Source organism: Chrysemys picta, chromosome 1 (genome assembly GCF_011386835.1).
Source record: "Chrysemys picta bellii isolate R12L10 chromosome 1, ASM1138683v2, whole genome shotgun sequence".
Lineage (NCBI taxonomy): Eukaryota > Metazoa > Chordata > Testudines > Emydidae > Chrysemys > Chrysemys picta.
In genome coordinates, this window is record NC_088791.1 from 150428036 (window position 1) to 150537562 (window position 109527).

A 109527-nucleotide genomic window follows, 5' to 3' on the forward strand; every position below is an offset into this window, starting at 1 on the left:
GATCAGGATCTGAATCCTTTGACTTGGGCCCAGCTCTGACACCAACAGAGCCTGGCTGGGAAAGCCCTGGCAGAGCTGGGGAAACTGACACTGAGGTGGCAGGGACTGGCTCTGACAGAACATACTGGAGAGATGAGGTCATCAGCATTGACACCCCCTTAATGGGCTCACCTGCTCTGAAGTGCTCCTGACCAATGAGATTACTGCATTTCAATTGATCTCACTGGGCGGAGGTCCAGTGCCTGGTGCAAAGCTGTGTAGCTCAGATTCCAGTAGGGGGCTCCAAGGCTGGAGGAGCACTTCAAGGATGGCCCACACATATCTATGAACAGCTTGGCAGACACAGCAGAGCATTGAGGAGCACTTTCCAAAGGGCCCTTCATTACTGAGCACACGTTCATCTAAGGGGAACTTACAGGGATACTCCTAAAATGTAGATACAGAGTGGCCATTCCACCCTGCTCACTAGTGGCCAACAACCCACAATAGAAAATTGAGACTCCTCAGCCTTAGAAACAGGATTCAATATAATTTGTCTAAGGGCACGTCTACATTTGCAAAGTTACAGCACCGGCATTTACAGCGCCACTCAGAAGTGCCGAAGGAAAACTGCTGTTGTGTGTTCTCACTGACAGCCACCTGTGCAATAGCATGTTCACACTTGCAGCACTATTCAGAGCGGTGCACTCTGGGCAGCTATCCCACAGAGCACCTCTTTCTCTTTTGCCGCTAAGACTTGTGGGAAGGCGGAAGGGGTTGTGGGGCATCCTGGGTCCTGTCCCAATGCCCCGTGATGCATTGCTTCGCATCTCAGCAATCCCTGTGCTTCCGTCCGCATTTGGCACCATCTTTCAACAGTTTGTGTACTGCGCACCCTGCCCTGCCTCTTTCTGGCTGCAGGAATGGATCATGAGCTGTTGACAAGAATGCTGTTTGCACTGACCAACACGTCACAAGTGGCAGTGGAGTTATTCCTTAAAGTACAAAAGCAAGGGGAGTGTGACATTGATCTTGCCACACGTAGTAGCTATGACACGAGAATACTTGTGGCATTCACGGAGGTGCTGACCACTATGGAACGCCACTTTTGGGCTCAGGAAACAAGCACTGAGTGGTGGGATCACATCGTGATGCACGTCAGGGATGACAAGCAGTGGCTGCAGAAGTTTCGCATGAGGAAAGCCACATTCATGGGACTGTGTGATGAGCTTGCCTCAGCTCTGTGACGCAAGGACATGAGAATGAGAGCTGCCCTGCCGTTGGAGAAGCGCGTGGCGATTGCACTGTGGAAGCTGGCTACTCCAGATTGCTACCGATCGGTTGCTAACCAATTCGGAGTGGGAAAGTCGACCGTTGGACTCGTGTTGATGGAAGTCTGCAGGGGCATTAATCGCATCCTGCTCTGAAAGACCGTGACTCTGGGCAACGTGCGTGAGATTGTGGATGGCTTTGCACAAATGGGCTTCCCTAACTGCGGAGGGGCAATAGATGGCACACATATTCCAATTCTGGCACCAGACCATCTAGCCACTGAGTAGATTAATCGCAAGGGGTATTTCTCAATGGTTCTCCAGGCACTTGTCGATCACCATGGGCGTTTCCCAGACATTATTTCCCAATGCAGGCTGATCCGGAAAGGTGCATGATGCACGAATCTTTCAGAACACTGGCCTGTTCAGGAAGCTGGAAGGAGGGACTTTCTTCCTGGACCAGAAGACCACCGTAGGGGTAGTCGAAATGCCCATTTTGATCCTGGGAGACCCCGCATACCCCTAAATGTTGTGGCTCATGAAGCCATACACAGGGCAACTTGACAGCAGCAAGGAGCGGTACAAAAACAGGCTGAGCAAGTGCAGAATGACTCTGGAGTGTGCATTTGGCTGTTTAAAAGCCCGCTGGTGCTGCCTCTATGGGAAGCTGGACCTGTCTGATGACAATATTCCTATGCTTATTGCTACATGCTGTACGCTCCATAATATTTGTGAAGGGAAGGGTGAAAGCTTCACTCAGGGCTGGACCACAGAGGCTCAGCATCTGGAGGCTGTTTGAACAGCCAGAGACCAGGGCTATTAGAGGGGCAAAGCATGGGGCCATAAGGATCAGGGATGCTTTGAGGCAGTAATTTGAAGCTGAAAGCCACTAATATTTGTTGCTATGCTCGGGATTGCAGTGCTTGTAATGCTAGGAGGTAATTGGTGCACATGATGCAAGAAGGGGCCTTAACATAACTGTACGTTGCTTTGCAGTGCTTTTTTGCTTTCACTTAATAGAATAAAGATTGCTTTCAAACAAACAGTTATATTATTGAAAAACAACAACCAGAGGAGAGAGTCAAACAAAAAAAATTCATTATCAGGGAGGGGGAGGGGGAAACTGGAAGGAATGGGGGCAATGGAAGGCTCAAGAGGAGGAGTGGTCCCAGGACAGCAATAGATTTGTGTATGTCCAGGGATCAGACCCAACCTTCTCCTTTGGAGTACGACGCAGTGGGTGCTGTACTTCAGCAGGGCCAAATTCAGAGGGATGGGTGTTGAGTGGAGTGGGTATTGGGAGTCCACACTGCTGGACTGTGAGGAGGGAGGAGTGGGATGCTGCAGGTAGAGAGTGGAGCCCGGAGGTTGATAAGAGTATGTTGGCACTGTGTATGTGAGGGGTGCATCGGAAAGAGTTTTGCAACAGCGGCTGCAGGGGAGGGCGGGCACGGAGCTGCTTGGTTTGAAGAGCTAGTATCGCCTGGAGTGTGTCCACTTGGCGCTCCATAACTGTTAAGAGCCGCTCCGTGGCTTCTTACTGGTGTGCCGTCTTGCTGTCCCGCCACTCCTTCAATTCCTTTTTCTTGGTGGTGGAGTGCATCATAACCTCATACATAAAGTCCTTAGTTCTTCTTGGATGCTTTCTAATTCTTCGCAACTGTTCTGCCGCTGATAAGGGAGGCTGTCCTCTCAAAGTCATCTCTGTGAAGTTTAAATGCAACATTTTACAGAAGCAATAATGTTTGCAACATAGACAACACTGTTTCAGTGCTTTAAAAGACTGCCAGTACCCACATACCTGACCCTAACTGGCTGATCCCAGGCAAGCACACATAAGCCACAAGACACCAAAACGGTGAGTAACCACAGGGGCAGGGTAAATCACTCATCCCAGACCCTGCTGTACACTGGGCACATGGCCCCTGGGCACTTGGGGAGAGCCAGCACTGGGGGGGGGGCTGATAATTATTCCTGTCCCCACACTTTCCACAGGAGGTGACCATTTTGGAAGACATCTCACTGCTGAGGGTGAGTAGGGAATCAAAGGAGGGTCTTCTCCAAGCCTGCGGCTTCCGCCCTGGCGCCTATGCAGCTAGTCTGTGTGCAGCGATGGTTCCACCCCCCGACAGCACAGGGGCGTGGGACGGTTACCGTTAATGGGGCAAGAAACAAAGCAGCTCTGCTGAGGAATCTGCAGGAGTGGATTGCCCAGTATCTCCATGAGAGTTTCCTGGAGATCTCTGAGAGAGATTCACGTGATGTGTGGGAGTGTATCAACAGCCTGTTCCGCCACTCAAACTAGGCATGAGGTGGGAGACAAGCCTGCTTTCTGCAACCTGCCTGCCTGCAACAACTCACTTCAGCAATTCCCAAAATCAGATCCACTTACCAGGGGCCTGCTCTCCTGTTTACGCTTCGCCAATATCGGTCTGCTGGAACTGGCTAGGCTCCTCCAGGGTAGAAAAGAGCTCCTGACTGCATGCATCTCTGGCCTCCGCGTCATCCTCTGCCTCTGGGTCCCCCTCCCCCTCTTCGTCCAAGATTGCCTCCTCCTGGTTCAGGCCACTCTCAACTGGCAATGAAGCCAACAAAGTATCCACAGGGGACTTCGCAGTGGAGGTGGGGTCACCACCGAGTATCGCGTCCAGCTCTTTGTAGAATTGGCAGCTCATGGGTGCAGCACCGGAGCATCAGTTTGCCTCCCGCGCCTTGTAGGAGGCGTTTTACAGCTCCTTCAATTTGACCCTGCACTGAAATGTGTCCCGGTCATGGCCCTTTTCTATCATGCATCTAGAAATCCATCCGTAGGTATCATAATTCCTACGGCTGGAGAACAGCTGTGATTGCACTGCCTCCTCTCCCCAAATACAGATGAGGTCCAGCAGCTCGGCATTGCTCCAAGCAGGGGAACACCTGGTGCATGGAGCAGGCATGGTCACCTGGAAAGATGCACTGAGACCACTGCACGCATCACCTAGCAAACAGGAAGGGGACTTTCAAATCTGCAAAGGAATGCATGGGGTGGGGCTGATGGTTGGTCACCTGAGGGCAGGGCAGTAGAGTTCAAACCGATGGCCAGAGAGGTGAGAACAGGTATTGTGGGAAACCTCCCGGAGGCCAATCGCAGCGCTGTAATCACCATGGTGTCTACACTGGCACCACAGCGCTGTAGCCCCGGTGTAGAAAGCTCTACGCCTCTCATCCGGGTGTTTTTTTTTTTTTTTTTTTTTTTTTTTTTTTTTTAAGAGTGCTGCATCTGCGCAGTTTCTGCGCACTAAGTGGCTTGGCAGTGTGTACACCTCAGGAGTTACAGCGCTCAAAGCTGCTTTATAGTGCAAAAACTTGCCAGTGTAGATGGGGCCTAAGTCCATCTCTGCTCTCATTTCCTCCTAATTCCCATTTCACTCCCCTACCTGCTTCCCAGTGCTTTCATCTGATTTTTCCTTCTGCCATGCTTTGTGCCTTTGTTCCATTCTGCCCCTTAAAAGCCTGAAGCAGTTCCCTTGTTCCTTTCTACCGACTACCTCTTGCTTCAAATCTCCTTAAAATCCGTCAGTTCAATCAATCTCTCCTTCGCTTCATCAAATATCCCTTCACCCTCTCACTCCTGAACTGCTATCCCACCACTTATGATTGTTTGCTTCATATCCCTTAGGATGCACGATCTGTCGGCAGCTACTAGGGCCAGGTGCTTATTTTAGGGGATTCTCTAGTTTCTTAAGTTTTTGGCTCAGGTCCCCATCCAGGAATCTGAGAACCTATAACTACTCTGAGCACCTTTGCTAGGCCAATCAGTACACACTTGCAAGCACAGAGGTTTAAACAAACAAACTTTATTGGAGGCAGGGCAGGGTGGGGGGAGAAAAGGGAAAGGGCAGGTTGAACTGGGACAAATATTTATAATTTAACATCTTTTCCACCATCATTTACTTCAGGGTGCATACGTCACAGTCCCAAACAATTGGACCCTGAATGGCTGATGCAGTTTGCTCTGCCTGCCACTCTCTGGGTCTCCAACTTCCTCACTCACAGTTTGTCATTCCAAGAGTCCAGAAATATCAGGGTCCCTGTTTCAAAGGGAGCTCTGAAGACTCTACCAACTGTCTTGCTATGTTGATCAGCTAGGACATGGTGGCCTCAAAGTCACTAGGCTGACGTAGAGTGTTGCTATGAATTCCTCTATCGCAACTGTAGTTCATGCAATACTTACTCTACTGCTATCCAGTTGGAAGCTATAGTTTGTAGTGAATCCATCCAACTGCTGCTTCGCTCTGCCTGCCGCTTAGATAACCAGAACTTCCACTGGCCAGATGACCGAAATCTCTGGTGAGCTCTTTCCAAGCAATTTTTTCCCACTTTCATAACTGATGTGGCAAGTGCTGGGGCTACGAACTGCCAAGCCCATAGGTGCCAGGGCTCAGCTCTGGCACAAATTAAGCACTGGCTTTGCTCACATAAAGCAATTACAGCTCTTAGTTCAGCTCACTTAAATACAAGGGCGATCAATAATCTTAAGAACCCATCAGAATCCCTGCCATCCAGAGAAGTATTCTGCACAACAAAGCAGAAGTTTTCATTCTCTCATTCCTTGTTCTTTGGGGTTGTTCAGGGCCATCAGAATGACCCCATACCCAGTCATTGTCCAGGCTTTGCCCAGTGGGTTCCCAACAGTGTAATCTTAAAAAAATAGGGTCCCAAGTACAAAACTTAGTCAAGTTATACCCCAGGGTCTCCAAACTACCTGCTGTTAATGAATATATGCAGTTAATATGTAAATAGGATGCTGCTCCTCTCAGTCGATTCCCCTTGCTGTCCAGTAGATGACAGCAGAGAACATAGCTGATATTTAAATGAGGTACTGCTTCATTCAATCAATGCCCCTTGCTCTTCAGCGGATGCCATCAGAGAACTCACTCAATTACCTTCCTTCTCTTGTAGGCTTCAGGCCACAGAGCTTACTTTAGGATTTGGCCCATTGATTTAAATTGCAGTTTGCTTGAATAAGAGCAGAGTGAAAAACTGAGGATGTAGCCCAATGATAATGTTATGGTGAAAAGTGTTAATGTTATGTGTGTGCATGAATGTATATGAGCATGTTATGAGTCACTGATGTATAAACACTCAGGATGAAACTCACTGCACCCAGACAATGGTTAAGAGGATTTTGCATGTAAAGCACACTTTGTCTGGTACTCAAACACCAGGCTTAACTTTCCAGACCCTATGGTCCTACGTGAGCAGCAAGGGGCTAAGGGGTTTACCAGGTGAAAAACCCAGGGATTGAGGAACAGGGAACAACGTCGGTGTTTAAACTGCTAGATTCCAGAAGAGTCCAAGACAGAGGCTCAAGAGGAACTTAGCTGAAGTTTGTGCAAGAAAAAAAAAGTTTCTTGTGGGGAATTTGTGAGCAACACTGTTCAAGAAAACTGGACTCACATACATGTTGTACATAAGCAAAAACACAGTCAGGAAATACCTGACTGCATCACTGATTTCTCCTCCAATGTGAAACTAACTTGCAAGGCCCCTAATCCTACTACCTCTTAGCAAAGAGGCAACCCTAATATAAAAGTTTACTAATGCAGTGGCTCTCAACCTCTCCAGACTACTGTACCCTTTCATGAGTCTGGTTTGTCTTGTGTACCCCCAAATTTCACCTCACTTAAAAACTACTTGCTTACAAACTCAAGACAAAATTACAGATGTGTCACAGCACGCCATTACTGAAAAATGGCTTATTTTCTCATTTTTACCATATGTAACGGTGCGGGACTCACCCTGTGGCACCTCCTGCTGGTCATCTCAGGGAATTAGCTCTTTCCCAGCACTGACGCCCTCTGCAGGCCAATGTCCCGCTTGTCGCTGGCCCCATGTCCCTCCTGGACCCCGGTGCCCCTTATCTTTGGGATGCTGCCCCCTGGCTATACCCCCGCAGTCTCAGTGTCTCCCCACCCAGGGGAGACCCCAACCCTCTATCCCCACCTTGCCTCAGTCTGGGCTACTGCCAGTCATCACCAAGGCTCGGCTCCCTGGGGCAGACTGCAGCATAAAAGCCACTCATCATAGGCAAGGGGGTTTGGAACTGCTGCCTTCCTCTGCCTCCCAGTACCTCTATGGGCCTTGGACCAGGCCCTGCAGCCTGGGGCGTTGCCAGCCTGGAGCTCCCCTGGCTCTCCCCAGCCCTGCTTCACTTCCAGTACCCTTTCTGCAGGCAGCCAGGCCCTGCTCTCTCCCAGCCCGGAGAGAAACTTCTTGGGCCGCTGGCACACAGCCTTTTATACAGGCCAGTTGTGGTCTGATTGGGGCGTGGCCCAGCTGCAGCCGTTTCCCCAAATCAGCCCAGCTTAGCAGCTCTCAGCCACAACCTTCTCCTAGGGCTGACTTTAACCCCTTTTCCGCTGGAGTGGGGGAGCCACCCCACTACACCATATAATTATAAAATTATTTTGAATATAAATATTGTACTTACATTTCAGTGTACAATATATTGAGCAGTATAAACAAGTCATGGTCTGTATGAAATTTTAGTTTGCACTGACTTTGCTAGTGCTTTTTATGTAGTCTGTTGTAAAACTAGGCAAATATCTAGATGAGTTGATGTACTCCCTGGATGACTTCTGTGTAGGGGTACACATACCCCTGGTTGAGAACCTTTGTACTAATATGACACACTCTGATTTAAAAATGTTATTAAAACTAATGTTAAAAAATTATATAGTACACAGGTTAAGAAAAGAGTGTGTGTACATCTGGGTATAGTGTATAGATTACCCACAAATACAAGGTTTGTTTTTAAAGTCATAAGACACATATAGTACATAATCAGCAATAACCCAAATTTAGGTGAATAAATTTAAGAATACAATTTAGGTATTAGCACACAAGTATTCAGGTACATCACTCATGAAAAGTTATACAGAGAGTTGGTTGTGGAAAGCAAATATAGCAGTGAGTGAGGATTGTCCCTCAGTAATTGAGAAGATAGGGTAGGCTGTCCATTTAGAAAATACAATCCACAAGGAAAGTATTTCAGTTACTTTCCCCCACTGCGCTTCTCATCTGCACTCCAGCTCATCCCTCCTGATATTGCCGATGTCGGGTAATGTATTCTATGTAGATGTCCCTCAACCACCTGATGGCATCCGACACCATAAGTTGCTGCATCAGCCGAGCGAAGCGCTGACCGATTCCGCATTCTCTCAACACTCATTCGTTACTGGGGTCCCATGTGCCCAGAGCTCTGACAATCAGCGCGTATGTCTGAACCAGGTAACCCTTAGTGATCACTGCAATGTCGCACAGATCACCCATACGAGGGACGTTGACGCCGCCCTGCCTGTGCAAGATGTACACCAGTTCATTGCTGGCTCTCTGGGAAAGAAACATCCACTTCTTCACTAGCTGTCTGATGGTGTTGTCTGCCTCATTCAGAGGTACCTTCACCACGGCAGATCCCCTCAAGACGAATGAGATACGGGGGATCAGGAAGGTGCTCAAGGTGTTGATCTTCTCCCATGGTGCCAGTAGGGAGGAGTCAATCCTGGCCACATCTCATAGGATCTCTGTGATGGTATCCTCAGGTGTCTGCTGGATGTGGAAACCTGTGGACGTGCCGAGATGTTGGTATGCTTGCCCATCCTCGAGGAAGATCCTGGGTTCACCCTGGATCTGAAAAGGCATTGCCTGGACTGAGTCCCTTCTACTACCATCAATATGCAGGGATGCGCACTTCCTAGCGTTGAAGTCGAGTCCCATCCAGTTGGCATCCTGGATGGTGATGTCGAGCATTTGTTGAAGACTCCCAGGGCTGTCTGCGATCAGGACCAGATCGTCTGTGTAGGCCAGGATATTCATGCTGTTGCCATACAGGTTGAAACCGCTGATCAAAAATTCCAATGTTTCTGTAAGGTCAGAAAGTGGTATATAAGAACCAAAGTTGCTTCATCAGTGTCTTTTCCTTGCATAAGTAATGTGCCATTGTGAATTTATGCCTCTGAGGGAAGATTTTTATGATGCACAAAGGGAGTTGAAGGTGATCATATTTTTTTTGTCCAATCTAATTGCTTCCTACTATGGAAAATAACTGAGTTCACCAACCCAATGCAATGACATAACTCCATGTGCTATGTACTATATGTCCCTCTGCAGAATGGAAGGTTTTTTTAAAGTTGCATTCCCTTGAAACGGTTATTACTAAGTTTATAGACAATGGTGTGATGGCTGAAATTAGTGGTTCTTATTGTTGGAGCTTGTGTTCCTTGATCTTGTCCAAACACTAGCTACTGTTAATTATGATTTTACTGTTTACTGTCAAAAACTTGACTCACTAGAATGGTTGGAAAAAGACATAGGTGCTAGCTTGCATTCACATGTAACAATTCACCCATGGATATGGGCCTAGACTGCAATATGCAGGTTGAGACCAGGATCTAAATTTCCTCAAAGTTTGGAATCCAAGGTTCTTGTTCAGATCCAAGCTTCTAATTCTTGTCATACACTATCACAGGGGGGCTTAGTATGGATGGAGAAAGTCTAATCCTGGATAGACTGATTTTTAAGGTGAGAAAAGATGCAATTGGATTTTGTCTGGTATGGATTTAGTATGGATCAGCTGATCTAGGTCCCATGTTCAGAAGGAGACTAGGTTATTTACTTGTTCCCATAATATAAGAACTAGGGGCCACCAAATTAAATTAATGGGCAGCAGGTTTAAAACAAATAAAAGGAAGTTCTTCTTCACACAGTGCACAGTCAACCTGTGGAACTCCTTGCCTGAGGAGGTTGTGAAGGCTAGGACTATAACAGGGTTTAAAAGAAAACCAGATAAATTCATGTAGGTTAAGTCCATGAATGGCTCTTCGCTAGGATGGGTAAGGAATGGTGTCCCTAGCCTCTGTTTGTAAAGATGGATGGCAGGAGAGAGATCACTTGATCATTACCTGTTAGGTGCACTCCCTCTGGGACACCTGGCATTGGTCACTGTCGGTAGATAGGATACTGGGCTGGATGGACCTTTGGTCTGACCCAGTATGGCCATTCTTATGTAGGTCATACTGTACTATGTTTTCATCTTGCCTGAACCAATCCTTGTGGGTCTTTGTGTGTTTACTCAGTTCCTACAGAATTCAATGAGAATTGTGTCCAAATAAGGAGTTCAGGATTTGGCGCAGAGAAAATGAAACTGTTTAAAGGGATATTGGCAAGTAGCACAGGCTCCCAAACATAGAGTCTTGGGGGGAGGGAGAATGGGTAAGTGGAAGGGTTTACAAAAGTGAAAGCATATGCAAGTGCATTTACAAGTTTAAAAATATAAATGAAACCAGCTTTCTGGAATGTGAATTATTCCTCTGCAGTTTTGGGAACCCAAACATGGCAGTACTGTGCAAGAGAACCAGAAAGAACTAGTTTGACTGTCCATGCTCGGAAAAGTGCAAAAAGTACGTGTCATAATTAACAGTGGTTAAACCTAAATTTGATTTTGAAAATTCTTCAACCTTAAAATGTTAAAAAGTGTTATCCGTACCAGAAGTTGGAAATACTGGTTTGTTTTTAAATCTGTCACTTAATCCATTCATACACACACAGAACTTGTTTGTTTATCCTTTACTACCCTATGGTTCCAGAAACAAAAGATCTTTCCTTGATTTTGATTAAAACTAAAGAAGCAAACAGTCATCTCTCTTTAGCAAACACTGGTGTTTGGGAAGCAAGTGTCTTAGTTCTATGATTTTTTACTTTTTCAAAACATCTGCCAAATAACACTAATTTCATTTCACTTAAAATGTTTAAACATTTTAAAGGCTCTCATTTTGAGGGCAGTGTTCTAAAAGATATTTTATAACTTTTAATTAGTAAACAAAATGTACTGTACACTCAGTGCAAAATCACTGTTGAGGTCAGCAGCACTCAGAACTCTGCCGGAGGCATAGCTAATATGGTAAATATTCTCCACATGTGCTGGAAACATAGAAACATGCATAATATCTGGGACTGCAGTCAAGAAAAACAGAAGCCTTATGCATTCAGATACTGACCACACCTGTATTGCTTCAATTTATACCTGAGTTATTAAATGCTTCTAAAGCAAATAAAATGTAGCTAACCAGCCAAGATAACAATATTGAGACGGGAATCACAGTACAATGAATCAGAATAGTTGTCAAGTATAGCTAATTCAGTAAGGGGCAAAATAATTATATAAATTGCAGAACATAATGGATTCCTCTGAGAAGGTGTGGAAATGTAAGCCCCAGTGCTACCATGGGCCACCCAATGGGACTACTCACATGAGTAAAGTTAAACACATGTATACATCTTCGCAAGATTGGAGCCTTAATTAGCTATGATCAGAAAATGATGATCATTTTAATAAACTATTTTTTGCTTGAATTGGCAGCAGTGATGCAATGGTGGTAACTTGGAGGCAGTTTATTTCATAATGACATGCTTTAGGAGGCACCAAGACGAGGACAAGGAAGACGAGGCCTCCCAGCCAGCTCCATTACCATCTCCCTAATGGTGGCCCCTGGGGAGCGCAGCCCCGCATCGCTGGTACCCCAGCAGCAACCCTGCCACGAGGCCGGTGCGGGGTGGGTGGGACAGGGGCCTTGACAGCTTGTGCCTCTGAGGGGCCGGGCGGGGGAGGGGCCTGAGGGAGAGGCGGGCGCGCGCGGAACGGGGGTTCCAGCCCCACGAGGCAAGGGTGGGGGAAGGGAGCGCAGGGCCGCGGAGCGTCACCCGGGGCGGTTGGGGGGAGGGGTCGCTCTATCCCTCCGCCGGGGTCTCTGTGGTGGGAGGCGGCCGCTCTGCCGTCATCTCTATGGTCGGCGGCAAGGGATGCGGGTTGGTACCGACGCTGCGGCGGAGGCAGGTGAGGAAGGGCCCGGCGCGCGCCCACCCCCGGGGCTCTGAGGCGGGGGCGGTAGCGGGGTCACCGCCCCGTGGCCCGGCTCCTAGGCGCGACCAGCCGCCAGCCCTTCCCGCGAGCGAAACAACGGGGCCAAGGGCAGGAAGGGGGGCGGGACGCCGGTAATACCGGCCCCGCCCCGCGGCAATGCCTCCCCCCAGGCCGCCGTTACACGAGCGAAGCACATACAAGCCCCCGGAGCCGGGACCAAAGCGCCCGCGCTCACTCGCCCGAGCGGCTGCGGTAACTGGCGAGCGCTCCGCAGCAGCGGCCCCAGCCGCACGCGTGGGGCCCCGAGACAGCTGCCCGCGCTGGGCGCTGCGGTTTCCCCGTAAAGCCTGTTTGCGTCGCTCTGAGCGTGGAAACGGAGAGGTACATCTGGGCACCTGGTTTGGAGTCGTGTGGGGCTGGGGGCCCCAGGTGCGTGTTTGTGTACTGGGCTCAGCCCCAGCTGTGAATGGCGGTGGCTTTGCCTGTCTGTCTCATCAGGAGTTTGGGGTGTGTTAAGCAAAGTGGAAGTGGGTGGGCTGTCAGTCTCACTTCAGAAAAGAGAAGGGGTGTGTGTTTATAGGATGCTGTCAACTCAGATTTGGCCCAGAGTTTAGACTCTGTGAAAACTAATTCCCTGCAAAACCCAAGAATAGTATAAATCAGTGATACTCAAACCTCAGTAGTTCAGGAGCCAAATTAGCTATCAACATTACCCAAAAGAGCCACAGTAGTGTGACTTCATTGTTTCATTTACTGTAGTATTATTCATATTTAAATACAAGGGAAATCTTTATATATTAAAATTATTCTCACAGTAGATGAGTTAATAACTTAGTGCAAGTTGATAACATAATTGGTTAATAACATAATAAAAGCATCCTGATTGGTTAATAATTAAATCACATAGTGTTTTAATATCATGTTCTGTAAAGAGCGGCAGCAGGAGACACATTAAAGAGCCATTTGTGGCTCGTGAGCCATAGTCTGAATATCACTGGTATAAGTGTTTCTATGAATTAAAGAAATAATTCCCATGGAGACAAATAAGCAAGCCACTGCAATATATGTATAAGGACAACTCGTATATTGCAGCAATGGGAAAAGGAAATCAACGATAAACAAAAGAGAAACAGCCTTCATTGATATTTCCTTGTCTCAGGAGAAATGCAAAAAGTAAAGCAACAACATAAACAATGACAAGTAACTGTACCCTTTAAAATTATTCTACTATTATCAAAATAGTAGGGAGATTTGCTTAATAATTATTATTTGAATGTTCAGCATATTCAAAGCATTTTACTAGCATTGGCCTGTGGTTGGGTGAGTCTAGGTTGATCCTTGAGTCTTCAGGGAGTCCCACTGAATTCAACCATAGCATTAACTAACACATTAATTGCACCCTGATCCAGCAAACACTTAAGAAAGTACATAACTTTATTCCTGTGTAGTGTCATAGACTCACTAGTTAAATGGTAAAATTACATATGTGCTTAAGTGTTTGCAGGATTGGGGCCTAAGACTGTAACCTCTTTGGAGTAGAGTATCAGAGGGGTAGCTGTGTTAGTCTGAATCTGTAAAAAGCAACAGAGGATCCTGTGGCACCTTTAAGACTAACATAAGTATTGGGAGCATAAGCTTTTGTGGGTAAGAACCTCACTTCTTCAGATGCAAGTAATGGAAATTTCCAGAGGCAGGTATAAATCAGTATGGAGATAACGAGGTTAGTTCAATCAGGGAGGGTGAGGTGCTCTGCTAGCAGTTGAGGTGTAAACACCAAAGAAGGAGAAAGTGCTTCTGTAGTTGGATAGCCATTCCCAGTCTTTATTTAATCCTGATCTGATGGTGTCAAATTTGCAAATGAACTGGAGTTCAGCAGTTTCTCTTTGGAGTCTGGTCCTGAAGTTTTTTTGCTGTAAGATGGCTACCTTTACATCTGCTATTGTGTGGCCTGGGAGGTTGAAGTGTTCTCCTACAGGTTTTTGTATATTGCCATTCCTGATATCTGACTTGTGTCCATTTATCCTCTTGCGTAGTGACTGTCCAGTTTGGCCAATGTACATAGCAGAGGGGCATTGCTGGCACATGATGGCATATATAACATTGGTGGATGTGCAGGTGAATGAGCCGGTGATGATGTAGCTGATCTGGTTAGGTCCTGCGATGGTGTTGCTGGTGTAGATATGTGGGCAGAGTTGGCATCGAGGTTTGTTGCATGGGTTGGTTCCTGAGTTAGAGTTGTTATGGTGCGGTGCGTGGTTGCTGGCGAGAATATGCTTAAGGTTGGCGGGTTGTCTGTGGGCGAGGACTGGCCTGCCTCCCAAGGTCTGTGAAAGTGAGGGATCGTTGTCCAGGATGGGTTGTAGATCACTGATGATGCATTGGAGAGGTTTAAGCTGAGGACTGTAAGTGATGGCCAGTGGAGTTCTGTTGGTTTCTTTTTTGGGCCTGTCTTGTAGCAGGGGGCTTCTGGGTACACGTCTGGCTCTGTTGATTTGTTTCTCTGTTTCCTTGTGTGGGTATCGTAGTTTTGAGAATGCTTGGTGAAGATCTTGTAGGTGTTGGTCTCTGTCTGAGGGGTTGGAGCAGATGCGGTTGTACCTCAGCGCTTGGCTGTAGACAATGGATCGTGTGGTGTGTCCGGGGTGGAAGCTGGAGGTATGAAGATAGGCGTAGCGGTCGGTGGGTTTTCAGTATAGGGTTGTGTTAATGTGGCCATCACTTATTTGTACTGTGGTGTCTAGGAAGTGGACCTCCTGTGTAGATTGGTCCAGGCTGAGGTTGATGGTGGGGTGGAAGCTGTTGAAATCATGGTGCAATTCTTCCAGGGTCTCCTTCCCATGGGTCCAGATGATGAAGTTTCTCCTCCCTTGGTGTTCACACCTCAGCTGCTAGCAGAGCACCTCACCCTCCCTGATTGAACTAACCTCGTTATCCCCATACTGATTTATACCTGCCTCTGGAAATTTCCATTACTTGCATCTGAAGAAGTGAGGTTCTTACCCATGAAAGCTTATGCTCCCACTACTTCTGTTAGTCTTAAAGGTGCCACAGGACCCTCTGTTGCTCTTTGGAGTAGGGGCCCTGATGTCTAAGGCCTCTGAGGACTACTGTAATGCAATACGGGGCGGCGCTTAATATTAGACTTGTTAACTTTTAACACTCATTGCCATGAAAAAATCTTTGTTAATGTAAATTTGCAGTGCCTTGTGCTCCTTGTACCATTCCAGAATGTGAGAGTTTAATTTCCAAAACGCCGACATTGGAAAACCAGGAAATGTAGAGTTAAGGTCCCCTTGTATCTTCCTTAAAAGATTAGCATTAGGGTTTAGGATTAGCACAGGGTTACTGGCCTAGTGAACAGGGGAAAAGTCATAGATGTGAGATATCTTGATTTTTCGTAGGGCTTTTGACACAGTCCCACATGACATTCTCATTAGCTAGCCAGGGAAATGTGGTCTAGATGTAATTACTCTAAGGTGTACAAAAGCTGTATGTAAAAAGTAGTTATCAATGGGTTTATGCTGGGTCTGGTACAAGTCAATATTTTCATTAATGACTTGGATAACAGTGATCACAAATTGAATATGAGCCAACAATATGATGAACTTGCAAAAAAGACAAATATAATTCTGGAGTGTGTTAACCAGAATGGACCTAAGACATAGGAGATGATTGTTCTACTCTACACAACACTGGTGAGGCCTTTGCTGGAATATTGTGTCTAGTTTTGGGTGCCACACTTTAAGAAAGATGTGGACAAATTGGAGGGAGTCCAGAGGAGCAACAACAATGATAAAAGGTTTAGAAAATATGACTGGGGTGGGGTGAAGGGACAAAGCCAGGAGAGGACAGTGAGGGGAGGAGCACGTAAAGGGCCGATAGGTGGGCAGCATAGGCGACATGTAACCGGCCGCTGCCTGGCACCTGCTGGACACACTAGCCACCGCAGCTCACAGCGCGCAGCCAGTGCCGGCCGGAAATGGGACGGGGGTTGGCTAAGAGCTGCCAGGCAGCGGGGACTGCGCTGATGGGCCAGCAGGGGGAGAGGCCGGCCCCACGTGCGGCATCTTCACTCCGCCACCAGCCTTGCACACCCACCCCCATCATTGGCCACTGGACCCCTCCTGCCCCCACCGCTGGTGGGCGGGTGGCTGGCAAGCAGGGATCCGGCCACCAGAAGGACCTGCCAGTACTGAGGGGGCGGAGACAGAAAATAGGGGACAATTTGCTCATTTTTAAGAAAAAGTCAGGACACCTGCAGGAGGGCTTAAATACGGGACTATCCCTTTAAAAACGGGACATCTGGTCACCCTAGGCGGGGCTAACTCAGGGAGAATGAGTTTAAAGAGTCAGCTCCTGAGTGACTAGAGGAGCTTGTGACCCCGCGGAGTTTTGCAAGGGAGTTTTAGAAAGGAGTGTGAGAGCCAGATACACCTAACAACATACTTTAAACTTAGGCCAATAACTCCCCTTAAAAAACAAAGAACGAACAAACAAAACCCTGTCTGAGGAAAAATAATGCAGGCAGAAGTCCTGCAACAGAGAGGGGGCTATCTATCCTATTGCACTGAATGCAGCATGTGCAGTGGTGTAGCCAGGGTTGCAGCCGAGGAGGAGCGGCGGAGAAAAAAGGCGCCCAAATGTCGCCAAAAGACGGAGCAGCGCATGCTCAGGGCAACCCCGCTTCCCCATCCGGAGCGCTGTCTGGGGCACCGAGACCCCCGGCCACGTTCTCAGGGCCAGAGTCCCGGCCGGAGCGCCGGGAGCCCACTGCAGCGGCTGGAGTGCCGGGAGCCCGTGGCCCCGTTCCGCCGGGAGGCAGGAGCCAGCCCGTGGCCCCGTTCCGCCAGCCGCCGGGAGCCCGCCCGCAGCCCCGTTCCGCAGGCGCCACTTTTGGGAAATGTGGTCTGGGGAAGCGGCTGCTTCCCCTGAACCCCGCTAGCTACGCTACTGAGCATATGATATTACCTGCCTTGTGGGCTGTTGGTGTATGTGTGCATTCGGTGCAAGAAACTCATGGCCCTCGGAGACATTGTACAGGCTCTTGAGATCAGAGTTGTTGAACTGAAAGAGCTAAGGGAGACAGAGAGGTACATAGATGAGGCTTTCAGAGAGACAGTAGAGTGGTCCCAACTGCAGTCTGCAGCCTCTGTGCTGTTGAGGAGGATGAATGTCTCAGGGAATATGAACATCCAGATGGAGTGGAAGAAAATGATCCCATAGTTGGGACCCTCCTTCCAGATGATGTCATGGTATCCTTGCGCACTGAGAATACCTCTTTGGGGGAGGGAACTGCAGTTATTAGGCAGAGACAGCTAATAGTAATGGGGGATTTGATTATTAGAAATATAGATAGTTGGGTTTGTGATGACCAAGAGAACTGCATGGTAAATTGTTTACCAGGTTGAGACATCCAGGATAGACTTATGTGAAGTGCTGGGGAGAAGTCAGTGGTCATGGTACATGTAGGTACCAGTGGCACAGGGAAAGGTAGGAGAGAGGTCCTAGAGGCCATATTTAGATTGCTAGGGAAGAGATTAAAGTCCAGGACGTCCGTGGTTACATTCACTGAAATGTTTCCAGTTCCATGCTCAGGGCCAATTAGACAGGCAGAGCTGCTGTCTTAAGGTGTGGATAAGATGATGTTGTTTAGTGGAGGGATTTAGGAATTGGGAACCTTTTGAGAAAGGAGAATCCTATACAGGAAGGATAGGCTCCACTTAAACCAAAATGGAACCAGATTGCTGGCAAGTAAAATTAAAAAGATCATAGAGGAGTTTTTAAACTAAGGGCTGGGGGAAAGCTGACAGGTATGGAGGAGCACAAGGTAAGGACAGAGACATCCCTTAGGGGAGGATTTATAAAGGGGATTCTCTATATCTGACTGAGAAAAGAGGAGAGGATAGAAGTTGATAAAGTACAGAAAGGAACTGAAGAAAAACAATCGAACACAAGAGTCCCATTTAATTACACCACGTGAAGGCAGGAAACTAAATACTAACAAATTTTACAAGTGCTTGTATACAAATGCTAGAAGTCTAAATACTAAGGTGGGTGAAGTTGAGTGCCAGGTGTTAAATGAGAATATTGATATGAAGGCTAACTTCAGTGCCAGGCAAATTGGTTGAAACTATAGTAAAGAACAAAATTACCAGACATGAGATGAACACGGTACGTTGGAAGAGTCAACATGGCTTTTTGTAAAGGGAAATCAGCCGCACCAATCTAGTATAATTCTTTGGGGGTGTCAGTAAGCATGTGGACAAGGGTGATCCAGTGGATATAGTGTACTTAGACTTTCAGAAAGCCTTTTACAAGGTCCCAAACCAAAGGCTCTTAGGCAAAGTAAGCAGTCATGGGATAAGAGGGGAAGGTCCTCTCAGTAACTGGTTAAAAGAAAGGAAACAAGGGATAGGAATAAATGTTCAGTTTTCGCAATGGAGGGAAGTAACTAGCAGGGCCCCCCACTGATCTGTACTGGGACTTGTGCTGTTCAACATGTTCATAAATGATCTGGAAAAGGGAGTGAACAATGATGTGGCAAAATTTGCAATAGTTAAGTCCAAAGCACACTGAAGAGTTACAGAGGGATCTCAATAAACTGGGTGGGCAAAAAAATGGCAGATGAAATTCAGTGTTGATAAATGCAACGTAATGCACATTGGAAAACATAATCCCAACTATACATACAAAATGATGGGGTCTAAATTAGCTGTTATCACTCAAGAAAAGGCTTTTGGAGTCATTGTGGATAGTTCTCTGAAAACATCTGCTCAATGTGCAGTGGCAGTCAAAAAAAGCTAACAATGTTAGGAACCATTAGGAAATATATAATAAGACTGAAAATGTCATATGTCACTTTATACAACTGTGGTATGCCCACCCTTTGGCTACCATTCAGTTCCACCATTCAGTTCCAGTCACCCTATCTTAAAAATGAGATTTTAGAATTGGAAAAAGTACAGAGGAGGGCAATAATAACTATTAGGGGTATGGAACAGCTTCCATAGGAGGAGAGATTAAGAAGACTGGGACTTTTCCAGATGGAAAAGAGATGACTAATGGGATATGATAGAGCTCTATAAAATCGCGACTGGTGTTGAGTAAGTGAATAAGCAAGTGTTATTTACCCCTTCACATAACACAAAAGCAGGGGTCACCGAATTAAATTAATAGGAAGCAAGTTTAAAACAAAGAAAAGGAAGTACTTCAGACAACACACAGTCAGCCTGTGGAATGTGTTGCCAGGGGATGTTGTGAAGGCCAAAAGTGTAGCTGGGTTCAAAAAAGAATTAGATAAGTTCATGGAGGATAGTTCCATTGATTGCTATTAGTCACAATGGTTAGGGGGACAACCCCAAGCTCTGGGTGTCCCTAAGCCTCTGACTGCCAGATACTGGGACTGAATGAAAGGGGACGAATCACTCAATAATTGTCCTGTTCTGTTCATTCCTTCTGACACATCTGGCACTGACCACTGTCAAAAGACAGGATACTTGGCTAGATGGACCCTTGGTGTGACCCATTAGGGCCATTCTTATGGGTTGCTGACTGGGGAAAAGGCTTGAGAGCCTTGGCTGCCGAGGCCCTTCCAGAAAGAAGGATTGGTACTTTTGCCTTCTCTATTTTTCTCTTTGGTTTCCTGAAGGCTTAGGACTGACTTTCATGGGTTACGGAAGTGTACAGACTGTTTGAACTACTTTCGCTCCCCCAGTAAGGGGCCAGTCCTCCTGAACAACACCGCTGGAGGGTTCTGAACAAGAATCTGATGCAGTAGCAGTATCCACCCTCTCCCCAAGGAAGATGCTAGAGAGGTATAGCTTATTACAGTGACCTATGGGGAAAAGTTAAAAAAAAAAAAAACTGGTCTTGTTTAGTCTTGAGAAAAGAAGATTAAGGGGTGACCTGCTAAATCTTTAAATAATAAGGGTTGTTATAAAGAAGATGGTAATCAATTGTTCTCCATGTCTATGGAAGGTAGGACAAGAATGAATGGGCTTAATCTGCAGTAAGGGAGATTTAGGTTAGACATTAGGAAAATCGTTTTAACTCTAGGGATAGTTAAGGTCTTTACTAGGTTTCCAAGGGAGGTTGTGGAATCTACATCACTGGAGATTTTTAAAGATAGGTTGAACAAACTTCTGCCAGGGACAGCCTAGGTTAACTTGGTCCTTCCTCAGCACAAGGGGATGGACTAGATGATCTCTTAAGGTCCCTTCCAACCCTACCTTTCTATGATAAAAAGAAAAAAACACAATAAATATCAGAGATCCAGGAAATGTAGAGTTAAGGTGACATTTCTCACAAAACACAACCATACAACCGTGACTTTGACATCTTTGATGTCTGCCTGAGGTGTCCCTTAGGGAGGTCCTAATACATTACTCCTTCCTAAGTGTTTGTTTAGTGTGCTCTCTTCCAACCAGAAACAAGTATGCTTTAGATCAGTGGTGGTGCCCAGAGCATCTTACTGTGTATGAATAGGATTCCTGATTTGGAGTTAGGATAGGCTCAGATAAAATGGCAGATATTTTTAGGGATGAGTAAGGTACTGGGGTCCCAGTTTCATTTGGCATTCCTACGGAGCAGAGTTAAAGTTGCGTGGAGACACCTGTCTTGATTTGTTTTCTATGCTGCTCCTTATACATCAAATATTTTCTCAGGCCTGGTCTACACTAGGAGGTTATGTCGAATTTAGCAGCGTTAAATCGAATTAACCCTGCACCCGTCCACACAACGAAGCTATTTAGTTCGACATAGAGGTCTCTTAAATTAGATTTCTGTACTCCTCCCCAATGAGGGGAGTAGTGCTAAATTCGACCATGTCCATGTCGAATTAGGGTAGGTGTGGATGGAAATCGACGCTAATAGCTCCGGGAGCTATCCCACAGTGCACCACTCTGTTGACGCTCTGGACAGCAGACCGAGCTCGGATGCTCTGACCAGCCACACAGGAAAAGCCCTGGGAAAATTTGAATTCCTTTTCTTGTCTGGGCAGTTTGAATCTCATTTCCTGTTTGGACATCGTGGCGAGCTCAGCAGCCCTGGCAACGATGCAGAGTTCTCCAGCAGAAGTGACCGTGCAATCTCAGAATAGAAAGATGGCCCCAGCATGGACTGATCGGAAGTCTTGGATCTGATCGCTGTGTGGGGCGCTGAGTCTGTGCTTTCGGAGCTGCGATCGAAAAGACGGAATGCAAAGATCTACGAGAAGATCTCAAAAGCCATGACAGAGAGAGGATACAGCTGGGATGCAACGCAGTGCCGTGTGAAAATCAAGGAGCTGAGACAAGCGTACCAGAAGAGCAAAGAGTCAAACGGACGCTCCGGATCCCAGCCCCAGACATGCCGTTTCTAAGAGGCACTGCATTCCATTCTAGGTGCGGCCGCCACCACTACCCCACCAATGACCGTGGACTCTGAGGATGGGATATTGTCGACGGCCGCTTCCTCGGAGATGTTAGCGGACGGGGAAGATGAGGAAGGTGATGAGGAGGACGAGGCAGTCGACAGTGCTTAAAACGCTGATTTTTCACAGACAGCCAGGATCTCTTCATCACCCTCACAGAGATCTCCTACCAACCGTCCCCAGGCGTTAACCCGGACCCTGAATCAGGGGAAGGATCAGTCGGTAAGTGTTTTAAAACATGTAAACATTTATTTTGAACAGAACAGGAATATTAACAATGGGTTTTTCATGATTAGTTTGCCCTAGGCGCTCTACTTTTTAGTCCTTGCCAGTGCAGCTACTGGAAAATAAGGTCTATATGTCCGGGGATAGAGCTGAAGTCCTCATGGGACATCTCCACGAAGCTCTCCTGGAGGTAATTGGAAAGCCTTTGCATGAGGTTCTTGGGGAGAGCGGCCTTATTGTGTCCTTCATGGTAGGAAACTTTTCCGCACCAGGCTATCATCAAGTACTCTGGGATCATTGCCTTGCAGAGCATGGCGGCATACGGCCCTGGTTTTTGCTGGCTTTCACGCAGCATGCGTTCTTTCTCGGTCTCAGAAATCCTCAGCAGAGTGATGTCGCTCATGGTAACCTGCTTAGAATTAGGGGAATGTTACTATTGGGACAGCTTGCCTGTTCCTTTACAGAACTGTCACCGGTGGCTTACAGCCACGCGGTGGAGGCGGGAGAGGGGCAGCATAGAGGGATCTTTCCCAGGGACAGCCGCGAGGGGGTGGGACAGGAGCAGAGTTCAGCAGGAACTGGCCAACGATAGGAGCATTGCTTTGAACGTGAAAGTCGGGCACTGCTATAATTTAAGTTTTAAGCAGCCAAAAGTCTACGGCTTACCATGTCAGCCTGCTACCCGAATTCCGCTGTCCTGCCCCGCTTGTCTGATCTCCACTGCAATACCCCAGGCACTGAATGCGAAGGCCGAAAATTCGACCTTGTCCTGAGTGCGCATGTGATAGGTGCTGTGCATGGTCTTGTTCACAGAGAAAGACTATGTTCATTGTTCACAAAAAATTATCTTTGTGAGGAATTCACTCCCTTTTTCCCATCCCACAGCTGCGACTGTCTCCCAACCTACCCTGGCATCCCCCTCCCAGAGGCTGGCGCAGATTAGGCGGAGAAAGAAAAGGACACGGGACGACATGTTTTCAGAACTTATGGGCTGCTCCCGAGCCGATGCGGCCCAGCAGACCCAGTGGAGGGAGAACATGTCGCAATACCAGCGAGCACACAGTGAACGGGAGGAGAGGTGGTGGCAGGAAGACCAGCAGGCGACTCAAACACTGCTTGGACTAATGAGGGAGCAAACGGACACGCTCCGGCACCTTGTGGATGTTCTGCAGGACCGGAGGCAGGAGGACAGAGCCCCGCTGCAGTCTATCTCTAACTGCCCTCCCCTGCCACAAACTCCCATACCCTCCTCACCCAAAGTCCCAAGAAGGAGGGGCGGCAGGGGCCGTGAAAACTGTCACTCCACCCCTGCAGACTGCTCAAGTAGCAGAAGGCTGTCATTCCCAAAAATTTGATAAGTCCTTTCCTTCCCGCCTCACCCAAGCCCCCATCCCAGTTTCATCTCCTAACAGTGTAGTTGCTAATAAAAGATACGGTTTCTGTTAATTACTGTTTCCATCATGTTCTTTTAGGGGAGAGTGTGTTTGAAGGTGGGGAAGGGGGTTGGTAATTGGAGAGGACAGTCACCTTTACCAGGGTACAGACACACGGGGGCAGGTTCAGCAGAAGGTCACACACACATTGCAGTCACTAGGCACCCTGGTCAGTCTGGGAGGTGGTTTTCATGTTCTGGGGGGGGGGGGGGGGGGGGGGGAGGGAGGCATGTGACTTTGTGGGGGGGGGGGAGGGAGGCATGTGACTTTGTGGTGGGGGAGGGCGGTTAGAGATCTTGTGCAGCGGTCCTTATCCTGGATCACAGAGCCACGCAGCAGGGGATCTGTAACCGTCCTCCCCGGCCACAAAGTCACATAGCCCCCACACACAGAGTCCCGAAAAGGAGGGGTGGCAGGCTCCGTTGAAACAACCAGTCCACCACTGCGGACCGCTCTAGGAGCAGGAGCCTGTCATTCCTTGAGTTTAGAAGCGTTCTTTCCATCACTATGCCCGCTCTCCACCACAGTCTGCGTCCCAGGTTTCAACACTTTACTGCGAAATCCATAATAAAGAAAATGGTGTTCATTAACAAAGTTCCATTTATTTTATTTTTAAACATGTGTTGGAAGGCGGGGGGACGGGGTGAACGGGGTATGTAGCTGGAGAGGATAGTCAACAGTAAGTGGGTAAAGAAACGGGGGCAGGTTCAGCTTCTCTTTAAACAAACTTAATAGTCACAGGTTACCCTGCTCACTGAGGAACCTAGCTTTCAAAGCCTCCCGGATGCACAGCGCGTCCCGCTGGCCTCTTCTAATTGCACGGCTGTCTGACTGGGCGTAATCAGCAGCCAGGCTATTCGCCTCAACCTCCCACCCCGCCATAAAGGTCTCCCCCTTGCTCTGACAGAGATTGTGGAGCACACAGCAAGCTGCAATAACAATGGGGATATTGGTTTCGCTGAGATCAGAGCGAGTCAGTAAGCTTTTCCATCTCCCCTTGAGACGGCCAAAAGCACACTCCACCACCATTCTGCACTTGCTCAGACGCTAGTTGAAGAGTTCTTTTTCAGTGTCCAGGGCGCCTGTATAGGGCTTCATGAGCCAGGACATTAGCGGGTAGGCTAGGTCCCCGAGGATCACTATAGGCATCTCCACATCCCCAACAGTTATTTTCTGGTCCGGGAAGTAAATACCTTCCTGCAGCCGTCTAAACAGACCAGAGTTCCTGAAAACACGAGCGTCATGAACCTTGCCCGGCCATCTGATGTTGATGTTTGTAAAACGTCCCCTATGGTCCACCAGTGCTTGCAGCACCATTGAAAAGTAGCCCTTTTGGTTAATGTACTGGCTGGCCTGGTGGTCCGGTCCCAGGATAGGGATGTGAGTTCCATCTATAGCCCCACTGCAGTTTGGGAATCCCATCGCGGCGAAGCCATCTATGATGACCTGGACGTTTCCAAGGGTCACTACCTTTGACAGCAGTAGCTCAACGATTGCGTTGGCTACTTGCATCACAGCAACCCCCACGGTAGATTTGCCGATGCCAAAGTTATTCGCGACTGACCGGTAGCTGTCTGGCGTTGCAAACTTCCAGAGGGCTATGACCACTCGTTTCAGGACAGTCAGGGCTGCTCGCATCCGGGTGTCCTTTCGCTTCAGGGCAGGGGACAGCAACTCACAAAGTTCCAGGAAAGTTCCCTTTCACATCCGAAAGTTTCGCAGCCACTGGGATTCATCCCAGACCTGCAGCACTATGTGGTCCCACCAGTCCATGCTTGTTTCCCAGGCCCAGAATCGCCGTTCCACAGCATCAACATGACCCGTTGCCACCATGATGTTCACAGCGCAGGGTCCCGTGCTTTGTGAGAGGTCTGTGCTACTCTCAGACTTCATGTCCTCACCGCGTTGCCGTAGCCTCCTCGCCCGATTTCTCAGCATCTGCCTCTGGAAAAGGTGAATGATAAGGTGCGAGGTGTTGGCAACGGCCATAACTGCAGCGATGGTCGCAGCGGGCTCCATGCTCGCAGTGCTGTGGCGTCCGCGCTGTCACTCACCAGAAAAGTGCGCGAACTGATTGCCCGCCGGCGCTTTCAGGGAGGGAGGGCGGGAGTGACGGTTGGATGACGACAGTTACCCAAAACCACCCTCGACACATTTTTTTCCCCAGCAGGCATTGGGGGCTCGACTCAGAATTTCAATGGGCAGCGGGGATTGCGGGAACTGTGGGATAGCTGCCCACAGTGCACCGCTTCCAATGTCGATGCTTGCCCCACATTCGACTTTGTACTATCGATTCCACATATTCGATTTAAGTACAATCGAACTACTCTCGTAGTGCAGACATACCCTCAGTCTTGGAGCGACAAACCTTTCCTCATTGAAATCCCTCTTAAATCCCTTCTTCCATGATTCTCACAAAAACTGAGATTCTTAAAAATATATGGAACTTCCAAATTGTTTCCCTGTGTGTCTTCTGTCGACCTTCTAGTTTATCAACTCATTGCGGCCGTGATTGCTGTTGTTGCAGTTTCTTGTGTGCTGAACACAAAGAGACTTATCATATAATAAATAATGACAATAAGGAGTGCAACCAGCACAACTGTTTATATTCTGGACACAAATGGGATTTTTCACTACATGTGATGTTCTAACCAGGCCCCATAAATGCACATTGGTCTTTTTCTTTTAATTCATAAATTCCCTCTCTAAGGGATTCTGGTTGTGTTCTACACACTGACTTAAACGAAGCCAATCTGCTGTTGCCTGGAAATGTATTGCCTATTGTCATCTTTCTAAAATACTATCAGTTCAACAGAAACCTCAGCCACCTATTGCCATATCCAGCCCTACCTATCTCCTCCAACATCCTGCTGCAGGAAGGTCACTAGTGCTACTATTAAACTAAAATTTAAGAAGAATAGTCAGAGGAGAGCAGAAGGTCATTGAAGCTAGATCAGACTATGACTGCTTCTTCCAGAAACTGACAGAGATAAGTGTGTTAGCAGCCAGTTCCTAGGCTTGGTACATGGTGGTTGAGCATCTGTGTTACTTACACTCTCCAGACTACTAAATGCACAGTAATTCTAGAACCGTGGCTGGAAGTTCTCTGCCTTACTGAGGGCTGGTCTATGCTTAAGGCAGCTTACGTCAGCCTAATTATGTCACCTTCCTCCCACCTATGTAAGTTCTCTACTACACTGACATATTAACTCCACCTCCAGGAGAGGCATAAGGCTTATGTCGGTATAGTTAAGGTCACACCATGCATCCATTACATCTGTCTTATCGATTTCACGGCAGGACCCATGAAATTGACAAGAAAACCCCTTCTTCCCTGGAGAGCTGGATGGCTTCGGACCCTGCTCCCGGCTGGGTGCTGAAGCCTGGGCGGCCTCCCAGTCTTGTCAATTTCAGGGCTCCCTGATGCATGAAATTGACAAGGCTGCCTGGCTTCCAGTGGGTGGGGGAAGAGTAGCCCTGGGTGGCTTCTGCCTGCTCTCGGCAGGGAACGGGGAGCAGAGGTGATCTGTTGGGAGCCTGTGGGGCAGCCAGGTTCCTGGCAGGCAATGGCCAGTGGAGCTGAGAGAGCAGCTCTCAGCTGCCCACACTATCCCTCTGAGGTCAGTGGAAGTGCTCCTGGTGAGGATGTGCATCACCGACCCAAGGAGAGTAGTATGGACATGCACCACTGCAGTAATTATTGCGATGGCTGGTAAGTTCACATAACGTAGGTCAAGTTAGGTTTGTAGTGTAGCCATACCTTAAGTTTAGGGGTGACTGTTCCCTGGGCTCTACCTGCCCAGGACCATCCAAATAGTAAACAATTGTATTAGCAGAAAGAAAACGTACTAGCAAAGTTTTGAAAGGCCTGCAGAAATGAAAATGAGCTGAGCATATTGTACATGAAATCTGGTCTGTTACTATTTGCCACGAGAGTGTGCATATTCCATGTTTTCCATGTGTCTTTCCCCTCATCCCAACAGTAGACCCTTGTCTAGCTGCTGATCATACTCAGTTGTTAACCTAGTGGTGAAGATGACAGCAACAGAGTGATGTTGAGTCAGTTTCACTGTGCTGGGTCACCAAAAAGGCATTCTGAGGCACATCCCATCCCTCTAATGCCACCTTCCAGTGGTAACAGACTCTCTTATGGCTGAAGTGGTGGGGAGAGACAGGGGCACAACTTCATGTGGGCGTGCAGTATGGAGGCAGTTTTGGGACAGCTACTGAGGATCTACAAACATATAAGTCCACTAGCCAAGCCCCCTCCCCTCAAATGTGGGAGAATGCCTATAGCCTTGTTCTGGCTGTGGTAGCATCCGCTTCCATAGCCAGGTAGCTGAGGGGAAACGCTCCAAGATGTTTGGACCTTGCTAATGCTCAGCTGTGGTTACACAGGCTGTGCACTGAATCCAGAATTTGGACATTTCTGTAGGAGTAGTGTAGGTGGTGGGTGTAACGGGTTGCCCCTGGGGTGCCCCCTGGAACTGGGGGTACCACTGAGCCCTCTGACCCACCAGCCTGTGCTCCTTCTCACACTGTGCTGCTGTGACATGCTGCGACAAGCTGCAAAGCCCTCCAAGCTTGCACTTTCACCAGCATTCACACAGGTAGGGGGACACCCAACTGCAGTTACATGCTGGCTCTAACCACCAGCCTAGGACTCCAGAGCAGTACCATCCCGCCCTGGTCAAATCTGGCCAGTATATGGGTTTAATACCTGGTCCACCTCTCCCTCAATGTGAAGACCATGCACACTTGTAACCAAGCTGAGATTTTCTCCAGACACCTTAGTCAAACGCACACTGGTTTGGATTAAAACATAAAATAAGTTTATTAACTACAAAAGAATAGATTAAGTGATTATAAGTGATAGCAAACAGATTACCTAGTAAATAAACAAAACCGCAAACTGAGCTTAACATACTAGATGGTAGGATATGAATTAGCAAATTCTCACCCTGAGTGATAAACAGGCTGGCAGATTCTTAAGGCACAAGCTGCCTTTGCTTTGCAGCTTGGGTTTTCCAGGTTTTCATAGACAGGCTAGAAATCCCTTTAGCCTGGGAACATCACGTCCCCCAGTTCAGTCTTTGTTCCTCAAGTGTTTACAGGTGTGTTGAGGTACCATCATGATGCTATTGTCCCCCTTTTTATATCTTCTTCCCACTTGCTGGAAAGCTCTTTCGCTGTGACCTGGGTTAAACAGTTCCCATTGTGTAGTGCTATCTCTGAGAGGTTTCTATTGTACACAGTTCCTGGGGTGATCCTTGTGCTTGTGTGCATTTCCTCAATAAGCCATTAACATTGTTTGGTCTTTTTACTGTTGTACCTGAAAGGCTGCTTGTGGGTGTTTACAACCTCACAACATGTTTCAGTAACACATACATAGCCAAACTTCATAATTTCACATACGACAATAGCACATACAATCCAATGTGATATTAATGTCTAGCAGATCAAGACTTTTAGAATGATACCTCACAAGGCATAGTTTGGGCAAAACATATCCTACTTACAGGCAGTCCTCGACTTTGACGTTCAATTTTTGACAAACGTCACTTATGATGTTTCTGAATTGACACCCTGATTCAACTTAAGACATTAGTTTCGACTTTACGATGCTTGGTCCTGCAGTGGAGTGGATTGTGGTTCTGAGTTAAGACGTTTCAACTTACAATGCAATTTTCAGGAACCAATTGTGTCGTAAGTCCAAGGACTGCCTATATATGATAGTGGTGAATAAGGAGGTGCCTGGATGTCACACTGGGTTCTTGAGGGGAAAAAAAGGCGGGGGTGGAGGAAGAATTATCCTATGGCTCATTGGCATAGTGCTGAACTACTATTTCAGGTGGGAAGAGGCATCCTTTGAACTCTCACCTGTTAGGCTCATTAAATCAAATAGGAGGCAGGCTTCCAACTCCACCTTGTGGTCTCCTGGTAGAGATCTTTAATAGAGGTGAGTGAGAGGGCATGGTCACCTGTGCTCGATGCCTACAGAAACTTCCACTGACCACCTCCTTACAGAGAGAAGAACCTCTACATCTCTGACTATGGAGTGGCTGGGGGATTATTTTCACAGTCTACAAACCAAATGTTGCTGTTTTCAGTCTTAGGACTTTTGGTTCTTACCCTACTCAGTTATACAACTGGATGGAAAATCCTGCTCTATCTGGCATTTTTATCTTTAAAATTGAAAGGGAAAAAAAGGCCGGACGCTTAATCACCATAGTATAGACTTCCCTGTTAGTGATCAAAGAACTCCAGTGGGTAGATGCTAACTCCTCTTTGCAGGAGTCAGGAATTTGCTCTGTCATCCTTTGCCAAACATTTCCCATCCTTTGTTCTGTAGTGTGCTGTTTGGCTGCTGCCCTCCAACCCAGAGAGCTGCATTTCAATAGAATTGCATTAATACAGTTTGTGGCATGTGTTGGGATGAAAGGCATTGCATAAATGTAAATTTATCTCTATAAAGTTTTAGGCAGCATTATTTCTAATACTTTGCCCTCTTATAACAATATTCTTCTTAGGATATCAAAGTACTTCACAAATATGAATAAAGTCTCTCAGTCCCCCTCTGTATTAAGTAAATGTTATTAACCCCTGTGACCAGGGTCCTAGTGGAGTCAGCTATGGTCACTCAATTAGGGTGAATTGCAAAGAATGGGGCAGACAATCCCCATAAAGCTGGTGGATATTTCAATACCTAGATTTACCAAGCCAGCAAAAAACAGCTTCTTTATTACATCACTGGTTACTCAGAAGTCCAAACAACACAGTTCCCTTAAAATGATCCAGCCTCAGGCCTCCATCCAGGTACTCACGTCAAATATGATGAAAAATTCTGTAAATCTTATTTCATCATATAAAAGAAAAGGTTCTAACAATCCCAAAGGATCGGACACGTTACCTCCCAGGTTATTGAATATTCCAGCTCTTACCCAAATACACGCTACAGCCAATTCATATGAACTAAACTCAAATTTATTAAAAAACAAAAGAGAGAGAGAGAGAGTATGGTTAAAAGATCAGTATACATACAAACATGAGTTCAATTCATTAGGTGCAGATTCATAGCAGAGATGGTGAGCTTTGTGGTTGCAAAGAGTTCCTTTAGAATTCAGTTCATAGGTCATAGTCCAATGTCCAAATCTCATATTCAGGGCGTACCAGCATAACTGGGACCTCAGTCTTGCGACTCAAACTTACCTTGAAGAAGCCTAAGCAGATCTGAGATGACAGAATCAGGACCCAAGGATCTTTTTTACAATTTCATGTCTTTTGACAAGTTGGAATTCCTCAGGGAACAAAAGGTAATGAGGAGGTCCATCACCGGTATTTAGCTATATGAATTAACATAAAGCCATTTGCTTGTTCCTCCACCATTCACAGTACATTTCAAAGAGAGATGAATACTCAGATATCCCGTGTTTACAATTCATTTAAATGACAGGATCTTCTTTTGACCTCTGAATTATCAGAATACAGGATAGACAGGGACTGTTGATTACATTGTGGACCCTACTCATACATATGTAAATACACAAAACCACAAACATCATCTCCTCACATGTCTTCTGTGGGTTATTTATTTTGCAGGATGTTTAACCCTTTCTAGTGTCACACCCCCAACGTGAGACTGGTGTGGAAGGGCAAAATTAGAGCTCCTGGATACATCTTAATGACCTTCCAACGTTGATATGAGCTGTGTTTATATTGAATTCTTTGTAAGGCCAAATTATTGATGCATGCTTTGGCCCCAGCCAAAAATTTAGTCCATACTTTGTGAAACACTTTAGTGCAGGGGTTCTCAAACTAGGAGTAGGGACCCCTCAGGATGTCGCGAGGTAATTACATGGGGGGTCATGAGCCTTCAGCCTCCACCCCAACCCTGCTTTGCCTCCAGCATTTATAATGGTGTTAAGTATATTAAAAGGTGTTCTTAGTTTATAAGGGGGGGTCGCATTCAGAGGCTTGCTGTGTGAAAGGGGTCACCAGTAAAAAGGTTTGAGAACCACTGCTTTAGTGATTCCAGGGTTTGGTGCATGTGTTGATTTAACATAGCCATTAATGTTCTTCAGAGAGCACATACATAACCGCACAGCCTTCAGGGCTGAATGCCAGAGTACCTCAGTTTCCCTTTGTGCACAGCAGTTCCAGCTTGTAGTGGTTTTTCTGCTGTGGAAAGTTTTAGAAATATGTCTATGCATTAGCTGTGACGCCTCAACCTTATTAGGCTTTAACACAAAGTGTGTTGTCATGTAATGAGACAGTATAACCGTGAAGGCTTTTACAACATAATGAGTTCTTATGTATCACTCCCAACTTGTTCAAGGGTTTTTCCAGAAAAACCATGTGCATTTTTACGGTCCTTCGTATCCACAACAAAAGTTACAATCATTAGCAATAACATCAGGTTTATTACAAGTGTACATTTATAATCATTTTGTCATGCCAAGTCTTTTGTAATTAGGATGACTTTGAAGGAGGTCCATTAACATATGGCCCTTTGCTTGTTCCTCCACCATTCACAGTACATTTCAAAGAGAGATGAATACTGAGATATCCCATGTTTACAATTCATTTAAATGACAGGATCTTCTTTTGACCTCTGAATTATCAGAATACAGCATAGACAGGGACTGTTGATTACATTGTGGACCCTACTCATACATATGTAAATACACAAAAACACAAACATTATCTTCCCCATATGTCTTCTATGGTTTATTTATTTTGCAGGATGTTTAACCCTTTCTAGCCATGCGTCACAACTCTATTTTACAGATGGGAAAAACTGTAACAAAACAGAATTAAGCCAACATTTTCAGAAGTAACCTCTCATTTGTTGATCCTTGATTTTTTGGATGCCCTAGTTGAAACACCTAAGGTCTGATTTTTTTCAGAGCTGCTGAGTAACACAGCTCCCATTGCCTTTAACTGGGGCTGTGGGGGCTCAACAACTCTGAAAACTAGACTCAAAGCATCTCATCCTAAAACTAAGGAGCCCAAAGCTCACTCTTCAAAACTTCGGTCTGACTTGTCCACGGTCACATACAGAGTCAGTGGCAGAGCTGAGAATAGAAGCCAGTTGTCATGACTGGGGCATGGGCAGTCTGACCTAGTGGTTGCGCCAGGAGTTGGGTTGGGTCAGATGCCAGGAGGTCAGTCAGAGACAGGGCAGACCAAGAGTCAGGTGGCAGGAGGCAGGCAGGGTCAGGTTACCAGGAGATTGCAGTCTGTAACCTGACACCTAACCCCAATCAAATAGCGAGGCCAAGGATGAACGAAGGTCGGAAGCTATAGTCTAGGATCTGTTGCTAGCAGGGTCTAAAGCAGAAGCAGGGAGGTTGCTCAGACAGCTCCCCATCATCACTTCCTGGTTTTATATACTGGTATCAGCCCACCCGGTGGCTATCAGGGGCTGCACTTCCTGCCGAGCCTAGTTTTGTGGGGTCCTCCCAAGGACACCTAGCCTAAGCCTCTAGTGGTGATGTGGAGGCATCAGTGGCCCAGAACCCCCATGGTCCTAGGTTCTAGCCTTCCAGATTCTTACACCAGGAGTCTTGGGTATAAACCCTGTATGCTTGTCTACATGAACATTAAGGGCAGCTCTACGCTTAAAGCTGCTGTAGTGTTTTAGTGAAGATGGTACTGCGCACATGGGAGAGCTTCTCCTATTGGCATAGTTAATCCACCTCCATGAGAGGTGATAACTACGTCAACGGGAGAATTTCTCCTGTTGATGTAGCACAGTCCACCCCAGGGGTTAGATTAGTATCACTGTGCTGCTCAGGGATTTGGATTTTTCACACCCCTGAGCAATGTAGTTATACTGATTTAAGTTTGAAGTGTAGACCTGGCCTTCATTTGCAGCAAGCTGGATGTGACTGTACCCCATACTAACTAGCTATGGCCTAACTGTCCATGAGGACGCTGCTGACATGCATTAACAGTTTGTTAGTGAGTTTTGATCTAGTCCTCTTTGAAATGGGACTAAGTCAGAGCTCACTAGCAAACTATTAATGCATGTCAGCAGGATCCACACAGATAGTTAGTGCATGGCTGGCTAGTGTGGGGTGGATTCACACCCTAGCTTGCTGCAAACTAATTGTTCATGTAGACAAGCCCTGTATCTCACTGAATCTGCCAGGGCTGTTGGGGTGCACTTAAAGAGAAGTATGGAGCACAAAACTCCATCCTTGATGACACGCCACTGACTGACTTTGACTAGCTGATACTGAAGGCATGTCTACGCTGGCAGAATTACAGCGCCGGGAGTTACAGTGCCGCTCAGAGAGTGCTGAAGAGAAACTGCTGTTGTGTGTTCACACTGTCAGCTGCCTGTGCAATAGCATGTTCACATTTGCGGCACTTGCAGCGGTATTTGGAGCGGTGTACTCTGGGCAGCTATCCCACAGAGCACCACTTTCTCTTCTGCCGCTCAGAGTTATGGGAAGCTGGAGAGGGTGGCGGGGCATCCTGGGTCCTGTCCCAGTGCCTGTGATGCATTGCTTCGCATCCCAGCAATTCCTGTGCTTCTGTCCACATTCGGCGCCATCTTTCAATAGTTTCTATATTGCGCGCCTTGCTTCTTCAGGCTGAAGGAATGGATCCCGAACTGGTGACCAGTATGCAGCTTGCTCTGACCAACACGTCATGAGTGACAGTGGAGTTATTCCTTAAAGTACAAAGGCAAGAGGAGTGTGACATTGATCTCGCCACGTGTAGTAGCTATGACATGAGATTGCTTGTGGCATTCATGGAGGTGCTGACCAGAGTGGAACACTGCTTTTGGGCTTGGGAAACAAACACTGAGTGGTGGGATCATATCATGATGCACGTCTGAGATGACAAGCAGTGGCTGTAGAACTTTCGGATGAGGAAAGCAACATTCATGGGACTGTGTGATGAGCTTGCCCCAGCTCTGTGACATAAGGACATGAGAATGAGAGCTGCCCTGCCGTTGGAGAAGCGCATGGCGATTGCACTGTGGAAGCTGGCTACTCCAGATTGCTACCGATCGGTTGCTAACCAATTCGGAGTGGGAAAGTCGACCGTTGGACTCGTGTTGATGGAAGTCTGCAGGGGCATTAATCGCATCCTGCTCTGAAAGACCGTGACTCTGGGCAACGTGCGTGAGATTGTGGATGGCTTTGCACAAATGGGCTTCTCTAACTGCGGAGGGGCAATAGATGGCACACATATTCCAATTCTGGCACCAGACCATCTAGCCACTGAGTACATTAATCGCAAGGGGTATTTCTCAATGGTTCTCCAGGCACTTGTGGATCACCATGGGCGTTTCCCAGACAGTAACGCAGGCTGATCCGGAAAGGTGCATGATGCACGAATCTTTCAGAACACTGGCCTGTTCAGGAAGCTGGAAGGAGGGACTTTCTTCCTGGACCAGAAGACCACCGTAGGGGAAGTTGAAATGCCCATTTTGATCCCGGGAGACCCTGCCTACCCCTTAATGCCGTGACCCATGAAGCCATACACGGGGCAACTTGACAGCAGCAAGGAGGGGTTCAACAACAGGCTGAGCAAGTGCAGAATGACTCTGGAGTGTGCATTTGGCCGTTTAAAAGCCCGCTGGCGCTGCCTCTATGGGAAGCCGGACCTGTCTGATGACAATATTCCTATGCTTATAGCTGTGTGCTGTACACTCCATTATATTTGTGAAGGGAAGGGTGAAAGCTTCACTCAGGGCTGGACCGCAGAGGCTCAGCATCTGGAGGCTGTTTCAACAGCCAGAGACCAGGGACGCAGCGTGGTGCCATAAGGATCAGGGATGTGTTGCGGCAGCAATTTGAAGCTGAAAGCCACTAATGTTTGTTGCTATGCTCAGGAGTGCAGTGCTTGTAATGCTAGGAGGTGATTGGTGCAGATGATGCAATATGTGGGTTTAACATAATTGTATGTTGCTTTGCAGGGCCCTTTTTGCTTTCAATTAATAGAATAAAGATTGGTTTCAAACCAACACAATTCTTTTATAAAAGAAAAACAACCGGAGGAGAAAGTCAAATCAGAAAAAAACATCAGTGGGGATGGGGGAAGTGAAGGTCCCAGGAGGAGGAGGAGGGGTCCTGGGATGGCTAAAGATTTGTCCAGGGATCATATCCAGCCTTCTCCTTTGGAGTACAATTCAGTGGGTGCTGTGCTTCAGCAGGGCCAAACTGCAGAGGGACGGGTGTTGAGTGAAGTGGTTAGCGGGAGTCCACAGTGCTGGACTGTGAGGGGGGAGGAGTGGAATGTCACGAGTATAGACTGGAGCCAGGAGGTTGATAAGAGTGTGTTAGCAGGGTCTGGGGGGAGCATGAGAAAGAGTTTTGCGACAGCGGCTGCAGGGGAAGGCGGGCGTGGAGCTGCTTGGTTTGCAGTGTTAGTATCTCCTGGAGTGTGTCTGCTTGGTGCTCCATAACCTTTAAGAGCTGCTCCATGGCTTCATTCTGGCGTGCCACGTTCTCCTTTCAGTCCCTCTTCTCGCTGTCCCACCACTCCTTCAATTCCTTTTTCTCGGCAGCGAAGTGCATCATAACCTCACGCAGAAAGTCCTTCTTAGTTCTTCTTGGCCGCTTTCTAATTCTGTGCAGCCGTTCAGCTGCCAATAACAAAGGGGGAGGCTGGGCTCCCGAGGTCATCTCTCTGAAGTTTAAACGCAACATTTTACAGAAGCAGTATTGTTTGCAGCACAGACAACACTGATTCAATGATTTAAAACACAGCCAGTACTGACACACCTGTCACTAACTGGCTGACCCCAGGCAAGCACACATGAGCCACAAGACCCCCAAAATGGTGAGTAACCGCAGGGGCAGGGTAAATCACTCTTCCCAGACCATGCTGTATACTGGGCACGTGGCTCTTGGGAAGAGCCAGCCCTTTGCGGGGGCCTGATAATCATTCCTGTCCCCACACTTTCCACAGGATGTGATCATTATGGAAAATATCTCGCTGCTGAGGGTGAGCAGGGAATCAAGGGAGGGTCTTCTCCAAGCCTGTGGCTTACGCCCTGGCCCCTGTACAGCTCGCCTGTGTGTAGCAATGGTCCCCTTTCCCCTCCCCCCCGGTGATGGCACAGTGGCACGGAAAGTTACCATTAATAGGGCAGTAAACAAAGCAGCTCTGCCCAGTATCTCCACGTGATATTCCTGGAGATCTTTGAGGGAGATTCCTATGAAGTGAGGGAGTCTATCAACAGCCTGTTCCGCCGCTCAGACTAGGCATGCGGTGGGAGACAAGCCTGCTTTTGCAACCCTCCTTCCCCCAACCAACTCGCTTCAGCAACTCCCAAAATCAAATCCACTTACCACGGGCCTGCTTTCCTGTTTGCACTTCGCCAACATCCGACAGCAGTGATTGGCTAATCTCCTCCCTGGTAGAAAAGAGCTGGCTGTATGCATCTCTGACCTCCGAGTCATCCTCTGCCTCTGGGTCCCCCCCTTCCACATCCTTGTCCAAGATTTCCTCCTCCTGGCTCAGTCCATTTTCAACTCGCACGTGAGCCACCCAAGTATCACCGAGTATTGCGTCCAACTCTTTGTAGAACTGGCAGCTTGTGGGTGCAGCACCGGAGCAGCGGTTTGCCTCCCGTGCTTTGTGGTAGGTGTTCCGCAGCTCCTTCACTTTGACTCTGCACTGCAGTTTGTCCCGGTGATGTCCCCTTTCTGTCAGGCATCGTGAAATCTGTCTGTAGGTCTCACAATTCCTATGGCTGGAGCACAGCTGGAACTGTACAGTCTCTTCTCCCCAAATGCTGATGAGGTCCAGCGGCTCGGCATTGCTCCAAGCGGGGGATCACCTGGTGCATGGAGCAGGCATGGCCACCTGGAAAGATGCACTGAGAACACTGCACACATCACTGAGCAAACAAAGGGGACTTTCAAAATTCAAAAGGAATGTATTGGGTGGGGCTGACCGTTGGTCACCTGAGGGCAGGGCAGTAGAGTTCAAACCGATGACCAGAGAGGGGTGAGAATAGGCATTGTGGGACATCTCCCAGAGGTGAATCACAGCGCTGTAATTGAACACTGCGTCTACACTTGCACTGTAGCCCTGGCACAGAAATCTGTACGCCTCTTGTTGGGGTGTTTTTTTTACAGCACTATAACTGCAGTTTCTGCGCACTAAGTGGCTTGGCAGTGTGTACACCTTGGGAGTTACAGTGCAGAAAACTGCTTTACTGCGCAGAAACTTGCCAGTGTAGACAGGGCCTGAGATAGGTGTAAGAAGTGCATGTCTTAGGACATAGTGACAAGGTCTGTATGGAGAGGTCTGTGGGTGTGGCTGGGGAGGAGGGCTTGGAAGATGGTGCTAGGCAGATTAACCTAGGTAAGGATGATAGAAGCTGTACTTGAAGAATCTCCATAAGGACAGAGGCTATGGGGGCTCAGGTGAAAATCTTTGTGTTTACGAGGCTCTTAATCCTTCATAATCCAGACTTCTTACTGTTATTTTTGTTCATTATTTGTATTGTGGTAGCGTCTTTGGCAAGCTGCCCTCCTAGATCTGTGTGAATGCCTCCAGGATAGACTGCTGTTTGCTTTGGAAGATAGAGAGAAGCTCTTTGCACACTCAGAAAGGGGGCGGGGGAAGGGAAGAGGAGCATGTAGGAAGGGATGAGGGAGTGGCCTGTGGGGTGGAAAAAAGCTGAAAGCGTTGACTTAATTTTTTTTCCCTGCGGTGTTGAGCTGACTCTTTCCTGGCATGTGCGAGGCAACAAAGGTCTCTCTGTGGTGTGGGGTTTCACGGCTGAGAAGTGTCTGCCATTCACATAGGAATCTCCATAACTCTGCACAGAGTGACTCCTCTACAGGAAAGAGAGCAGCAGCAGTAAGTAGATCTAATATGCTTGCTTCCTCTTGGTTTGAAAAGATGAAGCGGGGGGGGGGGGGGGGAGAGAAGTTGGTTTGGCGGGGGTTGGTGGAAGCTTAATAGCCGTTGAATTCAGTGTTCCATTTCTGGATGCAGACTGAAAAGTTGGTTGAAAAGATTTTCTTTTGGAAAAGGTGGAGAGGAAATTTAAACTTAGTGTGTAAGGAAGTGTCCTAAAGCAGTGACAAGAATTAGAGTTAGCTTAATGGAAAGCTAAAACATGTATTGACCTGAAAAACCTGTGAGAAGGGGCTGGAATAAGCATTTACAGAACTCAGGAGCTGGGGCTTTCCTGCATGATAAGCAGATACCATAAGTCAGTATTTCTACTGAGTTGCCGGTAAACAGATCACCTCCTTGGAAGCTGTGGGCCAGAATGTTATTTTGTCTGTCCGTGCTGCCTTCGGCAATAACCTTGTTTAAACTTCGGGGGTCCAGTTTGAGTACAGATGTTGTATCGTAAACTTCAGAATTCTGATCTGATAAACACTGTCCCAAGAACTCTTCTATACTTCGGTCCCTGCTACAGCATGTGTGGACCCAAATGTGTTTTTCAGTGTGGGTTGAATTTTATCCCTTCTTCTGCAGGTATGGAGGGCCTTCTTTCAGTGGAACTGGTGTATTTCCACTGAGTGGGGTGTATTCGGCATTCCCTGTACAGCATGGAGCCCATTTTCATGGATTTGTCAGCATGCTGTCATGCAAGACATGAAGCAGGCAGTGGTTGTTAGGCTGGGGCTAGATTGTGCAGAAATGATCAGGGTCAGAGAATTTGCCACTGTATGGATCCCCGAGTTGCTCTGCTGCTGTTCCCCATCCAGATTGCTACGTAGGATTCTTCCCCCTCTCCAAGGCTTAGCTGAACTACTTGGGCTGGAATATGGGGAGAGATCTTTTCTCTGCAGGAGCTGTTACCAGCTCAGCCCGTTACTTTCGGGTATGCTCATTGTCAAAGTTAGACTCAGGACTCATATTTTGTCAGACCACTCTGTTTTATTAGCACAGCGCTCTGCTAATAACACCCAGATAATATGAGCCCCCATGCAAGATTCAAACAGTCTTACTTATACAGATAAAAGGGTGCGAACTAAACAAAGGGACAGAGAGAGCAAAATTGTAAAATTTGCCTGGGGCACAATATGCATATCTTGCTTCCTTATTAACTCTTATCGATCTAAGGCTAATGCTTCACCAATTGCCCTTAATGGAGCAATTCATTAACAGTTAATGTCTGCTTTCCTGATACCTGGATTGCAGCATTTCTCATTTCTACTTAAAGGTACATACTGCATTCTTTAATTCATTCTATTTCTTTAATATAATTCATTTCACTTTCACATCATTTATTCAGGTTACTCTTCGGGGGAGGGAGGGGGTAGTACTGTAGTTCCATCAATGTACTGCTTGTGTCATGTGTGTTTTCATATGGAGCTCTACTTCTCCCTTATGCAAGTCCCCTCCCAATGGAACCATCCTGCAGGACCTATGTTCTCTAGGGCTTGGTTCCTCCAGCCCCAGAACTGGATTAACTCACACTCACACTCACTCTCTCTCTCTCTCTCAGTGGACTGGGTCAATCAGCACTATTATATGTCCCTGGACTCAATGGGCTGGATCAAGCAGCACTTGCAAGCTGTCATCCTTATGTGTCCCAGATTCAGCACGTCCCTATCCCCACTCTCACATCACAATTGTCCTGGCAGTAACCTACTTGATGAGCAAACCCCACAGTATTTTGGGCGCTGCAGGGATCTTTAGCTTAGGTAAAAGGAGCATTGCTATAGAGTAAATGGGGGAAGCTAAAAACACAGATGAGTAAAGTTCAGCAAGAGAGAGAGAAGCAACCAGCTTAACCATAAAAGTTATTTATTGAATAATAGTGATGACTACACAAGGAGGGCTAAACCAACATAACATACATTATTAAAGGTTAATACCTAAGGTAGAAAGGAAAACAGAGAGAGAGAGAGAGAAAGAAGGGGATCTCACCCATTCCATGAGGGTGAACTGGTCGGGGTTCCCAGGTGATGGTGGTAGCTCAGGGTCCTGAGTGCTGGAGACAGGCAGAGCCCCCAGCACAATCAGTCAGGAGAAGATGGAGTCTCAGTGGAACTGATGCATAGTTTGGATCTAAGCATCAGAACACTTACTTGAACATAGGTAGGGTTTTTTTTAGAGAAACAACAATGGTTCAAGGGAGAACACTAGATTTGTTTATGGGTAAACTGATGACTCAAGGGTTTTCTTTAGGCTAGACAATAGGAGCTGATCACTCTTGGCTATGGGTGGTGTTTTCTTCCAGGGAGCTCACAATGCAACTAGGCTGCTTCAGTATTTTGGATATCAATCAAGGATTCATTACTAGAATTGGTCTGATAACTGCTGAGCTGGGTGTAGGCAGGCATAGGTTCATTAACATCTGGAGCAGAGATTCCCATGATGCAGTGCTTCTCTGCTTTTCTGGTCCGAGAGTTCAGTGCAGTTCTCTGTTCTTCATTCTGTATGCTAATCCCTGTCCCATCTTTCATGCAGATGAGGCTAGGGGAGTTGTCTCTGCTCTCCATTCTGTATGGAAATGGAGATGTCTTAATTTTGTCACTCTTGTCAGGACAGGTCTAGGTGTGTCTCCCAACGCCCTTTAGTGCTCTCTGCAAGCCTTTTTTCTGATCGGTCTTGGTTCAAGGAGAGACCTGCGGGGGTGAGGGGGTGTCCCTCATGAGTCAGACACACCAGACACTGCGCCCTGGTTCTCCAAAAACATAGAGTTGACTGGTATCAGAGCCCCTTGTGGATACACTAACTCAGTGTGTGAGTATGCAAATGTCACTGATATGTGTTGTACCTGGAGGATGGGCAAATTAATTTGCTTGGTTTGTCAGGGTTGGTTGCAGTTTTATATAGAGATGTGGTTTGCAATACATATCCTGGTATTTGTCTGTCTTGAAAAGTAGGGTCTGATGTCTGATACATATCGTTCTCAAAAATCTGATAGCACTGTTGGTAAAGCCATTGACTTTGGTGTTCTGGCTAAATTCAAATTTGGATAATTATGTTTTACCTACTTGTATTTTCCCATGGAGTTTCAGTTGGGTATAATGGTGTTCTTCGCTTCCCGTCCTAAACTGCAGTATGTTTTTGCTGTGTACTGGTAAACATTCTACCACAGTTGTGATTACACTTCATCGGGGGGGGGAAGTGATTCCTTTTTATATAGTTTGTGAAGTTATTGTACAAAATAAATAAAATTTAAGTCTATGGATGTTTCTTAATTATCTCTGCCCACAGTATTCAGGTTTATCTATTGTGAGAGGAGTTTATCTAACGGCAAAGTCAACAGTTATAGCTTGGTATCCATATTTATTAGGAATAATTGGCCTGTATTAAAATATATAGATGCAGGCAGAACCATATTTGCAGGGCCTTGGAGGTACGAGTTCTTGCTGTAAAGTTTATATGATAGTACACTAGCTGACCAGGGCTGGATTAACCTTGTGTGGGCCCCCTTGTAGTCATCGGCTTCGAGTGTGGGCCTGGTGTTTCAGTGCCATTGGTGCCATACTATACCTGGTACTGAATCTCAGAGACACTTTTCATTTTGATCACACACCTCTGCATGACTATATGCATTGCCATACACAGTTCCCTCAGCCCCCAGTTTCTCATTGAGCTGTACACCCATGTGGGTTTACCAAGGTCCATAGTGAGCAGAACTTTCATAGTGATAAGGGGAAACTTCCCACAGATTTATCTCCTTCCTCATTCAGACCTTCTATAGCCACGTCTCCAGTACCACCCTATGTCACCAGTCACTGTATGTGGTTTTGGTCTCAGCTCAATAAAGTTCCACAGCTAGCAGATACCTGATCAATTCTGACAAATGCCTCCCTCAGCACCCATCCTGATCCTGCCACATACATACATACATACAATATAACAAATATATATAAAAACACATCTCATTACATTTCCTATACATTGCATTACACATTTTTGGATTGGATCAGTTACTTTGCAGGAACCAATCATTGTCCATGCTTGACCTACTCTTTACCTTCTCTCTACATTCCTAACTTATCTTGTTTATAATAAATGGTTCTTTGGGTGTTCTCCCTCTTATCTTAGGTGGCTCAGTCATTCTGTCTTTTTAGCCTATAATATAAGGTGAGTGGGGAAACTTGAGTCATATATAGTCTTTCTGTAGTGGGGTGGTGACCCGCTCCAGCCCTGACAGGGTTGGAACCAGTCCTGGGAGAGGGCTGGCAGGCTGTGAAAGAAAGGCCTGGGCTGATTGGGGAAGCAGCTGCAGCTGGGCCATGCCCCAATCAGGGCCCAGCTGGCCCTATAAAGGCTGGGAGCCAGGAGCAAAAACTTGCTCTCTCTCTGTATTCAGAGAGAGAAGGGCCTGGCTGCAGGGAGCTAGAAACAGAGTACCTGAGTGGAGCAGGGCTGGGGACAGGCTGAGGAGCTCCAGCCTGGAAAGCCCCAGGCTGTGGCCTAGCAGAAGGCCAAGGGGTATTCGGGGTTGCAGAGGGCAGCACAGGGGTAGGCCAAGGTAGCAGGTCCAAACCCAACCTTGCCAGTGATGAGTAGGCTGATACTGAAGTCTGCCCCAGGGCATGGGGCTAGATAGTGACTGGCAGTAGCCTTATACTGAGGTGGGAATAGTGGGTGGGGGTTCCCCAGGGAGGGGGGACCCTAAGACTGAGGGGTTACTGCTAGGGGGCAGCACCCCAGGTACAAGGGCTTTGGGGTCCAGGGAGGGACATGGGGGGGCAGAGGACAGGCGGATCACCAGCCTGCAGAGGGCACTCCAGAGCTGGAAGGAGGTAATTCCTGGAAGTCACCAGCAGGAGGTGCTGCAGGGGTGAGTCCACTCCTCTACATTTTTATTAAAATAAAGAGTTCCCCAGTCTGGACTAGTAAATATGGAACAAATGCAAAAGAAAATTATTTCTACACAAGTATGTTGGGGTTCCCTCTGAGACCTCTTTCTAGCCACTCAGCTTCCCAAAAACTCAGTTTGACTCCAGGCTTCATCGCTTAGGTATCTTTATTTGGCATATCCCAATGGCTACCCTGACTGAGTTAGTCAGACTGAAATGCAAGTGGGGGAGAAGCAGGGTACATTAGAGCTTCAAATTTACTCAAACTCCCTCCTTTATTTAATTTTTTTTATATATATATATATATATAATATTGTGACAGACCCAGAGCAGTGGGGTACAGGAGTCTGGTAGAGGGCAAATATACTGGGCACTGGATGAGTAGTTTTCTGTTCCCTGAGTGACCAGAGCAGGGGCTGCACTAAAGTAATCAGGAACCTGCTAGAACCAGTTAAGGCAGGCAGGCTAATCAGGGCACCTGGGTTTTAAAAGGAGCTCACTTCAGTTTGTGGTGTTAGTGTGAGGAGCTGGGAGCAAGAGGCACAAGGGGCTGAGAGTGAGAGGGTGTGCTGCTGGAGGACTGAGGAGCACAAGTGTTATCAGACACCAGGAGGAAGGTCCTGTGGTGAGAATAAGGAAGGTGTTTGGAGGAGACCATGGGGAAGTAGCCCAGGGAGTTGTAGCTGTCATGTGGCTGTTACAGGAGGCACTATAGACAGCTGCAATCCACAGGGCCCTGGGCTGGAACCCGGAGTAGAGGGCGGGCCTGGGTTCTCCCCAAACCTCCCAATTGACCTGGACTGTGGGCTCTTCCAGAGGGGAAGGTCTCTGGGCTGTTCCCAAACCCACATGGTGAATCTCTGAGGCAAGAAAATCCGCCAATAAGCGCAGGACCCACCAAGATAGAGGAGGAACTTTGTCACTATATATATATATATATATATATATATATATGTGAAATAAACTCAGACTTGCTAAGGTGATCGGTGAGTTACAGGATGAATTGAAGCTTAAATCCCCAGCCTAGAGGGAGAGGGTATGTGTGTTCCCACCCCGAGACAGGTGACAGCTTGAGGCATGAGACCTGAGTAGGGGTACCCACAAGGAGGCCATGAAGATGTCAGAGGTGTCATTACTGTGAAACTGACACATGCACACTTCAGGTGAGGGTAGCTATTTTACCTTGTTTAAAGGAATACATTCTCTGAAGTGAAATCTGCTGTTAATGAAACCAAGCCTATAGATGATTGTAGTAAGTTGCTCTTGGTCAAATGCCTTTAAACAAAGTAAATTTCCAGTATGTTAAGAGCTATATAAAGATAACTATTTTATTTAACTTAATATCCCAAGGTTTCCTAGAGCTCATTGCAAATCACACAATATACAATGATAACTCACCCACCAACTAAGGGAAACTACCTCTGGGGAGAAATGTATCAGTTGTTTAATGATGCATGGCAACACAGTGGTTTATGAAAGATAGTGAAGATGAATATTGTATCTAGTAGAAACTAGAGGAAGAATTTAGGTAGGCAAAATGTAAATGTGAGCTGAAATTTGGCCAGAATACCAGGGTTAACTATGCCTTCTTCTACATGAAGGGGATTTTTGATGACCACAATTAGGAGTCAGAGCATCGTATGAAGTTTTACTTCAGTGAGTAGTACAGTAGAAATGACAATGACACTAGAGGAATAGAAAGATCAGATAAGGCAAAACATATTAAATGACAACTGAATGGGACTTGAAATTTTGGTGGAATGTACTGATATTTCAGCAAGCACTATTAAAGAACAAATGCTACCCTGTTAACTTAATTTCAAACTCAAAAGTGAGCAGTGATTTGACTCAAGTTATATCAGTCACAATATTTTGCCCTTGCCTCCTGTTACCTTCCATCCTCAAATTTTATTGGTGTGGTATGTCTGCTGGTGAGATTAAGCAAAATGTGGGAAAGTGACTTTTCAGAGCTGAAGTGACATATTCAGTGAAAATCTCAGCATTTTGTTTCCTCCTTGTTTTCCCTTACCTTTTTCCATTTTTTCCTTGTAGTCTTTTCATCCCTTTTTTTCCCTTTATCTGCTGTTGTCTCCCTCTCTTTGGCCTCTTCCTGACTGAGCTATTCCTTTCCTTTAGCTGTTGCTCCTTCACCTCTTTTTCTTCTTCTCCTCATTCTATTGCCTCCTCACTTCTTAGTTGTTTTCTCTACTCCCTTGGGTTGCTGCATGCATTCTCTCTCTCTCTCTCTCCCCACTACCTGTCCTGATATGCTCTGAATGCTCTTTCAGTAGCTTGCAGCTCATACATAAAGGAGCAGGAGAAATGCAGAAATAGATAGTCAGTTGCAGCCACCAGTACTCAACCCACTAACAGAAAAGTCAACCTGGCAGTGACCCTAGCCTGGTCAGTCACCCTAGCAGCACACAAGGAGGAGAGGAGTGAGGGCCAAGCTGCTGCTGGACTGCTTTGGAGTCCTGTAGCCACTGCAGCCCACCTCCAGCCTGGAGTTTAAAGAGAGGAACTGGAAGAGACCTGATGCCCCTCTCATACTCTGAACCCCATCCCATCACATGGGACACCTGTTCCCTTACCTGACACTCTACTCCACAGATCAGCTAACAAACCTCCAGCCATCAGGGTGACCCACTGCTAGAAGAGATTCACGTTCACTTGATCACCCACTCCACAGCCACATGCTAAAGGTTGACCTGCCTATCATTGTCATTGCTCATGTGAGGAATAGCTCTGTAATGATGCTGGCTTTGGTGAGACCCAACTGAGTACCAATTCAGGACAAATGGCTTAAAGCAGGGCAGTTATAGCCCAAGGCTGGGGTTCCTGTGCACACCAAGGCAAACCAAACCAGCCAAACAGAGAAGACTTCAGTTTTACCCCACTGGCTAACCATAAGTCACACAAGCAATTTCCTTAGACACTCAGTTTCCCAGTATCCCCATCACTGCCACTTGTTATGGAGACGAATGATTATGAAAACCAATACCCCAGTAAAAGAAAAATGGCTCTCCTGATCACAAAGGACCAAGCCCCAGACCAAGGTCAATATACAAGTTAGATCCTACCCACAAATCACTCTGTTGCCAATCCTTTAGAATCTAGACTCTAAAGGTTTAATCATAAAAGGAAAAAGATATAGATGAGAGCTAGAATTGGTTAAATGGAATCAATTACATACATTAATGGCAAAGTTCTTGGTTCAGTAATGGAATAAATTGCAGGTTCAAATTAAGTCTCTGGAATACATCCACAGCTGGGATGGGTCAGTCAGTCCTTTGTTCAGAGCTTCAGTTTGTAGCAAAGTCCCTCCAGAGGTCAGAAGCAGGATTGAAGACAAGATGGAGGAATTTTCAAGGCCTTTTATATCCTCTGCCCTGTGGAAGATCACAGCAGCAAGATGAAGCCTGGAGTCACATGGGCAAGCTACATGTCCATGCATGACTCAGTTCTTTACAGGCTGACGCCATTGTTTACATGTTAGTTTGAAGGTTCCCAGGAAAGCTCAGATGTGGATTGGCATCTCCCAAAGCTCATTGTCAGCCAGGTGTTTTTTGATCAGGCACTTACTGAGAATAGTTCTTTCTTAAGAAGCTGACCAAATGCTTCACTGAGGCTACTTAGAATCAAAACACATTGATATTCAAATACATAGCCAATATTCATAACTTCAACAACAAAAATGATACACCCATACAGATAGCATAATCAGCAAATCATAACCTTTTCATAGACACCTTACACAACAACCTTCGTACAATATTTGTTGCAACTATATAACAGTGATCTATACGGTTACAGGTTATGTCAGTAAAGTCACAAGCTCCAAGTTGGGTAGCCATCTAGTGAAGCCTCCATGAGGTGCTGGAAAGGAAGCATCAGGGTGGATCAAGAGGTACCAGGCTCAGCACAGACCTAATCCATATAGCATGTAAAATACCAGTGGCTGCTGGCAGCCCATTTACACTCGGTCCTTCAGCTGTGGCTAACACCAGTGAAGCTGAACTTGTATTAGCAATGATGGGAAATGTTTTCAAAATTCCCTTAGTATAGATAAAGGTTATAGAATCTTACAGGCTTGACAAACCTGTATGTTTCTAATTTAAAAGCAAGCAGGCAACTCCCTGTCTCACCAAAAACAAACAACACTTTTCAGGCTGCCTTTATCGGTCACAAAGATGCCAAAAAAAGAAAACACCCAATTGTTTCCCCTTTGCAGGTCGTCTTTAAATGTTGTGAAGCTGGTGCTTCCTCTGATCAAAAACAGTACTGTGCATCAAGGCCACATGGTTGAGAGGATGAAGAGTCCTGAGCTGATTAGAATGAACTTCAGAGCCAGAATTCAGTGGTCGCCTAGCAGGCAGCCTATGAATCCCAGCCTTAGAAAAAGGCAGCTGCTGAACTGTTTCCCAGCAGGAAGCTCAAGGTGGCTCTGCTTACATATATGTTCACTTGGCACATGCTTCAGGTGACTATGAAGTGAGAGAGAAGTGTTCCCAGTCTTTGATTATTGTAACATTTCACCTGGGTCTGATTTTATTCCAAACCAGTGAGTGTGTCAAGATTTACAGGCTCAGGAGATGGTCTGGTAATTTTGTGGCAGAAGGGAGGTGCTCTTGCCAACGGGTCTGACATTGTGAATATATGGGTGCAGGTAATACTTCATGCTCTAAACAATGCAATGGCATCTTCATCACAGAACTGCCTGCAGGGTCACCACCTTGGACACCTGTTAAACAGAGCCACAGCACATAATGGCTGCAGAGCTGCGGTAGAACATAGCCAGAGTGGGACTGGGAGCCAAAGAAAGGAGTGTTAGAGCAGCTGGACTCTTGGGTCTCACAAGAATCCCAAAGGGCACACAAGCAGTGTTATTTCATAAACCAGTGTTGGAGGAATGTTAGTGACTTTGCCATCTGCTGTAACTGTGGCCCTTTCATCACTCAGTCAGTGGCCATTGGCAATCCATGTATCTTCATACCATTTTCAGAGTTATGAGTGGCAGACAAGATGTGCAGGGGCTACTGTTGCTGCTAATGCAAGTTATGTGCACTGTTTCTTCAAATCACATAGTACAGAGATTGGGGGAGGTTCTAGGCAGTGAAGCAGAGACAGACAGGCAGCATATCTTTAGGGATAATACTGTCTTCCTTATTTTAAAAGTGTTTCTTGTTGATTGTCAGCAGAAAGTTTAGCATGACTGGAGGTAGCACTAAAGTGGGGGAGCTATTGAGAAGGTATTTGTAGTCAAGGATATCTAGAGCAGAAATGGAGGGGATTAGTGGAGGCTGGTGGTGGGGTACGATTTCCACGGCTGACTTAATGTGGGGTGTGAGTAGAACTGTATAGGGCATGGCATGGAGGTAGAAAGGGGCCTATCAGCTAGCAAACTAAGTGTGGTTTGCTCACGTAGGACATGTAAAGCTGTGGGGTTCACTGAAGGCTGGCGGAGGAAGACGTTTTCAGGGGGCATTATTTGAGGGTAGGTTTCTAGTGTGTTCATGGTAAGGGAGACAAAATGGGGACGCTCAGTCAATGAACTATTGGCTGCATCTGTGGTGTGGGGCTGCGAGCTCTGCTCCCAAAACACCCTCCATGGTGGGGATAATGTACAAATAGCTGAATTGGTTTTGGCAAATCAGTGTGGACACCGGCCCAAACTTAGCCAGTTCAGCAAGGCTAGTGAGGACATGCTGAATTTTGTGCATCAACCTGTTCAGTTAAGTGTCTACTATGGATGACACTTAACGGTGAATGAGGGATGCGGTGCATAGTTCTTGTGCCCTCCTTCCCTCTGCACAGCCCACTTGAGTCACAAATAAGGAAGAGATGGGAAGAACTTGCTGCTGCACTGAGTAGGGATCCTGTAGCCACTGCAGCCTACCTCTCTCCCTGCCAATGCATGTCCCTCTCATCAACTCCTAGTTTGAAAAGCTTGGTCCAATACAAGATATTACCTCACCTACCTCATCTCTCTTATAGTTTGAAGAGTTGGTACTGAGAGAGCCTGGAGCATTGTTCTTCCTTCACAACTCCCTTCCCCACCAGCTAAGATACCCTCCTCTCCCACCCAATCCTCTAAAATCTTCTAGAGAAGACGCACCTACCTCATGAACTAAAGAGATCCTATCTTCACATTATCACTCAGCCTTTCTATCAGAGGGAACCTATTCCCAACCAGTCAGCTCACAGAACTTGGGTGAGTGTGGAAGAATTAATTGATTTGTAGGGGGAGAGAGTGAGGAACTGATGGATGTTTTTGGGGAAGAGCATTTTACCCAGAGAATGTTCCATGCCTTGCTAAGGGCACGTCTTCACTGGCAATGTTAAAGTGCCGCCGCAGCAGCGCTTTAACATGGCTTGTGTATTTGGGGCATAGCGCTGGGAGAGAGCTCTCCAGTGCTCTTAAAAAAAACCCACCTCCACGAGGGGAATGGCTCCCAGTGCTGGTGCACTGTCTACACAGGCTCTTTACAGCGCTGACACTTGCAGCACTCGGGTGTGTGTGTGTGTGTGTTTTTTCACACCCCTGAGCGAGAAAGTTGCAGCGCTGTAAAGTGCCAGTGTAGACAAGCCTTTAGTGAGGTAGAATGTTTTTCAGAGATTCCTTGTTAGAATGTTGGCAGGATATCACTTGAACAGGGGGGGAGGGAATGCAAGTGCTCATGGAGCAGAGGTTGCATTTTTGGCACTGTGGTGGTGTCCCCATGCTTCAGAGTTGGCACCCCAAGGCCACTTCTCTGCATGTGCCTCATCACCAGTAACAAGGATTCTGCAGTCAGAATTTAGTTTGCTCTGAGAGAGTAGCAAGAGAAATAAACTGAGTCAGTGTCTCTTAGTTGTTTGCTCCATCGGAGTAAAAAGCTGTAAAACTGTGTGCTCATCACTAAAGTTTGTAGATGCAAGATTCAGTATGCACAAGGAGGAGATCTGCTGAGATCATTATTATATAGTTACTTTTATGACTTTGTGCCTTAAATGTGAGGGGAGTACTCTGCTGGATAGTGCAGTGGCTGTTAATGAGTGACTGTGGGAACCTTGAGTAAATTATTTCCTGCTCTGTATTTCTGTTTACCCATCTGCAAAATGGGGATGAACTTCTGCACACACTGTTAATGAGTGACTGTGTGAACCTTGAGTAAATTATTTCCCCCTCTGTATTCCTGTTTACCCATCTGCAAAATGGGGATGATGACATCCACCGCACTGTGACGGGTTGGATCACAGAAACCCCCTTGGGAGCTGCCACCCGATGTGCAAAGACTACCCCTGCTCCTGTTTTCCCTGCCAGCTCAGGACTCCAGCACCCTGTCTTGCTGAGCCAGACACTCCCGTCTGGCTCCAGACACAGATCCAGGGTCTGAATCTCCTGTCCCAAAGCTGCAAGTTTACCTGAAAACAGCTCGCAGTAGTGTGCTTGTCTTTAGCACTCAGATGCCCAACTCCCAATGGGGTCTAAACCCAGATAAATCCGTTTTACCCTACATAAAGCTTATGCAGGGCAAACTCATAAATTGTTCGCCCTCTATAACACTGATAGAGAGATATGCACAGTTGTTTGCTCCCCCAGGTATTAACACATACTCTGAGTAAATTACTAAATAAAAAGTGATTTTATTAAATACAGACAGTAGGATCTAAGTGGTTCAAAGTAGTAACAGACAGAACAAAGTAAGTCACCAAGCAAACTAAAATAAAATGCGCAAATCTATGCCTAATCAAACTAAATACAGATAATCTCACCCTCAGAGATGTTTCAGTAAGTTTTTCTCAGACTGGACACCTTCCAGGCCTGGGCACAATTCTTTCCCCTGGTATAGCTCTTGTTGCAGCTCAGGTGATAGCTAGGGGATTCTTCATGATGGCTCCTTCCCCTCTCTGTTCTCTTCCCCCCTTTATATATCTTTTGCATAAGGCGGGAACTCTTTGTCTCTCTGGGTTTCCACCCCCCCTCACTGGAAAAGCACCAGGTTAAAGATGGATTCCAGTTCAGGTGACATGATCACATGTCACTGCAAGACTTCATTACTCACTTGCCAGCACACACATATACAGGAAGACTCACAGGTAAATACAGCCATCTGCAGACAATGGGAGTCATCAAGATTCCAAACCATCATTAATGGTCCACACTTTACACAATTACAATAGGCCCTCAGAGTTACATTTTATATTTCTAGTTTCAGATACAAGAGTGGTACATTTATACAAATCAGATGATCACACTCAGTAGATTATAAGCTTTGTAATGATACCTTACAAGAGACCTTTTGCATGAGGCATATCCCAGTTACGTTACATTCACTTATTACCGTATTTTCTCTAAAACTATCTCAGTTACATTATATTGACTTATTATCAAGTTTTTATAAAACCATAGACTGCACAACGTCACAGTAGCAAGAGAAATAAACTGAGTCAGTGTCTCTTAGTTGTTTGCTCCATCGGAGTAAAAAGCTGTAAAACTGTGTGCTCATCACTAAAGTTTGTAGATGCAAGATTCAGTATACACAAGGAGGAGATCTGCTGAGATCATTTATATAGTTACTTTTATGACTTTGTGCCTTAAATGTGAGGGGAGTACTCTGCTGGATAGTGCAGTGGCTGTTAATGAGTGACTGTGGGAACCTTGAGTAAATTATTTCCTCCTCTGTATTCCTGTTTACCCATCTGCAAAATGGGGATGATGACATCCACCGCACAAGGGTGCTGGAGATTTAATTTGTAAAGTGCTTTGAGTTCCTGTGATGAAAAGCATTGTGTTTTACTGGTATTCTCATTACCCATGCTGACCTTTAGCTGCTGCCTCTTGTTTTCCTTCTGTAGTGTTTGTTGGTGGAAGGTGTAACTTACACCTTCCACCAACTTGAGCTGGAACTTCCAGTTTGACATAACCCTGCTAGATTTGACTGAGCTAAAAATAGCAGAGCAACCATGGTAGTGTGAGTAGCAGGAGAGGCTACCCATCCCAAGTCACTCTTGTCTGAGACCTTAGGTACATACTTGGGCAGCCAGCTCATCCAGCCACTTTCGCATTCACTCTATTTGTAGTGCATTAGTGTGGGGTTGAAAGTGACTCAGTGAATTATTTGCATGTTATTTGTTCTCCTTGGTGCAGGTTTTACTTCTCTCTAAACCTAAAAAGGAAACAAACGGGTCCGTCCCGCTCTCAGAGGTCATTGCAGAGACTTGTACTATTCACACATTTTACCAAATGTTCCAGTGCTTTTCCTCTTGAAATTCTGGGGAAAACGGTGAAAATGAAAGACCCAAGCAAACTCAGCTGTGTCCCTGTAATGGTGAGGTGTAGAGTAATCCACAAAAGAACACAGAGATCAGTGAGCACTGTCTCAAGGGCAGGAGAGATAGACAAGGGGGAAGGATTGAGAAGAGGTGAGGCTTTAATTTTACTTGTGTTTTTGGAAGGGGAGATTCTACCCTGTTGCTTTTGCAGATGGGAACTAAACATTTAGTGGGGAGGTGTCAAATATTATTGCACTATTCTCCTCTCCCCTGAGTTCATGCAGTCTCAGGGCCTTTCCCGCTCTACTTTTGAAACCAGAATGGCAGTGTTCCCCCCACTGTCTTTTCAGCTTTCCTATGGCCCCTAAGTTCTCCTCTCTTATCCCCATTTAACCTTTCCCAGTTTCCTCTGGGAGCAGGAATTGGGGACCCTGGGGCTTTGCAGGAAGTAGTGTTCCCTCCTTCCTGCTTGCTGCTTTCTGCCCTGCAAGGCTATACAGAGCATCTCCCTCTCCTTTCATCTGGTGCTTCTGCCTCACTCATACCACAGCCCTGTGAGGGGGACAGGAGAGAGTTGTTCTGAATAGCTGCTGCTAGGTGCCAGCATTTTCCCTGAAAAGCCAAGAGCCCTCTTCTCCTACCGAAGAAGGTGGAGCCAGGGGTGGGTAAAACCAAGTCACCTTGCCAGCCACAGACTTGTCCCTCACACTCAACAGTGCCCAGCTGAGGAAGTGGGAGGAGGAGACAGATTGTGGCCACATAGACCCCCCATCCTGAGACAGCTCTGCTAGTTTCCCCTTTATTTTGTGAAGCAGTTCAAAATAACTTTCCTTGTTCTTAACACTGTCTATGTTTGATCCAACCTGTATCGCTGGCCTTGTCTCTCACTGCTCCCCTCGTCTCAGTTGGCACCAGCCTTCACCTTGTCCTTTCCCACTGCTTCATCACTATAGGGAGTTGGTGCCAGAGCCTTCTCCTCTGCAGCTCCTGCCATCTGGAATAACCTCCTGAATCTCTCCTTTATCAAACCTCTTTTTTTTTTTTTTTTTTTAAACCATAGTTCTTAGTAGCCCTAGTCATAGACCAACCCTCCACTGTGCAAGGGGCTGTAGAAATACAGAACAAAAAAGGAAGTCCTTGCCCCAAAGGGCTTAGTGTTGCATCCCTGACCATCCTGGCTAATAGCCATTGATAGACCTATCCTCCATGAACATATCTAGTTCTTTTTTGAACCTGTTATAGGCTGCTGCTGCACATTGAGTGCATGTTTTCAGAGAACTATCCACAATGACTCTAAGATCTTTTTCTTGAGTGGTAACAGCTAATTTAGACCCCATCATTTTGTATGTCTAGTTGGGATTATGATTTCCAATGTGCATGACTCTGCACTTATCAACATTGAATTTCTTCTGACATTTTGTTGCCCAGTCACCCAGTTTTGTGAGATCGCTTTGTAACTCTTTGCAGTCTGCTTTGGACTAGGGATGTAAAAGTCTAAAAGGTTAACCGATAAGCATCAGTCTTATTCTCCTGGGGAAATTCTGCATGTGCACAGAATTCATGTCCCGCACAGATTTCTTTTCTTCCCCACAGAAAAATGTTTTTCTGACAGGGAATCAAAGGGAAGCTGCAAGAGCAGTCATGCACCACTCTCTAGCAGTGCAGGTATAACGTTTCAGGCACCCAGAGCAGCTGGCGAAGAGGTAAATCACCACAGGGCTGGGGACTCCCCAGCCAGTGGCTCCTATCCTGAGCTAGGATTAGCTGCTAGTCCCTGCTGGGCTGGAGGCAGGAGAGGATGAGACTTCCTCTTCCCCTGCAAGAAGTGGCTGGGGTTGTTTCAGACTCACCCCCAGAAACCTCCCCCAGCTACAGGAAGCTCAGCATCCTCCCCTGCTTCCTGCCCCCATCACTCGTGTGTGTGTCGGGGGGTAACTGTATGCAGAGCTACTCCCCCCCCATCCACCCAACCCCTCTGCATCCAGACCTCCCATACCCAGACACCCCTGCCAAGCCTCACTCGGTACATCCAGAAGCCCCCTAGCCCTTCATATCCGAACCCCACCCCAGTGAACCTCAACCCCTGCATCTGGAGACCCTTGCACCCAGACCCCCTGTCTCTGAACCCCCATCCCTGCATCCAGACCACCCCCCGCTGAGCTCCTTGCACTCGCACCCCACCCTGATACACCACCCCCTGCACCACCCTGAGCCCCCACATCCAAACCCCCATGCCACTGATCGCCAACTAGCTGCACCCAGACCCCCACCAAGCCCCACTCCCCTAGCACCCACACACCCCTGCTGAGACCCCCACACCCATACCTCTCTGCTGAGCCCCAACAGCCTTTTATCTGGAAGCCCCTGCAGAGTCCCATTGCCCCTGCATCTGGAACCCCCTGATAAGCCTCTGTTCCTCCAGATCCCCCCACACACACCGAGACACCCCACAGAGCTGCCTGCACCCAGATTGTCTCACACTGAATCCTCTCACTCCGCATCTGGATCCCTCCACACTTGGATCCTGCCTGGTTGAGCCCAGGCCTTATGCTGTGTCAAGGTTGGGTGCAGCCTCACTGCTGAGTCAGTGTCCTGGGGGTAGAGGCTGCAGGGTGAGGGCCGTCCTTACCCATATGAAAGCACGCAGCTGTGTGCTACTCCAGCCCCTGCTCTGGCTCTTCCCAAGGGCCCCCGCCCTGCTCCGCCCCACTCCTTCTCCACCTCTTCCCAGCCCCACCCCCACTCCCCTGAGAGTACATCTACACTACAGGGGGGAGTCGATTTAAGATACGCAAATTCAGCTACGTGAATAGCGTAGCTGAATTCGACGTATCGCAGCTGACTTACCCCGCTGTGAGACGGCGGCAAAATCGACTTCTGCGGCTTTCTGTCGACGGCGCTTACTCCCACATCCGCTGGTGGAGTAAGAATGTCAATTCGGGGATCGATTGCCGCGTCCCAACGGGACGCGATAAATCGATCCCGAGAGGTCGATTTCTACCCGCCGATTCAGGCGGGTAGTGTAGACCTAGCCTGAGTGCGGGAGTGCAGCAACCTGGCCCCAGCCGCGCTGCTGGGGAGTGCTGGGGGTGGTTCCCCCTGCCCCCCGCTTCCCCTCTGCAGAGGCCTGGGGCCCAGCCCCCCTCCCGCCCCTGCAGAGGCCTGGGGCCCCACACGCACCCCCCACATAGGGCCCCAGAACAGCTAGGGACGGCCCTGTGTAGGGTGATCTTCCACCTTCGTGCAGCCAGTGGCCTGTGCTCCCCACTGCCATCCTGGAGCCTCTGCATTTATTTATTGACAAATAAAACTTGCAGAATTTTAAAATATTGTGTGCAGAACTTTTAATTTTTTGGCACAGAATGCCCTCAGGAGTAGTCTTACCAGTTTCGGTTAACAATTAAACTCTGCCTGCTGCCGGGACCCTGTGCCTGGCGGGGCCAGCAGAACAGCTTCACTGTTAACCGTTTAACCGATAGAATTTTAGTAGGTTAAATGGTTACTATTTTTAAACCCTATTTACATCCCTACTTTGGACTTAACTATCGTGAGTAATTTTGTATATTCTCCAAACTTTGCCACCTCACTGTTTACCCCTTTTACCAGATCATTTATGAATATGTTTAACAGAGCTGGTCCCAATACGGATCCCTGGGGATACCACTATTTACCTCTCTCCATTGTGAAAACTGACAACTTATTTCTGCCCTTTGTTTCCTATTTTTTAACCAGTTACTAATCCATGAGAGGACCTTCCCTCTTATCCCATGACAGCTTTGTTTAAGAGCCCTTGGTGAGGGACCTTGTCAAAGGCTTTCTGAAATTTTAAGTACACTATATCCAATGGATCACCGTTGTCCACATGTTTGTTGGCCCCTTCAAATAATTCTAATAGATTGGAGAGGCATGATTTCCATTTTCAAAAGCCATGCTGACTCTTCCCCAACGAATTATGTTAATCTGTGTGTCTGATAATTCTGTTCTTTACTACAGTTTCAAACAATTTGCCTGGTACTGAAGTTAGGTTTACCACCCTGTAATTGGGATTGTTTCTGGAGCCTTTAAAAAAAAAATTGTTGTCACTTTAGCTATCCTCCAGTCATCTGGTACAGAAGCTGATTTAAGTGACAGGCTACATACCACAGTTAGTCTAATTTCTCTCTTCCTTGTATGGTGTGCATCATGAAAAAATATCATAGCTATGTGATCATGGGTCAGTGAGAGGGAGTGTCTTCTGGACATGGAACCTGTGAGGTGGTTGGGGGAAGAAATAAAAGGTTGGATCTATCATGCTGTCTGGAGTGGCTCATGACTGAGTGCTTACCTCAGAGCAGACTGTCAAAAACAGGGCAGACACCCCAAACTGGTGGTATGTTGGTGAAATCTAATTATACAACCCAGTAACAAATGTGAACTTCTGGATCACTGTAACAGTCTTACCATGGAGTCACAGACAGTTCCCTTAAGCTCTTCAGTCTATCTTGTCACTTAGACAAGCTGGACTTAGTGATAAATGGTCACTTACACCAAAAATCACAATAGTCAGGTTGCTTGCAATCCCAAGAGACTAGTCACTTACCCTAGCTCAATTGGTATCTTAGCTCTCTCACAAAAGATGCCTGTAGCCAATTCTGTAATAAATTAACTAAAGGTTATTAACTAGGAAAAAGAAATTAGTTATTTACAGGTGCAAGCAAGCAAGCATATAACACAAATGAATTGCAGTCTAAATCCTAAGAGTGATAGAGTCCAGAGTGACCTAGACAAATTGGAGGATTGGGCCAAAAGAAACCTGAGGAGGTTCAACAAGGACAAGTGCACTTAGAAAGGAAGAATCCCATGCACTGCTATAGACTGGGGACCAACTGGCTAAGCAGCAGTTCTGCAGAAAAGGACCTGGGGATTACAGTGGATGAGAAGCTGGATATGAGTCAGCAGTGTGCCCTTGTTGCCAAGAAGGCCAATGACATTGGGCTGTATAAGTAGGGGCATTGGCAGCAGATAGAGGGGAATAATCACTTCCCTCAATTTGGCACTAGTGAGGCCACACCTGGAGTATTGTGTCCAGTTTTGGTCCCCCCACTACAGAAGAGACATGGACAAATTGGAGAGAGTCCAGCTGAGGGCAATGAAAATGATTAGGGGTCTGGGGCACATGACTTACAAGGAGAGGCTGAGGGAACTGGGCTTCTTTCTTCTGCAGAAGAGAAGAGTGAGGGGGGATTTGATAGCAGCCTTCAACTACCTGAAGAGGGGTTCCAAAGAGGATGGAGCTCGGCTGTTCTCAGTGGTGGCAGATGACAGAACAAGAAGCAATGGTCTCAAGTTGAAGTGGTGGAGGTCTAGGTTGGATATTAGGAAACACTGTTTCACTAGGAGGGTGGTGAAGCACTGGAATGGGTTACCTAGGGAGGTGGTGGAATCTCCATCCTTAATAGTTTTTAAGGCCCAGCTTGACAAAGCCCTGGCTGGGATAATTTAGTTGGTGTTGGTCCTGCTTTGAGCAGGGTATTGGACTAGATGACCTCCTGAGATCTCTTCCAACCCTAATATTCTATGTAGTGATCTGTCAATGCAAAGTGTCTTCTCCTCCTCCCCCTCCCTCCCCGGGCTAAACCATGCCAAGCATCATGGGGATCTCTATGGTTGTGTTTAGAAATCCTTGCTCCTCCAAGTCCACGTAGCATAAGAGAGATTCAGTTTCTCCTTGATAGGGATTTTTATCCCTTCCTCTCTTGTCCAAAACTGATGGAATAAGTTTATGCATAGGTCTCTCCTTCCTGGAGGGAATTAGGAATGCAGTGAACAAAGTCTCTGTCCTTTGATGCTACAAAATAGGTCAATGCTTCCAATGGGCTATTCTTGTATGCAGGACAAGCACTTTGCCTTTATAAGTGCTTCTTTTCCTGTTTGTTGTGTAACACAGTTACAGAGGGTTACAATGCAAACACTCAGTATAATTTTGTACCATGGGCTATAGCAGGGATCGGCAACCTTTGGCACGCAGCTTGTCAGGGTAAGCCCTCTGGCAGGTTGGGCCGGTTTGTTTACCTGCCACGTCCGCAGGTTTGGCCGATCGCAGTTCCCAGTGATTCGCTGCTCCAGGCCTATGGGGGCTGCGGGAAGCGGCGACCAGCACATCCCTTGGCCCGCGCCACTTCCCGCAGCCCCTATAGGCCTGGAGCGGCGAATCAGTGCGAACTGCGATCGGCCAAACCTGCAGACACGGCAGGTAAACAAACCAGCCCGGCCCGCCAGGGGGCTTACCCTGGGGAGCTGCGTGCCAAAGGTTGCCGATCCCTGGGCTATAGAGAGATTATAAATGAGAGTAATACATGTAGCATCCTACAAGCATTTTATCAAGTCTAAACACTAAGCATGTTCTTATCAACTTAACACCTATTATCTGTTTTGATGATGCTAACACACAAGTAAACAAGACTGGTTTCCAGTTATGCATTTGTAAATGTTCAGTGAGTCATGGGGCCTTGGCATGAGCTAGCACCTGGTCTGCCAGTATCACAGGATCATTGGGAAAAATCTCACTTGAAACTGAAACTCCCACTCAGAAAAACAGGAATACTTGCCTCCTCCCAGCTAGTTCTTCAATGTTCTGAGAGCAGATGAGAAGAAAGTGGAGGGCAGGGGTCACGAGGTGGTAATGCAGAGTGGCTGGGGAAGAAAGGATTTCTGACACTAAGCAAGCATTGTGTGGCTCACTCCTGGGGTGCATCCCTGAGAACATCTCTCCTTAAACTTTAAAGCAAAGCAAGTTTCATTCCTCAGAGGTAATTTCAGCTATGCCTCGCTTTTCAGGAGTGTGGCTAGAGGCAGGCCAGGCAGAGCTTCCTGCCTTCCGGTTGGTGTTAATTATTTGTACTGAAATAGTCCTATAGACCCAAAATCAGGGCCCCATTGTGCTGGGCACTGTATACACACATGGTAAGAGACAGTTCCTGCTGCAGCTCATAATCTAAATAGGACCAGACAGAGAGAGGGTGGGAGCGGAAACAGAGGCCCAAAGGGTGGAAGAGATTTGCCCAATGTCACACAGCAGGTCAGTGGGAGAGCTGGGAACAAAACCCAGGTTTCTCGACTTACTGGCTGGTGCCCTAACAACTTTTTGTAGTGCTTTGGCTCTCTGCTTCTCTGTTAGCACCCCTTGTGCCCCATGTTTTTCTAGTGAATTCGATGGGGTGGGCGGGGAGTGTGTTGTAATGCAGCTGGGGGAATATAAAATAACCTCTTCTCTCTGTTTTGGTCTAGGGTGAGTCATGTGATGTTTGCCTTCCAACAATCACTGTACCAGAACTCCATGAGTTCCAAAGCAACAGGAGTCTCAGCAGCCTTGGATATCTCCCAGCTTCCTGCCTTATTGTGACATTCCTTTTATTTTCACCCTTCCGAAGTGTCTGGTGAAAGGGCTGCGTCAGGAACATTGCTGAGGGAGTGGCTTGCAAACGAGAGAGGGCCATGGGCTTGAGCTCTGTCATCCTTCACCTCTCCTACAAATTCAGGCTACTGCTGATCTTCATCTTGTGCATGATGGTGGTAGCATGGGCCACCTCCAGTTACCTTGTGGACACTGTACAGGAGACTCCGAAAGCAAAGAGCTTGGTGGAGAATTTCAGGAAGGCAACCATGCTGGAGAAGGAGAATCAGAAAAAGAAGGCCATGTCAACTGTGGAAGTTCATACAGTGAAGTCCACCATGAGTCACTGCCCTGCTCTCTCTCCCTACCTGCGTAAGTGGCTCAGTCTTCAGTGTCTTTAATGAATGAAATCTGCTTTTGTGCTACTGATTCCTTGGTTCCCCTCTGGCCACCTCACCCAGGTGCTTTTCTTGTGAACCAAACTCACAGCTAGTGACTGTTGCATAACAGATAAACAGCATCCTCTTAACAGTTAGATATCCGTTCACCCTAGAAATACTTAAGAAGTATAAAGAGATGTGGAGGACAGTTTAATACATTATGGGGAGAGGTTGTTGAGTCCATGCCATGCCCAGTGATGGTGCTTTGGCTAGGTGAATTAAACTAACTCTATTAGCTCATGCGTTACCTATATAGCTGTCCCCCGCCTTCATTCTGAAAGGATAGCAAAAACCCACCATGCCAACACTGGAAGGAGATGGAATGGATGACATTCCTGCTTGCCTATGAGACTAGTCTGGCCCATATGTACTTACTGGCTATGACAGCCAGTTAGACAGTGGGGACAGAAGGGGCGGGGGAAGGAAAACCCATCAAAAATAGCTGTAGCAGCCTGATATCTGGATACTGTACTCCATTGGCAACTGTAGGTATCTGGTTACTGGGCTCATTACAGGTCCCATACTGTGCTCTTAACTGTTTAATCTGTTATATCTGCAGTACTTGAGTACAATCCATTTTCTGAAATGCATATTGCAACGAGCTGAACTCCAGAATAATAATTTAGTAAGAAATGGGCCTCTGCCCCTACCTGACTTGCTTGCTGATTCCACTGCTTCACTCCTTTATTTTATGCTGTACCCTGCTTTTGTGGTAAGAGCTTTCCATCCTCCTCACAACCCATATACTTCCTTCCCCTTTCCATCTCCACAGCAGATGTGAAAACCCTGGTGGGAAATGAAATGCAGTTTCATAAGTGTACCTTCCTTTGACAAAGACTGTGTGACTGTTTTGGGGATTATGCTGTCCTCCTGGTGGACATCTTCAGAGGCTTCCTTAGACTCCTCGTTGTTTTCTTAGACTGGCCATTTTTATTAGTACTGTAGCTCCATGGAAACTTGAGCAGCCCATGGAACCTTGAGGTTCGCCATATTGGCCCATGCTACCTTTTTTCAGCTTTACTGCCAGGGGGTGATTTCTATGTTAGCAGCACAAAGCTTCTGGACCATGTCGTCCTCCTTGTATGCCCACACTCATGCAAACTGGTTGGGCGATGCTGACATTTTTTCCTGCAAAAAAAAATAGTTTTAAAACATTTATTTTTTCCTGGGAATTTTTTTCAGTCAAAACTTTGCAACCATCTCTAGTCACAGTTGTGTGATTTCTTCTCCCGCAAGTGAGCTTTCTCTGTGTCAGCAGAGGCCATGATGAAAGATCAGCACAGCAGCCATTGAAAAGGTCTCATTTGGGCATGGGAATATTGGATTAATAAGAGCCGTTTCCTGACCCTAAAATGTTTACATCCTTCTATGTCCATGGTTAAAGCCATGATGATTCCCTGCACTCCTATTCTCACATCTCTCTCCACTCTTGTTCCTCCCCTCCCTCTCCTTGAAGCCCATGTTGAAACCATGACTATCCTTCTGGTTGAGTGGGATTCTTTTTATGTATCATTGGCATTGCTTCTTCAATGAATAAATGCTAAGCAACTCCAAGTACCCACTCTCTTCAGGACTCATGTATTGCCTTTACAGCACTCTCCATTCCATTTGATCTGGGAAGCAAGATAAATCAGAATTTGGGATTGAACCCAGGCTTCTCATGCTGTTGTATGGACTGTTATAAAGGAGGTCAGACTAGATGATCAGAATGGCCCCTTCTGGTCTTGGAATCTATAAATGCTGGAGTGCAGAGCCACTCCCCTGAAGGCACTGAGCTAGCCCAAAACCTGAAATGAATTAAGAATGCTTCCTGTGCTTCTCCTAGAGGGCCCCAGCCAGCTCAAGTTCAAAGCATCTCTCACATTGGAAGAGGTACAGAAGGAGAACCCTCAGGTTGCAAAAGGCCGGCATCGCCCTGTAGAGTGCTCAGCACTGCAACGAGTGGCCATCCTGATCCCACACCGCAATCGAGAGACGCACCTGTTGTACCTGCTGGAGCACCTCCACCCATTCCTACAGAGACAGCAACTGGACTATGGTATCTATGTCATCCACCAGGTGAGGCAACAATGAAGGCAAGAGAACTACCAGTCTGGGAGGGATGGGAGATTAATTAACGCTTGTGCATCCCAAACTCTTCTGCCCTGCAAATATTCCTCCTGGCTTTGTGATGGTGTCTTGGGGCTGGCTGTCTCCTTTATTGGCTAGAGGACAACAGCATTCCTTTTGCTCAGAGATCCTGTCTGAATTAGAGAAGCTCTTTAAAATGTCCCACCTTCGCTAACACCAATTCAGTTCTGTCTGTGCTAACAATGTTGTGAGCTTCAAGACAGACTGACTGGTAGCTGCCTCTTGTGCTTTATGCACGGTGCCATCCAGCCTGCTCAGAACAAGTCTAATTGTTATAGTGCTAACATGGCTTTGGTAGCCCTTCTGCATTGGGGCTCACACTGGTGCTAATACTGGGGAATCTGGACTATTGTTAAAGATGGGAATCCTTTTAGAAAATGTGCTTGATGTAGCTAGAGCCTTTAAAATCATACATAGGAAGCCCTTGTCAGCCTGAATAAACTATGAAATGTATTGTAGCTTAGTTAGCATTCCTGAGCTAGGGCTTGGGGTGACCTGACCATCCTAATAATGTTTCTTACTGATAAAATTAACTTACCCAGCACATTAAACTTACACAACCAGGATGAAATGTTCTCAGCCCCAAAATTTTTGGGGATGTTCAGATCAAGGATCTTGGGTCTCTTCCACGCCTTCAGATTGTCACTATCAAAAACTATCATTATTCACATCATAGTACTTGTGTACAAATTCCTGTTGTCTAGAACAAAACACTAAATAAGAGCTCTTTGGCATACAGGTACTCTTTGAGTAGCAAAGATTAATGGAATGTGAAGTCCTGACAGTATGTTTGATACCTTTTGAGATTCTGTGATCTGCCTGTTCACAGTCAGTGGCTCTGCTAACTTAATTGCTAATTTTGTAGAGCATTTTAACCCTTGTTTGGGTTTCTTTCATGCCCAGCACTGGTGCTGTGGTCAGGTGAGCTTGAAGCAGCAGCCTGCTCTGGGAGTGGAAACCAGCAAATGCTTTTCTTGTAACCCACTCTGAGGACTTTGTTTTTTAAACTTCCATTCACATGTCTGCTCTACTTTGATTCACTATTCAGATAGCAGAAAACAAATAAATTAATGGAAAACTCCCCACCCTGTCCTGTTTAAATAACCTCACAATTGTGTCCTAAACCAAGAAGAGGCAGGACATTTCTGAATGAAGGCCTATTTCTAGCTCTAAGGAACAGGAGCGATCGGCAGGATCTTCTTTCACTTGGAATATCCTGTTTTGTTGTTCATTGCTCTGAATCAGAGTTTTAAAGGTTGGCTGAAGCGGGGGATGTCCCTCCTAAACTACTTTAGGATGTATTAAAGAAGGCCCCAAAGCTCCGTCTGTCTAATCTATCAAGAGTGCCAGGTCTTGGTTTCCCTGTTTTGCTGGAGGGTCTCTGTTGAAGACTCAGATGTGGACTGGGACTCTCCCATAGCCCTTTATTGTTAGGGGGCAGTGATGGATAGGCACACATAAAACCAGCACATGTAAACACAGAGAAGGGATTTTGAGGATCAGCTGTTGTTTGCTCTTGTTAACTGTGACGTCATAACCTTACTAGTTGTTCAGACTGTGTTCCAGAAAAAGCAGGGTGGACCACACCTGACTTTTTAATACTAAACATGCAGGGACTGCCTCTTGGGTGATTTTTGGGGGGGAGAGAAAGAGAAGGAAAGGGCCTTTTAAGTCTTCTCCACTGATCATGAAAAGGGCACCAACCCAATCCTTTTTCCCTCTGCAGGTCACCTTTACATTATTTTAAAAATAGGTATTTTTTTTTAAAGGGGTGCTGGTGAAAACCCTGGAGAACAAATGTTTCCTTTGTCCACGAAGTAGGTGCTGAGCTGTTTGCCGCAATTTATTCTTCCACCAGTGTGCCCTAAGCCTGCCTATAGGGGGAGAAAGGGGAGTTTAATCTCCATGAGTTATGCTATGCAGTCCTTGGGTTTAGGCTGAAACTGGCAACAAGAGGGCCAGTTAGAGCCAATGGTAATTGTGATGTGGCTCTCTGCATGTAGGAACTGGATTGGGGTGACCTGATCAGTGACTCCAAACAGCCTTCAGATGTTAGACTCTTTGTAACTACCAGCCTAGGCTGAATTTTACCTAATATGTAAGTGAAAGGCTCCATATCCATACTCAACATATATGCATGCCTGCTCTTCCCCCAGATTTACCATCCCCTGGATGTGAGAAGAGCCAACTTCTTCAGACTCTTTCACAGAGCGCTTCTCTGTCTCCCTGGATGGATCCTGAAAGGACCCCCTCTCATTCCTCTGAGAAGGGCTTTTAAACTCTTTAGTGTTTTGATCTCCAGCTTTGGCAAAACAACTCTGACACTTCAGCCTGGAGACGAGATCCTAGAAGCTAAAAGCTTGTCCCATTGTCTTCCAAGTGCGTGCTTGAAGCTGCTTACCTAGGTTTATTGCGTTGCTTTCCTGTTTGTTGTCCCTTCAGATCTTTTTTAAGTTAGATCAGCACAGTCTTACAGGAAATTCTATTACATTTATTGTGTAACTATGGTGAGTTATCTCCCTGATCAGGTCACTTAACTATTCATATCATTATTGCACATCAGTATTCATAGATTAATACATTGCAGCTCATTCTCTGTCACAACTGAATCCTATGTGGGTGTGGGCTGCTTTGTCTGCAGGAAATATATATTATCCTAGGGTTAAGTCCAATGGCAACTGATAAAACAATATTGATTCAAATTTTTTAACAGATGGTTTTATAAAAATAAAGATGGAAAATGGTTAACTTCCTTTTTAAAGGGAATGTGAACTGTTATTCTCTTTCTGTTTGCCCTGCAAGCTGTTATTCACACATAGCCACAGGATGTGTGCTGCAGGCTAGTGTGTGCATAGGTGCGTGCGTGCATGCATGCATGCAAATACATGCGTGCTCATCAGACGGCTGCGTCATTGCTCTAACTTGAATTTTGTCACCAGCATAGGCTTATGAAACGACCAACTACAGCTTGAAATTCTTCAGCTACAATTTAAAATAAACCTATAGAACTGATCCTTCTGAAGAGGGAAGAGGCACCAAATTGTAGCAAAAAGTAAACATGTACAATCCAGTAAAAAATAGAATAAAATAAAATCCCAAGCAAGGAGTCCCAGTACAGTTCTGTGTATATCAAAGACAGTGTGTGTCGATTGCGAGTAGGTTACCAGACTGGGTGTTAGGAGTACCACATTTTTTCCCCAGTTCTGCACATAATGTGTGACCTTAAGCAAGTCACTACCTCTCTGTGCTTTAGCAGAAAAGTGCCAAATTTTATAATACAATTATTTTTTATGTTTATATAACTCATGCTAACTACATTTACACTCCATGCTTTCTAAGCTACATGGTCGTTGCTCTTTCATTACTTTGCCAGAGGGAAATTCTAAGGCAAAATCAGTGATGGGAGTAGAATAGTATCACACAACTTAGGTTACTTCTGGCAGCTAGATAACCTGTGCCTTGTCTGATTTTGTCCACGGCCATTCATGACAGGTAGGGGATGAAGAAACACCTCACAATATTAGGTGCTTTGATGCCCACATAATATGTCAAGGAATAGCTCTTTGTTTTGTATGAGAACTTGGTACAGCATAAAGGCTGAGTGCCATGAAGGATACTGTAAACTCTGCAGTTAGGATGGAATCCAGGCAGGTTGCAAATAACCTTTAATGGGTTTGATGTATGCCTTGTTTTCCTTTCCTTTTTTCACAGGCTGGCAATACCAAGTTTAACCGAGCTAAACTGCTGAATGTAGGATACCTGGAGGCCCTGAAGGAAGAAAACTGGGACTGTTTCATTTTCCATGATGTGGACCTGGTGCCAGAGAATGACTTTAACATGTACACGTGTGACAAACAACCAAAGCACCTTGTAGTTGGCAGGAACAACACTGGGTACAGGTAGGATTAAAAGAGCTTGGAGAATATTTTGACTAGTAATTGCCAGATTATTGGTAACATTCCCCTTTCTAAAGGACCCTTAGATTGGTGCATTTCCTGCCATCTCATACAATACTGTGCCCTTCTATAGCAGCTTCCATCCAAGGATCTTTATAAACATAAATGAATTTAGTCTCTCAAATCACCAGTGAGGTAGGTCACTGTAGTTAGCCCTGTTTCTCACATGGGGAAATGGAGGTTCTGAGGGGACTAAGTGATGTATCGCAGGTTATGCATAGACACTGTGGCAGAACCGGGAATTCATTTCAGGTCTCCTGGTCCTGTGATTTTTAGCAGGATCATCCTCCCTAAAGTTGCTCTAATAAAGTTTCCTCTTCTGTAAGATCTTCATATCAGGCCTACATCTGTAGAAGAGGTAACTTTATTAGAACAGGAGTACTTGTGTCACCTTAGAGACTAACACATTTATTTGAGTATAAGCTTTCGTGGGCTACAGCCTACTTCATCAGATGCATAGAATGGAACATATAGTACAGTGTGTGTGTGTGTGTGTGTGTATATATATATCTTCTTACTATATGTTCCACTCTATGCATCTGATGAAGTGGGCTGTAGCCCATGAAAGCTTATGCTCAAATAAATGTTAGTCTCTAAGGTGACAAGTACTCCTGTTCTTTTGGCAGATACAGACTAACACGGCTGCTACTCTGAAACCTAACTTTATTAGAGCAACTTTTGGGAGGATGATCCTGCCTCTCATTAGCTGTTTATACAGCTCATAGCACAGCGGGGTCCTGATGTCAGTTGAGCCCTCTAGGTGTTACTGTAACACAAATAATATATCTAGAGTGTGAAATAGGAAATCAAGTCCCACCCTCCTCAAATAAATGAGGCCCTCAAATTTGGCATGAATACTTAGAGGAGTTTGAGTAGGAATGCCATAGCCTTGTCTTTGAAGACATCCTTCCTTTTTTATGCCATGCCAATCCAAATATTAGTGATTAAAAGTTGTGCTACTCAAAAGCTGATGTGCAGTGTGTGAAAGTAGAACTCCTTTATACCCTTTATAAAGAGATTGGGGTTGGGGGGAGAAGACTAAATGTGCAAATTCCTACACGCGATAAACAACCTCTTACCATATCTTTCTCAGATCTGAAGAAGAACTCTGTGGAGCTCCAAAGCTTGTCTCTTTCACCAACAGAAGTTGGTGCAATAAAAGATATTACCTCACCCACCTTCTCTCTTACCACTCAGTCAGTCTAACTCCAGGATTCCCAAAATCTGTTATGAGTCTGACTGGAAGTACTGTGCCTTGCAAAGAGAATACCAAGGGCCCTAAGACAGCCCACTGAACACAGTAGAAGGAAGCACCACAGTTATTCAAGAGATAGTTGGATTCCAGAAGAGTAACCATGGAATGACCCTTGAGGCACTTGAATGGCCTCAGATGCCCTAGTTACTGCATCTGTTTTGAGTAATGAATCACAGATGAATTTTTTGCTCTTACGAGCGATTTTCTTACATTTAATTTTCTAAGCCTTCTTTTGTCTCTGGGAAAGAGCTGCTAGTTTTCATTCAGATGATTTAGTGGTTCGAGCCTTGGTTTGGAGAGAGGGGGGAAAAATCTGTCAGAAGGATAGCTATGTTGTTAAGGCACTGGACTGGGATCTTGGTTTAATTCTTGGCCCTGCCACACACTTCCCATGTGAGCTTGGGCAAGTCACTTTTTAAAATCTCTGCCTCCTATACCCATCTTTAAAATTCTTATAGTTCTTCCCTATATCCCAGCAACTTCATTATCATGTGTGAGACATTAAGATCCTATGCTCAGGAGAGCCATGTAAGAAGCTAGATAGATAGAGCCCTTGTGAGCCTGGAACCACATGTTGACTCCCTTTTGTCCTGCTGAGGTGGATAAATGAGGCAGTTTACTATGTGCAGATCTTTCAAACAGGACCCAGGCACTGACTTTTTTTGTTTTTCCCGGTGGGTGTGCCACCCCTGATTGGCCTCTGTGGCCCTGCCCTTTCTCTGCCTCTTCCTGCCCTTGTTCTGCTCCCTCCCCCAAAGCTCCTCTCTGCTCCACTCCCATAGGTGTAGTTTGACTGCTGTTGAGGGGGAAAGGGGTGCGCCCATGCATGAACACACGTGCACACTGAAGCCAGTTTCTTTGGCTTACTGCCTCTCCCCCTGCCTGGAGTGGTACCTGGGCTGCCGGTACTGGGGGGACGGGACTGGCTTTACTGGGGAGCCCTAGCAGCTGCTGGCAGCCACTCCGGCACCAGCTGTGGCAGCAATGTCACTGCTGTAGTGCTGCTGCAGCCACCTCCCTGCTGGGGCTGCTGTTGCTGCGAAGCAGATGCCAGATGCTGGGCTCCTGCTCCCCCCCCCCATTTCCGTAACCCCTCCTCTTCCTCTCCCTACTATCCCCCTGCCCCATCCCCTTCTCTTCCCTCTACCCCACCCCTTGCCCTGCTCTTCTCTCCCTCCTCCTCCTCCCCCCCCCCGCACTCTTTGTTGTATAGTAAACAGGTGGGCACTAAGACCCAGGAGGCAGTGGCCTGGAGCACTGGAGAACAGCTGCTCTGCCCTGCCCCCTCTGTTCTCCCTGAGCCAAAACATGCTGGGCAAGGGTAGTTGGAGGGGGAGGTGCAGTTCATGAAGGACAGAATCCTCCTCCCGCCCTGCAGGCCGAGCAGAGCCAGCCCTACAGGGCAGCTCGGCACTCGCAGAAACTGGGGGGGAGGGGGGGGGGAGAAGTGGCACATGACCCTGTGTAAACACCCCCCCCCACACACACACCCCTCATCTCTGTTTGAGGGGATAGTGCCCCCCTGCATTCCCCCAAACTATGCCCATATCCCGTCCCTGTGCGCCTTCCACTGGCTGCTCACTCCTTCCTGCCCCTCCTGCCTTAAGGGCGAGTGAGGGGGTGGAGAGGAGCAAGTGGCGGAGGCTTCGGGGGAAGAGGTGCAGCATGGGCGGGGCCACAAGGGAAGAGGCAGAGTAGGAGCAGTGCCTCAGTGCAGAGTGCGGGCGGGGCCACTGTCCGTGGGTGCTGAACACCACCTATTTTTTTCCGTAAGTGCTTAAACCCCAGAGCACCCACGGAGTTGGTGCCTGTGAAACAGGATCTTAAAATGCAAGGCCCTATCTGTTCTACATAGACACTTACAGGGCATTTTTTTGTCAGAGGAGGGATTTGCCCCAGTGGCCCTGTAGAAAATCGCCTCTTATCCCCTGTTGCTGTGTGGTGACTGTCTACTTGGCTGCTGTCCTCCCCCCCCCCCCCCCCCACCCCCGCGTGGCTACATTTCAATAGTTCTGTATTTATATAGTTTGCAATTTCATCTTCGATCCTTTGGGACGGTGAGAAACTTTTCTCATCAGACTTATAATATTGAATCCTAGAAGCTGAGGATGGAAAACCCTTCTAGCCCAGCCAGCCCATCTCCCTGGGGTCAGCACACAGTTGTTGCTATTGTATATTTTCTAGTGGTTTTTTTCCGCCCAGTCTAGTTTTAAAAGTCCCAAGTGAGAGGCTTCCACCTCTTCCCCTAAGAAAGAACCCCTCTGAGGTTGCTGAAACACTAATACACACACACAACCAGGTCATTAATGGAGCCTATCACTCCTTTCCTATCGCTTTGTTAAAAGCCCATTCACAATGCTCAAGAGATCGGCTTTTCCTGTTGTAATAAGCTGTTTTCAGCCTTAAAGCACAGGGGTCATGCAACAGGGTGTCTTGAGTAAAGCAGGTTTGTGGAGCGTCACCTGATAAACAGCAGATTAGAAACAGCTCTTTATTATCCCTGCTGTTGTGCACAACAGGTATTCACTGTTCCACAGATGGGCATCCTGGAATTTCCCCAGGGCTGGGATGGTGCCACTTGATTTGCTTCCAAGGGAGAAACAACAAAATCACATTCACATTGAGGCCCATGGCGGTGATGGCTATAAACCCTTGTTTACTGTTCCAGAAAATGTGGATTATGGTGAACAATGTGGGTAATCACTGTGGGCAACACTATTGCAGGGAGTCTAATGACTCATTCAATAGAGAGCAAAACTGGATAGTGAAATGGGCGGGGTGTGTGTGTGTGTGTGTGTGTGTGTGTGTGTATATGTATATGGGGCCTCATTATACTACTACCTACTTTGCACAGATCTAATGTCATTGGCCTGAAATGAATTCAAAACCTTGAATTGAAGTCAGTGTTTTATTGGTCCCTCCCCATTCCTTGGCAGGCTTAACCCACTGTCCCATTTCAGATTGCTAGCAGAGCTACTAGTTTTAGGTGCTGGGGTCACACTTTCAAATGGGCTTGCATTCAAACCCCCTTATTCGGCTGTACAGCTGGGGTAATTGCTGGTCCATCTAGCTGATCAAATCACTCTGCTTTTCTAAACCACCCATCACTACACGTTGTAGGTGGTGAGACACAGCTAAAATTCACAGCAAGTTCTATCCAACATAGGACCTCAAACCCTTTCCCCCCCCGCATCAATCCTTGCATGCTGCAGCCTGATGACCTGCTTTTGCATGCTGGGGGAGGAGGTGAAGGGAAAGTAGGAAGAGAAGCTGCGAGAAGGAGGGGAAGAAGAGGTGAGACATCAGAGGGAGAGTGTATCCAGCCAGAACAGCATCTTTCATTGCTCACAGACCGACAAGGTACGCTGTCTCTAGAGAAGCAGACTGCAATCCCAAAGAGTGACAGGAGTACAAGGGGCAGCCTAAATCGTCTAACCGCAGAAAGAAAATAGGCTGGGAAAATAGGTGGGTGGGAGCCCTTATTTTGGTCATTGGTGGGAGACTGTTCCATGTTGGGCACATTAAAGAAATGAATAATAGCACTTAGATCTTCCAGGCTGTTTACGTTGCTTATCTTCTGTATAAACTGTAATGGACACCTTCTTCCAGTCTCTTCAGCTTATGCATTACATCTACTTAGACTTACTCATATGCACTGACCGACATGTAATTTAAAGTCACTTGCATATCACCTGGCAGGCTGTGTTGTAACCCAGGCCTTAAGGCCAGAGGAGAGGAGTGTGTCAGAAAAAGCAACTAGCAAGAGGGTAGAAGGGCGAGTAGTGTGTCACCTCCTAATTGGTGTAATTTCCAGGACAGAGAAGCTAGAAGCTGAAATTAATCTCCCTTAGAGTCAAGCTCCCTTGCACTAATTTATCACTGTGTAACTTACACTACCTTACACATTACAGTATCTTACACATCACCTCTGAATTTGTCCTGCAGTGCCTTTAGCTCTGTACCATTGCAATCAGTTTTTCATATCCAGTCTTCAAGACTTTACTGTTAAATTGTAATACTACCAATCCACTGATTAGAAAATTGCTCTCCTTTTCAGTATGTCATTGTGTAGCCTTGCTGCCTGCCTTTTCATTTGGAGCCCTTGGGATACAGAGCCATCTTTGACTGGCAAGGAGAGACCTAGAGTTGAGGAACAAAGTAAAGAATGCTCCAGACTGCCAGTTGGAGAGAGAGTTGTTCTGATTAGCACTCTAAAGTGAATCATTTTTTTTGGGAGAGAAATGGGCCTAAATCCAGGACCTGAACACCTTTGAATTTTGAGAAAGTTCATACCTTGATTCGAACTTTGCAGCTTGGGCCCAAGGTTTCAGGGCTGTATTTCCAGTAGTATTAGTTCTTACATTTCATGTTACTTCTATCTTTCAGTTTTTTTCACTATACCTTCTTGTCCATTTCTAGGTTGCGTTACCAGGGATATTTTGGGGGAGTAACTGCTCTAACAAGGGATCAGTTTTCCAAGGTGAATGGATTCTCTAACAATTATTGGGGCTGGGGTGCAGAAGACGACGACCTCCGAATCAGGTAACCAAATGGCTAGTGGGAAATGGGTGTATATGGTATGGTATAGGATTTGGATGAATGGGATATCTGCCGATAATATCCCAAGTGTGACTTAACATGAGCACTTCAGTTCAGATGGAATAGGGAAGGGAATGTACCACTGGAAGTTCTTGAGATATGAAGAGTAAACGAGTTAGGGAATTTGCAATGTGTGTGGCAGGGTATTACTGGCTGATCAGCAGTGTGTTATTGGGTGCTGGAATCGAGATGACGCTTGATTGTCGTCTGGCAGCAGGATTCTTACACAGCTGCACTCTCTGGGTGATGGGTGTTGTTGAAGGGCAGAGACCCTTCAAAATGTAAAGAGGTTAAATTGATGCGATGATGTGTGTCTCAGTCTGCAGACAGCCTGAAACAATAGTTCTGAGAGGTGCCAACTGCCCAGTTACTGCAGTAAGATGTTCACTCTGAACCCTAACGATGAATGTGAACCTATTGACTTCATTGCGGCCAGAATATTATTATTATTTCCTTGTCCATGTGTCTTGGTCCTTCTAACAAACAGCCAGTTTGTGTGTTTATCCCACTATCTAAACTGCCTCCCCTGTTGCCAAAATCCACAATGGTCCCCTACCTTAGTAGTTGAAATCTTTAGCTTCCCTCTAACTTCTTCAATGCCATTGGGTTTTCAGTGTAAAAGCCTGTAGTTCATTGAAAATGGAATGGGCAGTATAAAATGTGACTTTAATATCAAAATAAATAATAATAGAGTTAAATATGCATTCCATCATACAATCAAGACAGACTAGACTGTGTTGTTTTTAATTTTCCTGATGATGCCCTGGAATTTTCAGCTGTCACCTGAGAGCCTCAGAATCCAGGGCCCTGCCACAGAAGTTAAGCCAAGCTCACTGTAGGATGAATGAGGCCTTGCCATAGACTCCCTGGATGAATACAGCCAACATGAAACAGACCACAAGGCTAGAGAGAATGGCTGTTTAAATGCTCTGTAGTATAATGTGTTTAAACCCCCCAAATAAGCCATACTAGCTTAACAGTTAATTGCTTGTGGTCAAAAGGAATGGGTGACTGGAGCCCTAACTGAGTATGCTGTGGGAAAAGAGAAGTGTGCTGGGCTCCATTTTTATGGTGGTGTGTGGTGTGGGGGAGAGGGTGTGTCTGAGTTCTCTGGGGGTGTGGCTCTCTGTCTATATACATGTTTTAGCTCCCCATCATCCTCTAGATGTCCTTGAGAAGTCTGTGACCCTCTTCTTGCCATGCTCACAGGTACTATTCTGCTCACTGTAATGTTATTGCTTTCAGGGTTGAGATGCAGAAGATGAGGGTGATGCGGCCATCCCCTGATGTAGGAAAGTATACTATGATCTTCCACACAAGAGACAGAGGCAATGAGGCGAATGGAGAAAGGTGAGTAAGGACTAGCACTCCATTCCACACCCTCTCCCTGTAGAGGGAGACAGAAAGGACTGATGGCGCAGCCTCTCTCCTGCTAACACCATCTGGGAAAGTGCTTTCTGCGGTGTCCTTCTCCTGGGAGCCTTATAGGAGAAAGAGGCTAATTAGCTAGGCTTGTTCCTGGAGACCATTGCATGGTATCTGAGCACCTCTTAAAATTGTGCACATAAATGCCTCCCCTCCGCCCCCAACAACTAAGACGGAGTTACAGTTACAGGCACATATCCATCGTTTGGGTGCACAGTATCTTTCAAGCCTCAAAGGTTAGAAAGCCAGGAGTTTTCATGAAATTATAGGCTCCCTGTACATGCGAGTCTGAGCCTGCTGAGGGAAGGGAAAGCAGGACTTAATGCTTCCCAATACACATGCACACACGAGAACAAATGTAAAACTGGGTAAAAGGAACACAGTCTTTAAAGTGCTCTCACGTCTCCTTCAGATCCCCCAGTAGCACAGGTGCAGGGTAGAGCTTGATGCTCCTCTGCTGTGAATTGTAATGGCCTCTCCACCTCTGGAGTAGGGGTTTCTCAACTCCACAGTCCTATAAATATTTTTTTCTCTGATTATATCTTTAGGATGAAACTCTTGCGGCAGGTGTCCCGAGTGTGGAAAACAGATGGGCTGAACTCCTGTTCCTATAAACTGCTCTCGGTGGAGCACAACCCTTTGTACATTAACATCACAGTGGATTTCAGCATGCCACCCAAGATCTCGTAACAGTTTCCTGTAGATTCTAGGAGACGGGAATAGATCTTCCGCTTGCGGTAGCTGCTGCAGTGACTGGAAAGGCAGCGTTCTGCCTGAAGGGGTCCCCCAGCAGCACAGAGACAGTGCAAAGGAAATAACTTCTTAGATCCTTTCTAATTATTTGGTTACGAATTTTGTTTTGTGGCAGCGCTGTGCATTAAGCAGGGGACCTGGACTGACCGAGTGGATATGTCGCCGTGCCTGTTAGTTTGTTTTCACTGGGATATTTAGAAAGTCTACTTGTTCGGGCTGTTGGCTTTTTATTGTTGGGAGCTTGAACTACACCCACTGAAAGCTTCAGCTCCAGTAGCTGTTTCCAAACCTTCTGCCATTAGAGAGCAGGACACAGGAGCCAACTCAAAAGGAGAGAGACTGAGTTATCATACAAAGCGCAAGAATAGTCCATAGCCTAAAGTCTTGTTTAGGAAGGCTGATTTGATCTCAGCCTGGGTGAGTGAGGAAGGGGAGAGGGAAGTAATCATGTTAACTGCAGCCACATTGAAGAGAGTTTAAAAACTCTCAATAAAATACAACCCATTTCACTCCAAAGGATTCACTTGTCCTGCATCAGTTCAATTCAGTACCTAGTGGGAGTGCTCAAGAGTCCTGTGGATATACGAAAGGCTCACTTATTTCTACAGCAAGCCTGAAATACAGACACTAGTATGGTTATCACCTTCCTACTGTGCCAGTCTGGGCTGGGCATTGAGGGAATACACACAAATAAGTCATGTGTAAAATGGATTGAGACTACCCCCAGTTTCTTGCTTCCTAGACACTGTTAGCCTGGTGCTCAGTGTGGTATAAATACCCAGCAAGGTAATGACTTGACTTTTTGTAGTTCTTGCTTTAGAAAAAATGGGGTTGATTTGTGGATAAACTGGTTAGCAGTTGCGGTAAATTGCAAGTTTCCCCACTGCAAATGCATGGGAGTGTTGTAAGCCCCTTCTCTACAGCAGCAGACAACACTGTGTTGGCGCTTGATGGGTAGATGTTGGTTGCAATCAATAAATGTAAGCTCATAGTCTTCTCAAGAAGAAAAGCTTTGATTCTGATGTTTGTTATATTAATTCCTTTAGGACGCAGTAATTTATGTTAAAAACCCTGCTTATGGTAGCATAAAGCCTAAAGAATTATTTCTTCTGGCTAGTTGCTAAGCGTATTCATTCTGTCCTGCAGAGGAAAGACTCAAGCTGTTATGGCTTACTGCTGATAAGAACAGTGTCCATCTTGGCCCCTGAGTTTGCCAACTTCATCCATTTGATCTTCAGATTAGCTCTGACATTACTAATATTTTGGAATGTACCAAAAATTGCTGAGATTTTAAAACCAGTGACAGATTTTTCACTTCCACTATTTTCTGTTGTTGCTGATGGTCAGGCAGGTGGTTTTTTGAGGGAAGAGAGAAAAAACACTCCATCTCCCCTACGTAAAGCTGTCCCAAAAGCAGCCCTTGCTCAAGCCCACCAGGGCTGAACAGGTTCACTGTATACTGTGAGGTCACAAAGGGGGCAGGACCTTCCAGACACTCTGCTTCAATATGAAAAGTCAGCTGGTTTTTTTTACACACTTACCTTTTTCCTCAAATCAAGCAAATGGGCCAAGTTTTACATTTGTCATTCTTGCTCTCACTGTATTGTGTGCTTAGAATGGTTTTATAATGGAAAAAGTGTGGAAGGTTTTTCTAACTTATTCCTCAAACCCCAGGATTTTACTTCGAGGCTTTGGGGGGTTTTTTGGGTTTAGTTTTGTTTTTCAATTCTGTCAAAAAGCAAGAGCCCACATCTTGAAAACTTGAGACAAAAAGTCAATGTTTGGAAAATTAAAAATGATGTATAATGGAAATAGCAGATGCTTGCTATCATTAATGCTATAAAAGCTATAAGAGACTGCTCCACCATGAACACTTTGAAAAGTAAATTCCATCACATGCTGCCATCTGCCGTTTCCCCCTGAACACTGCAGCAATAACTGCTCCTTTTAGTAAGGAAGCTGCAACTGTTAAGTGTCTGTCTGTTTCATGCAGGAAGATCAGCAGCCCAGAGGAACTCTATCCCACCACACATTCTCTTGTGGCTATGACATAAGGACTTCCTCATCTTGGGGCTAGTTGACCTCATATGGTGGAGAATATGATATAGGCTGTAGACTGAATACAAAGCAGTTGCTCTGGAGAAGTGATGTTTTTAGAACAGACTACTCTCTAGGGCCACCTAATGACAAAAGGAAATTAAACTGTTTTTAATTTTCTTTGGTCCTCTTGTCCCCCCTACAGAATGCTACCACCAGTCTACGCTGAACAGGAAGGCAAAAAAGACTTAGCAAGTGCAGAAGACAGTAGTCTTTATTAATGGTATTTCTCAGCTGGTTGTGCATGTCAGAATTTATGCTCTTTCTAGTAGTTTCTGGATGCACTTGAGAAGTTGGTTGGTGATAATTAAGTCCTGTTTTAATAGGCACAGGACAAACTAGAACAGCTTGGTAAGGTATAGAGAAGGAGCAAACAGCAGAGATAGTTGGGACATTGAGACGTTTAATCCTAATGTGTACAGATTCAGACCCTCGTAGGAGAAAGGAAATAAAAAAAATAGGGCCTTCCCCTGAGACTGCCAATCCTTACACAGCCACTCTGTTGATTGTCAGGAAACAATACAAAGCCTGTGTGGGTGTACTTCTGTCTTGTGGTGGGAGAAATTCAATTTGTATTTAGAAACAGGACAGGACAACTCCACGTGGTGCTTTACTGCAAATGTATTGAGAGGGTGTCTTTTAGAAATTGATTTAATCTATCTGGGTGGGGTACAAAGTCCAGCTTCAACCACTTCTCCTTTACCCTGGGAGAAAGAAGACAGCTCAGTAAACTACACTCTCTTCTTATTCCCATTAAGGCTAAGTAATTTTTCCTTATTAACATGTCTCTTCCCCCATCCTACAACAGAAAGGATCTAGAATGGAAGGCAGTGTGAAATGAAAGATAGGGGGGCTTACCTTAGCTGGCAGTTAAAAGCATTCAACAACCCAAGAGCCTGACTGGTCTAATTAAACTTTCTTTATTATTGGCTAGTCCTGAGGGTCACCCCACAGCTGTTTAGCAATGCGGCAGTCCTCTTCCCCTAAAGGGATTAACTAACATATTTAGCAGTGTGACCTCCAGACAACACACAGAAGGAGTGGGGGACTGTTCAAATAGCTTCAGCTGCTTAAAATATGTAATCAAGTAAGAAATACAATAGGAGCAAAATGACGACTTTAGATTTATGACAAGGCTTGCTTGCAGTCAGCTAAGAATAAATGGCTGGTTCTAGGGTCACAGTGACAGTCAGAAGCCAGAGGAAAGGTAGTGAAATGCACTAGCTGTCTCATGATCTGTGAAAACGTAAGAGATGGCCCACTGGATGGCTGAAAGGACGGGTAAAGGGGAAAGACACAAGACTTGGCTACACTTGCGAGTTACAGCGCTGTAACGGCTCCCCCAGCACTGTAACTCACTCCCCGTCCACACTGGCAAGGCATTTGCAGCGCTGTATCTCCGTGGTTGCAGCACTGCATGTACTCCACCTCTCTGAGAGGAATAGCGAGTATTGCGCTGCCGCAGCAGCGCCAGTGTGGCCGCCTAATGCACTGTGAATGGCCTCCAGAATTATTTGGCAGTATCCCACAATGCCTGTTTTAGCCACGCTGGTCATCAGTTCAAACTCTACTGCCCTGGCCTCAGGTAACCAACCATGTGACCCACCCTTTACATTCCCTGGGAATTTTAAAAATCCCCTTCCTGTTTGTTCAGTCCTGCGTGGTGTGGAGTGCTATCAGCGAATCTTTCCAGGTGACCATGCCTCCACACGCCAAGCGAGCCCCACCATGGAACAATGGCGAGTGTGTTTTCATCAGTGTTTGGGGGGAGGAAGCTGTACAGTGCCAGCTGTAGGAATTACAATACCTTCGGGAAGGTATCAAAGGACATGACGGAAAGGGGCCATGACCGGGACACCCTGCAGTGCAGGATTAAAGTGAAGGAGCTGCGGAGTGCCTACCGCAAAGCCTGCAACACAAACGGCCGCTCGGGTGCTCCCCCCGTGACCTGCCGATTCTACAAAGAGCTGGATGCAATACTAGGGGTTAGCACAACCATGGACACTTCAGAGCTTGTGTGGGGAGGAGGAGGGGGAGGAGGAGGAGGAAAACGGGAGTGATGGTGGTGGGCCAGATGGAGACACCCTGGAGCCATGCAGCCAGGAGCTCTTCTCGAGCCAGGAGGAAGGTAGCCAGTCGCAGCGGCCGGTACTTGGTGGAGGACAAACAGAAGAGCAGGTTTCCGGTAAGCATTTTATTTTTATTTTTTTTTGGAAGGAATTTTTTCGGTGCGAGCTTGTTGGGAGAGGAGGGTTAGGTATGCATGCCTAGATGCGGAATAGTGCATTGATGTGGTTTATCACATCGCGGTAATCAGCCTCGGTAATCTCCTCGAATGTCTCATTCAGAACACGTGCAATGCGCTTGCGCAGGTTTAGCGAGAGAGCCACGGTGGTCCTTGTCCCAGCCAGGCTAATGTGCCACTGTGCCGCGAGGGCACCATTGCTGCACACAGGCAAGCTGCATATGGGCCAGGGCGGAAGCCGCATTGCAGTAGAAGACCCTCCCTTGCTTCCCAGGTCACCCTCAGCGAGATATCATCCAGGAGGAACTCCTGTGGAAAATGTTGGGACAGTGTTCAGTGTAGGTGCCCCCTGAAGCTGTTGGCTTTCCCCACGGTCCAGAAACCCAGAGGACAGTGCAGTCCTGAAACAATCAGTCCCCCTTACCATTTTGAGGCTCCTGTGGGATGTGTACTCTGTTTTGGATGGGAAAATTATGCTATTGTATAGACCCTGGGTGTTTTCTACTCCTTAAGTGCGGGGGGAATCATTACTCTGTCTGGTATAAACAATGCTGCCTCTGTTAAATGTTGCATTTTGCCTATACAGCTGCATCAACCTTGAGACCTCAGCCGTCCCTCTTATCGCCTGCTCAGAGACTGCAAAGACTCAGAAAGAGACCGCGAAAAAGCAAAGAAGACATGGTGCAAGAAGTGATGCGGCAATCTATTAAAGAGAATGAGAAAGCACAGGACTGGAGGGAGAGGGAAAGCAGGATCCGCCAGGAAAACGCAGCGCACCAACGGCAAAGCACCACGCACTGGCAGCAAAGCACTGATAAGCTCATAAGCAGCCTGGAGCGCCAAGCAGACGCTATCCAGGAGCTGATAGCCATGCAGAAAGAGGAACAGTACCACAAACGCCACCCCCCCTACAGCCCTTGTCCCAAAACTTTCCCTTGTGCCCCACTGTCACCTCCAACCCACTTTCCCCAACTTCCAGGTTCTTCACGCCACCAGCTGCCTCCAACACCAGTATCTTCACCACCCAGCCCTGGAAACCACGACCCTTACCCTCTGCACTCAACCCCCATCACCATGCAGTATAGCTGTCCTGAAGTGCAGCACTCACTGCACAGCACACCAGACAGGACATATGCAAGTCTGTGATTGTACCGTTCCCCACTTCACCCCCTTGTTTCTTTTCAATAAATGGATTCTTGGTCTTTGAAAACATTCATTCTTATTGCATAAAGTATTCCCTGGGCAAAGGAGTCTTTTGAACAGGTACTGCAAGTCTGCTTAGCAAACACTGATTCCTAAAGATTGGAACTACTGCACTTCACTCCTGTTCAGGGCACCAGATATCACTGCTGGTTTTCAGCCTCAAATTGCTCCCTCAAGGCATCCCTAATCCTTGCAGCCCTGTGCTGGGCCCCGGTAATAGCCCTGCTCTCTGGCTGTGCAAATTCAGCTTCCAGGTGTTGAACCTCAGAGGTCCATGCCTCAGTGAAGCTTTCACCCTTCCCTTCACAAATATTAGGGAGGGTACAGCACGCAGATATAACTGCGGGGGATGCTGTTTTTGGCTAAGTCCAACTTCCCATACAGAGATCGCCAGCGGCCCTTTAAATGGCCAAAGGCACACTCCACAGTCATTCGGCACCGGCTCAGCCTGTAGTTGAACCATTCCTTGCTGCTGTCAAGGCTCCCTGTGTAGGGTTTCATGAGCCACGGTATTAACGGGTAAGCGAGATCTCCAAGGATCACCATGGGCATTTCAACTTACCCTACCGTGATCTTCCGCCTTGGGGAAAAAAGTCCCAGCCTGCCTCTTCCTGAAGAGCCAAGTGTTCTGAAAGATGCGTGCGTCGTGCGTCATGCACCTTTCCTGGCCAGCCTGTGTTCATGTCAATGAAATGCCCAAAGTGATCCACAAGCGCCTGGAGAACCATAGAGAAATACCCCTTCTGATTAATGTACTCGGATCCTAGGTGGGGTGGTGCCAGAATAGGAATGTGCATCCCATCTATTGCCCCTCCACAGTTAAGGAACCCCATTTGTGCAAAGCCATCCACTATTTCCTGCACGTTACCCAGAGTCACGTTTCTTCTGAGTAGGATGCAATTAATGGCCTTGCAAACTTGCATCAACACGATTCCAACGGTCGACTTTCCCATTCCAAACTGGTTGGCGACCAACTGGTAGCTTTCTGGAGTTGCCAGCTTCCAGACTGCAATAGCCACCTGCTTCTCCATCAGCAGGGCACCTCTCAATCTCGTGTCCTTGCGCTGCAGGGTGGGGGCGAGCTCCTCACACAGTCCCATGAAAGTGGCTTTTCTCATCTGAAAGTTCTGCAGCCACTGCTCGTCATCCCAGACTTCCAGGACTACGTGATCCCATCACTTGGTGCTTGTTTCCCGAGCCCAAAAGCAGCGTTCCACGGTGCTGAGCATGTCTGTGAATGCCACAAGCAATTTTGTGTCGTACGCATTACGTGGCTCGATAGCATCGTCTGACTCCTCACCCTCACTCACTGTCACTTTGGATATTAAGGAATAGTTCGACAGCCAAACGTGACGTGCTGGCGAGATTTGTCAGCATACGCCTCAGCAGTTTGGACTCCATTTCCCGCAGACAGATCGCGCTGCACAGAAACCGTTGAAAGATGGTGCCAAAGGTGGATGGAAACAAAGGGGTTTCTGGGATGCAAAGCGATGCATCACAGGGCATTGGGCCAGGACCCAGAATCCCCCACACCCACACCCCCTTCCCACAACGCCAGAATGGGAAAGGTGCTCTGTGGGATAGCTGCCCATAATGCACCGCTCCCAATCGCACTGCAATTGCCCAAATGTGGCCACGACAGTGAGCTAGGCAGCTGTCAGCATGGACAGACTGCAGCACTTTCCCTACTCAGCTGCATGAAGTCAGGTTTAACTCACAGCACTGTACATCTGCAAGTGTAGCCAAGGCCACAGATATTAGCCCAAGATTAGTTACTAAAGCATTAGAACTGGCACATGTAGAACTAGCTGAGAATTCACATACTCAGTGGAGAAGTGTCTATCACAAAAGTGACAGATTTCCCCCTTTATTGCAGTCTCAGAGCTAGGCCAAGGACTGAACTGGCTGTGGAGACTGAACTCCCCTTCTTATTCCAATTTCTCCAGGGCAGAGTTGAGGTAGTGGCAGGAATTTAGGGAAGCCTGCATTGTACTTCTGAATGGATGATTACTTTAGGGTCCAGCTGTCAAGGCAGTGTTGCTGCCAACAGCAGCACAGAAGTAATGTTATCAGTTTTGCAACTCCCCCTTCCATAATCTTGTGACCTCCCCACAACTCCTTTATGGGTCAGGACCCCTACAATTACACCACAATGAAATTTCAGATTTACATAGCTGAAATCATGAAATTTACTATTTTAAAAATCCTATGACTGTGAAAATGACCAAAATAGATCATAAACTTGGTAGGGCCCAATTCCTTCAGCTGAGGGGAGACTGGAAACTTATGTTCAAAGTAACCCTTTTCTAGCTTTTATAGATACATGGAGTGTTTATTTCTACCAATCCCATGCAGAGGTTTTTTTTAGTAGTGTTATAAGTGAATAGATTTATAATTAGATCAGCACTGGCTGACACAAAAAATGCAGGAGGCCAATAGTCAGGTTCTTGCTATACCAAGCCTCTAGACTTCCTGTGGAGAAGCTCATGTACATAGCAAGTGATCACATAAAACAGGAACCATAAGATGGCTATTAGCTTTCAAAATCTTATATTTAAACTTCCTGGAGAATATTTACAAAATATGTAACAGATGGAAAGGGAAATATTTAACACTAAGAAGGGAAAAACAAAACATTTCAAGACAGACTGCAACTAGAGAATCTCTTTACCAGCAATATGGGACTGAGGTTTCTTTCAAACAAAACATAGAACATGTCCTCAGAGTGGCTTTAATCCCAATTACCATTCAAAAATAGTAAAGCAGTAGGATATGCAGCAGTTAAGTAGCTGGCATTCAACTAACTAGCCTGCTAATGGGTGACGCTGATTTAAGAGTACACAGCTTAGAGTGGATTTATCTGGTGATGAATAAAGATGTACTCTGCAAGGCGTGTGTATAGGGCTCAGTAAGCATTACATTTTACAGTGCTTAAAAGGGATTCTCTCCAATAAACTGAATCCAGTCTAGTGGCTGTCATGCCTCATTCCTGAAGACTTTTCTTCTAACCCTTGCATGTTTGGAGGAAAGGTGAAGCCCACAGCAGGAAATCATTCTTCAATCTTTGTAGACCTTTTATTCCTGATTAACTATAGGCTAGCACCTCCTGTGTTGCACAATTTCCAGGTGCTGCACTAATACTCAAGCTCTCTTTTTGTTTTTATTCTCTGGAGGCAGCGTGGGAGCATTCCCAATGTCCACAGTGATGTTGGTATAAAGAGGGTGCTTCTTTCTTGAAAGGAGTTTGAACTCTACAGAATTCATTCCATCATCCTTCCATGTTTTTCTGGTGTTATGCAGTGGAGCAGGCCTGAAGGGAGGAGAATACCTGTAGTTAGATAAAAGGACAGTAGGGGGAGACTAAGGGACGTTCCCATCTTTGTCCAGTCAGTTACAACTCTTGAAAAATACACAACACTCTATATGTGACTATGATTAAGTAGCTTAATCAGAGAGAAGAGGTGCACTTTCAGGTAACACTTGAAGTAAGATGTAGACAGGCAGATAGGGAAGCTGTTCCAGGTGACAGCAGCTTTATAGGTAAAGCCTGTTCCACCAAATGACCTCAGATTGTTCCTTCGCACAAAGGAAACCTGTTCTAGACAAGCAGAAAGAGCAGAGACATGCTGTGAGGTGCAGGAGACTGGAGTAATCGTAGGTGTTTATAAACGAGGACCATTTGGAACTAGAGCCTGAAATGAATGGGGAGGACCAGTGGCATGTGTGAGTACAAGGATGATGTGGCAATGGCAATCTGTATATATGAAAAGGCAGTGGCAGCACCACACTGCACATGTTGGAACATGGAGAGATGGGACCTGAGGAGGCAAAGGTGGCAATGAGGATTTCAGAGGTAGAATGGAAATGCAGATGGCTTATATTGACTTGTGAAACACATGAGAGAAGCTGTTAAGGAGCTAAGCCTTAAGGATAAGGCAAGTGGGAGAGCTGAAATGCCAATGTAGACAGCCTCCACCCCACCAGATAACACCTTCTTCCAGCTCTTGGTATGCAAGTAGGTCCTCAGGGATTTAAATTAGAGGTTCCACCTTACCCATATCTGCTGAATTCAGTGCTCCGATTTCACATTTTTAATGGGTCTGCATACAGCTTAGTTTGTCTACTGCTACCATAATACTTTGTTATATAAAAATCTTGACATTTATTTTGTCCAAGATGTACATAGAAATCTTGAGAGGAGGGAAGACATAAGAGAACAAGCTTCAATGTTTCTAAGATACCTTGAGATTACTAGTTTGGAAGTGGTCTTGGTTCTTCATATGAAGAATTTGATGACTATTTAGAATTCATATTTTTAATAAACTATTACTGTAGTGTCTGGAGCCCTAATCATGGGCCAGGACTCTGTACAAAACTCTTGCTAGCAACTGCCAATCAAAAGAATGAGCTTACCAATAAGGACTTCAAACAATGTGATGAACTAGTATTAAAGCATCTACACTTTAAAAATATAACCAACAAAAGAAAGTAAGGTTCAGTTGTAACTGGCTTTTGACCAAACAATATTGCTGATATCACAAATGTTCTTTTGTCCATGAGTCCCCAGGCCACCAGCAGGACTGCAGGAATTTAAGTTGTAATCAAAACAAATCAAGCAAATGCTTCCACCCGGTGAATCTCCTAAACTCTGTGCTGAACAAAGCCAGAGATAGTTTCTTTAAATAGCAGCATTTAAAAGCAGGATGGTAAAAGGGACAGTCCAAGAAGCTGCTTTCTGCCCTGCATGAGGAGGAAGTTGATAGCACTCAGTCAGCAGGCTCTACAGACCAGGGATGGCCACACTGGAATTAGGACAAGTGAGGACAGGGCCCTCCTACAATAGTTACCTTATTGGGTACTCTTCACTCCCTTTGTGTTGCTCAAGATCCATCATTTTGTAACGTCCAAGATGAATAGGGGTCCTGACTATTTTCATTCCTGCTAACTGAATCCTTTAAAATGAAGACAGAGCAAAATCTGGGTTTATACACAAGAATGCCAGCTCTAAGCTACACAAAGTACAGAGATGTTTCCTGGCAGAAACACAGTAAAACAAAAACAAAAACAAACAAACAAAAAACAAAAAAAGAAAAAAACCACACCACACCACACCCCACACACACACACACACGGGCTGAAAAGACAGTACTTCAAAATCAAGAAGAGGAAGTAAGATTATGGTACTCAGTGGTACCTCCTGAATTATGGCACAATGCACCACTGACTTAACTGACACCACTCGTAGAGACTGATAGGAACACTTACTTTACCTAAAACTAGTGTGGTAGGTAAGTGTGAGCGGGGCCAGCAGCAGAACATTATGCTACCATTCAGATGAGCTAGGGCAGTAGAGTTTCAGAGGTCGTAACTGTTGTGTCTGAATACCCAGGCTAGGGAAATTTACAAAAAAGTATTACTAGTACTACTACCACTTGAAGTAAATCACTGGCAGTTCTGGATAGATCTCAAGGGCAGAAAAGGCTCCCATAGCCAGACCCATTGCTACCACCATGTTTGTTTAACTTGCTGAATATTTAGGCAGTTTAGTTTGGCAAGTTAACATCTTTGGAACTTTTTATTCAAGATCTTTCAATAAACGTTTCGTTTGAGATAAGTGCTAGAGGTAGATAGCAGCAAGCTGCACTGCAACATTCCTGCTCCCAAGCCCTTGGGAGAGGCCAGAATGCCAACAATATTTAAATTTAGACTAGAATTATCAAAAGAAACCCAGAAATGGTATTAATTCCTTAAAGGAGTAGGTTTTAGCATTTGGTAAAGTACCATTATCTCAACCTGGGCTGTAGCAAAAGTTTGTATGTTTGCATTCAGAAAATAAACATTACACTGCACAGAAAAATGGACACAACTGCAAAAGAGCTGAGCTAACTTTGCTGTTGAACTCTAGTCTGGTATTGCCAGACTAATTGTAGCTTTTTGTATTTAAAGTTGCATTACTAGGTTAAGGCAACAATGAAAAACCCACAAAATTAGCATAAACACCCCAAAACACGGTCTGTGCTTAATGTTAATACTTAAATGGTTCCAGTTAAGATGCTGAAGCTCATTTCTCATAGGAGGTGAACGAGAAGGATACTAATGCCGGAGATTAAGGTTTAAAACACAACTAGCTGATGCCGTTGAACCCAACTTGGCTTCATCCGTACTGACTGCAAAACCGTGGTCAGTGTTGATTGGCCAACCTAGCTCTTCAGTTGTGTTTAATATAATAAAGCTTTATAGAGAAGACAAGGCCAGCAAGGGTTCATGACATATTTCCCATTTTATTTTTGTTGTTCTACAGCATAGGTGCTCAGTCCTTTCTAAAACTCAGCTCTCTTAGGTGTCTCAAGCTGGTCACTCAAAAACTGAGGCACCCCAAATCACTGCAAACTTTTGTAAACACTGGCCTGTACGTTTGTGAACAAAGAATCATTAGTAGCCTCCACCGCCAATAGCAATGTGCCCCTCAAGTGGCTGTGGTTATCAATTATTTGTAGTACATAATTCTCACAGGATAGTGCATGGGATTTACTTTCCTTCAAGGAAGGTATGTTTTGGGGTTTACTCAGGCTAACAGTGCCCCTTGAACAGATTTATTCCTTAAAAAAAAAAAAAATGAAGTGCACAGGACTCTGGTATGGCACTTCTCACCACTGGCACCCCACTTGAGACCCATGTTGAGAGCTGAAGTAGTGCAGAAAGCATTGGGATAGGTCTCCTGTTTGTTTTTAGAAATTCAAGATGCACTATACCCTGATATTCCATTAATCAAATCGTACTTTCATTATTTTTAAAAGTAATCATGTTCCTTTAATAAGATTTCTCTGATCAAAGGAAGTAACTTAGTGTTAAACACCTAACTTTCCATTCTCAGGAGCACAATGCTTGGTAAGACTCCCAGTGTCCTTGAACAGAATGTTCCACTGAAAATTACATAACTTGTCACACTGTGCAAGAGCAGGAAATAAATGTTTTTACTGCCAGCTAAGTAGTATAATCTCTCCAACAGTTTGCCTCAATGTCCACTAGTACAGCTGTACCACTGGTGAATTACAGCTACAGTGCTTGCTAGGGTAGATGAGGCCAAAGGGTCTTTATTCTGTACTCTACAGAGCTGCATTGTGCACAGCAGCTGTAATTAAAAACTCTCTATATTCACACCCATAGTACGTCACCTTCCTAGCAACAAAACATCACATTTTGCCAACACTGATACACATGGTACTTTAAGGCTCTATGGTATGTCACTACGTGTCTGACAGTTTAAAGATAGTAACGTAAGGAATCCAGGTTCCTAGCTCCCCAAATACGGTGTACTTACTGAAACAGTCTTGCAGGTGGTAAATGCCATGTCCTGAATCCCCTCCTATTTTGAAATCTAAAGCTTCCCTTAAAATCCCCTAGGTTTTCTACTTTGTCAGCCTAGTATTCTCTCCTATGGAATGATTAATTTCAGTGAGAGTCAACTATCGGGTCACTAGTGGTTTATACAGCTCTTGGAAGAACCCCAGAGACAGCATAGGGGTATTCAATGCAACATTATCTAGCTCCTGAAGCCCAAACTATCTGAAGAAAGCTAACCTCCTACTGTACAAAAAAGTGATACTTTAAACAATATTAGATCTAACATGCCCGGACCATCAATTCTGAATGTAATGTCTCCAGAACTGAACTCTGGAAGGATGCAGATACATTGGAGAGGGTTCAGAGAAGAGCCACCAGAATCATTAAAGGATTACAAAACATGCCTTACAGTGATAGATTGAGCTCTTTGAGCCTAACCTATTTATAGCTTAACTTTAAGGGGTGACTATTAGTCTGTAAGTAAGTATCTACATGGGGAACAAATATTTAATAGGCTCTTCAATCTAGCAGAGAAAGTATAACTGTCTTGTTTCAACTTCCAGACATTGGATTAATTTGGACTGGAAATAAAGTGTAAATTGTTAATGGTGAGAGTAATTAACCATTGGAGCAATTTACTAAGTGTTGTGGTGGAGTCTACATCACTGACAATTTTTAAATCGAGATTGGATTTTTTTCTAAAAGATATGGTCTAGGACAGGTGTTCTCAGCCTTTTTCTTTCTGAGCTCCCCCCCCCCCCCCCCCCCGCCCCTCAGAACATGCTATAAAAACTCCACAGCACACCTGTGCCATAAAAAATGTTCTTCTGCATATCCAGTAGATTAAAAGCCAGGGCTAGCATTAGGGGATAAAAAGCTGGGCAACTGCCCAGGGCCCCATGCCACAGGGGACTTCGCAAAGCTAAGCTGGCTTCATCCCCAGGCAGTGGGGCTCGGGCCTCGGCTTTTTTCCCTGGGCCCCAGTGACTCTAGTGCCAGCCCTGCTCTCTGATTTATTTCTGGTTGAGAACCACTGATCTAGGAATTATTTTGGGGAAGTTCTGTGGCTTGTATTAAGTAGGAGGTCAGACGAGATGATCATAATGGCCCCTTCTGGCCTTGGAATCTATGAATCATAGCACTATATACAATTAAAGTTGTCCAGAACCTATTAGCTCTTTTATAGGGCTAATGGAGACCACACAATATGTTGTTACTTTAGACCTTTATTTAGTTCTCTTTTAAATGGCCCAGTTCTATCCATTAGTACCTTGCAGCAATGTCATCGTCTTCACCACGACTGCCCCAGTAGGTGTTTGGAAACCCATTTATCTTCATGTAATGCTCTGGAGTCAAAGCAGAGACACCTCCAAAAAAGGACCAATATGGCAAACTGGAGAAGAGAAGAGCAAATTGTCAAAACTGAGTTTGCATCAGGCACTTGACAAACTGTTTTACACTAGTGATGAGTCACATGCACGTTGGTCTCAGCTTATTGTACTTGTATTGCACAAGAAGCTGGATGATAGTTTTCATGATAGTTACGTGGCAAGTGTATTGAACTAAAAAGATAACTTTCTACAGGTTTTCGTCACTGACTAAATGGGATATTAAGACTTCAGTGCAGAAGATCAGACTGGTAAATTCAACTGAGATTCCTTCTAACCAGCAAAATTCAGAGAATAACTGTTCTGTAACTCGGGCATTTTTTCCCCAGTGTGAGGGAAATACTGTACTCTGCTCACAGAAGAAGGAAAGAAAATAATTAGCCATCAATCACTGGAAGATGCATTTCAGTTTGCTTTCAATTGCTGCTGAAGGCAAAAGGGGCCTCAAAGGACTGGGTTTGTCCTGGTGTGTCATAAAATGATCCATGATAATTCTATCGCTGCGGAGGAGGGAAGCCATAGCTGTTGAAAGTGATGTAGAATCCGATTTCATCAACATCTCAAAGACAGCTCAGTGTTCAGATCCCTACTCAGCAGCACTATCATGTAATATTTACAATGAGGAGTCCAGTGGCACCTTAAAGACTAAGATTTATTTGGGCATAAGCTTTCGTGGGTAAAAATCCCCACTTCTTCAGATGCATGGAGTGAAAATTACAGATACAGGCATAAATATATTGGCACATGAAGAGAAGGGAATTACCTTACAAGAGGAGAACCAGTGTTGACCAGGCCAATTCAGTCAGGGTGGATGTGGTCCACTCCCAATAATTGATGAGGAGGTGTCAATACCAAGAGGGGGAAAATTGCTTTTGTAGTGAGCCAGCCACTCCCAGTCCCTATTCAAGCCCAAATTAATGGGGTTAAGTTTGCAAATGAGCAAAAATCATGTCATATTTGTGCTGTTTAATGCTCTCCATCTTGCATCTTAGGGAAGAAGAGAACAAAAACCTTTCAGTTTCAATATGGGTGCATGGGGGAAGAGCAGCAGGAATCATTTGACTAGCTACTCTGACACATGTCCCTTCCTGCAACAGCCACCCAGGTGGGAATACATTGAGGTAACATCCTTCAGTGTCCAGTCCTAGGCTATACTATATGTTCCATGAAAAGGAACTGCTGATAAGATCATGAAAAGTGTCCATCCCAAATGCAGACCCTTACCTGTACTGGAATTTGTCTATGGCACTGGCAATGTGTTTGGGGTAGTATTCATCACAGACGTAGAGGTTATAATCATTTTCAGGAATGAGGTCCACGTCATGCAGGAGCAGACAGTCCCAGTCCTCATCCTTCATGGCTTCCCGGACACCAACATTAAGGAGCTTGGCTCGGTTAAAAGTAGCATTCCCAGCCTGGAAAAGAAAACATGTAGTTTACTCATCAACTCCTGGAATGGCTTCAAGGATCTAAGGCTGCTCACACTGAAGTCAATGGCAAAACTCCCATGGATTTCAATTTGAGTGAGACTGGAACCAAGTGATGCTGGGAAAAGTTTTCAGAAATCTCTTAGATGCGTTTGAAAATTTGACCTACTGCCTTAGCAACTCTATGAACTTTGGGAAGTTGGAAGTCTTTTGCACATAGACAAAGAAAAAGGATTCTAATCTCTGTAACAGACTAATGTAGATCTTCAACTATACTTCCCTGCACACAGAGATTATGTCCTCATCCCTCTTTAGAAAGAAGCCAGAAATCAGAACACATATCCTGGTTACATGCAATTGAAAAAGACACTCCCCTTCCTAACTAGCCATCAGTTTTCACCACTAGTTAATTTCCCCCCTCTGGGGATCCTTCACAACACCAGAACTCATCAGTTACACCAACTGTTTGGCCTATGTAGGTGTGACCCAGAGCAGGATCAAATCAGAGTTTGGATCTCACTCCAGTTAGACAGTAAGGATACCCAGTTCCACTCTGGCACCTCCTTCTGACTGACTCAGAAGCTGCTCCAATAAACTTGAGAGGAGCCATATTCAGTCCTCTTTCAAAGGAAAGATCACCCCCCCCTTTAAGTTTAAATTTGTCCCTCCCAAAAACAAACATGGAACAGTATCTTAGCACTAGATACAACAACAAGCGCTTTAGACATACAAATTATGTGCCACTGTACATTCACAAACTCCGTATTTCTCATGGGGGGAATTGTGTGTCTACTTTTCCATTCACAGTCAAACCATTCCTTAACTGGAAACCTCAGCAGCAGTGATAGACACACATCGTTTTGATTTACCTGGTGAATCAAGTAGATGCCGTAGTGAAGCTGTTGGCGCTGCAGGAAGGGATGAAGATAATAGAGAAGGTGTCGCAGATGCTTCTCCTGGTTCTTGTGTGGTACAATGATGGCTGATTTGTAGCGAGCCAGGCAGTGAGGAGGGCTGTAGCGGCCTCCAAACCGAACAAAGGGATTTTTTTTTATTATCATTCTTTCACTGGGGAATGCATTAAAGGTGATGGTTAATGGACCAACTGTAAGAACGAGGGAAGGGGAAAAAAAAAAAAAAAAAAAGTGAAAATTTGGTGAATGACGTTGAGCCAAATCACTGTTCGAATCCATCAGAATAAAGCTTGAAACACTTGAGCTATACCCAACAGGGAGCAGTATAGTGGAGCATCTGTCACACTATGGGTTCGAATCTACAAGGGAAGCCTTTCAGTGGGCTGATCCACACTCTTGTTCTTCTGACATTTGGTCTTCTCTTCTAGTGTGGGTGAAGAACCAGACTCCTGTGAAGTACATTGTGTAAGCAGACCACAAGGGTGTCTTGATAAAAGGCAAGGTATTTATCATTGCAGGATGGTTGTTTCTCCAACTACTCTTCTACAATCAAATCTGCCTTCTTTACTACCGTTTCCCATTTATGTATCAATGCCTCATTTCAGGTAAGGGATCAAGGACGAAGTGGTCTGGAGGAATTGTGGTGACTACAAAGAAACTATTTTGGAGAAAACAGAACTTAAAGGGAGCAGGGGCACTTTCTCTCACTGCAGCCCATGCCGCCCAAAGGTAAGTTCCCCTTCTGTTCTAAGGGCAATCTGATATTATTTAGCAGTAGGTGGAATATTTCCTACTTTGAGCGTTCACAGCCAGGTCTCAGTCCATTCTGTTATGAACACGGGCTCTGCCACCTTCTTAGTGTCAGGAAATCAGATCCTTGCTACCCTACAGTTTATTTTGGCAGCTTCTTTTCCCCTCCTGCACCACTTTTCCCCCCCACTCTTGATGAAACCCAAACCTTTCTCAAGTATTAAAAATAATAATAATAAAGGAACCAGATGTCTAACTAATGAAGAACTCTGATTTTTGACTGCTACCAAGAATTTTCCTAACCAACTGCTCCCATGTTTGCTTACTTGCAACAAACAGAATGGCTGTTCTTCAGGGAACTATGCTATGGGGGAAGAGCTCTAGATCATACCTACCATGGCTAGGTGACTACTATGATTGTATTATCTGCTTCTATGGAACTCTCAGCTTCTGTCTTTAAAAACAAAAACACTTTATTCCACTGTTTTTAATCTGGACATTTCTATTATACTGTTTTTATATTTAAAATGAAAAGTTAAAGTAACTGTTTTCATATGCAAGTACTAACTATTGCTCCAGTGTCAGTTGGCGTTTGTCTAAGAGATACTAACAAAATGTACTTCTATTCAGATTCAGCTGCATTTATGGGAGTCACTACAACAAAGGGTATGAGGTTTTTTTGTTTTTTTAAAGAGATGGTGTTTCTTTCAGTATAAATCAGGGCCCTGCATACTGCAGGACCAAATTCAGTAGCGCCAATCTGTAAATTCCACAACAGCAACTTCTGCTTTCTAAAAATCAATCTTAATTTATTCTACTGCCATGCAATATTCTTACATTTTTGTTCTCCCACCCCCACTGGTCATAGATGAATTTTGGAAGCGTTTTCCAACCATGATTATTTTAAGAGGATAAAGTTAGTTGTCATGCTTTCCTGGCCACGTGGCTCCTCAGCTCCTATGTTGTTGTCCAAACAACCTAGCTCAGAACCTGCTTCTCTCCCTGCCACACACAGGGAGAAAAAACAAGCTTCCTTTCAAGCTGCTTCTATGGCTCGTATCCCTAAGGACTTCTGGCTCCCCCACATAGGGTGACCAGATGTCCCGATTTTAGGGTCTTTTTCTTATATAGGCTCCTATTACCCCCCCACACACACACACACCTCCTGTCCCAATTTTTCACACTTGCTGTCTGGTCACCCTACCGCCACACTCCCTGGCTGCAAGCTGGGCTTCAGGTCTGGTTCCCTAACCCGAGCCTCCTGGCTCCATGGAACAGTATAGGGAGCAAGCACTATAATGCAATGAACTCCCTCTTGTGGGGAAAATAAAAGGCAGCTGCATACAGATCTCTGCAGAGCAAGTAGACAGAAAAGTCATCGGTGCCCAACAGGGAGTAAAATAGCAAATTTCAGGGCAGAAGTACTGAAAAATGCTCTATTCCAGAGTCCACAGTTAAAATGAATGGATCAGTATTTCAGCTCTCTGAACACTTGTGCAGACAGCACTTCATCAATTTACATTTTCAAAGTTCTCTCTACAACCATGAGTGCTATAAACAATATTTTATTTTTCAATTAACACAGATTCTGGAGCACAATTCCACGGCAAGCTCTGCTGCCACGGAAGACAGGGGCCCTGAGCACAGTGCACTCTTGTACTGTAGCGGGAATTAAGATGCCCTTGCCACTATTGTTCATTCTCTCTCAGAAGACACTATTTACATAAAGACTGTGCTTCCAACCTGTGCTCCCTTGACCACCACTGGCTGACAGAATGTAACAAAGGCAAACAGCGAGGAGTTAAGGTAGGAGAGCTTCTCTTGAATCATATTACTTACGAAATGATTTGCAGAGAAAAAAGGTTAGAGTTCTACTGAATCAAAAAATATAAAGTGTTGTTTCCCCAAAGCTTCCTGAGTCGTTGCTCTGCATCTATAACATTACATGGAAAAGAATCTTTTAACCATGTTTAGAGACGTATAATTGTCAACCAGAACAGGAAGCTTCTAGCTGCATATATAAAAACTACAGCCCCCCCCCCCACACTCCCCCAATCCATCCCTTTAGCTCATCAACACCACTGCAGGACATGTTCTCAGCCTGCTTTACTTATTAGGCAATGCATTCAAACGGACAGGGTTTTGCTGGTTTTGGCTGAATCTAATTCATTTCAAGAAGGGAAATGTGAGACCTTTCAGACCTCGAGTGTGCACACCTTAGGATCAGATGACCTTACAACGGTCCTCTTGGTACATACTTAATCTGGTATAATTGGGTGCAACACCATTGACTTCAACAGAAGTTTTGCATCAGCAAGACCCGTATGATTCAGCCTATCAAAAGAGAACTTAAATAATTAGGTGTAAGCACTACCTTGAATGGAAACAGCTTGTCCTCATGGGGAAATTTGTTGGTAGAACTATATCAGTATGATTATATCACTATAGTTATACCGGTGTAACTCCCCATGTGGACTCCCTGAATCCAGAGTAAGAGTGTTCACATGTGCAGTTACATTAGCGTACTGTAGGGTGACTACCTGTCCTGAATTGGATGGGACAGTCCCAAAATGCAGAGTTCAAGTCCCTGTGTGAATGACTCCAGGACAGCACAGTGTCCTGGATTCCCTGCGCTGTCGCTCCACAGCTGCGTCAACCTCTTCCTGGTGTGTGTGTGTGTGTGTGTGTGTGTGTGTGTGTGTGTGTGTGTGTGTGTGTGTGTGTGTGTGTGTGTGTGTGTGGCGGGGGGGGGGGGGGAGGAGGAGAGAGAGACGGATGACTGAGGTGGGCTTTAGTCCTCCCTCGCCATGAGCCACCCCGCCCTCCAGCAGCCAGAGCCAGGCAGTAGTAAGAGCTACTCAGGGAGCCCAGGCTGCTGTGGGAAGCTCCTGACCCTCCACCTGTTCAGGGCGGGGTGCCTGAGACCACGACAGATGGGGCTCCCTGGGTGGCTCTTACTACCGCCTGACTCTGGCTTGGCCTGGGCCATGGAGGCAGACAGAGCTCCTGCATGTGTCCCAATTTTGCCTTTTGAAAAGGTGGTTACTCTTGCACACTGGTACATCACCGGTTAGGTCACTACACTGGTACAATTATTCTGGTAGTTTTGCCAGTACACTTCCCTATGTAGACAAGCCCACATTGTTTAGATGAAGAAATAAGAAGCAGTAAAGGAGTATTAGCTTAAGCACCAAATCCTAATGATGGAGGATGGGCCCAATCCAGAAGCATGTCCAGGCCAAGCCTCTCAACTGCAGCTAAAGGCTTAAACCCTATTCATAGAAATGCCCTTGCCTATTTCCCCCCCTTTAAATACAAACAAAAGTATGATCCCTAATAGAAAAAGTATCAGATTGACAAGACTGCAGGGACCACTCACTAGTACCACAGCAGATGGTCATGCTCCCAAGAGGGGTATGCCAGATGGGAGTAAGAAGGAGGGACTATTCTCAAAGACATTGGACCAAGTTTGCTCCTGGTATAAACCCATTTAATTCAGCAGATACATGAGGGAGGAATTTGACCTATCAAGTTTTCCAGAGCTAATCTAATCATTCACACAACGACAAAGTGGATATTGCTGAAAAATTCCTTGCTGAAAATCTTTCAGAAACAAGCTTCTGCCACAAGCAAAAGATGAACTAGAAGAGGCAATGCACTGAACCACATTGCTTCCAGTAGATATTACAAGCAAGGTGCAAAACCACAGGATTTTGCAGTTAAATGATAAATAGATTGAATCAGTTTGACTGGGCTCAAGTTGAGCATACAACTGTAGGTTTGTATTGACAAAAAAGAGAAATAGGCTTTTGCTTACACAATCTTCAAGATGGAAATAGTTACTTGTTCCGTATGGTAATGAAGACACTGAACATTTACCACACACATAAATGGAGAAAGGGCTGCACTTCACAGAAGGCCTAATCCAAAGCCCATGGGTATGGGAGTCTTTCCATTGACCTTAGAGGGATTTGGATCAGGCCCAAAGTGACCCGTTACCAGTCTCCAATTTGGAGCTTCAAGAATTACATTTGAAGTCTTATTTAATGGAGACTATGAAATAAGAATTGGAAGGACAGGTATTTAGTCCATATGTGACGTTTTTAATTGCAATGGGACTCGAGAGAGGTTTTTATTAATAAATAATTTGTATATCTATTTTAGTTCTAAGGAGGAGAAGAGTAAATGCCTTTTACAGTAACATACATTTAAAAGACTTCACTTGGATGAGGTTTGAACACAATAGATCATGAGTATCTAGAGAAAAGAATTTCTTTTTATGCCCTAAAAAAGTGTTATTGGTTAGAAAGTTAGTAAACTAAAGCAGAATCTTATTTCTCACACTGCAAGTGTTCCAACTCCTCACAAGGTTGCTTTTTGCAGTGTAATGATGTTTCAAATGCACAATTCTAGTTTCCTCTAGAGGTTTCCATAAATGCTAATTACTCTAGAGTATTTAATCTACTTAAACTCCATCTTTAATCTGCTCTCATTTTGGCAGCTCCATATAAAACATTCTCTGATGGCTGAAAAGCAAGTTGTACAGTGCTCACCATTTGTTTGTTTGGAGGTTAAAGATAAAGTAAAGCCTCCTATTTAAAGAAAGCCTTTTAAGAGGCGGATTTTTGTTAGTGTTTGCTGAAAGGGGGTGCAAGCATCCCATTCACTAGTTTACAACTTGGGTCATAGTAAGACTTTTTGGTCACTATCCATCCAGGCCCTCTTTAGAGCTCACGGATTCACTTATCTGCTCTGGACTGAGTCTACATCTCAAGAAACAATAACTGGCATCTGTGCCAATAGTCTCACAGACAATTATTTCAATAGCCATGAGGAGAGTTGCCCACAGAAGTGGCTGTGGGTCATACAAGCAAGACAACATGAGTGAGAAGCCACGCACATAGCCACCACACTTCCTGTTTATTTCATTTAATCTCAGTGACAGAGAGAGAAACAAAAGGATGATCAAATATTGTTATAAAGCCTGTAGAGCTAGTCTAAATGCCCACCCGGATTAGTAAATACATGTTTTCTAACTAAACCAGGCAACTGTTCTAAACAGCTGTGTTGTGCCCACACATTAGCTTTTTTTAAACAAACACAATTATGTGTGAAGCAAGGTTGCGTACCCCTCTTACCATGCTGTTTGATCACATTTGTGTCACTTCATCTCAGAATATTAGGGTGACCAGATGTCCCGATTTTATAGGGACAGTCCCGATTTTTGGGTCTTTTATAAGCTATTACCCCCGCACCCTTTGTCCCGATTTTTCACACTTGCTGTCTGGTCACCCTACAGACTATCTGGGCAGCTATCATATAGTGCCTCAGCAATAGCTATTATACATGAAAGACATACACAGATTATAGCATTTGAAGCACGGGGGCAATAGACTGTAAGGTGCTCTACCACAGAGAGCTTGGAGGAGGGAGGACTGGCTGAACTGGTTACACGGCAGTTAGGAAATGTAAAAACGTTTCCAGATTGAAACATGTTGTGATGTAGCTGAATCAATACTACCAACAAGTTCTAATGTAGACTAAACACAGTTTATTTTTTAAAACCACTGTGTCATCTAGCCCTTCTTAAAGCTCTATCTGATTGCAAAATTACCTGTGTTCAATCAGGCAGAGCTCTGAGAAAAGCCAGACAACACCAGTAAATATAGCATAGCGCCCAATCTGCACTATAGCTTGTACTGCAGCAGCTACAGTGCTACCTACAACATTGTTGGAAAACAGGTACGGAATTTCCTTGTGTACATAAAGGTCCAATCCAAACAGCAAAACAGCATTACAAACTGGCAATAAGAACATGGGCCAGTCAAGGCCTCTAGGAATGTAAAACACTCAGCTGCCATGGTTACTGAGTATTAACTATGTTATGTGTTGACAAAAAACAAAACAAACAAAAAACGTATTTAGTGTTTGCAACATGGCCAGATCTAACTGGTTATAAGCTCACCGTGAAGTTTAGCATAAACAGGGCCTAAGCATACACTGAACAAAAACCACCTGCACTGTTTGACTGCATCACATGCTATCTAGATTTAGGATGAAAAGGAGAGAGATTAATTTAGCCCCAAGAAAGGAAATGCTAGTAGAAGCTTCAGACATTATAGTAAATTACTGACAAACACATTTCACTTTTGTAAAGTGAAAAGTGTTATGACACTGATGCACTAGTTCAGACACTAGCAGTTTATACATACCAAATATTGGTGACTGGGCTGTGCAATATGGCATAGTTTCTTCATTAGGAGCTCGGGTGAACAAGCTGAGGTTTGTATACACATCCTGTGTTTTTGAGTAATCCAAGGGCTGAGGTGTATCTAAAAATCCTCGAAATACACTCGATGCTCCACCTCGGTACAAAATCAGGATAAATATTGCTTGAAAGACAGCTAGGAAGAGCAAAAAACAAGGATTTTCAACACGAGACAGGGACATGGTTTTAGGCCATCCACTGGAACTAGTTTTGTTGAGAGTTTAATTCTCTAGAACAACTTCACATTTTAACTTCAGGGCTACATTTGTGTAGGTAAGCATGCTTGTCCGCTTCAAAGGGCTCAGCAAAACGATTAATGTCTTTTGACTGCAGTGCATATTTCAAGCATGGTTTCGTTCAGTGCAGTCCAAAACGCTAAACTTTAGCGATCTTCTGTGCATCGCTCTTCATTCTTCCCCAACATTCAATCTGCGCAGCTAATTAGAGAAAAACAGCTTGTTACAGTAATTCCACCACAGGACGCCGGCCCGTTTCCCGACTAATTATCACCACAGTCACGCTCTGGTGTACCGGGGCCAGGCTGGCTCCGGCTTCCCCTCATCAGCCCGCCCCCTGCCACTGAAGAAAACTATTTCAAACACGGCGGCAGGCGGGGTGAGATCCCCGTTGCGGGCGAGAGCTGGCTGGCGGCAGCCAGGCCGCACAGACCCGGAGCGAGCCGCCCCTTAAGGCGAGGGGAGTTCGGGCTCGTCCCCACGCCGGGTTGCTCTCTGTGTGGACGCTCGGATTCCCCCCCATAACGCTGCCGGGTTTCACTCCGGATCCGGCTCCAGAAGAACGCGGCGCGCTGATGCCGGAATCGGAGCGTCCACACAGGCAGCAGCCGCGTGAGGAGACAGCGCCAGTCAGAGGCGAGCGGGGGAGGAGAGTCCAGCGCGGATACGCCCCCCATGCGGAGCGGCCTGCGGGGCCTTGGGGCAGCCCCCGCGGCTGCTGTTCCAGCCCCCCCGCGCTGGGTTATGGGAGGGGCCGCAGTGACCACCCCCCTCGACAGCGGCAGAGACCGGTACGAGAAGGGCCGTCTCCTGCCTCCCCTCGCGCCAGAGCGAACCCAGGAGTCCGGCGGGGGTGGGCGGCGTCACAGAAAGCCCCTCACCTACCTGCGAGCACAGCAGGCACCTCCGTTAAACCGCCAGCGCCGCCACTCGCCGCGCTGGCCACGCCCCTTCCATGGCCACGCCCACTCTGTTTAAAACCGCCCGTCTCGCTCCTGTAATTTGCATAAAATGCACCCGATCCACGCTGCCTCAAACTCGATGCGAGACCACAACGCCCAGCATGCAATGCGGCTCTTCAGGGACTACAGCTCACAGCATGCAACGTGAGCGGGGGTGGGAATTAAAATTCCCCAGTGTATGCACTGAAGACTCCCCACTCCTGTTCTACTCATATGGAGCAATGCATGCTGGGATGGGAGCTGTGGCCTTTAAGGGGTGACTCTCCAGATTGAAAGGGGAGAACCACACTTGGTTATAGATGTGGGCCCGTGGACTGATTCTGTATATCAGGCCCCATCTGCCCTGCGCTAAGATCTCCGCTGATGGGACCAGCTACTCCCACTTCTGCTCCTGGCAGTTCAGGAGGTTCCCCAGTCCTCTACAAAGTTTTCCCCTTTTGAACTGTTATATGGTCGCCGCCTGTGTGGACTGTTGGACCTAATGAGGGAGAGATGGGAGCAAGCCCCGTCACCTACCCAGGGCCTCTTAAAATACGTACTCCAGCTCCAGGAGTGCCTTACTCAGGCTGGGGCCCTGACTCAGGAGAATTCGAAGGCCGCCCAAGATGCTCAGGCCCAGACCTACAACCGGGATGCACAAACCTGCGACTTCCAACCTGGTGATTGGGTTTTACTCCTCCTCCCCTCAAGTGACTCCAGGATTCTGGCCCATTGGCAAGGGCCTTATGAGGTGGTCCAAAAGGTCAGGCCTGTCACATATGAGATCAACCAGCCCGACTGGTGCAAGAAAACTCAACGGTACCATATCAACCTCTTCAAACTCTGGCGGGAGCGAGAGGAACTCTTAATTAACCCTTACCCACCAGAACCCGAGCTGGGTCCACATGTAACATGTCCAGAGGACCCTGCAGGACCCCAGCTCAGGGAGACACTGACTGAGGAACAACTTAAGCAGACCCCATGTCTTCTACAAGCGTTCCCGTGCACTTTCACAGCCCAACCGGGATACACAACCCTTGTCCATCATACTATTCAGACAGAGCCTGGGGTGGTGATCCGGGGCGCGACCAGGCCCTTGCCATATCACGTGCAGTAGGTCGTTGAAGAAGTAGTACAGGCCATGCTGGACCTGGGAGTCATCGAACCATCGTACGTGGTGCTTGGCGGCTGCGGCTCTGGCGCCCGGGCCCGAACCCCCCAAGCCCGGGCTTGCTGCGGGGACCCAGCAGTGCGCACGCTGTGCCCAGCCCCTGGCCTGTCGCGTCTGGGCTGGCTGCCCAGCTGGTGCAATTCCGCGGGCGGCCCCAGAGCGGAGGCATCAGCAGCCCCGTTCGTTCCCCTGCAGGACCTGAGCGGGACGGGGGGGCTGGGGCCTGGTGTCCGCACTCCGGGGCTGCCCGCAGGATTGCACCAGCTGGCCAGCCAGCCCAGACACAACTGGCCAGCCAGCCCAGACACAACTGGCCAGGGGCTGGGCACGCGCAGTGTGCGCGCTGGGTCCCTGCAGCAGGCCCAGGCTCGGGGGGTTCGCGGGCGCCAGAGCCGCAGCCGCCGAGCGCCATGTGCTTGGCCAGCGGCTGCTTCCTCCCACTGCAGCAGTGGGAGCTGCAGCAGCGGCTGCTCCCGAGTCCCGCTGCCCAGGTGGGGAGAACAGCCGCCGCCTGGCCCCGCGGGCCGCCCCACTACTCTCTCTCCAGGTACCAGGCCCGAGTCCTGCCTGCTCAGGGCCATGCCGGACTCACACTCACCCCGGCCCCACGCTCCCCTGCGTCTCCCGGGCCTCCCTCCAGCGCTTGCGGAGGGAGGAGGAATGGGGGGGGTTGTTTTGGGGTTTTTTTTGCTCTGCCTCCGTTTTTTTCCCCTCTGACACCCCCCCCCCCCAATGTCCTGATATTTGACCTGGGTGATCTGGTCACCCTAGGTATACCATAGGGAACGGACAAGTGAAGCCCCTCGTGGGAAAAGTTCAGGCCATTGCAACCTTCCCACTGCCTGCCACAAAATGCCAGGTACGCCAGTTCCTGGGACTTGTTGGCTACTATCAGTGGTTTATTCCCCAATTCGCGGCGATTGCAGCCCCCTTGACTGGGCTGTTGACCAAGGACAGCCCCCGGCAAGTAGTTTGGACCCAAGAGTGCGACAAGGCCTTCCAGATGCTCAAGGCAAGTCTCTGCCGTGAACCGGTCCTATATAGCCCCGATTTTGACCAGCCGTTCATCCTCCAGACAGACGCCTTGGACATAGGACTTGGGGCTGTCCTATCCCAAGAAGTGGGCGGGGAAGAACATCCGGTCGTCTACATTAGCGGGAAGTTGTTTCCCCGGGAAAAGAACTACGCGGTGGTGGAGAAGGAGGCCCTTGCAGTAAAGTGGGCTTGTGGTGCCTTGCATTACTATGTCCTCGGAGTCCCGTTCACATTGGTCATCGATCATGCTGCACTCCAGTGGCTGGCCCGGATGAAGGATAATAATATGAGACTACAGCGTTGGTACCTGGCGCTACAGCCCTGTGCCTTTACGATTCGCCATAGGGCTGTGAAGGACCATGCAAATGCAGACTTTCTGTCCCGCTTGGGAGGCATGGAAGGGTCTGGCCCCGATGAACGGGAGCCAGCCTTGAGTGTAGTGAGGCAGCCTGGCTCCCAGCCGCCCCAGAGAGGGACGAGCCCCTCCAGATGCCAAAGTGAGTGGAGCCACTGGAGCCTGCGCCTGCCCCCCAAAGGTCAAAGCGCAGGACTGGAAGTATAAAAGCCCCACCCCAGGGCTCAGAAGCTGCCTGGCCGCCGGAGAAGCCAGACGCTGGGGGCCTGGCTCCCGCTGGGGAAACTCCTGCAGCCTGTGACCGACCCGAGGACTGGCCATACCAGTCAAGACCCTGGAGAAGCTGTTAAGCCTACCGGAGAGAAGCGACCCAGAGGAGCTGCCAAGCCTACCACTCTCTGAGTACCCTGAGGAGCCCATGGCGCTCGATTCCGTGGAGGACACCGACCAGACGCAGGTACTACTAGAGGGGGAGGTAGGAAGTAGCCCGGAGGCAGCCGACCCTAGTTTGGCTGCAGCACACCCAGAGCCGATGTCAGTGTGTTGCGGCCAGGATCCCCACTGACACAGCAGCAGGCTGTGATGGGGTATTCCTATGTGCCAAAAATGTTAACAAGGGGACTGAACCAGAAGAAACAGCCTCTTAGCTGTTTTCACAGCTGATTCTACCTTACCCTTACTCTGTGGGTCTGCTGGGGAGGTGGTATGGTGATCAAACTCCATTTGCATGCAAATTCTGGGAATTCTTCTGAGGCAAACTGAGGTCTGTTATCAGTGAATACAGTGTCTGGAATGTTGTATCTTGCAAAGTAGTCCACTGTAATCAAATACAATACTGTTGTTCTTTGAAAATAAATAAGTCTGCTCCACCTTTTCCTGTGGTCAGGTGAACAACTTAGGCCTTGGCTACACTTGCGAGTTACAGCGCTGTAAAGACTCCCCCAGCGCTGTAACTCACTCCCCGTCCACACTGGCAAGGCATTTGCAGCGCTGTATCTCCGTGGTTGCAGCGCTGCACATACTCCACCTCTCCAAGAGGAATAGCAAGTATTGCGCTGCCGCTGCAGCGCTACGGCGCCAGTGTCTGTCATTCTGGCAGGGGGTGTTGGTGGGGACATTACTTCACATCTCCAGCTCTGGTGATCAGTTTGACCCTGAGCATTTAAGCAAAACAGATCAGCAAGGCAGCTAAGAAAAAGGATTCTCTGTACCATCTCAGAGCACCAGCCCACCCCATCCAGGTGTCCTGCCACCAGCTGTGGCCAACCTCTGATGCCTCAGAGGACAGCAAAACCCCTTTCTCCCAAACCCTAGAATACTTATAGCCTGTTATGCACTGTGGGCAAAAAAATCCTTCCAAGCCCCTGAAGGTGCCCAGCTGAACCATAAGATATGATTATATCTAGAATCTTAATTCAGAGCTGCAAGTGTTATGAGCATTGTAAAGACAGTGCAGGTAGTCCCATAGATGCTGACTCCAGGGGTGCTCCAGGGCTGAAACATCCACAGGGAAAAAATAGTGGGTGCTCAGCACCCATCGGCAGCCCTGAGGATCAGCACATCTCCCTCCCGCCCAGCCCTCCTGCCTGCTGGCGACCCCACCGATCAGCTCCTCCCCATCCCTCCCTGTACCTCCCACCCACCGCGTTCAGCTGTTCAGTGGCGTTCAGGAGGCTGTGGGGGTGGGGGTGAGGATGAGAGGTGGGGGCGGAACAGGGCGGGAAGAGGCGGGGCGGCAGCAGGGCCTGGGGCAGCGGGGGGTGGAGGGGGCTAGAGCATCCCCCAAGAAAAGAGCAAGTCGGTGCCTATGGATAGTCCTGTATTCCCCAAGGCCAATGAAGAAAGAGGGTGAACAGAGGAATTCATAGTCCAAAGATTCCAAGGCCAGAAGGGACCACTACGACCATCCAGCCCAAACCCAGCACCCCAACAGGCTGCAGAATTTCTCCCAGAAGCTGGAATAAAGCCTTTTAAAAAGCGATCTAATCTTGTCTCAAAGACTCCCCAGGCAATGGTGAGTTCACCACCTCCCTTGCTAAAATGTTCCACTGTTTAGTTACCTTCACAACTAGGATATTGCATCTTATTTCAAGGTTGAATTTACCTAACTTCTACTTCCAGCCATTGGATCTTGTTATGCTTTTGTCAGAAGGGTTGAAAAGGCCACACTCTCAGATATCTTCTTCACGTGTAAGGGTCTATACGCAGTAATCAAGACACCTCCCAACCTTCTCTTTGATAAGCTAAATAAGTTGAGCACCTTAAGCCTCACTTCATAAGGCATGTTTTTCAGGCCCTGGATCATTCTTGTGTCCCTTCCTTGAATGCTCTGCAGTATTTCCACCTTCTTCTTGAAGTGCAGACACCAGAACTGGACAAAGTATTCTAGTAGCAGTCTTACCCATGCCATGTACAGAGGCAAGATCACTACTTCTACTTGATATTCCCCTTTTCACATACCCAAGGATTGATCGCATTAGCACTTTTTGCCTCAGTATTGCACTGATGGCTCTGCAATGACCCCTAAATCCTAATCTGAGTCTCTGCTTTCCACCACAGAGGCTCCCATCCTGTAGGTATAACCTGTGTTCTTGGCTCCCAGAGGTATTACCTTGCATTTTCAAGTATTAAAAGGCATTTTGTTGGATTGCGACCATTTAACCAGGCAATTCAGATCCCTCTAACAGTCTCCTGTCCCCTCATTATTTACTGTCACCCCAAACTTGGTGTCATCTGCAAACTTTATCAGCAAAGATTTATGTCATCATCTAGATCACAGCAGAGGTGAGTCTTAAGGAGGGGATTTGAAGGAGGATAAGGTTTTGCCAGAAAATTGTTCTACAATGATGAGCAGTGAAACAGTTAACAATATCGACATTAAAAACTATCATCTTTAGGCTGAGGTGAACAGGAAAGTTCACTTCTATCAGAACTCTTGTTTCAGACTGATTGCAAGTTCATGCAGACATCACTGTTTTTTTAATTCAGATCATGCTTTCAAGGTTTTTTCTCCACAATCATAATGGCTACAAGCATAATTGTTTTTTAATGAAAGCTTAGGGCCCGGAGCACAATTCTACAGCAAGGGTAAGTGCCTTAATTAGAGATATAATGTGGTCTAGGATAATGTACATTCGCATTGGACTCAGGACTACTGAGTTCTCTTTCTGATTCTGCTGCTGACTCACCGTGTGTGACCCTGAGCCAAATCACCTTCATTGTCTGTGGCATCAGTGTTCCCATCTGTAAATGGGGAATAATAATATTGATCCACCCATATCAAGAGGAATTCCAGTGTATCAGATTATCATCACAACCTGGTGACATTTTCATTGAGGAGTGCAGGCATGTATTTACCTAGTTTTATACGTCCAAGGCCTCATTTCCATCTCTTGCCAGTTTTATACCAGCGCAGCAAGTGGAGTTACTCTTGCTTGACACCAAAGGGCGAGTTGAATGTAGACACCTCTTTCAAATACAGTATCACACATGCCATGTTACTTGATCCCTCTGATCTGGGCAATAATATCTTATGATATGATATATAACAGTAACACTGCTGTGATTACAGGGTGAAGAGTTTCTTTACAACAAGAGCTACAAATTTACTTTCAATGAAAGCTGAGGATCTGTAGGAAACGACACCTTCTGCAGGGAATCCTCAAGGAGGCCGAAACAAGCAGAACTGGATTTTTCCTGCCTGTGAATTCCACTCCCTCTGCTAATAACTCTCACTTTCCTGTATTACATCTTGTTTTGTGGTCAGTAAAACAAAAAGACATTCACTGTTCTCTTGAAACCCCAGATAATTATAATTCCAACTGCCCGATTCTCTCTGTTGTGGACTCTGAAAGGAATTCCTCTCTGCATCAGTCCTGAACCCAGCACATAAACTATGCCTGGTGGCCTATGCCTCCTCTGTCCCAGGACTGCAGGCGCCAACTGGATCAGGACCTGGGGGGCAGATTAGAGCAGACTTGAGAACTGTCCAAACTTATGTTTTAGCTGCAAAGGTCCTTATGCTGTTGGGTCACTGTGGAATAGCTAGGGCAAAGGAACATCCTGGCCATGCCCTCTCTTTCCTCCACACAACCCCTTGGAAGGAACCCTGTTGGACCAGTCTGTAATCCACGCTGGTCCCACGGCCTGCTGGGGATATTAGCTGGTGGCTCCTTCATGGACCTCTGAGCATAGACATGTACCTGCTGTGGTTCATGAATTCCTCTTACACCAGTCCCTTTTGAGATGCATGGGAGAATCTGGTGCACATATAAGTAGGGTGTATCAGGTTGCAGCCCCTCTTTTGGCTCCTCCAGAATCTCTTATTGAGGGTCTGGCTGGACCTCTCCCTGCACCTCCTGATCCACTCACACTCCATCCGTGGCCCCACCAACTTGCAAGACTTCCTCGTCAACCTCCTCCTGGCATTGGCCAAGATGGCCATTCATCACAATGGGAGGAGGAAGCTGGATTGGGGGTTGGTGCTCTGCGACTGTGGGGCCTATTTCTGCTCCCTTGTCCAGTTATATGTCCAGGCAAAGTTCCTCTGGGCAGTGTCCACTGACTCCCTGGATGCCTTTGAGGAGCAGTGGGCGATGTTGGGGGTTCTCTGCTCGATATCCCGGATTGGATCCCCGATTCCTTACCTCTGACCTCACTCCTGCTCCTGTTTCTTTCATTTGTTATCCCCCATATTCAAGTGAGGCCTGGGTCAGTGGTTCCTGCCCCTCAATTGATGGGGAGGGCCTTTAGTTTTGGGCAGGCCTACAAGGCTCAGGCTCAGCCAGCCTAAAATGGCCATCACACACTCAGCAGTTGCAGTGATAATCACCCTTAGGGTGACCAGATGTCCCGATTTTATAGCGACAGTCCCGATTTTGGGGTCTTTTTCTTATATAGGCTCCTATTACCCCCCACCCCGTCCCGATTTTTCACATGTGCTGTCTGGTCACCCTAATCACCCTTGATCTGTTCTCAAGCGCTACCAGCTCTCCGTGATGTGAGAGAGTAGTGAGGAACCTAACGGTTAGTGCAGATGGTGCCGTCTCTTACACTGCAGCACTGCCCCACAGCAGATCTAAGGCTCAGCAGCTGGCTATCAGTGATTTCAGCTCTAGTGATCACTGAACGAAAGGATGATGCTCAATTGAGCCTAATGAGGCTAAACGGTGGAAAGAGAAGGGTCAAGTTCTGCCTAGGACTCCTTAGGCAAAACCCACACCACCAAGTAGGAACACCTCTCTCTTCCCTCCCCCTTTCACTGGGATTTGGCATCCCTACACCCTGCGTAGCAAGGGAGGTTCAGATTAGGCTAAGGACCGTTCTGCTGTCCTTCGCTCATACAATCAGGATGACAACACTAAAATGATTTGTAATCCAACACCATCCAAAATTGATCACTTTGGCAGAGCAGCTCCCTCTGCTGAATACTGAGGCAGAGTAGGTGGGTTTATGCAAATATGGTCTGTTCCTGAAGTCTTTTCCCCCAGCTCATCACTAGATGTCAGGGGAGAGCTCATTCAGACCCTGCTTACACTCCTATGCATATTATTATCGGTTGTGTTAGAGCTTGTTGAAGCTCTAACACAGAGGTGGGCAAACTACGGCCCACGGGACCATCCTGCCCGGCCCCTGAGCTCCCGGCCAGGGAGGCTAGCCTTTGGCCCCTGCCCCGCTGTTCCCCCTCCCCCGTAGCCATGCTGCCGCATGAGCAGCGCTCTGGGCGGCGGGGTTACGCGCGCCTGCAGGGCTGCACATCAGCCAGACATGCTGCTGTGAGTGGCATGGTAAGGGGGCTGGGGCCGGGGGGGTTGGAAAAGGGTGGAGGTTCAGGGGGAGGATTGGATAAGCATGGGAGTCCTGGGGGGCCTGTCAGAGGGTGGGGTGTGTGGATAGGGGACAGGGAACTGGGGGGGTTGGATAGGCGTGGGGTCCCGGGGGGCTTGTCAGGGGGTGGGGATGTGGATAAGGGTCAGGGGGGCAGTCAGGGGACTGAGAGTGGGGGGTTGGATAGGGGGGTGGAGTCCTGGGGGCAGTTAGAAGTGGGGCATCCTGGGACGGGGCGGTTAGGGGACAAGGAGCAGGGGGGGTTGGATGGGTCAGGTGTTCTGAGGGGGGCGGGAAGTGGGAGGGGCGGATAGGGGGCAGGGACCAGGTTATTGGGAACTGCTGCCCTCCATACAGTTTTGCAACCCCAATGTGGCCCTCAGGCCAAAAAGTTTGCCCACCCCTGCTCTAACAGCTTCCTCCCATTCAGGTGTAACAGCTGCCTCTCATTTAGGATAAGCAACTGACCCCTTTATGGCAGCACATAGTTGAAACAATGGGAACACCACTCAAACCTGACCTTATGAGTAGAAGCTGAACACGTGGACCAAGTGGTTTCCCTGGGGACTGACAGAGCAAATGCAGGGTCTGGGGCATTGACTGATGGAGCTTGTGAGTCTATGGGTATGTCTACACTACGGGATTACTCCGAATTTACAGAATTCGATTTTTGGCAACCGATTGTATAAAGTCGAGTGTATGCGGCCACACTAAGCACATTAATTTGGCGGTGTGCATCCATGTACCGAGGCTAGCGTTGACTTCCGGAGCATTGCACTGTGGGTAGCTATCCCATAGCTATCCCATAGTTCCCACAGTCTCCTCCACCCATTGGAATTCTGGGTTGAGATCCCAATGCCTGATGGGGCCAAAAACATTGTCGCGGGTGGTTCTGGGTACATCCAGCCCCTCCCTCCGGGAAAGCAATGGCAGACAACCGTTTCGCGCCTTTTTTCCTGGGTGAACAGTGCAGACGCCATACCACAGCAAGCATGGAGCCCGCTCAGCTCAAGACAGCAGTCATGAACATTGTAAACACCTTGCGTGTTATCTTGCAGTTTATGCTGAACCAGAACCTGCAAAACTAGGCGAGGAGGAGTCGGCTACGGCAGCGCGGTGACGAGAGTGATGAGAACATGGACCCAGGATTCTATCAAACCGCGGGCCCCTGCACTTTGGAGATCATGCTGTTAATGGGGCAGGTTATAGCCGTGGAATGCCGATTCTGGGCCTGGGAAACAAGCACAGACTAATGGGACCACATAGTGTTGCAGGTGTGGGACGATTCCCAGTGGCTGCGAAACTTTCACATGCATAAGGGCACTTTCATGGAACTTTGTGACTTGCTTTCCCCTGCCCTGAAGCACCAGAATACCAAGATGAGAGCAACCCTCATAGTTGAGAAGCGAGTGGTGATAGCCCTGTGGAAGCTTGCAATGCCAGACAGCTATCGGTCAGTCGGGAATCAATTTGGAGTGGGCAAACCTACTGTGGGGGCTGCTGTGATCCAAGTAGCCAATGCAATCAAAGAGCTGCTGATATCAAGGGTAGTGACTATGGGAAATGTGCAGGTCATAGTGGATGGCTTTGCTGCAATGGGATTCCCTAACTGTGGTGGGGCGATAGATGGAACCCATATCCCTATCTTGGCACCAGAGCACCAGGGCAGCCAGTACATAAACTGCAAAGGGTACTTTTCAATGGTGCTGCAAGCACTGGTGGATCACAAGGGACATTTCACCAACATCAGTGTGGGATGGCCGGGAAGGGTTCATGACGCTCGCGTCTTCAGGAACACTAATCTGTTTAAACGGCTGCAGCAAGGGATTTACTTCCCAGACCAGAAAATAACTGTTGGGGATGTTGAAATGCCTATAGTTATCCAGCCTACCCCTTAATGCCATGGCTCATGAAGCCATACGCAGGCAGCCTGGACAGTAGTCAGGAGCTGTTCAACTACAGGCTGAGCAAGTGCAGAATGATGGCAGAATGTGCATTTGGACGTTTAAAGGGTCGCTGACTCGCTCAGACCTCAGCCAAACCAATATTCCCATTGCTATTGCTGCTTGCTGTGTGCTCCACAATCTCTGTGAGAGTAAGGGGGAGACCTTTATGGCAAGGTGGGAGGCTGAGGCAAATCGCCTGGCCGCTGATTATGCGCAGCC

At 46.7% G+C, this 109527-nt stretch overlaps 2 protein-coding genes across 16 annotated transcripts; one reads left to right on the forward strand and one right to left on the reverse strand.

Moving 5' to 3' along the window:
• The first annotated feature begins 11948 nt into the window (after nt 1-11948).
• B4GALT4 (beta-1,4-galactosyltransferase 4) lies at nt 11949-79714 on the forward strand. Of its 7 annotated transcripts, none has more exons than XM_065573028.1 (8): nt 11949-12123; nt 37911-38052; nt 59499-59976; nt 61870-62102; nt 65886-66073; nt 71805-71927; nt 73230-73334; nt 73958-75676. In XM_065573028.1, the coding sequence occupies exons 3-8, from the start codon at nt 59706-59708 to the stop codon at nt 74097-74099; spliced, it is 1062 nt and encodes a 353-aa protein (XP_065429100.1). In that variant the 5' UTR covers nt 11949-12123; nt 37911-38052; nt 59499-59705; the 3' UTR covers nt 74100-75676. The 7 variants fall into 7 exon arrangements, with proteins under 7 accessions (XP_065429100.1, XP_005292723.1, XP_023968059.1 ...); XM_065573054.1 differs by lacking the exon at nt 11949-12123 and adding an exon at nt 79091-79714 and having other exon boundaries at nt 73958-74095; XM_024112249.3 differs by lacking the exon at nt 11949-12123 and adding an exon at nt 48972-49188 and having other exon boundaries at nt 37913-38052.
• Nucleotides 79715-82240: 2526 nt separating this feature from the next.
• LOC101952944 (beta-1,4-galactosyltransferase 3-like) lies at nt 82241-99079 on the reverse strand. 9 transcript variants are annotated; one of them, XM_024112375.3, is made up of 7 exons: nt 98920-99079; nt 97743-98235; nt 90736-90971; nt 89664-89854; nt 88322-88444; nt 84555-84659; nt 82241-83035 (listed from the first exon to the last, which is right to left on the reverse strand). In XM_024112375.3, the coding sequence occupies exons 2-7, from the start codon at nt 97978-97980 to the stop codon at nt 82849-82851; spliced, it is 1080 nt and encodes a 359-aa protein (XP_023968143.2). In that variant the 5' UTR covers nt 97981-98235; nt 98920-99079; the 3' UTR covers nt 82241-82848. The 9 variants fall into 9 exon arrangements, with proteins under 9 accessions (XP_023968143.2, XP_065429078.1, XP_065429091.1 ...); XM_065573006.1 differs by having other exon boundaries at nt 82241-83017; nt 98920-99078; XM_065573019.1 differs by having other exon boundaries at nt 82241-83017; nt 90736-91229; nt 98920-99078.
• Between the last annotated feature and the right edge of the window lie 10448 nt (nt 99080-109527).

Coding starts and splice junctions, on each gene's coding strand:
- LOC101952944 (XM_024112375.3), bottom strand. CDS start 97,980: ATGTCCCTGTCTCGTGTTGAAAATCCTTGTTTTTTGCTCTTCCTAGCT. Junction 84,660..88,321: donor GACGATGACATTGCTGCAAG/GTACTAATGGAT, acceptor TTCATTTTAAAG/GATTCAGTTAGCAGGAATGA. Junction 83,036..84,554: donor AGTGAAGAGTACCCAATAAG/GTAACTATTGTA, acceptor ATCTAACTACAG/GTATTCTCCTCCCTTCAGGC.
- B4GALT4 (XM_065573054.1), top strand. CDS start 59,706: ATGGGCTTGAGCTCTGTCATCCTTCACCTCTCCTACAAATTCAGGCTA. Junction 71,928..73,229: donor GACGACGACCTCCGAATCAG/GTAACCAAATGG, acceptor TATTGCTTTCAG/GGTTGAGATGCAGAAGATGA. Junction 74,096..79,090: donor AGCATGCCACCCAAGATCTC/GTAACAGTTTCC, acceptor TTGCCTATACAG/CTGCATCAACCTTGAGACCT.